Here is a 144,179-nt window from a genome sequence, read left to right as displayed (position 1 = left end):
GACTTTTGCCAAGTGAGAATCCGGCCCCTCTGTAAACTGAGACTTAGAAATCTCCATTTATCTTTTTTTTTTTTTTTTTTTTTTTTTTTAAGAAAGCCTTCACTAGCTAAAAGAGCCTTTGGGGTCGACTCCACTACACTTCGGGAAGCTTCATCTGCGTCATTGCTCTTTGTTTATAGGATTCGGATATCATGGCCATTAAACCTCCTTCTACACTGTTACTGAAGTGTCACCCCTCTGGGAAAGCCCTTCTGGGACCTTCGACTTCCAGTTTGCTGTCGCTGCCCTTCCTCCATATAAGCTCAGCCTGTAGCCCTTGCATCCTTTATCTCTGCGGTTGCTGATTAGACTGTGGGTTGGCAACCAGGCCTGTTGTAATTTTCTATTTTTAGTATTTTGCAGCCTCTAAATGTTCCCGTTGTGTAGTCGGGAAGTTTCTAGACCTCCCGTAGCCATTTAGTAAGTCAGAGCAGTAGATCCTCATCTCGGAAAATTAAATAAGGATTAAATCACTGACATTCTGCCTTCATGGGTCCAGGCTCCCCTCTCCCCCTCTACCCTTGTGCAGTCTATGTTGTGTTTCATATTATTATGGATGTGGGCGTAGAAAACATAATTTGTTTTGTGTCCTTAAGAATGGGATTGGAAAGCTATGGCCCGGGGATTGCCTAACCAGCTATCCATTTTACAAATATTTTAGCCACAGACACACCCATTTATTTGTGTGACGCCGGAGATTACTCTCCTGCTACAGAGGGAGTACTCACATGATGAACACTAGGTTCCCAAAAGCCTACAAGTGTGCCATTTGGAACGTACTGTTTTCCCGAGGCCTTTGTTAGTCTTAGCCTCTGTAGTTCTGTGTCAGCATCCTCTCCTTATCCCTCCTGTTTAAAGTTCCCCTCCTCTTCCCTTTCCTGTTTCCTATCTCTTCATCAAGTTTGTTACCACATCGAAATCTAAAGTGGCCTCATTTCTTCTTCTCCTTGTTTCTTGCCCATATCCATAAGCACCAAGATCGGAGGAAACCTTGTACTGGAAGACACTCAGTAGGCGTAGACGTTGGTGAGTGAATAATTACCGTCCTTGTCTGGTTATTCGGCACGTTCACAGTGCTGGTTCAGTCGGCCATTCTTTTTTGCCTCTCCTCTCTGATTTGTTGGATGTGTATCGAGGCTCATTGGCTCAATTATATTGAAATCATCCAGTTCCTGGTTTATTCTTTGTTGTTCAGCATTTTTCAGTAAACATCCTGAGTCTTGTGAACAATCTGGCTTTGCTTATCTTTCCTTCCGTTCCCCTCCCTCCTCTTCTTCCTCTTCCTTTTCTCCCTCTTCCTCCTCCTCCTTCTTTTTGAGACATAATAATAAAGAGGATGAAGTCAGAGGCATCCTGCCTTCAGAGGTCTCATCTCTTTTCTCTCTGCCTGCGCAGTCTGTGAAACATGTGCTTCATATGTATATGGGCAAAGAAAACACAATTTGTATTGTCTCAAGAATAGGATGGGAGAGCTATGGCCTGTGGGTTTTTAATCTGCGTGCAAATATTTCATTTGCAAAAGTACGGTCTTGTTGCCTAACCCAGATTGGCCTTCATTTTGCAATCTGCATGCGCACCCTCTCAAACCCAGGGATTACAGGTGTGGTTCATCTGCTGTCTTCTGTCTTAAACAATGTTTCTTAGCTACTTTTCTATTACTATGCTAAGTTGCCATGACTGAGGCAACTAGCAGAGGAAAGAACTTATTTGGAGCATATAATTTCAGAGTCCATGGCTACTGTGGCAGGGAGCATTTCAGCAGGCAGGCAGGCGTGATGCTGGTGCAGTGGCTGAGATCTCAGCTTTTGAGAAACAAACACAGAGCAGAGAGAGCTAATTGGGAGTGGCATGGGTTTTTGAAACCTCAAAACCTCAGTGATCCACCTCCTGCAATAAGGCTACACTTCTAATCCTTCCCAAACAGTTCCACCACATATTCACATATATAAGCCTGTGGGGACATTCTTATTCAAACCACTACTGGTGTAACTGCACCTGTTGCATGCTTAGAAAGTCACTTTAACTTTATTTTTAACTTGTCAAAGATATTCCCTGGTCTCTATGTGTCACTGAATTTGCTTTTTCAGCAGAATATTGAGTCATCCACATTGTTGTAATCTTAGTTATTTAATGCCAACTAACAAATTAGCCAAGCTTGGTATGTTTCAAACATATAGATTATCTCATAGTTTTGCATGTCAGGGGTCTGGGTACAGCTTAACTGGACCTGCTACTTAAGTGCCTCTCAGAGGACTGCAGGCCAGGCAAGGTTCACCCAAGAGAGGGCTGCTTTCAGATCCATTCAGTGGTTTTTGGCAGACTTAAAGACCCCTCATAGACTGCTGGATGAGGTCCTCCTCTCTTGCTAGCTGTTACTACAGTCTGCCCTCATTTTCTTGAAAGGTGGCTGTCTCCACTGTGTGAGGAGAGCCAGGATGAAAAGATAAACCATGGTCTATTGAAGTTCAATTATGGAAGCATCACACCATTAGCATACAATTCTGGTTGCTGTGTCTCTTCATTAGAAGCAAGTCGCTAAGTGGGGCCCATGCTGGTTGGAGATGGGATTAACAAAGTTATGAGCATCTGGAGGCAAGGAAAGGGGTGTTGTGAGCCACAGCAGAAGCAACTTGTCAATTGGTATATTGGTATATTGCCCTAATTCATGCTATTCAACTACTATCTATAGTTTTTTTTTCCTTTTAAAAATAGTTGTTTTATTTATGTGTGTATATGTGAGCCTGCATAAATATATATATACACACACACACACATACACACACACACACACACACACACACACACACACACACCATGTGCATGCCAGCCAGAAGAATGTTTTAGATTCTGGGTACTGGAATCATAGGTAGTTATGAGCTGCTGTGTGGATGCTGGGAACCAAATCTGGGGTCTCTGCAAATGCAGTGAGCACTCCTGACTTCTGAGTCATCTCTTCTGTCCCTGAGCATGGTTTTTCCCTTAAGGATTTTGCTGTTGTAAGTACATAGTGATGTCATAACATTTGGTGTGTGTGGGCAGGGACTACGGTGCTCTTCCCCGAGCCATTCCCTATTTGATATGTATTTTATCAGCGTGAGCAGTGGCAAGACTTCCATAATCATCTGTAATTAATTTTGCCTTTCTAAAATTTTATAGAATTTTTTATGTTAAAGTACTCACTGCATGTCACTTTTTAGTACATATATTCTGTTTATCTCATATTTTCTCCTATGGAGTATATTGTTGAGGGCAGAAGATAAACTTGTTAGTTTTAAGCTAGGTACAGTAGCTTACACCTGTAATCCCAGCACTAGAGGTGTGGAGGCAGGAGGATCACTGCAAATTCAAGGCAAGTTTTAGGCCAGCCAGGGCTATCTAGCAAGATTCATTCTTAAAACAAAACCAAAACATGTGTGTTGCAATATCCTCTTCAACCCTAATAAACCCATTCAATGAAAACACAGTTTAGTAATTAGGAACACAAGCTGTGCGTCTATATTTGGCAGATTTACCACCACACTCTCTATTCCCCTCCTAGGAGATCCCTTCTCACTTGCCGATTTTCCAGGCCCCCTGTTCCCGCTCCCTCTCCTCCTTCACTCCCTGACTCCTCCTCTTCTGTTTCCTCTCCTTTTTCCAACCTCCTCTCCTTGTCCAATCACTTAACATAAATCTACATATGTGTTTGTAATTTATATAAACATTTAAGTAGCACACTAATAATCTTTTAATAAACAATAATAAATTCTGTTTGAATGGATTCTGTTTAAAAACTAGTGCCTAATTCTTAAGGTCTTCATAATTTAGTGCCAATGATCTAACTACATTTCTTAATTCTCCCTAACAAGAGTCATTTTTAGGCAGATAAATTCTCTTTTGATTCTTTCCTAATGAATTTAGTTCACTTTGATCTTTTGTCTGTCCCTATTGAGTTTACTACTCATATTATATATTTAGTATTTTGTCATATACTGAGGCCATGTGTTTACTCATTGCAGATTTTATTGATTGAATGGCTAAAGTAGCTTATTTAATGAACATAATTGTCTCTAAGTACATATTTTTATTTCATTCATATTGTCAGTGTTTGGACTGAAGATAAATAGCCCAGTGAGGTGGTGCATGCTGCCTTTAATCTCAGCACTTGGGAAGCAGAGGCAGGTGGAGCTCAGTGAAGGTCAGAGGCAGAAATAGGTGGATCTCGATGAGTTCAAAGCCAGCTTATACAGCAAGTCAGGCCAGCCAGAACTACATACTGAGACCCTGTCTAAACTAGTCTAAACTAAACTAGTGCCAGGAGCCATCTAGGATAGGCTAAGGCCACCAGGTGGACCTCCTGGAGGTGGCCCACCACTTTTTGTATGGTTGCAATTGGGTGAGCTCTATGAAGCAAGGTCCCAAGTTCACCTCAGGATTGCTTCTTGCAGCTGATATGTCTTTCCTGTTACTATTAAATTAATAATTCCTAAATATCAGCTATCCCTATTGCAAAGATTTCCTGCAGATCAACATAAAGATGAAACTTTCACGAATTAATGCTGTTTAGATGAATTAATAATTTTATAAAATCCCTGATTTGATTCAAATAACCTTAGGAAGAAAAATTTTAAGAAATGGTTTTAGTTGTTTTACTAGAAGGATCCAATACAGTTAGAATCAAGAATAGAATGTGTCCCCTCCTCATAAAATAGTGAGTAAAGGCTGCATAATAGAAATACAATGAGCTTTCAGAGAAATGGGTTTGGGACAAATTCATGATCAAGGAAAAACATCCAGGTCCAAGGATAAAGTTACAGGTGTGCACTATGATGAGACAAGGCCACGAGAATCTGTTGCTCTGAACTTACAATGAGCCTATGGAGTGAAACACTGCTTCAAAGTTAATGCCACACCCTTGTGTAACTCTCCTTTTGTGTAATATTTTATCTATGAAGGAGTTTTCTAAACTTTTGTCTAAGAAGGTATAAAAATGCCAGAGGAAGAAATAAAGATGGTGTGATATGGTATGGTGTGATGGCTTGAGGGGTTCTGCCCCGTCATCCAAATGTACTTACGTATATGTGTGTTTCTTTAGATGTACACACACACACACACACACACACACACACACACACACACACACAAACACACACAGTGTGCATGAATACTTGTGGAGTTAAGACAGATGGTCAGACCAAGCTAGACCCTGGGTGTATGGATGTATATGTATCTGTACAAATTCACCTGTGTAAAAGGAGCTTAATTATTTTCCTGTCCTTCCTCTCTGGTTCACAAAGAGTTAACCAGCCTAGCCAGGGAAAGGCTTTTGGCTGCCTAGCTAGAAAAGAGAGCATTTACAATAAATCCCTTACCTACCCCTCCCCCACCCATTAAGCAAAAGTTGATAATTCCTCTGAAGCCATGGAATTCTGGCCCCAGTATTAAAAAAAGAATCAAAGAGAATGAATATTATTAATACTAAGCAACTGTTACACTAAACAAACAAACAAATAAAACAAGACAAGTTTTCCCCCACCCCCATGCTCTGAGAGGACCCAGCCCAGGGCAGGCTCCCAGCAAACAAGTCAATAATCACTAAAAGTTTGAATCACTTTCTTTTTTCCTTTCTTTTCTTTTTTCTTTCTTTTTTCTTTCTTTCTTTTTTTTTTTTTTTTTTTTTTTTTTTGCTTTGGTGCTAGGTAATTTTGGAGTTAATGGAGTCAGAAGAAACTCAGTCAGAGTGTTCAGAAAAGTCCCCATTTTCCTCACAGCAAGAATATGAAGAATCCCAAGAAGCAGACGAAACAGGCACCGAGAACCCCCTTCTGCAGCCCACTCTCACGGGGGATGTAGAAGGTTTGCAGAAGATTTTTGAGGATCCTGAAAGTCCTCACCACGAGCATGCAGTGCAGCTGCTTTTGGAAGAAGACATTGTTGGCAGAAATCTGTTGTATGCAGCTTGCATGGCTGGCAAAAGTGATGTCATTCGAGCCTTGGCAAAGTATGGGGTGAACCTGAACGAGAAAACTGCTCGAGGTACCTCTTCTTTCAGTATTACTGTGACCACCTAAAGATGTTCCTCACTGTCTTTACAGCTGGATAACTTTGATGTACCTGCTTTATACTTTACACAACCATTTAAAAAACATTTTGTTTTTTTAAATTAAAACAGTTAAGCTCAAGGCCGAACTTCTCTGTCAGCTGTGTTTATGCCCTGACTATGTTAGAAAAGACTAGTTTAATTCCCCATATTAAAAGATTAAGCAAGCCGGGTTTGGGACGCAGCTCAGTTGGTACAGCTTGTAAAAGGCTCTGGGTGTGAGCCCCAGAGCTGCAAAAGGCAGATGTGGTGCTCCATGCCTGTAATTACAGTACAAAGTGGGGGAAGGCAAGAGGATGGGAAGTTCAAGGTCACTGGCTAAGCTACTTAAGGAGTTGGGACTAGCCTAGACTACATGAGAACTTGTCTCAAAATTTTTTTTTTAAGTAAGCAAAATGTGAGCATGTTAACAAATGTAAAAAGGTCGTTTAAAAAATTTATGATGTAAATTTTTAGGGAGATAGGAATATAATGAATCTTTTAATAGGCTGCCATCAACAATTATAGGTTTTAAAATTACGGAGTGACTTTTAGTCAACATTTTATTTTTGAAACTTTTATTTATTTAAAGTCCTGAAACTCATGATATAGACCAGATCACTTTGGATCCCTTCTGCTCATATGGCTTACAAGCTGATCTTAGGTAGGCCCAGGGCTGTGGCACTGTGGTGGTCAGGAAGCAAAGAGGTTTCTAGAACAAGTCGAGATGAATTGTGTCTTCTTTTTCCCAGGTCAGCCAGAGATTAGCACATAAGTGTTTTCTTCATAAACTCTTTATAGAAACATTTCTAGGTTTTAATCTTACTTTGGCTACATACAACCAGTGTGACCTTGGGAAAGGTATGGACTCGCTGACCTTCACTTTCTGTTAAATACTGTAATGAGGCTAATACCTTCCTCCTCGGGCTATTGCAGTAATTAAATGAAAGACAAATCCCGCTACATAATAGTTTTAACATGGTAATTCTTGCTCAGTTCTTTTTGTCTCTCTGGATGTTTGAGGGAGTTATAAGTACCCATAATTCTTAGGAGTACATGTAGTGAATTAATACAATTTATATTGACTCAGCATTTCTTGAAGTTTCTCATACCAAAAACATAGCTCAGTCACCTTTGATACCAGGTCTACACCACATCCAAATCGCCCAGGCTTTCGGTCAGAGATAAGAACTTAGCCGCATCTTATCTCCTCTACCAGCGGTGTGTGTGTGTGTGTGTGTGTGTGTGTGTGTGTGTGTGTGTGTGTGTGCATATATGTGAGTGCATGTGCATTCTCACAGTTTTTGGACCATGTGGAATTTGCCACAAATGTAAAGTTATGATCTATTTCCTGTATATGGCATAGCTGCCACACTTTCTTTCTCCTTTGAGTGTTTCCCTCAGCCAGGATCTAGAGGTTTAATCATTTCCTCATTAATGTACAGGTGCCTTGAATCTGCAGCTTCTAGCTGATAAACCAGTGGCTACCTAAAGCCAGGGATTTCCTGGTAGCATTGAGAAAGCAAGGTTGGATTCTTTTTATTTTTTTAATTGAACAACTTTATTTTAAAAAACAGATAAATGTACAGATTTTAAAAGCATTTTTGCATAAAAGTATATGAATACATTTTTTTCAGTACTTGATTTTTTTTTAAAGGTTTGATAGTATGCCTTAAAACCTTACTAGTTACAATGAGCATAAAGTACATGTAAAACAAGATGTAACCTGGAAATAGTCAAAGTTTTCTTGGTGTGTAAAGATTAAACATAATGAGTTTTCATTTTTGTTTTTGGCCTTTGTTTTTCTTGAACTTCATATAGTCTGTGAGTTGTTTCTGGGATGTTCAGAGCTTTCTGGGGTTAGTTTCCAATTATCAGTGACTGCATATTATGTCTGTTCTTCTGTGACTGGGTTACCTCACTCAGGATGATATTCTCTAGATGCATCCATTTGCCTAGGAATTTCATAAAGTCATTGTTTCTGATAGCTGAGTAGTACTCCATTGTGTAAATGTACCACAATTGCAAGGTTGGATTCTTAAGACAAGTGTGGGCTAGGTAGACACTGGATATGAGTCAGATGAGAGCCCCCAGGTCAGCTCCCATATGCATGTTTCCTATGTGAGGGACCTCCTGGTTGTGCATGGTAAGGCATGGGACTTGAAAAGGCACATGATGAGCCCCACTCCTAAGGTCTTCTGGTAAGGGCTGCTAGAATTTTTGGTGTTGGAACCCCATTTTAGATATTTTTAATTACTTTCTTGAACCCAGGACCTTGTACATGTTAGCCAAAAGCTATGCCATGGACCTGTGCCCTCAGCCCTGGCTCCCCAGTTTAACGGAGGCCTTTCCAAACAATAAAACTATGACCTTTAATTTTTGTAAAACTCAGTGTGGAAAAACGCTTGACAACGCATCCCATGTGTCCACCTCTACAGTTACATCTCAGGAAGTCTAAGAAATGACTTTCTAATGTGGTGAATCAGACTTCAGCTTTAATTCAAAAGATTAGTTTCCAAACGAGAGCATACACAGCTATATCGATTTTGATTATTGTGTTAACAATAAGGGTAGGGTAATTAGAGTTTGATGAAACTTCCTTAAAATCATAGGCTGACTGTTCCGAAGTTCAGGTGGCCGTCATTTTCAGCGGATGTGGGGGGGCTCAGGCGTCAGGCTGCCCGTGTTGGTATCTTGCATCCATCGTTACTGGCTGTGTTCCTTGAGCCAAGTTTCTTAGCGTCTCTGAGTTTTAGTTTCCTTGTCTGTAAGATGAGGATTTTAATAATTCTGATGCTATAGGGTTTGTAAAATTCAATGAGTTGACTACGTAGAACACTGAGTGCCTGCCTCTTAGCAGTCATTCAGTACTTGATTGTGTTTATGATCTGCTACATAAAATAGTCCTGAGTAACACACAGATGTACCTTGACTTATGATGAAGGTATGACCCCGTGGACCCATCATAAAGTACTGTAAGTGGAAACATGCATTTAACATAGCTGGCCGGCTCATCATAGCTTAGCAACACTGTACACCAGACCAGAGAGCACACCAGGGAGAGTTCATCCCAGCGGCTCCATGGCTGCCCGGGAGCCGTTGCCCACTGCTGCTGCTCTGCATCATGACAGTATTGGAACACATATTACTAGCCTTGGGAAAGACTTTCAAGTGTGTTTTGAAACTCCCGTCCAGTCATCCCAAGTCTGTTTGACCCTGGCTTCTTTGCTGTCGTCAGGGTACACACTCTTACACTGCGCTGCAGCCTGGGGCCGGCTGGAAACTTTGAAGGCCCTGGTGGAACTGGATGTTGACATAGAGGCTCTGAACTTTCGGGGAGAGAGAGCTCGAGACGTGGCTGCTCGCTATTCTCAGACTGAATGTGTTCAGTTTCTGGACTGGGCAGGTAAGGAGCACACGTGGAACGAAGGTGACTGGGGCCATGGAGTGCTACGAGCAACATTTCCGCCTTCCAGCCAGATGACGTGCTTTCTATTGTCAATAGTATAGAAAGTGTCCTCCTTTTTCTTTTCTCTTTTACTTTGCTATTGACCATAAAGCATTGTTCTTAATTATAATTCTTTCTGTCTCTGTCTCTCTCTCTGTGTGTATGTATGTATATATGTATGTATGTATATGTATGTATATATCTTGTTGATTTACCAATTTCTAACAATTTAAGCAACAAATTTCCATGGGACTCTACATACAATATTATGTTCAAGGTTGTCTTTTGAAAGACCCAAGCAAAGTACACTATTTCTTACTTATCTAAATATTAGCATATTCCAGTAATACATTTGATCCCCCAGAAAGAAAATTTATTATTAAAAATAAAAATATTTTCCTAGGAAAACTTAACCTATGGTATTAGTAACCCAAATCATAATTACCCTATAGCATGGCAGGACTTCTGAGAGCTGTCACTTTTCTCTCATTTTGGCTGCTGGTTACATGGGTGTTTTATTTATGGAAGTTCATTGAGACGTACACTTAAAAGTTTTCATGTCTTTTATGAACACTGTATTTCAACAGAATCCAAAAAGAGTTGTGCTACCTTGAATTTTGTTAACATTTTGCTCTCATTCCTCAGGCCTGTAGCATATAGCTTGAAGAGACTTTAGGGATATGTAACTGTGTGACTTTCTGTGTGTGCTTATAGAATTTAAGATTAAATCATGTTATATGGCTGTTTGCACTGCCATACTTGGCAGCCTTTTATGGAATGCCCACCACTGAGTATACTAATATTACTGTAGGCATGGCATACAGCAGTGGTTGTTTCTTCCTTGTGGACATTTCTTTCTAGGAGAAGCCATCATCTAGAAATCAATTGGCAACAGTATCAGAAAAATGTGAGTATTAAGAGAAAGGGCAAAGGTAATAATTAGCAAGAAATTAGTTCATCCCCTGGGATGGATAGAAATCAGGAAAAACGCTTATTGGGGTTCAGCTGGGCCTTGCAAAATGAACAGAGCAATGTGCATAAGAAAAACATTAAGTCTGAGAATGAAAGGAACATGTTAGGGGACAGTGACAAGACCCTCTTACTAGAACCCATGCTCTGGCTTCCACAAGAAAAGGTTAGGCGCGGGGGTCTCTGGACACCTAGGTGATGCCTGGGTTTGAATCCTGTACAAGCTCCAGCAGAGCACTCTTTGTACCCCGATTTCCTTTCTGATAAGCGGAGCCTATAATAGCTCCTTCCTCTCGAGAAGTGTGAAAACTGAACGACATAGTGCAAAGCACATAGCAACCACCTATCATGTGGTCAGGCTGAAAAAAAAAATGCTGTTGCTATAATTACCACCAGATTATACCCTGAAGTGTCAGTTAAGGTGTTTTAAGTTTATTCTGGGAACCACATTAATAAGTGTGGATTCTTTTGCAGTTGAATGGAAACCCATACTCCTCTGAAAATTTTTCAGTAATGATTGTGGCAAAAAAAAAAAAAAAAAAAAAAAAAAAGCCCCCAAAGAAACCTTTGTATCCTCAGATGTCCTTGTAATAGACTTTTGTGCACTTCGCACTTGACCAAGCTATATTTGCTTGTGCTTAGGGTTAGTAGTGTTCATTTGCTCCTCTCCGTTACTCTTCTTCCTCCTTAATTTACGGTGCTGCTTAACTTTCTTAACAGAAGAATGGTGAGACACCTGCTTCAGGAACTTGGTCATCATTGATGTCGTGGCCAGTAGTCTGCAGAGTATTTGCTCGATGTCATAGATGGATGGGCTCAGGTCTTGTTCGTTAGCGTGCTTCTCTAAAGAGGCTTGCATTTTCAGCTAAAAGCAAAACAAATGACCGAACTCACATTCTGGATAAGCAAACTTATCTGCTACTAAGATGTACATATCACATATTAACGCAAAAAAAAAGAAGGTATTTTAGAAGGCCCACGTGCAGAAGACATGCTCTTCTTTAATGTACAAGACTAGACTGGATCACTGTCATCACGGGCATTTTCTAAGGTTAGAGAGCATTTTGCCAAGAGAAATTAGGGTGCAAACAAAATGTTTTCCTTCAGGACATGGGAAAATTGAATCAGTATGGACAGACGATGTCCTCCCTGCTGGCTAGCTCTCACATATTAGAGAGTGCTGCCCTGGTCCTACTGAGCTGCGAACCCGGTGAACTGCAGTAATGACTAGTAATGATATATCCATGGGTACAATCATGGCACGAATATCACAAGGGTAACCAACTGCCTTCTGACTGGGTTCAAGACCTGCTCCACAAGAAGAAGAAACACGTGCTTGATACTGCAGATCTGGCCAAGAACTCACGGTTGGGGGCTCACAGGTCTCATTGGTAAACCTACTAACGTTATTTCGCTAAATGGGCACAATGTCAAACTGCCCTCTAAATTTGTGTCTCTCTATTCTAAGATATTAGTTCAACTCTCTGACCTCAGCAAAGATGGCCTGTGGTGCAGTAGACAATGGTTCATGCAGAAACTTGCATCTAGTCAAAGAGCAGAGATTGTGGGCGTGCCCAGACACAAGTGGGACAGAGGTCAGAGAGGACCAGAGCAAAAACCAGCATCTTCTGATTATGACAGGAATTCTGCACTCATGAACTTAACAGCACTTGTGATCGCCTGTACACAATCTATACAAGATCAAGTCAGTTTCGTGCTGGTGTGGTGTGGGAAGGGGCTCAGAAGCCCCTACCCCTAAATGAGTAGTTTTGCATAATTGACAACTTGGGGAAAAGGGGAGGTTCCTGGCAGGTTAACCTGATTAAAAGCACTCAGCAGTACCTGGAGCATAAAATGAGCCCTTAAGACAGTGGTTAGGGGTTGGGGATTAGTTCAATGAGTTATAGAGGACTTGCCTAGTATGGAGGAGGCCCTGGGTTTGATTCCCAGAACCAAAGAAAGAAATAGAAGAAATTTATTATACATCACTATATAATAAGTACATATTTTAAAAACAAGAACACATTTATATATCTAGGTCATTCTGATGGTCAAGGAGGTGTGAGTGCTCACGTGTTTAGTAGAGTTCTTAACTGTCTCAAATTATAGCACAGTCTGTTGGCAAAATGTGGAACTAAGTGTCCTGTTTCCCACTAAGTCCTAACTTTTAAGAACCAGTTTATGGCCTGCTTGGGAAGCTCATGATAACTTTTGCAGTGAGCTTTGATAGACTCACAGGTTCTCCAAGAGACCCCTTGTTTCAGATTATTTTCTGGGAAGGCTGAGAAAGAGCGCACAGCTGACCTCACTCCTATAACCCTACCCACCGTATCTTAATGTTTTGTAGTGTTTTGGAAGTTGAAGTAGGAGTTGGAGGAGATGATTCTAAGATCTTCTGATTAAACATTCATCTGTGGAACTCTTAACCATGTACATGTCGCTGCTGGATGATGATGGTGGGGTGAGTGGGGAGCCGGAAAGGCAGAAGAGGTGGACAGCTTCAAAGATATGGATAACCTCGGGCTGCTTACTCTTTGAGATTCTATAAATCCTCCTATTGGCATCACAAATTCACCTTTTTTTGGTGTCTTGTCCATTTCATCCATAGGTAATGCACTGATAAAGCAAACAGGATTAAGAAGAGAGCTTGCGCTAAGATATAAGTGAGGTGTAAGGAACTCTGTAATAGGTCCATGTTAGCAAAGTTGCAGCAGAGTTTGTCCAGAGGGAAAGGTAGGCAGTGGGATGGGGGAACCTTAACTTTCAGGTAGTGCACTTCCTCTGGAAAAATCTCCCATCCGACCTTTGTCCAGGTTGTTCCGTCACAAATGCAGAAACTCTCTCTGAAGAAGCAGAAGAGGAGAAGGGGAGAAAGCACAGATAGTCTCTGGTTAGACATCTTTTCTTGTCTTAACTGAGAAGAAAATCTTGAGCTAAAAATTTGGTCAGACAGAGCGAAAGATGCCTCAAGCACTAAACTGGTGCCCCCATCAAAGCCTTTCAAATAAACAGCTAAGTCAGCCTCTTCCACCAGCAAATACACAGTGATGGTCATTGTTACATCGACAGTCATAGTGACTCAGAGTAAGTTCAGTGACATCACTAAAAAAGTGCACTGGGATGAAAAGGTACCAGCTAATCACCCTAGGTTTCTTGAAAATGAACTATTTGCCATTTTGCCAAGGAGTGTCTAGCAGTAGGTATGCAATCATAAAAATGAAGCCCCAATAAAAAACAAAAATCTAAAATAAAACAAACCCTAAAAGGTAGTGGTGTCTTGCAGTGGGACAGGAGAAGATTGACTGCCATCATGTGAAAAGCAGACGTAGGCAGAGAACTCGGGCACTTAAATAACATTTCCAAGCAAAATGTTGAAGGCATAGCTGGTCTTTTCCTTGCTGTCTATAGTGAGATGGGACAGGACAGTGACACATTGAGGGAAAGTGCTTTATCATGTCAGTGTAATTTGGGACTAATTTCTCTCAGCAAAGTGTACTTTTAAGTGTGTGTGTGTGTGTGTGTTTGAAAGCTCAGAAAAAAAATGCATGTGACAATCTGTCTACTGGAACTGTTTCTCTGTTGTTGCTCTTTTCCCCAGAGTGAACATTTAGACAGATGTGGTTGATGAGATCTGGTGTCATGTTTTGTGTTTCTTTGGTTCTTCAAAAATCCTTTCATAATTTTAGGAACATACTGGGCATGCTGAAGAAGTGATGTGTCCCCGAGTGTTGGGACACCCTGCTATCTAAGGTCACAGTCTACAATGTCTAGACAGCTTCTCTGAGCTCAGCACAAAACGGAGGACTCCCCTTTCCAGCAGGCTTTCCTCTTCTCTGCTTGACCTTATCTGGGGAGTCCGACCCCACAACATCCTCTGCCTGAGGAAGGTCACATGGTCCCTGGCAAACCTATAGGTTCAACTTTCTCTTTTCCCATCAAGAATCTGCCCAGCAAGTGCCTGGGACCCCTGGAATGCCTCTTCATGCAAATGAGGCATTCCTAGTATGTTAAGCCCCAGCCAATGGGTTACATTCACCCTGAAAATTTCTTTCCACACTCCAAGGTTCATATAGTGCCCTTGTTCACCCCAAATAAAGTATGTGCACAAGCTGTTTCACTGAGTGACGTCTAAAAGAGCGTAACACTACAATCCGTGGAGAAGGCCTTCCCCCAAACTCCTGATCTCCCACACTCTCAGATGAACTGGATCCTGCAGACCCCACCTATTACAGGCCAATGTGGAGTTTGGTGCCTGGATACCCTGAGGGAGGAATTGGAATTCGGAACCACACCGGAGTGCTGTTTTCCTGAGTTCTTCAGACACTGACAGTAGCCAGTGAGCCTTCTACATAAACCTCATCAGATGGGCTTCACAAGCAGGCCAACTTGCCCTTTGCTTTTGTCTTATTTCATGTTTTTCTGTCCTGTCCTTTCAGATGCAAGGCTGATGCTGAAAAAAATTATTACAAAGTCCTCTCTCATCATTACTGACCCAGAAAAGGGGCCAGGGAAACTCCTCAAGGAAGACAAGGTACCCTGTTGTGATTATTTCCTGTTCTGATGCTCTAGAGGCAGATGGTTCTCCTTTCTCCTTCCTTTCCTTCCCTTCTTTAGTAAGCTCTGATAAGAGAGGAAATGATAAAAAGTAAATGATATTGGTATTCAAAATATCACACCTGACCATTGTAGATGAAAGTCAGAAATGCTGTGTTGAGTGAAAATTTGGAAAAACAAACAAAACCGAAGCCTGCAAAGATTTTTATAAAGCCTCTCCCAAAGCATATTGTTAAACACCCGTTCTAACAGTAAAACTACAAAGACAAAGCATGGGGCACGTTCTAGAGGTGAGTGGGGATGAGGATCTGTTAACTCTCTGTTCTTCTGTTGGAGTAGTCTGCTCCTCTGATACAGTTCTGCAGCTGACTTCACACCTTAAAACATACATGATACATTTCTGTATGTATGCACTTGTATATACTATATAATATGCTCAGTATACTCTAGTATATATACAATTACATGTACAAATCTTCCATGATGAAAAGTAAACAAAATTGTAATGTTAAAATAATTGATTGGATAGACATTAAAATTGTGCCCACTAAACTGGGCATAGTGGCATATGCCTGTTCCAGTGTTTGGGAAGAAGAGACAGGATTACTTTTAGTTCTAGGCAGGTCTGGCTACACTCTGAGAGCCAGGCCAGCCAGGGCTACATAACATGACCCTGTATTTAAAAACTAAATATGTTCCAGGTATTAGATATGTGCACTGGCTTTAAATTGTTCTCTGTGTGCAGTGTAAGATCCCTGAGAATTTATTCTGACATTATTTGATGAAATCCAGTTAGCTGCTCTTTAACGGGCACCAGTAAATCTCACTAAGGTATACATTGGATTAGTATCTTTATAAACAACTTTACAAAATTTCTTGTAAAAGAAAGAAAACAGAACACATTCAATTAGAGCAGGCATTCGGGCTGTTGAGCTGCAGTTTATGGGGTTCTCACCATGAAGGAGTGATGCTGTCAATTGATACTAGAAAAGCCTTTAAATATCAATAAAAAATGTCATAGGCACACACCATCAATTAGAAGAAAATAAAACCATCTAGAACAAACTTAATGCCCTTTCACTTTTGGTGTTATTGCCCCTGGAGTTCTGATAACAGTATTGAGATTTCATCATCTTTCCCCTTTTACTTATATAAATACAGATACAGGTCTGTCAGGGAGATCTTTGTCTATAAAAGTGGTATCTTACTATATCGGTTACTATTATTAGCTTGCTTTTCCCTCCCCTGGTATCTAATGGACACGTCCACAAATCTGTTTTTCTCACATACATCTGTATCAGCTGCATATTATTCAGCACTACGGAAAGAACACATCAGCAGGTTGTTAACTTGTGTTCACTATTACAAGCCTTCCCAAACATCTTTTTCTTTTCTACTTTAAAAAGTTTTTGGTTGGCACATTCTGTCTGTAGGTATAAGGCACACATGAGAACTATCTTTAAGCAGACATCAGGAATGTGCTGCCAATGTGTAATCAGATGGGGATTTTTTTTTGGAACTTCCTCCTCCAGACACCATTAAGAGAAAGTAAATACCGTTCTTACTGAGTCTCTTGCAACTCATACAATGCACTATTTTTCCAAAGCTTTATTTGTTTTTATTGTATTACATGAGTGTTTTGTCAGCATGTCTATGTGTGTACCACGTGTGTGCACTACCTGTAGAGGCCAGAAGAGGGCATAGGATCTCCTGGAACTGGTTATAGGTGGTTGTGAATGCCATGTGAGTTCTAGCAACTGAACTCTCATTCTCTTCAAGAACAGCCTGTGCTCCTAATTGCTGAGCCACCTCTCCAGCCCTACTCCCCACCTATTCCTTTTCAACTCTTGCATACACTTCTCTCATCAAGAGACCTCAATAAAAACAGAACCAGGGAGAAAGGATAGAGTGGATTAAGGCTTCTGGAGTCTCAGTGGTGAGTTTCATGAGCTCCTTCTACCACTGTTAGATGGTTCAGTAGCCAGAAGCCATATGCTATTTCAAATTTAGTTATCTAAAATTAAATATATTCTAAAATTTAGTTCTCCAGTCGCATTAGCTAGACTCCAAATACTCAACAGCTAAATGTCCCTAAGGGTTGCTGTATAGATCTGGTGAGCTTCTGTCAGATAGTGTAGCTTTAGAGAAACTCCAGTTCATAAAAACAATGTGACATTGACTTATTGTGTGTGTGTGTGTGTATGTGTGTGTTTGTGTGTGACTGTGTGACTGTGTATGTGTGTGCATGCATATGTGTGCGTGTGAATGCCTTGGCAAGGCATTCACACATGTTGAGGTCAGAGGACAGCTTGGGCAAATCTCTTCTCCCTTAACACCGTGTGGGCTTCAGGTATCAAACTCGGCATTGATGTAAACACCTGTAGCCACTAAGCTTCTAAGCATCCTAGAGATTCTACAATCTTAGTTTTCAGTCAATAAGTGGAAGTAAACTCACACTCCTGTCCCCAGAATGCCATCCTCAATGCGTGCCGCATGAAAAACGACTGGCTAGAAAGCCATCCAGAAGCATCCATCAGTGAGCTTTTTGAGCAGAAACAACAGTTGGAAGATATTGTGTCCCCCATCCTAGCAAAAATGTCTACACCACGTAAGTTTGTGTTGAATATCAGGAAATAGTTTAGTTCAATGTTTTTTTCTGATACACTATGATTTTAACTACCTCCACTTTACTAATAATAACTGAATTCATAAGATATGCCTGATTCTAGTCTTGATATTACATTATTAGTTGTTAAAGTATATGTTCATAATTTCTCTTTTAAAGATTCATTTACTTTATTTTATGAGTGTTTTTCCTGCATGCATGTATGTTCACCCTCATGCATGCCTGGAGCCTTGGGAAGTCAGAGGGTGTCAGATTCCTCAGAACTGGAATTACAGATGGTTGTGAGGTATCATGTGTGTGTTGGGAACTGATTCCAGGTCCTGTGCAAGAGCGTCCAGTCCTCTTAGCTGCTGAATGATCTCCCTATGCCTGCCTTTGAGGTCTTTGAAATTGTACCTTGCTATGTGGCCCCGGTGGCCTGTGTCCTCTGAATACTTGGATTGCAGGTCACCACCTTGCCTGGCTTTTATGCCATTGATTTCGACCAGAGACTGTCACCCAGGAAAGGAGACAAGGAAACAGATTTTCAGTATTATAATTCTGGTTTCGGTTGGGGAAAACAACTGTGGAAATATCATGAGACTAGAAGTGCACACATGGGCATCTTTATATCTAAGATGTTTAAAATGGCAGCCTTATTTATCGTCATACTGTTTTCATGAAATTCATCCCTTAAAAGCTCCAATCAGTGTGTTTCAGCATATCCACAAAGTTGTATAATTATCACCATTCTTAATTTTAGATCATTTTGTTGCCTCATAAAGAGACCCTACACTTATCAACAGGCACTTTCTACCGTCCTCCCCCAAGCCCTGGCAATCTTTCCTTTCCTTTCTATCCTTATGGGTTGGTTGGTCTGTTTGTTTGAGTCAGGGTCCTGCTATGTAGTCCCACACGGACTGAGACTTGTTGTGTAGACCAGGCTGGCCTCAAATTTGCTGTGATTCTTCTGCCTTGGCCTGTTGAGTGCCAGGATGACAGATGTGAGATATGCCCAGCTTGGATCTGCCTGCTCTGCACTCTTCACAGATAGAATCATAACGTATGCATTGCCCTTTGATTGGGTTCTATCCCTGGGCATATTTTGTTATATGTATGGACGAACAGCATCCCATTGTATGGTACAAACTTAATCGACTCATCAACTGGAGCACACTTTTGTTCTCACTCCTGGGCCACTGTACAGATTGCTGGCATGAGCTGTGTATATTGCCATATGCTTTCACTTTTCCTTGGTATGTAAACAGGAGAGGAATTGCTTTGTAGCAGGTAACTCTATGTCTAGCCTTCTGGGAAACTGCTAAAGCTGTTTTCCATTTTCCATTCTCATCAATGGTATCTGAAGATTCCAATTTCTTCATGCCTTATTGATGTTTGTTATTGCCCTTTTTTTTTACCCACACTCAGTGGATATGAAGTGACGTTGCACTCTGATGTGAATTTCCCTGATCACTATATTATAAGTGTCTTTTCATGTGTTTATGGGTCATTTGTCTAATTACTTAGGAGAGCTACTCATTTTGATTATTTAAAATTTAAGTTTAAAGTGTCTTTTACATATCTCATTACAAAAGTTCTTTATATATTCTGGATACAAATCTGTGATCAGAAATACGACTCTGAGCTGGAGCAAGAGGATCATGCATTTGAGGCTAGCCTGGGCTAGCCTGGGCTAAATAGCAAGACCCTGTCTCAAACACACAAAGAAACAAACCTTTAAGGCAGTATAGAAGTGGGCTTAAGCAGGGGAGAATAATCTGGCTCTGTTTATGAAATGGTTTGGAGGGAGAAGAAAGTAGTCAAAGTCAAGCCCTGCAGTCCTGAAGCGACATGATTAGACTTTAATTACTGGTTAGATGGTACATTTCCTACCCATTCCACCACAAGCACTGAGCTGATCCAATAGCCCGCCCTCCCTCCCTCATCCTCACCTCTGCAGAGGAATTGCCTCTCTCCTCAGGTCCCTTACATTCCAGCCTTCTAGGCTCCTTCATATCATAAAATGCTATGCTGGCTCTTGATGGAGCCTCTGAAATGATCTTTAAGTTCACGACAATGAAACGAAGACGGGAGAGGCCAGCATCTTAGTGACAGTGCCTCTCAGCAGTGGTCCAACGAGTACCAGGAATAGCAAGCTTGTGTGAAGTGTGTCCTCTGCTTTGCACACTCAGGAAATGCAGAGGCTAGTGGAACCTGTGTACCCAAGTGTCAGGGTGTGATTGGCTGACTCAGGCTAGGATATACTGATGTATTCTATGCCCATTGTTGGAAAACATATGTCATGTTTTATATCTCAAGCTAATTGAATGTCATTTAAAAATCTGCTTCTTTCAGGTCAAGTGAAGAGTGCCAGATCAATGATCTAAACCGTGGTCAGCAGAAAAGTCAAGGATGTACCTTCTACAGATGGCACATGGTGTAGAAGGCTATCTTACGTTTCAGTATTGAATAAGACAAACCTGTTCTGGCCAAATTCCAGAAATGGATCCAGCGTTTTGCAGAAATACCTGGGTACAAATGCAGTCACCTGGCTTTGTGTTAGACTATTGAGAATACTCACACCTGGCAAAGGGGCTGGGCTCTGCTCCTCCAAGCATCTTCCCTCCCGAATCCTCCAAGCACAGCTCTTTGAGAGCTCCCATGTTCCTTCACACAGAGACACTAAGAGTTTTCTGTGTAACTGAAGCAATAAGTTTCTACTTGACTGGGGAATTCTATTTTTAAAAGATGCATTAAGCCATTTGTAAAAGAAAAGCACTTGTTCCCTCTCTTTCAAAAGCAAATACTAAGAATTGTTTGGGGTGGGGTCCTCTGGTGTTAGCTGTCTGAACTCAAGTTCACCTAGAAGATGGGATGTAGTTTCTGAGGAAAGCCCACAAATCTGTCTGTTTTCCCCTCTCGGGGTTTGGTGGTCTACTGTAAGTGCCACTGACCTCTTTTACATTGCCTGTGTTTTAAAGGCCATGTTATGGGATGGGTCAGAAAGTACTTTGCTAGTCAAGCAGGACCCAAACTTCCTATTACTTTGTGGGGAAATGTAACATAACATATATATATGGAAAGAATCATTTTATCACTTTCTCCTATTTGTCTTGCTATGCAAACTATTTTTCACTTTAAAGGAGAAAGAAAACAAGGGGTCATTCCATCATACTTGTCAGGTGATGTTCTCTTGGTCATGGTATTGAGGTCACCTATTTTAAATGTTTCCCCAAATTTTCACTTTTGATATCTTTTCTCTATATGAGCAACTGCCACTTGGCTTCCTTCAGCAGAAGCATGAACACCAGCCTGTCTCTGTGCCATTCACTGCTCTTGTAGGCAGAGATCTGTGCTTGGCCCTTTTAGGCCAGCATCTTTCAAAATACTTGGTGCACATCAGCATGAGATCATTAGGAGGAGCACAGGTGCCATTGTGAGTGTGGGGTTGTTTGTATTTTCATTCTAAACCATATTTTCTGAGCCTGGATCAGAATAAATAAAATAAAGCAGTATTTTCCAGGTCTGTGCTTCCGGTAAATAGGAAGGGTCTGAAAACTCATTTTTCTTCCCAGGTAAGACAGAAGCATTTTGAACAATCTGCTAAAATCACTTCTCTCTCCCTCTTTGCTTCACAATCTTTGTCCTCAGACGTTTTATATAGTCTTTGATACACTTGCTAACACAGTATTTGTACAGTTCCTTGAATTGGCACTTTTTAACCAACTTTCTTATAATCTCCTTTTCTAACTCCCTACCAGCTTCTTTTCTTCTTGACCCTCACTGTCAGAACCTCTCAGGATTCAATTCTGACTCTTGGTGGGACAATGGTGGTTCTTCACCCCTGACCATCTCTGTCTCCAATATTACAAAGACCTAACCTTTCCTTCTTTAGGACATTTACAGTGCCGGAAGCCTCCTCCTGAGTCCCTTATAGTGAAGCCTCCCTCATTCTGTGTCCTGTGTAATTACTCACACACTTCTCTCTCCATGTGAATGAAAGGAAAACATTTGGGGGGGGCTTCCTCATACCTAAAGAGCCTGTAAAATAGTAAGTCGGTAGAGAAAAGTTGAATTGACTCACTTAGTACTACCTTACTCCCAGTACCTAGCACTGCTTAGTACTACCTAGTTCTCCTAGAACTCATCCCCTCTTCACTCATTTGTAGAGCTTGATTTCCATTATAGAAATGCTACCAACCCTAGCGTATGTCTTGCCTATGTCAGTCACCACTGCAGTACCTGCTCCTCCAACAGAAAAGCCATGTGCAGCGAAAACAGTGTGGCTCTCTGTCTGCCCTCCCCCAACTGTGTGTTCCTTAAACTTTGGTCTTGAATGTCACAAACATGGTGATTCCCATGGGATCCTTGGATCTTATTTTAAAGACTCCCTTGAGGTGGGATCTTACATCTGTGCATGTGTACCTTCTGTTTTGCAAGAGGTGGTGTCAATTATTACATATTGTTGCACTGACTTATAGGTAGATCAATAGATTTAGATGCCCTTATGCTATGAGTTTGATATTATTTCATTAGCTGCATAGTGTTTTCTGACCTTGCACAGACTAGTTACTCTTTAAAAGCACATGCTAACAGTTCAGGAATGCTTCCACAGTATCAAAAGGTAGGCAAATTAATGTTATGATCAGTTCTAGGTGGTAGTTCTTTAGGTTTTGTGTTTTATTTGTTATAAAAGTAAAAATGCAAAGGTATAATATTAATATAACATTATTAAAATAACAACTGCTGCCTGTTATCACTGTCATGTAACAAAAGACATTTTAACTCCAAAAAGTAGGGCTATGTGATGGCACTATGAACTGAATAAATTAAGCTTCATATAGAACTTGATGTTGGATGTGCTCTCCTCATTTGGCCTTGCATGACAGAACTTTTATGACACACCAGAACTGACCTAGTGTCTAACTTTTGACATCTACTGCTCTAGATGTCAAATTGACATTTGTTTCGACATTAAACATGGTAAAAGGCTGTCAGTGACTCTAGTGTTCGTCTAATATGCAGTAGATTATATTGTACAGGCTAGCCTAATCTCCATTTCACACACTCCTGTTACTGTGTGGTCCTATCATTTCTAATGTAGCAATACCAGTTTCTGGTCTCTCTTGAATCCAGGGAGCCAGTGACTATAGTTGAAAATGGTTCTGGGTCATTTTCGATGCTAGGTTATAAGAGGTTGATTTGGCTTCTGCCTCAGTCTTTTAAGATACTGCCTTAGAAACTAGTCTGTGAGGAAAGCAACAAGGGAAGGAACTGAGGCTCAAGCCCGCAGCTCTGACTGTGCTCCGCCCATCTAGCCATTGCTCTCAACCTGCCCAGATTAGGAAGGAGACATCTTGGAAACGGATTCTCCAATCAAGCCCCTGCTGGATGCTATGTGGAATGGAGACACACTTTCTCTGCCGAGTTCTACCAAAACCATGAACTTCTGAGATAAAGAAATGTTTTTGTTTTAAGCTACACGGTTTGTATTTATTGGTTACACAAAAATATAACATGCTCATGTTAGCACTCAGAAATATGAAGTGGTACAACAGAGCCCGGAATATGTGGCTTAGTTCTGAAACCGGCTGGTGGGTCGAAGCTGCGAAGGTCTAGTGGGGAAATGTGAGTGATGGCTCCCAGGCCTCAAGTACAGCTGAGCAGGAGCCTTCAGATCTTCTAAGAGGTTTCTAGAGGGAGGAGGGAGGTGTCCCTGCAAACTAGAGAGAAAGGCTCTTGTTAGGAGGTTTTCCATGATGCTTAAGTAAAAAACCGAATGATTGAGTAACTATCCCAGCTCTGCCTCAGTGCCACCCAACCTTTCCTGAGGTGTGAAAGGAAGAAAGGAACTGAGCTCAAGAAAGGAACACACCAACTTTCAAGTAAAATTGGGAAGAAACAGAAATGTGCCAGTAGTTTGAAATGGAATGTCTCTTCATTTCCCCTCCTCTGTAGATGACAAAAGTTATTAATCCAAGAAATGAGTTCTGGGAAAAGATAAAATGCAGGACAGAACTATGGAGTATGTTAAGAAATCAGAAACATTTAAGATGGCCCTCATTTAAGAGGCACTGGGACTCTCAGATTTGGGCATTTTTCATGTGGCTGGGTAGATGGTTTTCTGTGTGTTCAAGGATGTACCCTAGGATGCCTCACTGCTGCATCCTGATGGCAACAGAACAGCCACATCTTCTTCCTAGCAGTGGCACATGCCAGCATAAGAGCTGTCTGATACACCTTTCTTAGGTCTAATGTCCTCTCTTGACCATATCAGCATATAGGAAGATGGACAATTATGACTAACTCACCTGTCCTACATACCTATCTCAGTCACATGGTATAGTCTGTCATCGGAAGACAGGATTTGGGCAGAGCACACTTTGGCCTCTCTGTTCCCTGAGGCTATCAATGGTTCCTTCTGCTGGCTTTGCTCAAAATGATGAAACATATTTGTTCTGGCTTTAACGGAAGATCTCCACAGGAGAGATTGTAATGAATAGCCGGGCCATCTCTGCAGCACTGCCTCTGGCTTTCAGTACCTCATCTAAGCCAGAGCGGAGTATGAATTTTGTCCAAGTTTTCCTGAGGTGTGTGGACTTGGAGAACCTGAATCTTGAAATTTAAAACTGTGAGTGTTGTACTCACAAGGTTTGGTGGCACCATGAGAGCTTGGAAGGAAAACAGTGGGATGGGAGCGGAACACAGCTGGGAAAGGCTTCTTTTAGGCGATCAGAGGCAATGCCTCTGAACAGTCAAGGTGACAACTGGCAGTCTATGCAAAAATGCAGGTCAAAGAAAAACCTTGTGAGCTAGGTATCAGGTGAGGTAAACCGAGGCAGGAGAGCAAACGTTCTCTGGTCCTGTGGTTTTGAAGAACTCTACATCTATAAAAATGAAGTTGCAGACGATATTTTAGGATGTATCAGAGGCATACATAGAGCTGTTGGTAGAAATTCAGTCTCTGGGAATGGGATGTCCCCTTGGTGTCCTATGAAAGAGCACATGCAGAAACATGCAGAATGAACAGCATGCAGCATAGGAAGAGTGTAATTCCCTACACATGGCAGTACACTACAAACTGATGATTAGTGTTGGCTGAAGAAAATGTATTTGTTTCCAGTAATTAGATTGGATCCCTCCAAGTCACATGCTAGGCATCAAAAATTAGTTGATGACTATGTCCTGAGGACAGTGGATGACATTGTACCTTCAAACAAAGAACTAAAATTCAATGATGAGTTGAATGGAGGAAAATGATAACCTTGAATATTGAAAAGGAAGGAGGAGAAAAAGGAGGGAGGGAGGGAGGGAGGGAGGGAGAGAGAGAGAGAGAGAGAGAGAGAGAGAGAGAGAGAAGAAAAGAAGAAGAAGAAAAAGAAGAAGAAGAAGAAGAAGAAGAAGAAGGAAGAAGAAGAAGAAGAAGAAGAAGAAGAAGAAGAAGAAGAAGAAGAAGAAGAAGAAGAAGAAGAAGAAAGAAGAAAGAAGAAAGAAGAAGAAGAAAGAAGGAAGAAGAAGAAGGAAGAAGAAGAAGGAAGAAGAAGGAAGAAGAAGAAGAAGAAAGAAGAAGAAAGAAGAAGAAAGAAGAAGAAGAAAGAAGAAAGAAGAAGAAGGAAGAAGAAGAAGGAAGAAGAAGGAAGAAGAAGAAGAAAGAAGAAGAAAAGAAGAAGAAGAAGAAGAAAAAGAAGAAGAAGAAGAAGAAGAAGAAAGAAGAAAGAAGAAGAAAGAAAGAAAGAAAGAAAGAAAAGAAAGAAAGAAAAAGAAAGAAAGAAAGAAAGAAAGAAAGAAAGAAAGAAAGAAAGAAAGAAAGAAAGAAAAGGAAAACCAGGAATCAGGGAAGAAGTCCAAAGGGACTGAGAGGATGGAAGGGGCGCGGAAGGATGGTGGACGGCATAAATGTGAGCAACCATAATAATATATACTTATAAGATGTTATAGTGAAACCTATTTTTTATGCCAACTAAAATTTAATTAAAAAAAAAAAAAACCGAGCCGGTGTTAAGGAAGTTAGGGCTGAACTGGATAGAACCGGCATAAGAAAGGCATTATGTATGGTTTTCAAAACCCCGAGGGTTCTGTCTATGTGGATAATCTTTGAGCCTTTCATGTGTTACGACAGGCAAAGGAAATCAGTTAAAATCAGTTGTAGGCACAGGCAGAGTGTGGCCATTAAGAAGAGCATGTTTCTTTGCAACTCAATAACTCCGTTTGGATTGGAGGTGGGAATAATGAGTGCAGCCAATCAGAACAAAAGCAGGCTGGCAAGAAGCCAATGGGAAGTCAGTATGGAAACAGCTTTCGCTTTGGTTATCAGTTGGTGGCGCTGATCCTGGCAAACCACAGCTCCGCAGAGCTGAGCCCGGTTCTTTGGGATTTTGAAAGGCTGCATTTTGATTTCTACTCCGAGCCACTGCAGGCTCGGAAGAACACACCTCTGGGAAAGAACTTGGTTTTAAGGTCATTAACATGGGGATAAGGGCTTGAAGATAAGGACCCGAAGGTCTGCTTGAGGGTGGGGAGTAACTTGAAGCTGCAGTGGCCACCTCCTTCTCTAAGAATCTGTGTGACTGGTAGCAAACAAGTATAAGACGGGCAAAGGATGAAGTCTGTTCCTGTGGCTACTTCAGGACCCTGTAGGAAGTCTTAGGTTAAGGCTAGCTTTAAGGAAGAGCAAAATAACCCAAGCCTTTCTCAGGACCATCCCATACATTTACGTAGGCTACGTCTCACACACCAATTCAGTGGCGGCATCAGGAATGAAATCCAGCCTGTTGTTGATATGACAACCCACGTGCCTGTTGTCAGGCTTCATAGCCCCAAGGAAGTGGTACTTTTTCCTAATTCAATCAAAGGCATCACACAATCAAACCTCAAATCTTTTCAAGTCTTTAAAAAATTAGCATTTACTTGCCCTCACTCCAAACCTTGACTGATATAATGCGATGATTTACCTTGTTTCTTAGTCTCCGAGAGAGGGAAAATGAATAAAATTTGAAGTCTAAGTAGCGAAGTGGAATCCCAGAGTGATTTATACTTGTGGGAAATGAGGAGTGTGATGTTTGTCTTCGGTCCTTTCCTCCTCAAAACTCCGCTCCATCAGATGTGTATGATGCACCTGTCTCGTGCTGCAGACTGTGTTTACAACCTTAATGAAAATCAAAATCTCAGCCTCGGCCTTTGGGAGACTCGCTACTCCAGGCACACACGTGATCAGACCACCACAATAGCAGTACAGCCGTGGTCTGCTGTGGGTAGCACCATGTGGATAAGACGCCAACACCAGTGTTCTGCAAAATTCCGGGAGCATGAGGGGCGTTACTGTGCTCGGAGCTGAGTGTGCTGCCCACCTTAGCTAGGTGGAGTGTGGACGAAGCAGATCGCGGCAGGCCTCATTGTCTTTTTGTCCTTTCCTCCCATGTTACAACAGGATAGTCGGCCATAGCGCAAGTTAGTCCCGGAAAAGCAATGCCGAACAACAACTTTTCTTTCTGGGCAGCCAAAAATGACAACAAGCCCGATATACTCTGTGGGAGGCCAGCTGATTACTTTGTGGTCCAGAAGCATTTCACAATTCTTATATGCGCCACTATTGTGTTGGGAGGTAAGTGACTGTGTGAGACTCCCCTCTGTCCTTCAAACCTTTTCTCATTGTAAAGGATTACAGACACATCAAGAGAGCAGGCAAAAAAATAATCATGAGGCAATGCGCTAGGTGCACACAGAGATAATGTCAGGATTCTCTAGTAAAGAGGAGAAGGGAGATCCTGAACTGCTTAGATGACCAGGCCTACCCTAATCAAATTATCTGAGATGAGAGGCGACAGCTTGTCAAACAGACAAAGAACACAAATAATCCACAATTTGCATAACTGATGTTAGTAATCTTGTCTACTATGGCTTCTTTAGATTTTGTTCTTTAATTTGGGAACCAGAGGCAGGCAGATCTCTGAGTTCGAGGCCAGACAGAGTGAGTTCCAGGACACCCAGGGTTATACAGAAAAAATTCTGTCTCAAAACCAACAACAAAAGATTCCATTTTATTATATGTAGAGGAATGTTTCTCTGTATATATGTCTGTGTACCATGTGCAGTGCCCACAGTGCCAGGAGAGGGCATTAGAGCCTCTAGAACTGTTTAGTTATGGCTGCTTCTGAGCTGCCATGAATACTAGTGCTGGGAACTGGACCCGGGCCCTCTGGAAAATCAGCAAGTATGCTTAACCACAAGTATCTCTCCACTCCATTAAGGCATTTGATGAGATTTTTCTTTACTCCACCCACTTTGCCTGCATAGAAAAAAAAATTGGAGAGGGCTTTGTAAATGAAGACCTCCTGAGGGGCTGGAGAGATGGCTCAGAGGTTAAGAGCACTGACTGTTCTTCCAGAGGCCCTGAGTTCAATTTCCAGCAACTACATGGTGGTTTACAGCCATCTGTAATGAGATCCGATGCCCTCTTCTGGTGTGTCTGAAAACAGCTACAGTGTATTCCTATACATAAAATAAAGAAATAAATCTTAAAAGGCCTCCTGAACATTGATTACAAACTCAGCAGGTGCACTGAATGGTATTCACAGAGAAAAAGTAGCCTGGTTAATACATTCCTATGATGAGAGTTTCTAGGTCTCTGTAATAGAAAATTTACTTGGGAAAAATACCAGCTGCTCCAAAAACTTTTCTGGACTTAGGAAGATTACCAAGGACCAAATAATAAAACAAATATATGTAAAGAATATCTTCATTTTAGTATTCATCAGGGAGTGAAATTGCTTTGCCTGCAGGCTTTTAATACACTCACTAATGACTTTGGTTCCTTTCAGTACCCACAACAATAGGATGACCATGAGCTTTGATAACTCTAGATACACCCTGAGGACATAAAAAGTGGCCAGGAGCAAAGGGAATTGCAGAAATAGTGTGAAAACCATCTCTTTACCCAGACGTAAGCATAAGAAATATTCAACAATTTCTTACTGCTTTGGTCAACCTCAGACTGAGAGGCGGGAAGTACCGAATCTAGGCCACCAGTGAACCTTGTTTTCTGCCATTGGTAGGATGCCTTTAGAATGGTCCTAATGTGTCCCAGGGCCAGCAAGTGTGAGGCTGGTGAGGCCTCAATATTTTCCATGGTCTCCTGTGTGGGATGCCAATTGCATTTATGGGCCAGTGAGTTTCAGGAAGTGAAAGCACACATCACACAGCCTGTCCACATGAGTTAAATTTCCAGACTCCCCTCCCATACCATATACAACCCAAATCCAAATACATTTGTAATAAGTATTAACTCTTCATACACACCATGACTCAGAAAAAGTTGAAAATTAAATAACGAGGCTGAATATCAATGACACTCTATTGAAAATATAAACATCTATCTCTTTCAGTAAGGTTTATTTTTAGTGATACACGCACACACACGTGTCATGGGTTACAGTACAGGTTGACATGGGCATATAATACAATGTATACTTACTGACTGGGATAATTACTATTTTGAAACTATAAATTATATTTTTATTTTTCAGGGTTTTCAAGGATGGTTTTAAAGAATTCTGAGGTCTTTGTCTTGATGATTCTCTCTCTGTCGGGATTTGTGACAGGACGACTGGCTTACCATTTTGTTGAGGTACTGTATTCAAAATAAGTTAGAGAGCAAATCACAGGTCAAACACTTCAAACAGGGTCCACTCCTAATGTGCAAGTTTTTCTTTTTCTTTACTCCAGGAGATCAAACTCAGAACCACACACATGCCAGGCAGAAGCACCCTATCAATTTTGTGCACCCCCAACCCTATGGTATTAAAAACACGGGAGTAGATATTAAGATAATTTCATACAGCGCTGAGCATTTTTGCAAAGAAAGGCACATAAAAGAATACAAGAGAGTTGTAAGTTAGGAAAGCTTCAAATGAAGCTGCAGATTGGAAGTGAGGACAATTCATGTGCACTGGCAGGTTCTTTGTCATTCTTCTCTGAGCCTGAGCCTTCCCGTCTTGTTACTCCTGAGTTCCTGTTTCTTTCCTTTGTGGGTACACTGGTTTATTCCCTGATGTTCACTTTAAACATGCAGAGACTTCATACAAAAAGCAGCAGCTCTTTTAAGATTTATTGTATGTGTATGGGTTGCTTTGCCTTCTGTGAGTGCATTGTGTGCTTTCCTAGTACCCATGGAAGCGAGAAGAGGGTGCCAGATCCCCTGGAACGGGAGTTGCAGACAGTTTTAGCCTTTATGTAGGTGCAGGGAACTTCACCTGGTTCTCAGCAAGAGCAGGAAGTGCTCTAACTACTAGACCATCTCTCCAGCCCCTATAGCAGTTCTTATGATAAAGCTCGCTCTCTCTTTTCTCTCAGATTAAATATGAAATATTCACCACATACAGCATAACCACAAGAAAATACTCCTTCATTGTTTCAGCCTGGTCTTAACAGCAGTGCAATGTGCATTCACAATTTGTCTCGGTCCAGTGTTTCAGGTTTTTAAGACGGGAAATCATTCCTGCAGGATATTTATCTAGGGCTGTCCCTCCACTCCCACTAGCTAGCATCATTTGAGTGTTTTATGCTCCACACACATTTTAAGTGCTCTGTACTTATGAACTTACCACCTCAATCACCCTTGGATGCAGCCATTCCTTCTTGCTGGGATGTGACGGTAGTACTCACTAACCACTTCACAGACAAGGAACTGAGGCACTGAGAAGTTTGATAATGCTGTTGTTAAATTGGAATGTTCTAGAAAACACTTTTAGAGGAGAATAATTACAGCACGTCAACCACCACTGTTTTCTATTACTTTATGTACATTGTTCACCATCCATGCTCTGGTGTGATACAGAGCATATCATTGTTCACCATCCATGCCCCATACAGAGCATATCACCGTCTAAGCATCATATTTCTCTACTGACTGACTGAGATTTATTTTCAGTTTAAGCAAATCTCCACGGATTCACAAATAATCTGTGCAAGAATACATAATAGGTATATTAAACTAAATATCTAATAGCCTAATCAAAATACTTTTCTGTGGATTGCATAGCATTATCTCAGGTGACACCAACGGTAAGGGATATCATTTCTATAAATGCCAAGTATAGGTCATAATATATATTTCTATGTACATCATATATATGCAATGTTCAAATGTTCATGTAAAATAACATGAGAAGATCAGTTTACAAGGAGGAAAGGATGGAAAAGGAGGGGCTGGAGAGATGGCTCAGTGGTTAAGAGCACTTGCTACTCTCGAAGAGGGTTTAGGTTCAGTTCCCAGCACCAAGACGGTGGTGATTCACAACCCTTTGTAACTCCAGTTCTAGAGGACCTGACACTTGAACCTGGCCTCCTGTTGTACTGAAGTCATGTAGTGCATATGCACAAACGCAGCCAAGACATTTACAAATTATTCTTCAAAAGGAGAAAAGATGTATTTGGGCTCCAGGCTTCACACTTTTCAGTTCTTGGTTGTTCGGCTCCATGGCTGTGGTTTGTAGGGAGATGAGCATCATCGTGTCAGAGAATGGGGCAGAGCAAGGCTGCTCACCTCATGACAGAGAGAGCTAGAAAGACAAACCAAGTCCTCAAACCTTTTCACTGGAGAGCCAGTGCGGGTGCGGGGGAGGGGGCAGGGCTGGGGGCAGGGCCCGCGCTTCTAAACCACCACAGTAACGGGCTAATATTTCCTTGCATCTGTTACCTTAGGTGCACCAAATTGTCTACCCTCTTCTAAAAACACCAAGCTTTTCACTGTATTGTTATTTCTTACCTTTAATTGTGTTTGTTGCTGCTTTGGATGTGGACTTTTACATAGTCAAGAACGTGTTTTGGCAGGTAAGAAAACATTTTAAAACAGCTAACCATCTCTGCTCTGTAGAACTACTAATTTACAAGAGCTGCAGGGTGGGCATGGTGGGGATGGGATTAACGTTTGCCCAGGCACTGCCAAGTTAGGATCCAATAAACAACATGTCAGTTTTGCCTGTGGGCCACAGAGGGAGAGTTCACAAAGGGTCGGTTTATACTTGGGTCTGGGTTCTTGTCTAATCCAATTTCATCTCGACTGTGTCTTCTTTTTGTTGCTGGAATTGTTTTTATCTTTTCTCTTTTTCCTTGATTACACTTTAAAACTGCACTATTTTATTTCTGTTTTCAGAGAACATGTCCCCGGTTTTAGTTTAACTCTGTGCTTTCTAGCATCTTGAATTAAAATGAATTGAATTGTAGCATTTTAATGGTATTTTGCATATGAAGGATGTAATTTTTCTCCTTTTACCTGACCTCATGTTTTGTCTTTTAGTGTTTTCATTATTACTAAATTCCAATTTTTAAAAGCTTTTGGGGGTCTGGGATAAATTATTTTTTAGTTATGTAGCCTAGGCTGGCCTTGAACTTGCTACCTAGACCAAGCTGACCTTGAGTATACAAGGCTCTGCCTGTTGGGGTTACAAGTGTGGACTACTATGCCTGCAGGGTACGGGTAATGTTGCAGTAAGCAGAGATGTGCAAGTTACCTGTGGTATGTTGATTTAGAGTCCTTTGGGTGCTTTCTATGCCTGTTAAAAATAATAAAGTAATGGCAGGAGACATGGCCCAGTCAGTTAGACACTGGCTGTTCCTTCAGAGGACCTGGGCTGGGTTCCCAGCACACACATGGTAGCTCACAATCCTCTGTAACTTCAGTTCCAGGGGGTCCAATAGCCATTTCTGACCTCCATGGGGACCGGGTATGCGGGCAGTATAAATGGCACATATACACACAGGTAGATACACCCACATATGCCCACACTGTAACATAGAAGGAAAAAAAGTTAAAAAGAACAAAATGATGGCTATGACCAAAATACATTGTGTATAGACACAAAATTCTCAAAGGATAAATTAAAAATATTATGTAATTAAAAATATTATAGTAAATAACCCGTAACCCCAGATGCAGGCAGGTCTTGAATGTAAAAGCAGTCAAGCTCTCCTTGGTTGGCTGTAATGCTGTGTGGTGAATTGGTTCACAGGTCTTGCTGACAGGTTTGATTAGTTTTGGCACAGCGCTTGCCATAATTTCATACGTGGTTCTGAAGTTCCATGAGGACTCGTGGGATCTGCAGTGCTGCATGCTCTTCAGCATCACCCTGTGTATGATCGACCCTCTCCACTCCGTCAACTCACTAAAGACCATCGGTACACCAGGCCCCCCTCTCACTCCGAAGACACAGGGGTCAAGTATTTCCCCTGGGTTACACTCTTCTTGCGTGGTTTGCAGATGCAGTAGAGAAGGGCTCAGTGCTTTATTTTCTCACGGAGAAGCAGATTCTGAGTAACCTGGAATTTAACCCTGTCACTCAGAGCTCACGGGGAGGCGTCTAGTACCTTACATCCAGATTAAGAACTGGGAAAACAATTCCCCTTGAAACAAAAACTGTAAATATACTACCTTAGGGATGACAATAGTGATGGTGATAATATCTCAACTGTATATTTTCAATTATTATATTGGTTCAAGACCCCAAGGTGAGGATTAGCCAGGTCCAGGTTTTTAATGATGTTGATGATGATAATGATGTCACTTAATGTTATCAGTCTGGGGTTTTCCCCAATGGTTTATATTAAGCAGCCACGTTTATTTTTTTTTTTCTTGAGACAGGGTTTCCCCATGTTGCTTTGGCTTACCTGAAGCTCACTACATAGACCAGGCTAGTCTTGATCTCAGAAATCTGTCTGATTTTGCTTTCTGAATGTGGCCTAACAGTTGCTTTTACATGTAGGGTTATGAAATCCTGTCTATCAGTTTGTGTTTGCTGCATAGTATACAACCATACATAGGTCAGAGCTTCTTAAGTCTGGGGCTATGTGTCTACGTGAAAGGAGCCTAGGGCTGGTAGGCATCCTCCAAACTCATCAAGGCCCTCTCTCTAGAGTAGCAGGAGTTGGCGTTACCTTCTGAAATAACTAAAAAACAAAACCTGACAGAGAACAAAATACACGAAAAAGGAGAGTTACCTAATATTGGATATCAGAGAGTGAGGCCAATGGGGTTTGAGAGATGGGGGCGAGGGAGGAGAGGGAGCAGGGGGGAGGGAGAGACAGACAGACAGACAGACAGACAGACACACACACACACACACACACACACACACACAGAGAGAGAGAGAGAGAGAGAGAGAGAGAGAGAGAGAGAAAGACAGACAGACAGAATAGCTCTTGCTTTAGCTTCCCATCTGGAGAGCTTTTCTGTCCTGGGATGGAGAGAGAAAAATTAAGGTGGAGCCTGGAGGTTCCTTATTGTTGAGCAGTTCCAGGGTTGGGACTCTCAGGGCTAAGACAGCCAGAGTTCACAGGAAGTTGCTGCAGAGATGGAAGCTGCCTGAAGGAAGCAGGGCAGAGGTCTGCATTTGGATAGGAATCCATTTCTGCATGCGTGTACAGTGGCCAAGGCTGGAGAAAAAAATACATGAAAGAGTAAAAGAACTAATTTCCTTCAGACTCTCTACATTCTTCGTGGAAAGCAACCTCATAGTTCACGGCACATCAGATAGAATGCTCGGAATATTACTGTCTCAGGAGGCTGCAGTGCTGTGGGCCAAGCTGCCAGATTCTCCTAAAACCCTGACTGGAAGACCAGGGAATGAAGAAAGGACACACACACACACACACACACACACTCACACACACTCACTCACATGCAAACACACATACACATGCACACACATAGAATAAACCAGGATCTGGTGGGTTGTTTTCTCAGCACAGGGGGAGGGTTAGCTAGTTTGGTAGGTGGTCTTTGGTAGGTAGCTGCAGTTGCTACTCTGCACAAACCAATCAATCATCCATAAACACTTAAACTCTAACTCCAGAGGGAAGCTTTGCTGTGTCTCTTTAACCTGGGCTATATGGGTAAGCTTTGCCAATGTCCTTGATATGGCTGAGCCCACGTCACAACACCCACACATTCACCCAAGACTGCGATTGCCCAGGGCTTCCCCCACTTGCTAAGTCACAGTCTCAGCCTTAGTTAGATTAAAGGCTGTTCTGGTGTTACACAGGGAAGCTGAAAGCAAGACTCACAAACTGGGTGTGGTGGTGCACACTTTTAATCTCAGCACTCAGGAGGCAGAAGGCAGATGGATCTCTGTGATTACATAGCACGATCCGGACCAGCCAGGGTTTTCTATAGAGAGACGCTAGCTCCAAGTAATCTAACTGGGTTATGGACCATTCTTGTGATGTTTGGGCAAAGAATGCAGCTACCTTATGTCCTTGTCCTTGACTTTATGAAGTTAAACTAAACTTTTTCTTTCTTCTTTTCTTTCTCCTTTTTTTCCTTTCTCCATTTCTCCTCCCCTTCCCTCCTTCCTTCCTTCCCTCTCCCTCCTTCCCTCCCTCCCTCCTTTCTTTTTTCCTTTCCTTTCTTTTCCTTTCCTTTCCTTCCTTCCTTCCTTCCTTCCTTCCTTCCTTCCTCTCTCCTTCCCTCCCTCCCTCCTTTCTTTTTTCCTTTCCTTTCCTTTCCTTTCCTTTCCTTTCCTTCCTTCCTTCCTTCCTTCCTTCCTTCCTTCCTTCCTTCCTCTCTCCCTCCCTCCCTCCCTCCCTCTCCTTCCTTCCTTCCTTCCTTCCTTCCTTCCTTCCTTCCTTCCTCCCTCCCTCCCTCCCTCCCTCTCCTTCCTTCCTTCCTTCCTTCCTTCCTTCCTTCCTTCCTTCCTTTCTTTCTTCCTTTGAGACAGGGTTTCTCTGTGTAGCTCTGGCTGCCCTAGAACTTACTCTACAGATGAGACTGGCCCCCAATTCAGAGATCTGTCTGCTTCTGCTTCCCAAGTGGTGAGACTAAAGGTGTGCACACCATGCCCCATCTCTCTGCCTGTCTGTCTCTCCTTACCTCTGTTTCTGTCTGTCTTAATCTCTCTTTCTTAATATCTCTTTCTGTTCATTAGTTGAAAATAAATTTTTACGAACAATATATTCTGATATTAAATATTGATCTATTCACAGTTTCTCCTCCCCCAAATCCTCCCAGATTCTCTCTCCCTTTCCTGCCCATTCTTTTTTTCTCATTAGAAAACAAAACAAAAACCCCTAGGACAAAACAAACAAGGGGAAAAAAGCAAAGCCAAAGAAAACACACACACACACACACACACACACACACACACATTCACATAGAAATCACATTAAAATGCAAAACTAGAAACTATACTATATGATCAAAAGACTGGTATGGTTAAAAAAATCTCCAAAAATACCATTGGGTTCTCTTTGTGTTGGTTATCTACTGCTGTGTATGGGGTCTGTCCTTAAGTATAGTTTGTATACCCAGTGAAACTCCTTTGGAGAAAACAGATTTTTTTTCCTTTGAAAATAATTGTCATTTGGAACTAGTTTTCAAAGGAAAGGTTCAGAGTGGGGATTGTGTCTACTTCCCCTCTCACTACTGGGGCTCCTCCTGGGGAGGCCCTGTGAATGTTGCCATAGTCTCTGTGAGACATAGGTGTGCTAGCCTTGTTGTGTTTAGAAGGCCTTGTTTGCTTGGTGTCTCCCATCCCCCACTGACTCCTTTTTTTTTTTTTTTAATGGAAATAGTGAATGTTAGATTTTTTTGAGATTTATTTATTTGTTATGAGTACACAGTAGCTGTCTCCAGACACACCAGAAGAAAGCATTGGATACCATTACAGATGGTTGTAAGCCATCATGTGGTTGCTGGAAATTGAACTCAGGACCTCTGGAAGAGGAAGAGCAGTCAGTGCTCTTAACTGCTTGAGCCATTTCTCCAGACCCCCACTCCCCAACTCTTACACTCTTTCTGCTTCTTCTTCTACAGAGTTTCCTGAATCCGTAGAATTTGATGGAGATATTCCATTTAGGACTGAGGGTTGGGCAGAGAGATTTGCAGACAGTCTAACGTTAGCTCTGTCACATGGTCGCTAATAATCACTCTTTTGAGGGCCTAAATGAAAGAGAACAAGCAGAGCAAAAGGAAATAAAAAATGTACAGTTTAGAGGAAGGAGCGCTAGGAGTCCAGGCTTGTGCTGAAGGAGAGGCCTGGGGAGAAAAGGGAGTGGAGGAGACCCCAGGGTAAGACCCCTACCCAGCTAATCCTGCAGTTTGAGAAAGTAAAAAGTTAGAGGCATTTTCTGGTCCTAAGAAGCAACAACGAAACAAAGCTTAAGCAGATGTAATTCAAGGAGGAAACTGTGGGTTCATGTTAAGGTGATATATATTGGACAGTGGAGAGGTTGGTGGGGGAAAAGGCTAGGAAACCGGAGGTGGAGGCAGGGGGAAGAGTGGAGATTCCAAGATGGAGCTGGAGGAGGAGGATCTAGATCCAGGTGATCTTAATTGGCAATAGGTAGATATGAATATTTAAAGGGTTTCCATAGGTCTTTTTATCTCATATAGAAGGGCAGTTGGTATCTTTGTCCATTGGATGTAAGCTTATTGTGTAGAGAGTTTGTGGATTGAGAATTTAATATATAGACCTGGTTGGAGTCTTGTTTGTGCTGGGTGGTAGGGGAATGGAACACGCCAGGTAGGTCATATCCACCTGGGACAGAAGCAACAGGGTGGGAGGAGTGAACCGCCTGGGAAGGGAACCTTTGTAGAGAGGGTCTGTGTGCTCGGCTCCGCCCTAGGTGGTGTCCATACAGTGAGACTGTGGCAAAGGGGTGGGGGAGGCATACAAGGTTATCTTTTTAAAATTTGCAGCAACAGGAAGCCAGACTCTATTCCAAGCAGGCAGCTGAACTTGGCAGTATTGGCCATGTGGTTCTTTGACTCCAGAGCCATGAAGGATACATGAATAAATGGGTTCTGGAATCTTCCTCCAAGGTTAAGGAAAGCCATCGAGGACAGGCACGTGGCAAGGGACTCCCTGCTTCAAGGCCCTGAGAGACCTGGGTTGTTGGAGTCCCCACACTGTGAGAGGTGCCAGAGGGAGTGTGTTGCAGTCAGCAATGGTGGCGCCGTCTAAGTCCTTTGACATCAAGTGTGGAGCTACAAGGTTTTGGAGTTTTCCCTGCCAAGGTTTGGTATGCAATTGGTCCAGAATTTCTACACTATGCCTACTTTCTGCCCTTTGGGAATGGTAATGTATATATAGTCGGTGACCTTGTGTGTTAGAAGTACACAATTTGCGTTTTTTATTTCACAGGGGGTTAAATTAAGAGATTGCCTTGCATCTCAGGTTGAGACTGCAAAAGACTGTGGGGACTTTTGAAGTTGGACCAAAAGCACTTTTTAAAGAAAATTTGGAATAGCCATAGTATATGAGGGTCAGGGAGTAGAATGTGGTAGTTTAAATGAGAAATGCCCTTTAGGCTCATTTATTTGAATTCTTGGTCCTCAGTTAGTTGGATAGTTTGAAAAAGATTAGGAGGCGTGGCCTTATTGCAAAAGGTGAGTTGCCGAGAGGAGGGCTTTGAGATTTCAAAAGTGCATGCCTTTCCCAATCATCTGTCTGCCTTGTAGTTGAGGGTCAGGTGTAAGCTCTTAGCTACTGCTCCAGCCCCATGCCTGCTTGCCTGCTGCCATGCTTCCTACTATGATGGTTATAGACTCTAACCCTCTGAAGCTGTCAACCCAAGATAAACTCTTTCTTCTATAAATTGCTTTGGTCATGCTGTCTTTTCACATCAATAGAATAGTAACAAAGCTACAGAGTGACTAGAAATGGGGGAAGGAGAAAGCCAGTTGAATGTTAGCATTTGTTTTTCTCTGCTTCTTGACTCAGAACAGGAAGCCCCGTATAGCCCTGCTATGAATTCCTCATTGTGATGAACACTATCCTCAAACTGTGAACCACATTAACCTTTCTTTCCTCTCTTTTTTAAAAATGTGTGTTGGAATGTGTGATTGTGTGTATATGCAGCAAGTGCCCTAAGAGGTTAAGAGAAGGCCTCAGAAACCTTGAAGCTACAGCTATAGGTAATTGTGAGCTATCCAATTTGGGTGTTGGAAAGCAAATCCAGAGAGCTATAGACAGCTGTGAGCTGCCATGTGGGTGCATTTTGAACCCAGGTCCTCTGGGTGAGCAGTCAGTGCTCTTAACCACTGAGCCATCTCTCCAGTCCCCTTAAGTTGTTTCTTGTCAGGTATTTTCTAGCAATGAGAAAAGTAACTATTCAAATTAATTAAAAGTGCTCCTTTGTTTGGCTCTGGGCTTGTCCTGCCATCCAAAGAAGCATTATGGAACCTCAAGAGTGCCCTGCCTCTCTGTGAAGGCCTTCACGGGGCACCAGGAGAAACCAGCTTGGAACCCACCCCCACCAATCCCCTTGCCAGTCAGGTTCACCTGGGCTACAGCCAGCAGAGGTAAGCTGAGTGCTCCATTCTATTGTCTCGATCATGCCTTTCCAAGAAGTCCCGATGGCACCACGGTCATCCAGCCAACACCAGGGCCAACCAGATGGCTACAGGACAGTTTAAGAACACAATCCACAAGATTCAGGGCACCACCAGAGCCCAGCTATCCTGCTACAGCAAGCTCTGGGTATACTAACACAGCCAAAGCACAAGAAGACGACCTTAAATTCAATCAAGATGATAGAAACCTTTAACTAATGCATTCCTTAAAGAAATACAAGAAAATACAATCAAACAGGTGAAGAAAATGAATAAAATTGTCTAAGAACTGAAAATAGAAATATAAATAATAAAGAGACACAAATTGAGGCAATCCTGGAAATAGAAAACCTAGGAAAGAGAACAGAAACTACAGCTCAAGCATCACCAACAGAATATGGAGGATGGAAGAGAGAACCTCCGGCATAGGACATGCCATAGAAATAATTGATATGTAGGTCAAAGAAAATGAAAATATAAAAAGTTCATGGCATAAAACATCCAGGAAATTGGAACACTATGAAAAGGCCAAACCTAAGAATAATAAAAATAGGAGAAAATTTCCAGCTCAAAAGCCCTAGGAAATGTCTTTAACAAAAAAAAAAAAAAAAAAAAAATCATAGAATAAATTTCCCCAACTTAAAGAAAGAGATGCCTATAAACATAAAAGAAGCTTACAGAACACCAAATAGATTGAACCAGAAAAGAAAATCCTCTAGCCATATAATAATCAAAACACTAAATGTATAGAACAAAGAAAGGATGTTAAAAGATACAGGGGGAAAAGGTCAAGTTTATATAAAGGCAGAACTATTAAATTATACCTGGCTTCTCAGTAGAAACTTTAAAATCCAGAAGGACTCGAGCAGGTGTCTTTCAGTCTCTTAAGAGACCACAGATGCAAGCTTAAGCTAGTTAGTAGCTAGCAAAACCTTCAATTACCATAGACAGAAAAAACAAGATATCCAATGACAAAACTAAATTTAAACAATATCTTTGCACTAGTACAATCCTACAGAGGATACTAGAAGGAAAACTCCAATAAAAGGAGGGTAATCACACCAAGAAAACACAAGAAAGAAATAGATAAGTCTATGCCAGCAAAACCAAAAGAAGAGAAACACACACACATATGTGCATGCGCACGTGCACGCGCACGAACACACACACACACACACACACACACACACACACACACAGTCCTACCACCAACGTCAGGATAACAGGAACTAACAACATTGGTCATAAATATCTCTCACCATCAATGGACTTAATTCCCCAATAAAAAGACATAGGCTAACAGAGTGGAAATGTAAACAGGATCCATCTTTCTGCTGCATACAAGAAATACACCTCAGCAACAAAGCTAGACATTTCCTCAGAGTAAAGAGCTGGAAAAAGATTTTCCAAGCAAATGGACCCAAGAAACAAGCTGGAGTGGCCATTCTAATATCTAATAAAATAGACTTTCAGCTAAAATTAATCAAAAGATATTCAGAAGGACACTTCATACTCATCAAAGGAAAAATCCACCAAGATGACATCTTAATTCTGGGCATCTATGCCCCAAATGCAAGGGCACCAACATTCATAAAAGAAACATTACTAAAGCTTAAACCACATTAGTAGGGGGAGACTTCAACACCCTACTCTCATCAAACGTCAGGTCACTGAGACAGAAACTGGAGAAATCTCACATTAGCAACTTAGCAGCACACCTGAAAGCTCTGGAACAAAAGGAAGGAAATACACCCAAGAGGAGTAGATGACTGAAAATAACCAAACTCAGAGCTGGAATTAATAAATCAGAAACAAAGAGAACAATTCACAGAACCAATGAAAGTGAGAGTTGGCTCTTTGAGAAAATCAACAAGATAGACAAACCCTTAGCCAAATTAACTAAAAGGCATAGACAGTATCTAAATGAACAAAATCGGAAATGAAAAAAGGGACATAACAACAGACACTGAGAAAATTCAAAGACCCAGCTATACCACTCCAGGGCATATGCCCAAAAGATGTTCCACCGTACCCCAAAGACATGTAGTCTACTATGTTCATAGAGGCCTTATTTATAATAGCCAGAAGCTGGAGACAACCCCGATCCACCTTAACCAAACAATGGATAAGGAAAATGTGGTTCATTTACACAATGGAACACTACTCAAGCTGTTAAACACGAGGACATCATGACATTTGCAGGCAACTGGATGGAACTAGAAAATGTCATCCTGAGTGAGGTGACCCAGACTCTAAATGACAACTGATAAGTAGATATTAACCATGTAGCTTGTACAGGATACCCATGCTACAACCCACAGACCCAAAGAAGCTAAGTAACAAGGAGGGTCCACAGGAGGATATTTTGATCTCACTTAGAAGGGGAAATAAAACTGTCATTGAAGGTGTATGGAGGGAGTGAACTGGGGTGGGGAGAGGAGGTGGGGAGGGGAATGGGAGATGGGTTAGGTGTAGGGAGAACTGGGGAGAAAGGACAAGGAAAGTGAATGAAAATGGGGGGCGTCTCTAGGATGTGCCAGAGACCTGGAATGGGGAGGCTCCAGGGAGTCTGTGAGGTGGCTCTAGCTGAGACTGCTAGCAGTGGGGGATATGGAGCCTGAAGTGGCTGCATAGCCAGGCAGGGACCCCCCATTGGAGGGATAAGGACACTAATCCACCCACAAAACCCTGAACCCCAAATTTGTCCTGCATTCGAGAGGTGCATCTTGAGAGCCATCCATGCCTGGCACTATTAGTGATACTGTTAGGCTCGCAGACAGGAGTCTAGCGTAGTGGTCCTCTGACAGGCTCCACACAGCAGCCCACTGAAACAGATGCAGAGCCCCACAGACAAACATTAAAAGGAACTCAGGAAGTCTTGCGGAAGAGTTGGAGGAAGGGTTGAGGAACCAGGAGGAGACAGGGACTCCACAAGTAGACCCACAGAGTCAACTAACCGGGAGCCTTAGGAGCTCCGAGAGATCACCAAACAAAAAGCATACAAGGGCTGGACCTAGGCTCTCTGCATGTATGTGGCAGATATATAGCTTGGTCTTTGTGCAGATCCCTCAACAACTGGAGCAGGGGCTGTCCGTGACTCTGTTGCCTGTCTGTGGATCCTGTTCCTCTAACTGGACTGTCTAGTTTGGCTCCAGTGGGAGAGGATGTACCTAGTCCTGTAGTAACTTGAGGTATCCAAGGGAGACCTCCCCCTTCTCAGAGATGAAGGTGATGGGAGGAAGGGCTGTGTGAGTGGGGACTAAAGGAGGGGGGACTGCAACTGAGATGTAAAGTGAATAAATAAATTAATGGAAAATATCAGCAACAAAAATTCATTTATTGCCAAAGTCCAACAGCAATTTAACACACACCACGCCTCTTCTCAGAGACAATCATACACAATGGCTCTAAATAAAGCAGATCCAATTATAATACTGTGGTTCCTAGTGAAGAAGGCAAAGTCATACCTAAAATGAAAATCTAGACACACCAGAGAAATACTTTCCACTAAGAAATTTCTGCTTTTTAAACGAATTGCATCTGAGTCGAGCCCTACCTACTCTCTCTTTTTTTTTTTTTTTCAGCTAAATTAACTCACTAAGACTGGGTCTACCAAAGATCATCCAGAGACTGCCTCACCTGGGGATACACCCCATATGCAGTCACTAAACCCAAGCACTATTGCTAATGCCAAGTAGTGCTTACTGGCAGGAATCTGCTATGGATGCCTCCTCAGAGGCTCTGCCAGAGCCATACTGATACAGAGGAGGATGCTTGCAGCTAACCATCAGACTGAACATGAGGACCCCAATGAAGAAGCTAGAGAAAGGACTGAAGGAGCCAAAAGGGTCTGAAACCCCATGGAAAGAACAAAATTATCAACTATCCAAACCCACCACAGATCCCAGGGACTAAAACACCAACCAATGAGTTCACATGGAAAGACCTATGGCCCGAGGTGCCTATGCAGCAGAGGATGGCATTGTCTGACATCAATGGGAGAAGAGGCCTTTGGTTCAGCGAAAGCTCATTTTCCCAGTGTAGGGGAATGCCAAGGTGCTGAGGTGGGAGAGGACAGTTGGGAGAAGGAGCACATGGAGGCCATGGGACGAGGTGGGGAGATGGGATTGTGAGGAAGGGAGAACATCTGAAATGTAAATGCAGAGAATTTCCAATAAAAATGGTGGGAGGGGGGAGTAAAAATTCCATTTTATTGCCGTTCCCCCCCCCCCCCAAAAAGACTGGGTCTACTGTAAGTTCTGTGTACTGCTTGACAAACCAACTTGCATAGCCGTTTCCCTCAGGACATTATTTGTTGGAGTCCAGCCCCAGTGGGGTTCAGAACCCGAAGGAAGATGTATGGAGCAGGTAAAAATAGACTTTGACTAAGAGGTGCTGTTCACACACTCGAGCCACCTTTATTTATACATCTAGTTTTTCACAGCTGAAGCCGTTTGACGGTCATTTCTTTTTTCATGTATAGTCCCTTATGAGAACTTCCTACACTCAACAATAAAGTGTGCACTATACTTTCCCCATCTCCTCCTCCCCAATCCCCGTGGTTTCCTGCTAACCCAGGAACTGTATCAAGAAACTTCAGCAAGCAGTTAACATCCAGCCCAGCACACCGCTACGTAACCATGTGACTGGGGTTGGTGGCACTTTTCGGCGACAATAAAGAGAGGCGATAGTCTACATAGCCAGGAAATTCTGATTTAATTATTGGTCCCTAGTATCTCCCCACATCCTGATCAGGAGACATAATTCATCCGTTTCTCAGGGCTTTCAACAAATTAGTAACCTGAATCTGTCCCTCATCCTTGCTTGTCTCTGAATATTCCCCTCGGTCTTGGGACCAATGATCCAGCCAGACCTTTTGAACATTTTAATAACCAACTAATTGATGTTTGGAACAGGTTGGTGGGCAGTGTTTTGCTAGAGCCAAGCCCCCCATTGAGAAAGAACAACTGGACATTAGCCCCCAGACCAGGACCTTGTGTTGACTCAATCACATCACCATGACTAACAAAGGAGGATGATCTGCCCTGTTCCCAGGGTCCTCAGAGACACACAGGAATGCATTACAGTCTGAGCTTTCTTTTTCTGGCTCTAGGGAAATGTCTGTCACAAACTGTGAAAGTAAAGACCTCCAATAGCAAAGTCAAAACAATGTGAATGCAACACAAAAGCCAACAAAGCATTCCCCCAGGAAAGGCCAGAGGATCCTGCAGGGATATTCCAACCCCTTGGGCCTTGCTGTAAGGAGAGCAGTCGGCCTCATGCACGTTTCCCAGTAGAGGCTTGGTTACCTTCAATTGCATTTGTTACCTTATGTCTGTGCATTTTTATTATAGCAAGTGTAATAAATGATGAGTCTAAGCCCATTGTTAAGCCACTGATGACTGTACTGGCTTTTTTTTTTTTTTTAAACTTGACACAGACTTGGGTTATCTAAGAAGAGGAGACCTCAGTTAGAAAAGAAGAGGGGACCTCAGTTAGAAAAGAAGAGGGGACCTCAGTTAGAAAAATGCTCCCATCAGAGTGGCCTGGCGGCCATCCCACGGGGCATTTTCTTGACTGATGACTGGTGTGGAAGAGCCCATCCTTGGGCAGGTGATCCTGGGATATATGGGAAAACAAATAAAAGGAAAGGAAAGTTGAGCAAGCTAGGGGCGCAAGCAGAAAGAGTCAGCTTCCATGGCCTGTGCCTTAGGTCCTAACCGGGTTCCTGACCCTCCATGATGAGTTGTGATACTGAAGTGTAAGCCAGAGGAACCGCCTCTCCCCAGATTGCTTGTGACAGCAATAGAAGTCAGACCTGGATGGTTGCTTTAAATCAGCGTGTTTACACAGGGCAAACCCTGCAAAGTAGTTTTTTTTTTTTTTTTTTTTCTTTTTCTGCTTTTTAAAATGAGGACCTAGAAACCTAGCCCTAACATGCCAGAAAAGAGCTCTATTGCTAATCCACAGCCCCAGCCCAGATGAGGTCCTTTTTCATTCTGGAGAGCTGGCGTTTTAACATACCACTGGACATGGGGATGCAAGAGGCTCAATTCAAACTTGATGCAACCCACAGGGTTAGTGCAAAGATGGAGCCAACATGCTTGAAGACACAAGGGAACTATCCAACAGGAATGAAAGAAAGAGACTGGAAAACCAAGCTTTAAAAAGCTGTTGGACAAACACAGGGACCCAATACATGAGTCCCTAAAGGTGGCAGACAGAGCAAAGGGGATGTGCATTTGAAAGAACATTCTAAATTTTGTAAAAACCCAAAGGTTCAAATATCTCAAAAAAAAAAAAAAAAAAAAAAAAAAAAATCCCAAGGACAACAAAACTACACCACAGCAAATCAAAATAGAATCCTTTAAATAAACTGTCCAGTAAAAACAAACAAACCAACCATCCTCAAAGGCATCCAGAGGAAATGGCACTGATATTTACTATATAATGTGATTGTAACGATTAGAGAAAGCTCTTTAGAAACATAAAGATGCAACCCTGAAGGCAGTGGAGCAACATTGTTTAGAGCATCAGAAGAAAAACAACAAAACCAGAAACCTGTTAGGTTAGAAGATGAGACACAGCCTTTCTCAAATACTTGGGAGCAGAATGGATTTCTCCTCTGCCGACATGTACCATATAAAATGTTAAAAGAAGCCTCTGGGCAGAAAGACAGTTGTATCAGATGAAAGTTTGGATGTGGAATTTGATCTACCAAAGCCCCTGACAACCACTAATTTATTTATGATGTCTATGTCTGTGGGTTTGCCTGTTCTGGACATCACATAAGTCAAGCCATACAGTGTGGTAGTCATTCTTTATCCATGGTTGGTTCCAAAACCCTCAGCACTTGTCTGAAACTACAAATATTTTGGAGCCCCAGATACACTGTTTTGTCTCATATATCCCCATCTATGATAAAACTTAATTCATAACTTAGCCTCATTAAGGAGATAACAACAGTATCTAACAATGAATAAGAAAAGTATAGCAATATGTTATAATTAGTTATTTAAATCTCATGAGTTGTTCATTTCTGCACTTTTTCTACTTTGGGACCACAGTTGGCCTCAGCGGACCGAACTGATGGAGAGTGGGGTCACAGGTGCCACAGGGCAGTATGCACGGCTTTTATCTCTGGCATCTTCCACTTACAAGGTTTTCAAGGTTCATTGTGCTGTAATTGGAGCAGCATTTAATTTCTTTCTGTGGGGGGACAGTGTCCTGCTAGAGGAGAGTAGCCTCCTACATTCATGTACTCATTAGCTGACAAGCTGTGAAATGTAATTAACTCTGAACATTCATTCATGTACAAACATCCATGTATGTGTATTCACGGGTTAAATTTACATCTTTCTGTGTCTCTGTGTCTCTGCCCCTCCCCCTTCTCCTTCCATATGGTTTCTCTATGTAGTCCTGACTATTCTGGAACTCACTATGTAGACCAGGCTTACCTCAAACTCACAGAGATCCTCCTGCCTCTGACTTTCTTTCCCAGTTCTGGGATTAAAGGTATAGGCCCCAGTGTCTGGCTATTTTGCACTTTTCTAAAGTGAGCTTCTTCCGGACTTTGCTGTTTATTCAAGCTAAATATGGTGTCTTAAGATTTGTCTCATTCAGCAGCTTTACAGTGTTTATGGCAGGGTGGATGGATGGCTCAGCAGGTAAAGCATTTTTGTAAGGACAGTAGTTCTGATCCTCCAGCACCCACTTCAAAGCCAGGTAGGTGTGGTAGGTTACCTATAATCCTAGAATGGGGAAAGCAGAGACAAAGACTCCCTGGAGCAAGTTGACAAGACAGACTAGCCCAAACAGAGAAGGTCAGTGAGAGAGACCTTGCTGTAATATATGATGGGGTGAGTGATTGAGGAAGGTAGTTAATGTCAACTTCAGGCCTCACATGTGTGAATACATACAGGCAACCAGACACGTGAATTTGCAAACATAAAGTAAAAGGAAAGGAACAAACATTTGAAGCAGTGGACATCAAAAGGTTGGCTTTAATTGCCAACTCGTTACAACCTAGAGTCACCTGAGAAGAGTCTCAATGAGAGATTGCTTACATAAAGTATGAGTTAATTGATTTAGCAAAGCTATATAGTGCTGACCCACTATAATAGTGCCACTGAGGGTGGCACTATTCCCTAGGCTGGGAATCTTGGACTGTGTAAGTGTAGAGAGAGGGCTGAGTACGAGTAAGTCTGAATGCACAGATTTCTCTCTGCCTTTGATAATGTATGTGAAGTAACTAGCTGTTCTAAATGCCTGGTGTCTTTCTCTTTTCCCCAATCATGTTCTACCCCTTCTGTTCTTTCTATGCAAGAGTGTCGTTTCCATGCACCATGTTAAATTACATCCCCTGTTTCCTTTCCCAGGCATTTCTAAGATGTACACAGATATCATCAGAGGAGAGTCGCTGATCATTTGCAGTTTCACATGCATCTTCTTTGGGATTTTTCGAGGCCACACAACTGATCTTTCCATGTTCCGGGGTAAGACTGTTGTGTTCTCTCTGTATACTTCCTAAGATTACTCTGATTGAAGTGAAAGTGCATTTGTCTCTGCATCTTTCTCTATATGTTGCTCTTGGGCCAACTAAAATGGTAAGTGAGGTAACGAAAGTATAACTACCATATTTGCATTTTACCAATCACTAAAATACAAAGTGTGTGTTGAATTGACCTGTAATAGGCAAGCTGGGATATATGGGAAGTCTGGAAAGAGGAAAGGGAAGAGGGAAATGATATCCTTTCATAATCTCAAAAACTGAAAAGAAATAATTACAAAGGCCTGTCCCTCAGCATGAGCACACACACACACACACACACACACACACACACACACACACACACACAATCCCATCGTCCAGCTCAGGTTATACCGTGAGCTCTAGCTCAACACGTTTCTCAGTTGGTGGATGCCAAGAGTTGACTTGGTCCTAGGTCCTGATGGTGAAAGCAGACAATTGATGTAGCATTGGTAAAACAACCCTAAGAGTGACAACAGCAGATTTGTGTGGCTAATAGTCACTGGGCTGGGGGATATGTCCCTCCAACAGCTTTCTACATGTTTCATTAGTACCTAGAGAAGAAATGGGGAGATTGGAGCACAGCAGGAGGGAGACTTGAGCTCCTGGGGCACGTTTGTGGTAGCTGCAAGTGGGGGTGTGGAGGACTGGCAGCAGAAAGAAGCTTTGGTGGAAACTGGGTAGATAATTTTAAAAGTGGGTTATTAGCACACTTCATTACGTAATGGGCTTCGTTATGCCTTCATGATCTATTTCAATTGTACCCACTCCCGTTCTTCTCTCCCGTCTCTTTTCCCACGCTCATGAGCCCCCCTTTCAACTAGCCTCTTCTCTATAATGCCTTTTGTGTGTTTACCTCCCTGGACAAGTCTACATTAAATAGATTCCTTTTTCAGACTCTCACTGGGCACTCTGCCTGCCGAAGAACAGGCTCCCTGTTTACAGACCTCAGGAGCAAACCAAAGCGCAATCAGTAGAAAACAAACAAAACAAACAAGCCAAACCCCAGCCGGCTAACTCAAGTTTTTCTGTCTGGCTTTCTCTCCTTTCTTTTATGTTTAGAGTTACATGTGATCATCGGACTCAGCTTCGATATTTTTGGAAGCACAATATGTGGCTATTGGTGTACGCGAGTCATTCAGATTATATTGACCGACCTCTTTAGCAACACACTGACCAACGTGATTCTCTGTTTCTCACTGGTGTACATGACTTTTTACCTCGGTAAGGCAAACAAACGCAAGAACTCCTATCCTACCGGAGAGCCCGGGAACCATGGTTTGGCTCTGCTGCTTTCTCCGGACACTTTGTGTTATCACATCACCTCTCTGTCATTTCTAGTTCTCTCCTGCTCTGTCATTTTAACCCTATGTTCCTCATCTTTGCGCTCCTATCCCGGGTACTCTTACCTCTTTGTGCTTGGTTCTCTAACCCTATAGTAAGTTCCTGGCAGTGCCTGGAAGTGGCGCCAACATGGAGTTGTCTCTGTTCTGACTCTTGAGCAGCTCACCTGTAAAATGGGAAAAGTTGGCGGAGACGTTCCCGGGAGCTTTCCAAGCTCGTCAGCCTGCACTTACTAAAGTACAAAGGCCTTGGAAATAGAAGGAGGGAAATGGGAATGGGGAGATCAGGGGTGCTTGTATCCGGACGAGAAGCTGGGGGAATCGGGCAATTGCAGGAGTAATGGTAGCCAGCCCCGGTGGGCTTTCCGTTAGTTCAGTCTTGTAAAATTGGGACTTGAGGTGTTACAGTTCCCAGGAACCATATTAACTACGACCAAACTGCTTTTGCTCCCATCTCATACAGTGGAGCAACTTCAGCCAGTGACGATCTCAGCTCTTTTACACCGCTAGTTATGGAAAGGCACTATTTTTTTTCCTATAGATATATCGCCACCTAGTGGTTGCTTCCTGCCCCGACCCAGTCAAACTAGAGAAAACATTCCCAGAAAGCTCATTTCCTTAAGCTTTATTTCGTTTCTCCTTCGTGAAAGTTTTGTGGATGCCTAACTTCAGTCTTTTCACCTCCCTATCAGACTGGGAGCCTCTTAAGGACGAGTGGTGCTCATAGCCATCTCTTCACTCGATCTGGTTTTCCTCTTTTCAGCCAAGCTTAGAGTTTGTCAAATGCCTGACAGTAATTTAAATACGCGATGAGCGAATGAACCAACATTCCTTCTCAAAGTTGTTTTGAGTAGGCAGAATCCAGATACACCATCAATCAGCGACGTTGGGGAATACTTCGTCTCTCTAAGCTTGTCTCTTCTTCTATATAAACGGTCTAATAATGCCCCATTTGTGTAAGGTGCTGCAGGCTCTAATGACACGACGGGATTTGCTATACTTGGGAGCCATAAGGATCCTAGGCTGGCAAGAGCGCCTTAAAGTACACAGAGCCTCCCACCTCCTTCTGAGTGACAGTTGTTCCTGGAGGGTGTGTGTGTCTTTATGCCATGCATAGTAAGCCTTTCTCCCCGCTCCCAGAGAATTGTTTTTAAGCGTTTGCCAGCTCACCACTAGGCTCAAGATAGTGTGGTTCATAAATGCTGGTTTGTTTCTTCTTTCTTCTAGGAATGGAGGTGTTTGCAGCCTCCCTTAAACAGATTGAATGAAAGAGAGCTGAGGGCACAGTGGCAAGTCCGGATTGCAGAAAGCATTTTAGCCTCATTTTCACATTAGAAGATTCCCAGACCAGATACACAAGTTTTCAAGTAGGGATGGGGGTTGTCACATAATTAACAATACAAGTTCCTTATTTTCATTTATCAATATAACCAAAATGTTCCATCAGTTCGGCTCAAGTCATTGAAACGAACATTTGACGAAAATGTGTTTGAAACCCAGCAAGAGTATATATAATATATATAAATTAAGATCACACACACACACACACACATTTCAGACAAAAATAAGAACTACGTGTACTCATTATAAAAAGAAACTGGAAATAAGAGTTTGATGGTTGTCCCCTATCAAAACATTTTCCAGAACTACTAGCTCTACTTGACTTGATTATTTAAGTAAAATTCGTTAGGTAAGCAGATTTTAAAAAGTCCAAAGTGAAGTTAAGTGAATAAAAAAATGAAAAGAATTAGGAAATCTTCTTTCCGGAATATTAACAAGTATTTCTAAGCAGTAGAACCAGTGGATTAAAATCAATACCGTTGCGACCACAGTGGCCACAGATTGCCAAGCACGTGTGCCAAGTGGTATATCCTCTAATTTACTGTTTGCAGTAAGTATGTGAGGTGCTTTCCACCCCAGGTCACACCTGCTTTGCAGACGCAGGGACAGTAATGGAGAAAGGGGAGGTCACAGCCCATAAGCAGCTTGCCGTGCCCTGTTTGAAAGCTCTTCCCCTGCCTGCTTGGGTTTTCTTTCTCTTCCTTTCTGTCTACTGTTACCCTGGGCTCTTTGGAGACTCTGCAGCCTGGCACCTTCAGTGTTTCTGTGTTCAAACATTCTCCCTAGACCATGTTTCAACATTTAGAGCCACTTTATTCAGAGAGGGGAGGGCAAAAGCTCCAGGCAGCAGTGAGTTCAAATTGTCAGCAAGCCCTGACCCAGGCAGCACACGTCCCCGGAGGTGATGAGCAGAGCCTACGGAACTTCTTTTCCCGCTTGCCCTTGCCTCAGTGATGATGTAGGGTTGGCAAACTGGGTTAAATCTGCTCTTAGCTAAAAACAGCTTTATGAGAAGAGCAGAATGAAGGCTAATGCCCCACAGAGATGAAGATTATATGAAGTCTAAAGTCGGTAGCATTTTATTGGCTAGCCAATTGTTTGCTTGTTATCCCTGGCTTCTTGCAGAATAATAGCTGAGAGGAGCTGGGAAAGGTTCTGTGACTCACAAAGGCGAGATATTTATCATATTGCCAACTTGGGAAGAAGCATTGCTAATCTCTGGTTTTAGGCTAATCCCCTGAAGCATCTTTCTAAATTAGAAACACTACTTTCAACTTTCCTGCTGATTCTTTACTCAGAGCAAACCAGTGTGCAGATTTAATGACATTTAACTTTATTTCACTTTCTTCTCTCCCCAGTGGAATATTTTGGGATGTCTGGCATTGTTGCCTTGGTCACCGTAGGCCTGAATTTGGATTCTTTAAGTTTTAAACCGAGGATGGAGTTCATAATTACTAAGTGAGTTTCCTGATGTGTATTCAGTATAGATTTCAGGGAACTTCAGTACTTAGCCAGTCTTGTCTTTGAGGAGGCCAATGCAATTCTATTTATTTACACACATGTTTAGAGTTTCACTGTGCTGTCAGTGATCAGCATTATCGCTTTTGTCATTCTGAGGAAAGGGTCAGTGGTTCAGAGATGGTAATGCCTTCTCTACATCACTCTGATAGACTCAAACTATGAGTTGTTGGTGGTTTTTTTCCTCTTCACATCCACACTTGGGTAACACCATCGTAACACGTGAAGGAAGGAAGAAGGAAGGAGGTCAGAGTGAGATGCATCTCTAACAAAACTCTTTCCTACCCTTCTCACCCGGTGTTTAAAAGACATCATGTGGATGGGGGTGGGGTGGGGTAGGTGTGGGTGAGGGTGTGGGTGTGGGTGTTGGGGTGGGGGTGGGTGGTGGACCAGAGTCTTCTCAGACAAGTGGATTAGGCCTCTTCTCAGAAACCATGCAAAATTGCAGACACTAAGTTGAAATCTGCCAAAGTAATGAAAGCAGATGTGGACAGTAAGCCTTCGCTCTGACTGTTCCCATGGAAATTCATTCAGTGTGAAGGCTGCTCTGAACTGATGTCCTTCCTGCATTGTTTTAAGCCTTTAAATCATCCCGTAAAGAACACATACTGATGGAGGATAGAAATATTTTGTTGTTTTGCAAAATGAAACAAAATTGCCACCTATCACTTGATCCTTTGTTGCATTTGTGAATGAAGTTTGGGGCTAACTGGTTCTTAAGGGTTACGGATTAGTGTAGCAGGATTAGTGTAGCAGGACTAGTGTAGCAGGATTAGTGTAGCAGGACTAGTGTAGCAGGATTAGTGTAGCAGGACTAGTGTAGCAGGATTAGTGTAGCAGGATTAGTGTAGCAGGACTAGTGTAGCAGGATTAGTGTAGCAGGACTAGTGTAGCAGGATTAGTGTAGCAGGACTAGTGTAGCAGGACTAGTGTAGCAGGACTAGTGTAGCAGGACTAGTGTAGCAGGATTAGTGTAGCAGGACTAGTGTAGCAGGACTAGTGTAGCAGGACTAGTGTAGCAGGACTAGTGTAGCAGGACTAGTGTAGCAGGATTAGTGTAGCAGGACTAGTGTAGCAACTGCACTTGGCTGTTGGTAGCCTGCCTTTCTGTAGTTACTCACTGCTTGGTGGAATTACCCACTCCACTCAGTTTTTTGGCCTTTCACTTAAGCCACCATTTTTTTCCTGCCTGCTATGGCCTGGCTGTTGAATTTGAAGCCCAAGGCAATGAGAATAAGACATTTCCAAAAACAAAACCCCCAAACATGCTATTGTTAAGTGGTATGCCTGCTTATATTTAAAAGAAAGACCTAATAAGTATTCTAAAATTATGGGGTTTTTTTTGGATTCTACTATTTGCAAGGGGATTGTTAGAGACTATGGAGATGTTTTAAAAGCCTTCAATTCCTCAGTTAGTCTGTGACAGTTGAGAGGTCAGGGTTGGGACCTCAGGGCCCTTTATTCCTCCCCTTCTCCACAGGAGCTGAGGGGCTTGAATCTGGAAATCACTCGGAAAGTCACACCATGTGCTGATTATATCAGATAATGCTTTATCCCAGCTAAAGTGGGGCTTTTAATGCTTCTTCCTAGCATAGGTTTTGAGAGCTGCTTTTGAGGTGACAGGTTTTGGGGCAGAACAGCCTACAAGAGGGAGTCAAGAAAAGGCGGGACTTGAGATCTGCCTGTAGATGAAGAAAGGATCGTGTAAGTCATCATAGATTTTCCCAGAGGCAACCCAAGAAAAATGTATTGTTTTCCTTGCTTTACTGTGCTGGTGCAGCATTGTGGGGACACAGAAGAGGTCATGTGTCACCAGAAGGTGTCGGATGGGGAACATAGGAAAAGAACCAAGTTTCCAAGAAATGCAGGCAGTCAGCAGGTTGGAAAGCAGACAAGAGACTTTCCAAAGTAGGTAGAGGAGCATGTGCAAGTCACAGCCGGAGAGTGGCAAGGAAGCGATGTGTCTTTAACACCTGCCAGCTGAAGGTACCCAGGTGCCTCTTTGCAACCACCCTTGCTCTGGACTGTGCAGTGGCAGCCCCAGGACTACCTATACCGCTGGCTAATCCCAGAGAAGCCGGCACATCACCAGCTTGGGGCAGGGGGCTTTATTTCTCTGCTTTGCTCTTTCTGTTGTGTTTCAAGAGGCGTCCCATGGGTTTTGGTATAATAAAGATAACGACCCAGTGTCTTAGCCCGACCCTTTTCACAACGACTCTAACTATTAGGGAGGCCACGGCTTCCACTGAGATAACAGCCACAGGCACAGAATGGGTGCTTTTGTGTGAAAAAGAATACATCTTAAAAGTGCATTGATTAAAATATCTTTCCTTTTCCTCCTTCCTAGGTTCTTAATAATGTGTTCATCTGTATATGAACACTTAATATATGCTTTCTTTGGCATTGTTATTGGCTGTGGAGAAATTAAGTATTTCAGATTTCACTCCCTGGTTTTCACTGTGACTTTATTTGTAACAGTGAATTTTGTAAGGTAAAGTTTCTTTTGCTGGGCGTAGGTTATTTTTTGTGTATATGTGCATGCATATATTCAGTCCCCCAATTCTCTCTCTCTTTCTCTCTCTCTCTGTGTGTGTGTTTGTGTATGTTTGATTTTATTTTGCTGAAGGCTCATTTGTCACAGATCATCTGAAACACAATATATACATTCTGCTGGTACAGATCTCCTGAAGACAAATTCTGAGGGGCTGGGGGGATGGTCTTCGGGTGCAGAGCATTGGCTGCTCTTCCAGAGGACCTGGATATATTTCCCAGTACCTATAAGACAACTCATAACAGACAGTAACTCCAGTTCCAGGAAATCCAACACCTTTCCTGGCCTCTGAGGTCACTGAGAATGCATATGATACACAGACATACATGCAGGCAAAGCATCCATACAAATATTAAATAATGAAAAAAAAAGTTAGAGTCTGAATTTTGTCATAAGATCCTATTGAAAACTGACCTTAAAATAAACAGAAACATATTGAAGTAAATATAGAATTGTTTTCTGGCCCCTCGTGTGTGTGTGTGTGTGTGTGTGTGTGTGTGTGTGTGTGTGTGTGTATGTGTGTGTGTGTATGTGTGTAGTACACATATGTATGTTATATATATGTGTGTGTGTATGTATGTATGTATGTATGTATGTACGTATGTTTTACATGTGTGTGGGTGTATGGGTATGGGGTATACATTGCACACACACATGTGTGGGAGGGCTGAGGTTGATTTTGAGACTCATCTGAGTGCCCTTCCACCTTGCTCACTGAAGCGGTCTTTGAATGAAGGCCAGGGCTCACTGGTACAGCCATTCCCACAGCTTACCTTGGGAATTTCCTGTCTCTGTCTCCCGAGGCTGGAATTACTGGTGGCCCACCACACCCACCAGACATTTACCTGATTTTAGGGCATCTGAACTCCAGTTCTCATACTTATTTGGCAGGTAATCTCACCACTGAACCATTCCCCCAGACCCAGTGTGTGATTCTTGTAGGAGCTAAAGAAATTTTTTGTTTGGTTAAGCTTACTAACATGTCTATACTAATTTTGTATTTTTTCGGTCTGGTCAGCCTCTCTTCCAGTTTCAGTTTCTCAGCCATTATTATTTGGCACAGAATAGATAAACTTGTAAATATACTCTGAAGAGATGTCCATATAGGAACTTACTTCCCAACTGTAAATTATACATCCTAATATTAGTGATAAATCCCTGTAAGTGTGTGGGGTTTCTCCCACTGTGCATAACCTATAATATACACAAAGCTGAAGTTAGCTCAGTGGCTTATTGATAACAGTGCTATTTTCTCATTCCTGGAAACTTTTAAATGACATTTAGCAGTGATTTTAACCACGAATGACATTCCTGTATGGAGTACGTTTGTTTATACTTCTTTCCTGCCCACAGGCTGCTTACTATCATTTTAGTAAGCCCTATTTTGATGCATTCAAGTTATGAGTATGACTGGCGATGGGGAGTCGTTATTGCGTGGTCTGGAATCAGAGGCGTTTTTAGCTTACTCCTGGCTCCTGATATCTACAATTTTTCTGAATTTAAATTAGCAGCGCCACATATGGTATGGAAAATAATCACGTGTTATGATTATTTTTATTTACTCACTATTACTTAGTTGTAGCATATTATACCTAATCTTAAAATTAACCAATTTTGAGTTAGATTAAAAAATACATTTTTTTCATTACATAAGGACATTGTCAGAAAAATGTTTATGTTGACAGTGACAAGGGGCCATTGTCCACATAGTAATTATTATTAGGGCTACTTGGAGACTTGATTTTCAACCCCGACCTCACTGAGCCTCAGGTTCTAATTGAGGGTTGAGACGATGCTCTGTAAAACAGCTGACGCCTAATAAATGCCACGTAAGTTTTACTGACACGCAAATGCCAGTTTTCCCCCAATAGCTCTCAGAAAGTGTGATACTAAAATGCCTTCACTGAGAACATTCAAATCTCTGTGTAGCTGCTAGAACAAACCCCGGGGAGCTAGTTAAGCATACCAAGGGAAGCAGGAGCCCATACATTGTTGCATAAACGATGTCCTTTAGTCTGCAGACTCATTGCAAAACGTTTAACTGTAAGCAGGTATGGTGGTACACACCTCTGATCCCAGCACTTGGGAATCAGAGACAGGCAGATCTCTGTGAGCTCCAGGCTAGGCTGGTTTACATAGCAAGCTCCATGACAGCCATAGCCTGGTAGAGAGACCGTGTCAAAACAAAACCAAATCAAAACAGAACAAGTCTGGCTGAAGACCTTGTGATCTGCAGTGGAAAACAATTCTTGGCTTCCTTCCTTTTTCCGACTCTTGGAAGAGTAGACGGTTCTAGCAGTCTGGTGATATAGTGCTGTAGCAGACACCCCAGATGCGTGCTGGCTGCCTGAGAACACTTTATTGCTTGTTCATTGGCTTCTGCAGTGCTGTGGCTCAAACCTGGAGCCTCGTGCACACTAAGCAAATATATTACCAGACCCCTAGTCTCTGGACCTCAGTATATATGACAGTGTGGAATGAAGGAGAAAAGTTCTTAGAAACCTCCAGGAACAACTTTCTACAATCTACCCATAATATACACCTCAGATTTTTCTTGGAGGAAGCAAACCACCACAAAAGCCACCTTCTCATCTGCTGAGGGATCTGGAAGAATCCACAGTCCCTGATGTCTGATTGCTGCCCGAGGCCCACAGAGTACACATACGTCCCCCTCCACTCCATCTTTTGTAAGACTTTGATCAGTGGTGTTGGTCTGGGAATTAATTTGGTGTTGAAGAAAGTCTGTGGTTTCACAAAGATATTAAAGGTTCTTCTGTGTCCCAAAGGCAAAGTATAATAAGCAAAAACTCATCCTTCTGGGTCCTCCTCTGTGCAATGGATTGGCCTAGAGTGAACTGTTTATCATCTTTACAGTGTTTCCTCTGTCCACATGGTATTAGGGCTTCCCTGGGTTGCACTCTAAGCCTAGAGTCACAATGTCTGGGCCGGGGCCTGGGAGTCAGAGTGTTTGACAGGCACCTCAGATGTTTCATCAGTTTGGGAAAAATGTTTTGGAGGAGATATCGTTATCAACTTTATTTCCTAGTGAAGAGTCCTGTGCTCATAGGGTTATCTGGCTCCAGGGCTCACGGATAATAGATGACAAAGTCAAAGCCGACAGATGTGTTTGTCTTTTGTTTGGTTGCTGTGCATTTTTTCCCCCACCATACAGGTGGCCGCAACCCTGCTGACTATCGTCCTTTTTCTAGATCATGCATTGTTTTTCTTTTTTCTCTCCTTTCAAACGGAAGGCTAATTTTTGCCCCAGAACTATGACCAAACAGTGTCCACAAAAGCACCCCATTACTTTAGCTTATTAGATACAGAATTTAGTAATATGGATTGAGTTAGAATTTTGCAGGTGGCTAAATGAACATTGTTCTTCCCTGGAAAGAGTACTTGATATTTTGGTTGTAATATCATATGTTTTGTTTGTAGTTTATATTCTACATACAAGCACTATCATTATTGACAACAGGAATAAATTCACATATGATGCTCCGGTCGGCCAAGACATTAGGTAAAGTATATGTATTATTCAGAGGTTTACTGGAGTATTAATGGAGGGGTGCATAGACATTTCTTAGAGATGTCAGGAATTGGCTTAGAAATGACTTATTTTCATTAGTGGATTGTATATAGATTATTCATTAATTGTAATATTGGTTCATGTAATTTAGTAGAAATCTAGTAGATAGAGACTTAAAAAAAAAAAAAAAAAGACAGGGCTCTCCTTCTACCAAAAGATCTAGAGTAACGGGATGTGGGGACTGAAGGGCAGGCAGCCTTTGAGGACAGACTTATCTCTGGGCACACTCCAGCGGCTGGAGCCTAATTACGTGAGGCGCAGGAGTAACAACAGTCTGGCAGGTTTTTAGTCAGTGTCAGGGATTCTATCAGCAGAAAAATAAAGGGGAGAATGGTATTGGGAGATACTGCACAAGTTCTGCTATAGCTGCTTAACTCCAGAAGAATTGAATCTGCAGACAAACATATACATAGGATAAAATCATAGATGGGAACATTTAATAATGTCTAAGAGGAATTTAAAACATTTTATAATGCAGTACATAGGAACAGTAAAATAATAAACATGTCAGGTAGGAAATCCAGAATAAGACCACTGGTAGCACAGGGTTGAGGGGACAGGGCAGAAGCTGAGGTGGGTACTCTGCTAAAGCCTTCATTATTATTATTTTTTTAAACAACCCACAGGTTTGTGTGCTCTCTCCCTCCCAAGACAAATGGCTGTTCAAAATGCCATAGAACACATACAGGAGATTATACAGAATACAATAACTTTATTTAAGACAGAAAAAATTTTGACAAACGTTAACTGGAATGTGGTAGAAGAAAAGGCAAAGATTGAATACAGTTCTGTGAGTTGACAGTCTCACGCTCTCTCTCCGGGTCTTCCTGTCTGTTATGACTCAATGTTAAGAGCATGATTCTGGGACTGGGGCAAGAGCTCAGTGGATAGAGTGCTCGTACCACAAGCATCAGGACCTGAGTTTGATTCTCAGACCACAGAGAAGCCTGATGTGACAGTGCATGCTCTGGGCTTCACAGGACAGCCACCTAGCCTAGTCTGTGAGTTCCTGTTTACATTGATAGATAGACTCTGCCTCAAGAGGTGAATGTATTATTGTCAAGAACAAATTTAATTGGTAAAAATTCTCTTGAAAAGAAAAAAAACTTAAAGAAGTTGAATGGCTATTCTGAGGAAGGACATCTGAGGTTGAGCTCTAGCCTCCACATATATGAGCACACACACACACACACACACACACACACGTTGCCTGATTGGCCTTTCTATTAGATCCAAGGAGAGTAGATCTTCCTTAAAATGAATTGCAAACAATGATTTTGGCCAAGATGATACTTCCAACAGGTTGAGCTCCTGAGAGAACTTCCCTGTGTGTTATAAAAAGCAGAAAACACAGGCCACTGTATAGAGTAGTGGAGTACGGATGGGTCTGGACGACACGTGGAATACTGAAAACAACAGTCTCTCAGAGAAGCACATGACCCAAGTTACACACAGCTCACCACCGCAGTGGTTCCTGAACATTTTGCTAAGTACAGTGTTTGCCCCATCTTTACCAGTTTTACTTATTTTGGACTTTGTTTCTTCAGATTTTAAAACAGAGTCACACTTTCCATGTTTCCCATACCCCCCATGGTCCAAAAGAGGAGTCCCCAACCGATGATGTTTTAATAGAAGAGGCCAGATTGCATGTAGCCATAATACAAATGGTTGGTATTATTTAAATGATCTTAATTATATATTTTCTGTCTTACATGCCTTTAATCTTTACTGGTTTGAGGGGATTAGAAAACCCTTTTGTTTCCTTATATAGTCTATTGACACAATTAGTGTTTGAGCTACAGAAATGTATTTATTTATTTGAGTGTGTGCGTGTGTGTGTGTGTGTGCGTGTTTGTGTGTGTGTGTCTGTGTCTGTGTGTGTGTGTGTGTAGGCCAGAAGTTGATAATGGTCGTCTTTTTCAGTTGCTCTTCAACCTTTTAGAGACAGTGTCTCTCTCTCTCCTTTTTTTTTTTTTTTTTTAAGATTTGTTTATTTTATATATGTGAGCACACTGTGTTTGACACACCAGAATAGGGCATCAGATCCCATTACAGATGGTTGTGAGCCACCATGTAGTTGCTGGGAATTGAACTCGGGACCTCTGGAAGAGTAGACAGTGCTCTTAACCTCTGAGCCATCTCTCCAGCCCCAGAGACAGTGTCTCTTACTGAATCCGAGCTCACTGTTTTGACCGGGATGGGCGCTGGCAAGCTAGCTGCTCAGTGGGTACTACCAGCACTTGTCACTTAGCTGGGAGACCTGAGTTCTTGTTCCTGGTTCACGTAGTGGAAAGAGAGAACCAATTCCCACAGTTGTCCTCTGACCTCCTTGTGCTCACACAAACAATGAATAAATGTGAAAATAACTAAGTAAAAAGAAGCCTAAGTTATATGTAAGCTTTGGTTTTTTTTTTTCTTTTGAGGCAGCCCAGGCAGGCCTAGAACTCGTGACAATCCTCCTGCCTCCCAAGTGCTGGGATTATAGGCGTGAGCCTAGCTCTCGGCCATTCCATTTGTCTTGATCCTTTGTAATCTCTATCTAAATGTAAATATATAAATATGTGTTAATGTGTATAAATACAAAGTGTTAAAAGAGAAAACGTGTTTTAGAGTAGCTTTGAGAAGCAGTGTAACGACGGCATCCTTGGAGTGGAGGCCGCCCGGATACTAATCGGTGCCACCAAAAGCTACTGCCCCATCCACGGAAAGTAAGTGAGACACTTCTTTAATTGATGTTTCCCAAATGGAATGAATGTCAGTATGGACAAATTGAGAACTGAATATCTGGATTAACCAGTCTGTCATTTCTGCTGTGTCCTTCTGTTTGAACTTCTGTTCACCTGCCCATCCATTCATCTATCCAAACACAATTTTTCTACTTCTCCCTCCTGCTTCTTTTCCTTCCCTTCTTCTTTACACCTTCCCTCCCTCTGCCCCTCCCTACCTTCCTCTGTCCATTCCTCTCTCCCTCCCCCTTTTTTATGCTGGGTCTTGAACCCAGGGCCTTGAACATCTGGGCAAACTCTCATCACTGTCTGTATCCCTACCCTCTATTTGTCTTGTTCGAATGGCTCTCTCTGTCCTGCCTCCTGCCTTCATTATTTTTATAACTTTGGAGATGACTCGAGCTTAAGTAAGAGACAGGGGAATCCGTGGATGAGAACCTACATGGATTTAATTGCTCTTAGAATTATTTTGCTTCTATATCATACTCACGTTATTGGAAAAGGTACAGAAGCCTAAATCTTGTTCATAGACTGTTCTCTGGGTATGGAGTGAGCTCTTGGCCTAAATGATGCTATTGTTAGATACAGTGCAGTCTGGTGGGAAAGGTTCAGTGTCTTAGGGATGTATTAATATCTGGTCACCATCCTGACAAGCACTGGTGAATGGACACTCTGAGACAAACCTGGGAGGCAGTTGTAATGCTACCAGCCGGGGACATTACTATTTCAACAGTATGGTGAGCTCTGAGGGAGACCTATCATTGGCCCAGGGATTGCATTTGGAAAAGTGGGGACATTCAGTTAGTTGCCTTTTGGGTTGGGCAACATGAAACAAAAAGAAGCTTAATTCCAGAACTCCAAAGGGGACAGTCTTGGAGAGGCTTTAATTAGGTTGTATCTCAGGTCAAGATAGATCTAGGAACTAGGACACAGGGGTTTCAGACTTACATTGTCACTGAAATGTGACCGTACTCAACAGGCGAATAGGTGCAGGAGCTAAGGGCTGAGCAAGCATATTTTTTTGTCCCAACCGAGACATTATTTTTAATAATATGTATGTTCATTCTTCTTAGATTCATGAGTATTTCTGATGTTTCAACTTATGTGAGAGCTAGAAGTTGGCTTATAAAGTTTAAAAACATGTTAACTTACTTGGAATATCACAAAGAAAGGGTACTTTTTACTGTACCTGGGTAAGTATTATAAATCTTTAATAGTGGTATACACAGAATATCATCATCTCAACACTTTAGATTACCCCTCCCTTCGAACAAATTTTATATCGAATATTTACAGGTTGAGTGTTGACTGAACAGTGTGTTTGCCTTTTCTATTCTGTCTTAGCAACTTCATCAATACCCTTGTTAAAGAAAATGATAGCATCTTAGGGCTAGCTTACATACCATGTTGCTTGTAGTATTCATCTGGTTAGAGGACTGAGCAAGGGTGTGCCACGTCCACAATGGGCCAAATGTAGCTCTGTATAACTTTATTTGTGGAATAGTATAGTCTGTTTTAATAATATAGTACTAATGTCTAAAATTAAGGAATCATTAATACTACCTTAAAAATGCCTACCACCGATTTTCCAAAATATTATAAAATACACATTTTGCTTAGCTTGGATAGATTCTTCTCTTTTCTATATACACTGTGAACTTATATATGATTTTTAGAACAGGAAAACAACCTTTTCCCCTCCAACAGTAAATGTCAAAGCGAGAACATACCAGGAATAGTTTTTGCTTTCTTCCACTGCATACATTGAAAGAAAACATAAAGAAGTTAAACTCCTGGCATCCTGACACATGTTCAGGGGCACATGTCTCTTCTCGTCTCTGTGAGGGGATGCTTGACATAATGCAACTCAAGAAGAATAATTTTGGGTCAAAGTTTGAGGAAGCATAGGTCACCATGACAGAGGGGAAATGGCACTGGGAGAATAAGTCTACTTACTCAGACCTAGGTAGAGATGACTGTTCGTTCGTCTGTCCGTCCGTCTCTCCCTCCCTCCCCTTCCTCCTTCCCTTCTTTCCCCCCCTTCCTGCACTCACACCTATTCTGTGTTTATGATTGCAACAGCCACATCATATCCTGAAGATAACTTTCTACCACATTCTTCTTCCTTTGGTTCCCACAATCTTTGCACCCTTCTTCCAAGATGCTTGCTGGGCCTCAGAGGCAGTGACATAAATTTCCTGTTTGGTGCAAACACTCAGCAGTGCCTTAATCTCATCATTGTGACCAGTTATGAGTCCCTGCTTTACCTGTGGCCCGCTGTTCCTCTGATGGACGCTGAGCGCCTATGGGTATACATACACACACCCCTATATCTGGAAGTCAGATTTACTGTCCATTTGACAAAGCTTCAGCAGCAATTCCACCACAAGGACTGCGCACTCCTCAGCCATGAGCTTTTGGCCGGACTCTACTGTGGCAGACATATATTCCATCCACCCAGGGGAGTGTGCCTTAGATATCCTTGAGCTGTGGTTGTTTCTTTCAGAACATTTATGCCAATAGTGAACCAGTGGGCATATCTTGGCAGGCAGTAGAGCACTGGAACGTTCACAGTCTCAGCTGACTGTGGTGGTTGATGATGTGCCTCTGTTGACAGCCTGTGTAGATAGCGCCTTCCACCACTATGAATGTGAGTCAGCAGGGAGGAAGCTTCCAGTTCAGGCTCAGCTTCTTTCCTCGGTGTGTTGTCTTCGGCGATAAGGACTTAGAATATCTACTTCTACTGGGTAAGCAAGAGCAATGGCAGTAGCCTGTTTTGGAAGCCTCTGAGAGCTACCTGGGCAACAGCTCATAAGTAGGGAATCCCACATACAAGGCGTTTCTTAACCCAGTCAAGTTGGCCAAGTAACATAGCGTTCATATCAGGGAACCTCCTTTGCTCAGTTCTGTTTCCATTGGATTAGAAAGTTGTAAGAAATGAATATGATAAATATTGAATATCTTTCCTATTTAAAATTTTTAAACAATGCGGACGAATAACACACTCTCCCCTAAGTGCATCTGTTGCTTTTGATTTATTATATACATTAATGGAGCCATCCTCTTGTGCTCCTCTATTATAATGTCTATATAAAGTCTGCCTGTTGATGGTATTGTGTCAGTTATTTTGAGACAGGGTTATTCTGGGTCGCCCTGGCTGCCTGGGAACTCATGGTACAGACCAGGTTGGACTTGAGCCCAGTGATCTGAGCGAGCGCCTCTGCCTCCTGAGTGCTGGGACTAAAGGGATGCACTAGCTCACCCTGCTGAATGTTTGCTACTTTAGCTTATCTTCTTCATATCATTCCTAGTTTCATTTGTTTAGACAGATATTGGATTTCCCTGCTTACTGGTTATACTTTTAAATGATCTGATATTTGATTTTGGTCTCTTTTTTTTCCAGGAATAATAAATTTCTGATTTTTGTCTATCACATTATAACTTCAGAAGAATTTGAATATGCAACACATGTTGTAACAGTGATGTATATTTTCCCTATGATAATGCATTTGTGGCCAGTTGCAAGAGAGTTAAATGTATCGGCACTGATATCCATAAACTACTATTTCATGTTTTTATACACATTAGAATCAGCACTGAAGGTACTGTGGGAAATAGGAATATGTTGTAGAAAAAGAATAGTTCAGATATTTCGAATCTACTTTTGATACTTTATTATACTTGATACTAGAAGCTATTTGTTATTACACCTGACAGGATCCTGGAGTGTTAACACTCCTAGTCTGAGCCTTGGGCATCAGCTAAGTCTCATAAAAGTAGAGAGACTCCCAAGGATTAGGTGGACAACAACCCTGAAAATTTCAGACATAGATGCCTCCCTTAATTTCTTCCTGAAATAATGCAGAACATTTCCATAATACGTTGTATGAACAAATGCAGATGAACTGGCCGAAGAGCCACATGTCCGAGCAGATAGCTCAGCGACCATAGTTTACCACGCGTCCTTATAGTCTTCCAGCAAGCTTGCTTATTACTCTTGCATTTTTTGAATCACATTAAACATTTTGACGTATAAAAATAGTAGTTTAGGAGAATTCCAGACAAGTAGCTTGAAATTCAGCTTTTAGAATACAACTCATGGGGCTGGAGAGGTGGCTCAGTGGTTAAGACTGGGTACTACTCTTGCAGAAGGTCCAGGTTCAGTTCCCAGAATCCACATTGAGTGACTCACACTTACTTCTAACTGTAACTCCAGATCCAGTACATCTGATGCTCTCTTCTAGTTCTCTGGGCACCTGGACAGACATGGTACACACAAACACACACTCAGGTGAACACACATGCACACACAAAGAAAGTAACATTTAGAAAACAGCTCATTTCTAGTTGACTTAAAATTTGAAGTTTTTCCCTCTCCCCTATGTCAATATCTAGTTGTGATAGAGAAATAAATATTCTATTTGTTTTTTTAAACAGATACTAATTTTAAAAAGGAAATATTTTCTTCAGAATTGGAATACTTTGGACTTTTTCATCATAGTCATCGGAATCGTTGATATATTGTGCTTGTATTTCGTCAAGCTGAGACCAGACAGCTTGCTTCTCATTCAGATTACGGTAGTGATAGGCTATTTAAGAGTGATTAGGTTTCTCCCCATCTTCAAGGTAAGGTTTCTTATGCGAAGATGCTGTTTTCCTGCATGGTGTACTAAGTGATTTACTAAGCTTCCCTGCTTTGAAGACATGGGGGCGGGGGGGAGTTGCTTCTTCCAGAAGGCCTCACACCCTCTCTTGCCATTGCTAACATCTTGCCTTCACAGAGGGTTTTCCAGTCACTGCAGACAGGAGCAGAGACCCGGGCCCCAGCTTTATGCCTCATCCTTTCTGCTCTTCTCCATCAGCCTAGTTTTTTTTTTCCTTCTATTTATTAGTGATGCACATTTAGTCTGCATAAGAATTGCTCTGCAGAGTTGTATATGTAAAAGCCACTTAAAGGAATAATTTTGATTCTGTGGTACTTGCCTTAGGAGTTGAGCTAAGAGCTCACATAGATGTTACTGCATTATCCCAACTACTAGACATAAAGCACAGAAGAACTTTATCAGGGCAATCGCTTTTTATGTAGATGTCTTGTGCACACAAATGCACAAGAGATGGTTTCTTTGTGTAGCCCTGACTGTACTGGAACTTGCTCTGGAGACCAGGCTGGCTTTGAACTTGGAGATTCCACTGCCTCTGCTTCCCAAGTGCTGAATTAAAGGCGTGAGCTACCATGCCCAGTGCATGATAATTATTTTAGAATTAATACTTTATGAAAAAAATTTAAAGATAAAAAAGGTTTTAACGGTGCTTTGTTTGTTTTAAAATTTTATTTATTTAATGTGAGTGTTCTATCTGCATATACACCTGCATGCCAGAAGAGGGCACCAGATTACATTATAGATGGTTGTGAGCCACCATGTGATTGCTGGGAATTGAGCGCTGGAAAAGCAGCCAATGCTCTTAACCGCTGAACCACCTCTTCAGCCCCTTGGCAGTGTATTTTTGTGTAAGCCAAATAGTTGTGTGATGTTTTTGGGAGAGATTTAAAAAAGGAATTGTTTGTACCTTTCAGATCAGAAATCAATGACAGGCCAAAGTAGTGATTTCAAGTTCACCTTGGCAAACCTATGAGTGTTTTGGGGTTTACTTAAAAGGAATATGGGTGAAGGGTTTCTTACAGAGATATGGTGAGTCAGAGGAGACAGGTTGGTTTTCTTTTCCTAGCACTCCTTACTGTTATATAATTTTGGGAATAGGCCTTGTGACCCTTGTAAGTTTCAGGGACTTTCTGATTCTTGTAAGTGGTTTACTTCCTGAGTCTTAAATAGAACTTCCTCTAGAATAGAATGTTTAACTTTAGGGGAGATTGTTAAATAACACAAATATATTGAGAATGTGCTCATTAATTCTCAATGAGTTAGCCCTGTGTCTTAGACTGCCTCACCAAAATCTTAATAAAGAGTATTTAAGAAATTAATATTATTATTACATATTTGGATTTTTTAAATTGAGCATTTCCTCTTTGCCAGGAACTGGGGAAAGCACTTTATATAACTTATCCAGGTAAGCTCTCAAAATGGCCTTGTGAGGTAGATGTGACTTCTACACAAAGTTTGGTGCCCTAAAAATTAGACTCAGCCCAATGTGACTTTGAAAGGAAACTTACCTGCTTCATCGAAAACTGTGAGAATATTGGAGATCTTTATTTTAGATGCCTTAGGAGCCAATGTTTAGCTCAGTGTATCACACAGGAAGCTTTTGAAAACATTTTCTCTAAATAAGATCTTTCTACCCACAAATGGCTTGCTAATAAAGTCTTACTCTGTCCCTTTAATCCCTCACTAGGATACTATTTTCTTGTTACGTTCTCTTCTCTTCATATGGGCTTTCCCCAGGCACCACTGTGCTCTGACCCAGCATGGTCGATGTGGGAGTCTCCTGGCCATGTGATTGACAGTGTGCTTTGGAGCCGTGGCTCCATGGGATTTCCGGGCCTTACGTAATATACTAATTGTGTACAGGAGGAAATGGAAGTAGAGTCACAGGTGACCTGCTGAAGGTCACAAAGCTGGTGCCTGGAGAGCTGGGATAAGAGACCTCATTCTCTTCAGGCCCCACACTGATTTGTTGGCCTCAGCCTAAAGTAGATAAACGTAGAACCTGAATGAAATGTGCCTGCAAGGTACACAGAGCCAAATATTCTTCACAGCTGTTACTCAGGGTTCATGGGCACAACTTTTGCTTTCTGAAATTAAAGTGTAGAGAGACTGAAGGACAGGGGCACTCTAGAGACCTAAAGCTACAGAATCATTAATTCATAAAGCTTTAACTTCTTTTTTTTTCAGGGTTTCTTTTATTGGATATATTTTATTTGCATTTCAAATGTTATCCCCTTTCCTGGGTTCCCCTTCATAATCCCCTTATCCTGTCCTCCCTCCCCCTGCTTCTATGATGGTGCTCCCCCACCCCCTCACCCACACCTGCTTCCCTGCCCTGACATTCCCCTACACTGGGGACCACAGGCTTCTCTTCCCATTGATGCCCAATAAGGCCCTCATCTGCTACATATGCAGCTGGAGCCATGGGTCTCTCCATGTGTACATTTTGGAAAGTGGTTTAGTCCCTGGGAGCTCTGGTTGCTGTTATTCTAATGGAGTTACAAACCCCTTCAGCTCCTTGAGTTCTTTCTCTAACTCCTCCATTGGGGACCCTGTTCTCCGTTCACAGCTGGCTGTGAGCATCAACTTCTGTATTTGTCATGATCTGGCAGAACCTTTCAGGAAACAGCTATATCAGGCTCCTGTCAGCATGTACTTCTTGGCCTCACCAATATTGTCTGGGTTTGGTGGCTGTATATGGGCTGGATCTCCAGGTGGGGCAGTCTCTGGATGACCTTTGCTTCAGTCTCTGCTTCAAACTTTGTCTCCATATTTCCTCCTGTGAATATTTTTGTTCCCCCTTCTAAGAAGGACTAAATCATCTGCACTTTGGTCTTCCTTCCTCTTGAGCTTCATGAGGTCTGTGAATTGTATCTTGGGTAACCTGAGCTTTTGGGCTAATATCGTCTTATCACGATCAGGTTACCTCACTCAGAATGATATTTTCTAGATCCATCCATTTGCCTAAGAGTTTCATGAAGCCATTGTTTCAAAGCTTTAACATCTTTAGGGTGTGATTGCAAACCCAAATGTGTGTGTGGAATCAGTCAGAGGCCTTTTTGGAAACAGGCCCTGCTGGATCACACCCCACAGTGTCTGACATTGTACTTCTGGGACAGACTCCAACTCTACATTTCAGGAATATTCCTGGACATCTTTTCAGTGGCCTATAGATGACACTAAGAGAACCTCTGCTGGGGATAATGCTTTTCTTCTTTCTTTTATTTCCTTTCCTTTCCTCTCTTCTCTCTTTCTCTCCCCTCCTTCTTTCTTTCTTTTGTTGAAAAATAAATTAACATACGCTAATTAGGCTTCACTATGGGGTTTTCAAATGAAATTTGAAATAGATTTTTTTAAATCAATTCTCTCTTCCCTTCTTCTCTCGTCCTACTGCCCCTTCTTGTAACACACCCCGTTCCCCTGCACCAGCCTTGTTTCCATTTTCACATCCCATGTGCTGCTGCCCTCCCTGCTTTGTTCAATGCCTTTTATTCCCTTCTATGGTCTCCATCCTTGTTTTGTAGCCTGTACCCACACTGGCCCCTATTTATGTGCATACACATAACCATTTTAAACTAGATCCTTAGAAGAGAGAAAGCACTTAACGAAATGTATGATTTCCCTGCCCCTGTCTTTCCAGATTATAATACCAATATTAATAAATATGGCCGACGTACAGATCAAAAAGAGCCTCAGCTTGATGTACAGTATCACAAAAGGCTATGTCAAAAGTCAGGAAGATGCCAAGCTTCTAGTAAGGCAAATTTCTGGGCGTGAATCAATCTACCGGGTAAGAAACAGGCAGTGGCCATTTTGTGAGGATGGGAATGACCTTGCTTACGTGTATTCATACCTTGTAAGATCAACTTGTCATGCATTTGACCAACGTACAGATTTAGGTAGTTAAATGGGTTCTAATATTTGTTATACAAGGTGCTTCAGAAAACAGCCTGAACTTTGTGTGTGTGTGTGTGTGTGTGTGTGTGTGTGTGCATGGTTGTATGTGTGTGGATGAATTTGGGTGTGCTGTATGAGATTCTATCTGAAACAAAACAAGGCAAAAGAACAACAACAAAAGAAAACAACAACAACAACAACTAAAATCAAACAAAAAAACACCAGGAAGAGAATTAACTCCAAAGAAAGCCATATTTGACTGGGCCCTGGTGGAGCCTCCTGGGGAAGTTCATGGTTGTGGTCACTGGCGGTGAGATAGGCACAAAAGGTGACTGAGTCAAAGACGAGTCACTATCTAAGATTTGACAAATAAAATGTTCCCTGTGTGACTCAGCTTGCTCCTTCAGGCTTCATCAGAGACTGTGTCAAGGCCTTTCTTCAAGCAATAATTTCGTTCTTAGAAAATGAATAGTCTCTTGAACCTCTTATTTTAAAAGTTTCATTTCCTGTATGAATTCTGCTCTTGAAGTCCCATTCCATATATGTTGTGTTTGTTTCTTATCTTTCATTCTTTTTCTCCTCTCTCACCCCAAAGCTTCTTGATTTCAGCGTAAATCAAGGTCTGAACTAAATGGTGTAATAGTTGGGAGGCATGTTCTCAGCTCAAATAACACTTCTGATTTAGACATAACAATGAGTTTAAATCCTAAGGCATTAAATCCCTAACGCAGCAGTTTTGATGGACTCTGTAAGTTATGCCTTCTGCTTGTGGTGCATGCCTTGAGCAGCGACTGTTAGTGGCCTCAGGTCTGTGGCTAGGAAGGAGATTATGAAGCTATCAACCTTCTTTATGGGATCAATATCAACATGCAATAGAATCATATTCTGTTGATTATTATTACAAATGGAGAACGAAATTAAGGGATACTGAAAAGCTAGCTGATTTAGTTTAGAAAGACAATAGAGAAGTCAGTGTTGTGGTTCATGCCTGTAACTTCAACAGACGAGAGGTTGAAGTTGTTTTAGGCCAGGCTAGACTACATAGTGAGCTTCGGGCCAGCCAAGGACACACAATAAAAACCTGGTCTTCCTCCACTACAGCCCTCCCACAACAAAACCAAATAAAACCGGCAACACGGAGAAGTTCATAGGAGAGAAGATTTTAGAAGAAAAAAAGAGAGAAGACAAACAGGGCCTGAGGAGTGAGCTGAGAACAGTTAGAGATTTAGGAGAGCGTAGAGAGATCTGGAAGCGGTTGCCTTAGTGGCAGGTATAAAACAAACCTTCAGTGGCACTTTAAATAGAGGGGGAGGGAAGACTCCAGGGAGCTGGAGAGATTGGCTGTTCTTTCAGGGGACCCAGGTTCAAGTATCAGCACCCACATGGCAGTTTACAACTGTCTGTAACTCCAGCTTCAGGGGATTGTGTGCCCGCTCCGCATTTAGCTCCACAGGCACCAGGCATGCATACGGTACAGACGTACATTCAGACAAAACACCCCTACACGTTAGAGAAAATAAAAATCAAGAAACAGAGAAGTTCAGTAAGGGCTTGTATGGCTTTTTTTTGAGATGTGCATTAGATAGGTGCTTCTTCAGAAGGGAGTTGGTGCTTCTGGAAACTGGCCCATGGTAGTTCACCTGCAGCGAAGTAACAGACATTGCCTTCCTAGCAGCAGGCAGGAGCGACTGCTGCCCAGAGTCTCCATGTAAATATAAATCCAGTTCTGCATGAAAGTGGCTTAGCAATAAGGGCTAGATGTGAGTATATTGGTGTCAGAAGTCCTATGACTTATTAATATTGAACTGTTTTTATAAAAGTACATATCTCATTTGCACATTCAAAGCTAGGGCCCTACTACATGTAATTTAAAAAGCCCAAAGAGAGGGAAAAAAAAAAAAAAACTAAAAAAAAATTGTTTTGCTCAAGCTTTAGACAGCAGACTTTAGACTTGTTCCCTATAAGTAGTCCGGTGGTGTGCAGTGTCTGACAACCCAAAGAAATGTTCAGTGCTGCCTCAGAGTTATTGGCATGGCTAAGAATATGCTCTAGAGGGCTAAAGAGATGATTCAGCGGTTAAGAGCACTGGCTGCTCTTCCTGAGGTCCTGAGTTCAATTCCCAGCAACTACATGGTGGCTCACAACCATCTGTAATGGGATCTGATGCCCTCTTCTGGAAGACTTGAAGTCAGAGTGAGCTTTATGAGGAAGTTCCTGGGACATAGTAAACGTCCCACAGTATCTGTCATGTGATTGGCAAAAAGCAACAACACAATCTGTTTGCTTCAGTGTGGAGCTACTTTCTCAACTGTTTAAGGAGTGGCTTTCGGGGAACATGAGCTCACGGCAGGGCCTGCTCACTTCCTTCCATTTGTTTCTGTGCTCTCTGCAGAACAGATCCCCAAATAGCTCTTTCCTCTGCACAGCTCCAAACTGGTGTCTGCCTATGAGAATTCTCAGTGGTGCAGTGTGGTGCCATGTACTGTTCCTTCCTTTGTATGTTCTCTTCCTTCCTTCCTTCCTCCCTCCCTCCCTTCCTTCCTTCCTTCCTTCCTCCCTCCCTCCCTCCCTCCCTCCCTCCCTCCCTTCCTTCCTTCCTTTCTGACCAATAACAGTCACAACAAAGCATAGCATTTATGCAAAATATCAGCCATGCAACACAGTGCAATTTGAGCCCCAGGGTATTTCACTGAAACTCCCCAGAAGACAAACACTCCCCTAGATCACAGTGAGAGTTCCTGTGTATTCCTGCTTCTCCAGCTTTTAATCAGGTGATAAAGCCAGGATTGTACTTGGTGTAACAAGAACCATTTCTTAATCTCTTACAGAAATTGTATGACATTTTAGAAAGAAACAAACGAGAGGCTATTAGAGAACTAGGTAAGTGGTCAGATCATCTGGCTTCCTGCTTTGTTTTGCATAATCCATTGGTTTGGTTCTCTTGAAGCTCTGACAGCCAGAATCCTAGATGATGGTGCTGGCCAGGTTGGCTTCTTGCTGAGCAAACATAACTGCTTGATTATTGTGCCCCCATCTGACTTTCCCTGAACACACAGAGGGACTCCAGTGCCAACTTCTCTAGTGAGGGCCATCCTCACAAGGTGGGGCCCCGCCCTTATGACACCATTCAAGCCCATCTCCTCTGTAAAGGCCCTTTCTCTAAATATGGTCACCGTGGATTTGAGTTTCAGCGTGTGACATTGACAGGCTATAATTCAGTCCATGATAGAGGGAGAAGATCTGGGAAGGAAAAAGTGCCCCCAGTCCATAGAAGTATCTGGAGAACCCAACCACACATGGGCATTTTCTCCTTCATATGTGTGTACACACCCCATGATTTAAGTTCTTCGACTCTCTACAGCGAGCATTTGTTCTTTTGTGACTGGGTCATTTGCGCTGAGTGGCAAACACCTGTCTCCCTGTGGGTGCCTTTTCCTGACAGATGTTCCTCGGGGCTCTGTTGCTCTGGGGATGACTTATTCCCACCACAAGCTCCACACTCTGCTTAGAGTAAGTACAGGGATGTGGCAGGAGAGCTCTGGTTTTTCAGTCAGGGCTGGAGCCACACAGAGGGCACCCCAGGGTGTGAAGTCTTTGGCTTTATGGTTTCATTCATTCCTTTTTTCTGGCCAGTATTTACTGGCCACAAGTAAGGTCCAAAGATGGAACCTCAGTATTGGGTAGATACAGATTCTTCAAAACAAAATGGGCATTCTGGTGGAGTGTCTGAGCACACCAAAGGACATCCCTGCAGAACTCGGAGGAGTCCTGTCCCTGTAGGAAAGGTTCGACGCAGGGGTGCCTGTTAAGATAGTTAAGAGTGCAGGCTGGAAGCAGGGGTGTGTTTAGATGGCCAGGCCAGAGTCCTTAAGATGTTTAGGAACGGGTACATGAAGGTTGTTACCTTTGACAAGAAGTTGCTTTGCCTCGTTTTTATCCAGCAGACTCCAGAAAGGAGGGACTCCAACCCTACTCTACCCTCAGACGGTCTTTGGTAAGACTGTCCTGGAGTGTGGTATTGTGGAAAACGCTATTTCTGTTTGATCATCTACAGTCAGTTTACTTTGCCTGAAGGAGAGAATAGGAGCTCAGGGAACTTATGCTGTACATCTTGGGTGTGCTTGCCTCATATGACCATGTTTTCGTGGGCATCAAAGCATCGGGCCATGGCTCCAGCCTAAGATAGACCATTAATAAATGAAAGTCACTAGAAAAGAAATAAAGGTCCCTTTCAACTCATAGTTGTTCCGCGCCACTGTCTCGCCAGCAAGAACGCACTCGGAACACCAGGATCCTTCTGCAGCAAAACCTTTATTGCATCTTGAAGAGGAAGACACCTGGCAGGAAAAGGCACCCTAACTTTTACCCCCAAGGGTGGTGTGTCGCTGTGTGATTGGCTGCCTGCCAGTGGTCTGATTGTGATGCCCTGAGATGGGCGGTGACTTGGCTCGAACCACTCTTTGCACATGTGCCCAGTGGTTATTTACCACACTTTAGCTGATTCATGGCACCTGAAACCAGCGCCATCTTGTAAGGGCGCAGCCATCGGCCCTCAACACATAGTCACACTGTAAAGTGACATTTGGACGTACGGTAACATGCTTTCCAGATCACGTGGAAAGAGCAGTCTAATGGCTGCCTGTGCTCGGACGGGATAAACCAAAAGATTCTGGTGCTGCTTCAAGAAGCCGAAAACTCATTGTTGCCATTTACGTAGCAGAAAGGCTTTTATTTCTATGTTCTTAAAGTGCAGGGCTCTAGGATCTGTGTAGCATGATGCTGTGTCTTAGATGATATGGAGTATTATGAAGTTTCCTCAGTTTTGTTCTGATGAATGGAGTGTCTGTTTCTGAGTAGCAATAGAATGGGAAAGTCAGCAGGAGCCAGAGAGTGATTTTATATATCACCTCATTTAATTCTTATAATCACTACTCATATGGTCTTCATTACCAGTGTTTGAAACTGGTGCTTAGTGTGGTTATCTTGCCTGAGGTCACATGATTTAAGAAGTAGCAGTCAGATCTCTAGTGTTGGTAGATCTGGTACTGAAACCTATGTTCTAGGCATAGCTACCCTTTATTGTACCGATCAATTCATCTTAGTGAAAAAGGGTGTAAGTGCCTTCCACACATACATCAGACATTCTGCTCAGTAAAGATGACAGCGTGCATCTAATTTCTGACTTCCTGCATTTATTAAAAGGGAATCTCACAAGACCCACCCACCTAAGTCCAGATGCTCTTTCTGATGAAAGTCTTTTTGTCATCCAACCAACAAAAGATATATAGAGGATGAGGCAGAGACATCACAACCACACCCTAGAGAAATGAGTTTGGGTGTACACATAGACGGAGATGCCATGAAATAAGGCAGAATGTGTTAGCTGTGGGGGAAGCTAGTTTTTTTATTTTTCTCATCCATATAATGGGGATGCAAATTCATTCTACCAGTCTTATGGCTTCTATGTGAAGCTAGAACAAAAGGTTGTTCTACACATACTTTGGATATTCATATGCAATATTAGTTATTATCATGGCCATTGCATAGGTTGCTCATCAAGTTTGATTTTCCCAGGACTCATAGAGCATGAAGGCCGTGATGTTGTCATAGCTCTGAAGACAAAGCAGACAATCCGCAACGTGATTGCCAAAGCCCTGAAAAACCTCACCTTTCTTTGGTCAAGAGGCATCATCGACAAGCATGAGGGCATCGAGATGAACAAGGTGATAAAGCTGTTCCCATCCTGTTTGGCTCCATCAGCTCAGATAGCCCCAGGGTGTAATGAGAAAAGCTGAGGGGCGTGTGTAGCCACAGGTCCTGTGTAATTCCCTGCAGCGTTTGTAATGTCTGTGGCCATCAAAGCCAGCGCATCACCCTGCTCCAGCAGTTAGAACAACCTGTCGGCAAAGGACAGAAGCCAGCTGCAGCCAAGAAGTCAGCCTGGCAGTTTAATCGAAAGGATGCAGGACGGACTTGTTGGGGTGTGTGGTCAGGCCTTTAGAAGAGACTTAAAGAAAGATCTAGAAAGTTTTCAGATTCCTTAGTTCCTATCAGGATTGTGAAAGTCTGTGAAATCCTCCTCTGGCTTGCTTTCTGGACTCAGTAGATGTATTTATTTATTTTTCTGCTGCTTTATCTACTGGTGGAGTTTTTACTGCCTAGTTCCCTGGCTGGGGCATCCACAGAGACAGTAACATAGTAAAGGGAGGAGACCAATTGCATGTGTGTGTGTGTGTGTGTGTGTGTGTGTGTGTGTGTTTGCATGTGTGAGCGTGCACTCACTCGTGTGTAAAATGTCATTATTGAATTATAAAGACAGCAAGTTTGATCTGAGTTAATAAGTGAAAACAGGAAGAAGACAATAGAAACAAAAAGTCTAATATACATGAGGGGAGAAACTGAGTCACAACAGAAACTTATTTGGGTTTCTTTGGTTTTGGCTTCATGTCCATGTTCTATCACAGAAACAATCACCATAATTTTGAATGTTCATTTTTAGGTACTTCTTACAAAAATAAAAGCCTTGAATAACTTTCCCATGGCGGTCCCACCTCCCACCCCTGACAAATACCTTCCCAACATCGTCTGGATGGAAAACAAAGATGTTCTCATTGAGTTCTTCAAGGTACTATCTTCTGTTCTAGCTCAGGCTTGTGGTGGACATTTTCCCCTGCCCCAACCAACGACTAAATAAAAACATAGCAAAAACAGAAATGTCGTTAAATTCAACTTTTTTTCTTTTTTATGGGTGGAAGACTTCAGAAACCTAACTTAAACAAAGAGAAAGTGTTCTGAAGAATTGAGGTTGCTTTCACAGCCCAAGCCCCAGCGAGCGCTACACACTTTCTTATTTGCCCATTTGCTCAGTCATCAGCAAAACATTTACAAGGTGTTAGCATTATTTATTGTGCAGGGACCGATTACAAAGTCTTTGCTAGCCTGTAGTTACTTTCATTTCTCAAAGTTGATGTGTTATGTCTGTATCGGATAACTAGCAACCAAAGAATATGTTTTCTATGTTTATGTGACTTGAAAAGTATTTTTAGTTTTAAAATCTTATTTCTGTTTAGACAAGAGGTCTATGACATTTTAGGGTTCAACTCTCTCCCCCTTTTTTGTTTAATTCTTTTCATGCAGGAAAGAACCAAACTCACCTACTTTGACTATGGGGATATCATTTGCAGAGAAGGCGAAATGACACAAGGGATCTTCCTAATTATTTCAGGAATGGCGAGTGTAAGAGCCACTGGCTTTTAAAAATCTTTAATGCATTCTGAACACTAGGGGTAAGTCTGGGAGCTGAGAAGTTTAGTGTTTCGAGTTTCTACCACGTGAAGCCATGTCTGCAGAGGTAAGTGTGGCCACCGAAGCAGGTCACACTTCTGCCACACTTCAGACTTGTCTGTGCTTCTCATTTTACACAGTGCTCTCAGAGTTACTCACTCTCCATGACAACGTAGAGGAGTTAGTGGTCTGAAGATGTTCAGACCTGGGAGCCAGGAAGTATTTGAACTCATTTACCTAAAGGAGAGTTCAGGCAAAGAGAGATTGGCTGCAACTCAGAGCCTCACAGAGGTCAAGTTGGATGAAGATTAAGATACAATTTGGCAGTTGATCAATGCGAGGCTTCTGTTTAAAGGGTGAGGGGGAAGAGAGGAGTGAGAAAGGAAATGTGAATTCAGCAGTGAGAATGGGCAAGAATCCTCTGCCTCATTATACCTCGCTTCAGCAGCTGACTACAGTGGTCAGCTCAGCCTAGACACTGACCAATTCCTAATTCCCTGCTGATGCTCTTATGTGACAAAGCTCTGTTCTCGGGGGGAAAATATATATATTTGACTTCCAATTTTTAAATTGAGTATTTCAGACCTCTTACTATTGAGAAAATAAACTACTGTGATGAATATAGTGTGAAGACAATGTAATACCAAGTATCTGAATCTAGAGAGTTTTGTTCATTGAGTAAACACATATGTACTTTTTACTCTCATGAACAAGCACTGGCCATTCTGACAAAACTGGCTCATTTGGAACTCATTTTCCAGTGGAAGGATAAAAGCAGAAGGAACAAAAATAGGTTAAATGTATACACTGTAAATGTAACTTTATTTGCAGGATGTAATTATTGTCTTGGAGGCTTACTGCTAAATAAACTCACCCTTTCTAGTTCTTTCTGAACTCTGGCTTGTTCAAGTCAGCTGTTTCAGCTCAAACTCTTTTCCAAGCTGACTGATTCAACCTGGCTTCTCTCAGTTTCTCACTGAATTGCACTGCTTGGCCTCATACTAACTTTGACAATGTGTTCTAATCTCCTGGCTCCTTTGCATTCTCTGTCTCGTTCTGTCTCTACCAGTGTCCTTGTCCTGTCTCTGTAAAACTGCCTCTCTTTCTCTTTCTCTCTCTCTCTCATTCTCTCTCTGCCTCTCTCTCCTTCCCTCTCTCCTTCCTTTCCTCCCCCTCTCTCCTTCCCTCCCTCCCTCCCTCTCTCCCACTTCCCTCACTCCCTCCCTCTCTCCTTCCCTCACTCCCTCCCTTTCTCCTTCCTTTCCTCCCTCCCTTCCTCTCTCTCTCCCTTCTTCTCTCTCTTTCAGTATATGTGTGTTGCTCTCTTAACTTGCCTCTTTCTTGGGTTGTTCTCTTAAGTAGCCTCTTTTTCCTCTGCTGTTCTCTTGAGAGTTGGATGTATCCTATCTCTGACCTATTCTGTAAAATCTTCCTCTTTGTCATTTGTCATCAAAGTGTATTTCAAGCATGGCTTATTTCTTCTACAAACTAAATTTACCTTTATTATTGAGGATTAAAGGTATATACTAAAGGTGTTTCTGTATTCCGGCCAGATCATACTGTAATCCAGACTGTATTCCAGCTGGATCCCATAGAAGGTCTCTGGATATGGTCTCTTATTAGAGCACTATGTTGCTGGATTAAAATTCCTCTATCATACATTTAGTGTAGTAAAAGGGGTGTCTTGGGAATTAGAAGTCTCTAGAAAATCTTTATTCTTGGAATGAAGGTGTGCCACCCATAGGACCTCCGATGCAAAGAGTCAACAAACACACCATTCCTTGCTTATGTTCAACTAGCTTTTTTCACTCTTGCATCATTCAGGGTTTGACTTAGGGAATGGTGCTACCCATACCTGCTTGGTCAATAAACAATCAAGATAATCCCTCACACATGTCCACAGATGAGCCTGATTTAGATAATTTCTCAATTGAGACTCATCTCAGGTGACTCTTTGTGACAAGTTGTGACAAGTTGTCATTTCAATCCAGAGTCAGGCTTTCTGTGGGTAGAGGCTCTGGTAACAAAACTAGTGGTCATGAAGGGACAATATTTTGAGTTCTTTGGCTACGGCACTCCCAGAATTTCACCTGTGGCTATCCGGTCCTGAGGAATTTGTTTTGTTTCTTGAGACAGTGTTTCTGTGTGCAGCTCTGGATGTTCTGGAACTTGCTCTGTAGACCAGGCTGAAACTCTGCCTCTTGAGTGATGGGATTAAAGGCATGCACCTCTCTCTCTCCTTTCATAGTATTGGTGCCTCTCACCGCCTGTGAAGAAGACAACATAGCATAAAGAATGGGAAAGTTAATTTATTTACAGTTCTGTTCATAAATAGGGAGAGGAAAATTCTTAATCTGTCTAGTCATTTCTCATAAAAATGAACAGAACTTAAAGAAAGGCTATGGAATATGCACATGGTAGCAGCATTTCCCTCGCAAAGTGAGCCTTCTGACATCAGGGATCTTCCTTACTCTCAGTATGGAAATCCCAATTTCTAACCCCCTGTTGCAGCAGAACTCATCAGATGTCCCTTTGATACCTGCAAGCAGCTTTTGGTCTATAACGAGATCTCTTTGGAGTCTTGTTTGAGTCTAAACACCAAATTCATTTTTGTTTCTTGTATGCCTTGTGTTTATCCTAAAGACAATTTTATACAGTATTTTTATTGCACCTACATTTTGACTGTGATCCATCCTGTAAGAGTGTGGTGGGATTTTTCTACCAGTGGTGCTGTTTCAGCCCCCGGAAAATTTCAGAGTTTGGAGCGTTTTGGATATCAGCTACTTAGATTAGGGCCCTCCGGCCAGTGGTATGTAAAAAGGTAATGCAGGAGTAAAGAACTTAGTTTTAATTTTTCTAAAAGTGCTCAAGCAAGGCAGTGTGTTTTTGTCATTTAATCCTTATAAGAGTCTTGAGGCTTTTGTTTCTTTTGTTGTGTTACTGTTTTGTTTTCTTGGTGCTAAGGATGAACTTTACGGCCTCAAGCTAGGCAAATGCTGTATCGTCATTGTGCTCCCCTCCTTGCCCAAGAGTCTTACATTTTATATAAGCAAACCCTTTGCCTTGGGGTGCTGAAATACAAAATAAACCATGACTTTTGTGAAAAGTTAATGCTTTCCAGACACGTGTCACTAAAGCGTCTTTTCTTCCCCTGGGACAATCATAAGAGAGTAAAAACCATTGCTATATTCAAAGAATTTAACAATTTTTATCTCCCCTTGTCATAATTTCTCCAACAGTTACACAGCTCATCTCCCACCTTTGGGATAGACTCAAGCCACAAGACTGAACGACAGTACAAGACTATGTTTACAGAGTACTGTACCAGCGGGGACGTACTCGGTGAGCTAAGCTGTTTGCTTAAGCGTGAAATTGAATATACAGCCATCTGTGAAACTACGTTGCAGGTACGGACTAGCTCTGTTGTAGGATATCAGTTAGTCCTTGTTAAGGAGAGCTCAGTTCCTGAATCTCAGCCTTGTGAGCCAAACCTCAACAGAACTGTTGAATAATAAACAACCTGGGTAGTTTTTTTTTTAAAGGCTTTGTTTTTTTTGTTTTTTGTTTTTTTTTTTTTTTGAAATTTTAATTTGAAATTTTGAAAATTTAATTTTAATTATGTGTAGGTGTGTGTGTGTGTGTGTGTGTGTGTGTGTGCATGCATGCCTGTGTGCATGTAGGTATTTATGACAGGAGAGGCCAGAGGCATTAGATCCTTAGGAGCTGGGGTTACAGATGATTGTGAACCACCTGACATGGGTGCTGAGAACCAAACCTGGGTTCTCTGGAGAAAAGCCAGTGCTCTTAACCTTTGAGCTATCTCTACAGTCACTCTGGGGCTATATTTTTAAAGTTTATAGCTTTCACTGGACTGCAGATTTTTATCCTCTTGTATAATTTTTCCATAATGCTAATTTTTTAAAATATTAGAGTATTATTATATTAGTACTAGAGTATCATAGGGTTGGAAGTTGGTTTTCTGAGAGATGGTGACCATCTTTGTTAAATGATGGGTTGTAACTTAGCTGTCTGTACCCTGGTACCTTGTTATTTCAGGCCTTTTTCATCTCCTTGGAGGATTTATATGAAGGTTTTGATGTCTTCTGGCCATCTCTAGAATATAAAATGTGGCTCAAGCTTGCTCTTGGTATTGCAAATCAGTATTTTGAATCAATTATTGCTGGTGAGGTAAGTTAAATGAAGAGAATATAAATGAATTGTTATGTACCAAATTTTTGGTACTGTAGATCCCATATTTTTCAGACAAAGATAGAAAGGAAGGTGGTACCTTAGTTAGGGTTTTACTGCTGTGAACAGACACCATGACCAAGGCAACTCTTACAAAGAACTACATTTAATTGGAGCCGGCTTACAGGTTCATTATCATCAAGGCAGGAACATGGCGGCATCTAGGTAGCCATGGCACAGGCAGAGCTGAGAGTTCTACATCTTATTCTGAGGACAAACGGAAGACTGACATCCAGGCAGCTAGGGTAAGGATCTTAAAGCCCAAGCACACAGTGACACACTCCCTCCAACAAGGCCACACCTCTTAATAGTGCCACTTCTTGGGCCAAACATACCCAAACCCACAGATAATGTCTGATTCTTAAAAATGAGTTTCAAGTATTAGAATTATAACTACTGTCTCATCCTGAGTCCCTGGGCCATTAACAGCCTTGTCACAGTTAATTTTTTCCAGGCTGAAAGAGCCTTTTAAAAAACCAAATTGGAAAATATTAATTAGGAAGATCCTCCAAAGCAAAGCATATGATTAATGAACAGCCCTGAACACACATCTCTTAGTTCTTTCAAAAACTTTGTTGAGATGACTAAGTCCTGGTTATAAACTTTTCCTTCAAAGAGTAGTGGTTTGAGTCCGTGCCCAGGCCAGCATTTGCAGTCCCATATTTGTATGTCACGTGGTATTTACACGAATCCTCTCTGTGACTCAGAAGCTGAAGACGTGACAGACCCAAAGTCCAACAGTTTTTACTGGTTAACTTGGGTTGGAAAGACTATGTCCTCCAAGCCAGCCAGGTTTCATTTACAATGCGACAGTAATAACTCTCGGGGAAATTTTGGAGTAAGGAGACTAAGATTCATTGCCTTTTATCTTGTCTCTCCACGAGGAGTAAGACACTTGCTAGTCTAGAATGAGCTTCCAGAGAGGAAAGGTGGGGCCAGGGCATTGGACTTTCTCACAGCAGGGCGACTGTCTTTCCTAATCAGTGCTTTGATTCACAAGCCCTGCAAACTGATGCAAAATCAGAGATAAAATGTTAAGGGCAATAATGTTTATCCACAATGCCCGTAATTCTGCTATTGCTGAGATAAGTCACTCTGACATAAGCAACCGAAAGGTTAGCTCACGGTTCAAAGTCAAGCCCATCATGGCAAGGGAGTCAAGGCAGCATCAACTTGAAGCAGCCAGACACACGGACACACGAGTCCACAGGTGGGTCACAGAAATGAGAGCAAATTAGTGCTCAGCTTCCCTTTTCGACTCGGTGCCCCCGGGACCCCTGCCTACAATGATTACATTAATTAACACAATCAAGACAATCCCTGGAAGGCATGCCTAGGGGGCCGTCTCCCTAGATTCTTTCCACTTGACAACACTAACCTTTACCTCCCCAGTCTTACTCCTGGGGAAGATCTACTAGGACCTCCCTACCCCACCAGATAAGTTCAGAATCTAGTTTATTCTGCCTAGCAACAACTCATTTCATCCCCCTCAACCCCCAATAATCCAGTGAAGGGGAGGAAAGAATGCTCCAGATCAAAGAATGTAAATACATAAAAAAAAATGTAGCACTTTGGCTCTTAAATCATATTTTATACTACTTGAGAAACTTGATTGTAGTCTGACTACTAGATGACACTAAGGAGTCCATAATTACTCATTAGGTATTCAATGACATCATGGTTAGGTAAGCAATGCTTTAAAGACCTCATTTCAACCGAGGGAAGGGACATTAGCCAAGAGGATCAAGAGCAACAGGCCAACCCCAATTACAGACTGAGACTCTGTCTTCAAACAAAACCAAAAGTAAACACAACTATTTTTAGGCACGAAAAACTGAAATGAGAGGAAAGTAGGATTTGTTTTAAAATACTCACGGCAGCAACAACAGAAAGATAGTGCAATAGGGAGGGTTTAGGAATTATTTCCTCTGATAATCCCATGAAAGAGATGATCAATAACTTTTAGCATCCCAGACATGCATTAGATAATCGTCCATCCTCCTCTACGTCAGTCAATATGCATGCATTCTCAAACCTAAACATCACACTTTAGTTTCCACCCCCTTGTTGCAAAATCGTAGGTAAAATGTTTGCTAATTTTCTCATGCTTGTTGGTGCCCTGGCTGTGCTGGTGCCCGGGGGAAAATAACCGCAGTTGCCAGTGACAGACAACCAAGGGCTGCCCTGAAATGGATGCTAGTTCCTGCCAACAGGGAACGTCTGCTCTAGGGTTGTCTCTGGATGCCTTCATCTTCCCATAGTACCCTCCCCGTATCCAAGTTTGTGTACAGATTTCTCCCACTCCCACGACCCTCGTCACCAACTGCATCTTTGCAGCCCTACTTCCAAATGAAGTCATATTCTGAGATGCTAAAGGTCAGAACATCAAGTAAGACCTTTAGGAGAGGGGCCTCAGTTCCACCCACTAAGTTTCTGTTCAGTTCCAAACTCTGTGATTCAGAGCCATCATGTATGGCCCAGATGAAGTGCCTTGCTTGCTCTGCTTTCCCCTGTTTTGTTGTCATTGCTTGTTCAGTTGTCACATGGGGCATTTGCTTACTGCCAGGGGAAACCTGTGCGTCTTAAGCCTGGTTAAGCCTAGAACTCCAATAGCACATAGCTGATCACATGGTAAAGCTGATGGCTCCTTCATCAGGCAGGGCAGCCAAATTCAAAGTCGTTTGTAGAAGCCAGGCTAAACTCTTAATTTCTGTGGATTCCCTGAGCTACAGGCATTCTGACATCCTCAAGGAACCCGGAGTAGGCTTCTGTTTCCTTCTTGTTATGTATTCATTTCTTAGACTTAGATAAACAGTGACATTTCCTTGTAGGATTTAAAGTTTCAGAAGTGTGTGATGTTTAACCATGCCTATGTGGAGACTCTGTCAAGCTATAATGAATTGATTCTTAATCACGTGACAATGAAGTTTGTTATTCTTGTGTACGGGAATGTGATCAATAGCAAGACGGAAGAAGCATATGTGGCACCCTTCATTATTCCCAAGTCTTGTGAGCAGGTAAGGGGCACAGTTTCTAAAGAGCCATTTGCTTTGCATGGTGCTCCGTAAGCAGTTTTAAAGCTCAGCCGACCACAGCTAATTGTGTATTTCATTTAAATTTGGGGTCTGGATCTAACAGCTGACTGGCACCTACTGGATGCAGGAATCAAGCAAGCAGCTTAGCTGTTCTGACCTTTAGTTTGCGAAGTATTGCAAGGATGATGCTGGCAGCAGCCCTGCTGTTACTAATGAAACAATTCATAGTCAGGGATGCTAGCTTAATCACGGTTCTTCTGCTCCTTGCATCCCAGGAGGCCAGCAGGAAGGTCTTGAGTAGTTAATCTTCAGTGTAGGTGTAAAAGTAAGCCATGACCTGCTAGCCCTTCCCTTCTTTCCAAATGGGGGTATTCTAGTCCAGTTATAAGTAAGGGGTAGAAGTTTTTTACTTTGGCTTCCGTAAATATGCAATAGACAATTTTTCTGGCCTAAGATTTCTTTGACACAACATGGAAGAGGATTTCAAGGTAAAAAGACAGGGTCTGACTGGATTTGTGTGGTGAGGGCTGGAGTTCCAGCAGTTTGTTGGGGAGAGATATTAGCAAGTTGGAGGCCAGCCTGGGCTAAACCACGAGTCCCTGCCTCAGAACACAAGAAAGCAGACAGGCAGACACGCATGCGCACATGCATGCGCACATGGCTGTGGTTGGAATGGAAACCTCTTGCTAAACTTCAGGGATGTTTCCTGCAGCCTTTACAAAGAAGATGGGGAAGTAGCCACTTAGGGATCAGGTGTCTGCTCTTCGGACCAATTTTTATTTCTTTTACCTTTAGATCCAGGGAATTGCAGATGTAAGCAAGCTTCTCATAATCCCGACATCCGATCCTGTCAAAACCGATGCAACCTCCCATGCCATGGGTAAGGGATGATAACCTTTCAGTGATGAGGATTTTGCGAAGCAGTTCAACAAATGCAAACTTCTTTTAATTATGGAAGGCAACTGGAGGTGATCCCTATTCTGGGACCCACACTGAATGTCACTTTGCTTTCTTGAGGTCACCTATCAAAGACTCTAAAATCTCCTCTGTCCCTACCTCTATACTCTTGATCGCTGACAAGTCCTGGTAAGCTGAGCCACAAAGAGATATTGGGCTGCTGTTGACATGGGGCAGGGGAGTGGTGTAGGGTCAAGCAGATGTGTTTCCTGGTAACTGGAGGGAATCTGGAGCCTGAGCCACCCTGCTTGAGTATTATTATAAGCTGCAGTCACAGGCACAAGTCCAATGGTTTCCATAGTTAGCCGTTGGAGGTCACTAAGTAACTGCAGTCAGTAGATGTCAATCACGCCGCCAAGCACTGAGTATACAGAGATCAGTAGGTAAGTAGGACGGCTTTGATCTGGAGAAAATATACCTGGGGACTTCATTCTGTGCTCACTGTCCTTGCCTTGCTGGGTTCAATCACAACACCATCCCACCTGTCCCAGCTTGACGTCAGAGTCGGCTTGGGTGTTATGGTGCATGAGAACATGCAATTGCTTTTTAAATGTGTTGTTTTGTCTTATTTATGAGTGCTCTGTCTTTCCATATGGCTGCACACCAGAAGAAGGCATCAGCTCCCATTATACATGGTTCTGAGCCACCGTGCAGTTACCTCTGGAAGAGCAAGCAGTGCTCTTGATCACTGAGCAATCTCTCCAGCAACAACCGTGCAATCCTTAATGAGTTGCTAGTTTGAGAGGAGACCTTTCTTTCATCAGGCCCCTGGCAAGATACTAGACCAAAGGAAGCGTTCGTATTCTTTGGTGGGCTTGAGACGAAATTCACACATGGTAGGACTAGTTCCTTGAGTTTGGACCCTGATACATACTTTGCTTTGAAAAGTTTCATTAAGTTGCCTTGGGAAAAAAATATAGAAAAGTGAGATGGTCTGGCAGTGTGCAGCCCTCATTCCCTATATGGCAACGATTAGTAAGATGCCAACCACCTCGGGTAACGGGAGCTGGTACCTGCTCTGTAGTCCACACTGTACCCTCTTGCCTGGACACAGCCTGCCTTGTTTGTGGGACCTGCTTGCTGGACTATATGGTAGACCTTAGGAGCTTATTTACAAAACTCCAAGGGAAGAGAGTAGAGTCTGTTTGGAAAAGGGAAGATTGAAGACTGACGTGGAGAGAACAGACTGGTGTTCCAAACCTCCTGCTACCTTTACTCAAATATTTCTTCTTTTTCCCTCTTCACCTCAGTCAACACTGGTCTTCGAACAACCAAGAGAGACTATTACTGGAAGAGAAAAGATGAGGTAACAAACCAGGCACTTGGGATAGGTTTTCCTTATTGTGATTGTTAATCTACATAGCTAAAAATAAATCACACAAGTCAGGTTTGGATAATTTGCATAATCCCAGCACTTGGGAGATGGAGCTGGAGGGCCTGGGGTTTAAGGTCACCCTTAGCTACCTAGCACATTTGAGGGAGGCCTAAGCTGTCCGAGACCCTGTTTCTAAATAAATACATAAATAATGGGATGAGGGAACAAAGTGCAGGCAGTTACAACTCACTGCATTGGCCCAATTGAGACAAAGCTAATATGTATTACTTAAAAACTAAAAACAGCAAACATTGATTTGAATCGTGTAACTTTGAGGGCTGGGGCAATGGCTGGGTGGCTAATGTATGCCTCTACAAGCTTTGCGGACCCTAAGTTTGGACATCCCGTGCTTCAAACGGCATGGGAGCACATGGCTGTGACTTGTGAATAAGTGGTGAATGAGAGGTGGTCTGTGGGGCCGACTAGCCAGCCAGTTTAAAAACTGTTTCAGGCTCAGGAAAAGACCTTGTCTCAATCAATCAATCAATCAATATAAAAACTGGAGACACACCGGGGCATTGTCTGAGTACATTGTCTTCTGTCCCCCTTCTAGGCACAGGCGTGGGAGCATGCACATGCGTACACACATACATATGTACAACATAGACATGTGTGGCCGACGCACCCAGGTTTTCTCTCCTCATTCCCTGATCCTTAGTTCAGAAAGTAAGGATCTGTGGGAAGAGGATGGACACCCTCAGACTGAGATTTAAGCACAGCAGTCTAAGCGTTCATGTTTCTCCTCTTTGGAGTGTGCTACTGGCTACTGGGGGTGGGCGGGCTGTGCAGCTGGGCCTCTAAAGCTGGGGCTGTGAAGCCACACACTGATCATGGACATCTTCCTAGAGTATCATCCAGATGAACTGTTAGTTTCCTTAAACTAATAGTTTTATATTAAACGTTATTGAGTGGGATGGCAAACTTATTTGGAGTTTTAAAGATAAAGCCAGAAACTTTAAAGAAGTATTAGTTTATTTAATTAAAATATCATTATATCATTTCTCCCTCCCTCTTGGCTCTCTAACTCCTCTTTTTCAAATTCATGTCCTCTTATTTTTTAATTATTGTTGTTATTATAGTTGTTGTTGTTGTTGTTGTTGTGTGTGTGTGTGTGTGTAAATAAATGCAAGTTTTGTTGCTGACTCCATTTGGTGCTGCTTACCTGGATACTGGGGGGGGGGGCGGGCACTTGGGATTAGATAACTACTTATTTAGGGTTCATCTCTGGGGAAGATTGATTCTCCCTGACTCAGCAGTTTGTAATTGCCTATATCACATCTAGGGGTGACTCTACCAATCAGGTTGGCATGCCAACTGGTGTCAATGTTCAGGTCTTGCTTAGGCTGCCGTATTGTTGAGATTTCATTTCTGTTCCCCTGGTTATAGCAATCTTTGTAGCCCTCTTCTGTGATGTTCCGCAAGCCTTAGGCAGAAAGGACTGTGTTACAGATGTATCCACTTGGGGGTGAGGGTGGGGGTTGTACCTCAGAGTCGGTTGTTTTACAGTTTGACTAGCTGTGACTTACTGTAAAGGTCTCTATCTGCTGCAAAAGAAGCTCCTTTGATGAAGGGCAAGAGCTACAGTTACCTGTGGGGATAAAGATAAAGAATGGAGTTCGGCATTTCACCTGTTTAGGAAATGCAGCAGCAGGCTCTTCTCAAAGATTTGTCACTAGCCAGGTGGAGTTGCCTAAGTTTACACCACCAGGCAGGCATGGTTTCTTTCCTGTTGAATAGGTCATAAGTCCAGTTAGATAGCCATTAGTTGCCACTGAGGCATACGTGCCATTATTACACCTTTCAGGGTTACTCTGAGGGGCTGATCACTGCTGTAGGTCACAGACACCACAACAAACAGCAGAAATTCTGAAACCTGTCTTTCAAGCTTTGTATAGTTTTGCTTTCACTTTCCTTGATCTCTTCAGCTGACCGAGCTGATGTGGAGAAATCTGAGCAGTGCTAGAGGTCACACCTACATTTGTGAAGGCAAGGCACTTGTTACCCTGGGTCAGAACAGAATGGAGAGAGCTCAGGTAGTGGGACTGTTTGCAACTCTCAGGATGGTAGGTCTCTGTTTAGTCTCTCAATAGCTCTCAATAGCAACACCTACCTCTGGGTTGGGTGGATGAGCAGACAGATCTGACACGTTAACTGGGTATAGGAGTGAGGGGTGCTAAGGATAGGCCCTAGGGGCCTCCACAGCCTACCTCATTTTGATTTCTAATGGCTAGATGCCCTCTAAGTAAAAGTACACACACACACACACATAGACATACACACAGACACACACACACACACACATAGACACACACACAGACACACACACATAGACACACACACATACACACATAGACACACACACACACAGACACACACACATAGACACACACACATAGACACACAGACACACACACATAGATACACACATACATAGACACACACACATGGACACACACAGACACACACACACACACACACACACACACACACACACACGACATCACATCCTCAGGGAGATGTCCACAATAATGCTCTCTTAAGAGAAGATTTAGTCCTATCATCTACATTTATGATGAAAGTGATATGCAGTGCACTTGTCTGAAGAAATGGCAGCTGCACCCATCATGGTCATATGTGAGTACACTATTGCTGTTGCTGTCTTTAGACACACCAGAAGAGGACATCCTGGATCCTATTACAGATGATTGAGCCACCATGTGGCTGCTAGGAATTAAACCCAGGACTTCTGTGTTCTTAACGGCTGAGCCATCTCTCCAGCCCCCAGTAGAATGACCAGCTCAGCTCTTTTTAGGAAGCTCTTCTAGGGTCATCCTGTCCTCACTCTTACAGGAACCTCATTTCGTAATTGAACAGCTGAGCTTCTTCTTGCTTCCTACTCTCTCTTTCAGGACTCATCATTAACACTATTATTTGTAGGGCTGGAGAACTGAACCTGGGGCCTCAAGCAGCTAGGGGAGCAGAGTATCAATGAGTCATATTCCCAGCCCACAGGCCCCATTATTTTCTAAAAACATGTCGCTTGCTTGATTTATGGGAAAAGTTTCCAGGTACTTCGTAGTCACTCACAAAGCTAACTAGAATTTAAATTTCTTGGCATGGCTCTTCATCTAAGGCACACCTTTGATAGTTGAATTTATGTAGTTTCCAATTGCTAATTAAATGCTCTTGCCAGGCGGGAGTGGCACAAACCTTTGATCCATCCACGTGGGAGGCAAAAACGGGTGGACCTTTGTGAGCGGGAGGCCAGCCTGGCCTACACGAGTTCCAGGACAGTCAGAGATGTTACACAGAGAAACTGTCTCAAAAAACAAAGACAAAAAGATGATTCAGCGGTTAAGAGCACTGACTGCTCTTCCAGAGGTCCTGAGTTCAAATCCCAGCAACCACATAGTGGCTCACAACCATCTGTAATGGGATTCGATGCCTTCTTCTGGTGTATCTGATGATAGCTACACTGTACTCATAAAATAAATAAACCAATATTTAAAAGAAAAAGATTAATGTAGTTTCTCTTTATAGTTTAGAAATACAAACATGGGGCTGGAGAGATGGCTCAATGGTTAACAGATCATTCTACCTTGAGGAGGAACCAAGTTTGGTTCTCAGCACCACCATTGGTAGCTCATAACCAACTCCAATTCTAATTCCAGGGGAGCCCAGGCACTACAGGCAATGTGTGTGTGCACACACACACACAGTACATGTAACCCAGAGCCCTTAGTATGTAAGTTCTTGTAAGGGAAAATATGCCAGATAATAAAATAGAAACTTTTCCTTAATTTTTGATTTCATTTAATTGGTAAGAAACTTTTTTTTGAAGTGTTCGCAGTCTAATATTTTTTACTTTCTTCTGCAGCTTGAAGGTGGACATCTCTTTAGAAAGACATATTAAGAGACGGCTATGATGTGTGGCATCAGGTAAAGGCAGATCTGACAGCTCAGCACAAATGACGCCGGCTTAGGAACTGTTCCAACTGTTTACTGCCGCATTTATTTTATAAGCAATTAATGGGCCACCACGGACACTTCAGATCTTGAGTAGTTGCATCATCCCCGAGATGCTCAAAATTCTTCAGGATACTATAAAATCCTTTACACCTTAGTGATGGGCTTCTTCCCCTGGGGCACAAGCTGTAACAGAGTAGGTTGGCGAATCAGTTGTACAGTTAGTGTAGTAGTCTCAGTCACCTACTAGATTTTACTTGTACCTCTTTGATATTCTGTATCCTCCCTCTCTAGCTTAATGTGATGACACTGGGAAAATGCTCCACAGTCTTGGTTACTGACAACAGAGTTTGGGAGGAGTCTGCATTCTCACATTGTACAGTCCTGTCTGATGGAATTTTCTGCTTTATTTTTTTCAACGTCAAATAAAGGATATTACGATTACTGAATAACTTCAGAATTTATTATTCCTTCTCATTTCAACCCGACTGGGAATGTATGATAGTTTTGAGGATATAGGTAAAGGATAGAGGTAAACAAATAAACTAATAAACAAATAATTAAATAAAAAGGAGAAAACATTGAAGCTTTCCTTCTTAGGGCAGGTCCTGGGTGGCCTTAGGTGTGTCAGGATTACCAGGTGTGGCTGCACACTGCAGAAACTTGAACATACTTGACCACAGAGCTTCATTCTTCTGAGCTGATTGATACTTCTGGTGCTGTCGCTTAAGGGTGTCATGGACCAAGTCCCCTCTTGTGCCTCACCCACACTCATCTTGGCCTTGGTCTCTCATGTCTGTGAAACACCGGTGTCACCGGGTTGTCCACTTGCTTTTCAAAAGTGGTGTGAAGAGCTTACAAACTATGTGGAGGGCTGCTTAGTTTTGGTTGTCGTCTTGCCAAAACAGAGAGTAGTTACTTGAGAGAGACTCAGTTGAGGAATTGCATAGATGGAGTGGGTCCATGGGCAATTTTGGGGTGGGGATTATCTTGTCTGTTGACTGAAGTAGGACAAACTAGCCTCTTAGGGTGGCCCCATTTCATGGGTGGGACTCAACTGCTTAAGGGTGGAAAACTATAAGCATCAAACAAAGACATTTACTCTTCTTTGCTCTTGATTGTGAATGTGACGTGACCAGTTTCTGCCTTGACTTCCCCAAAATAATGGCCTGGAACCTAGAACCATAAATGAGATAAGCCCTTCTCCCCTTGTTAACTCCTGGTCAGGTTGTTTTACTGTAGAGAAACAAGAACAGGTACCTCTTGGCCTTTGAGAGGGGGACAGACACTGGTGTGTGACAACAGTATTGTCCTGCCTGTCACCAGTACCTGGACTCTCTCGGTGGCTCTATGGTCCCAGTCTCTTAGTCCTTATTTTAATGGACTGCTCAGGATATTTAGTGCATGTTTAACCTTGCACTCAAGTGGAGGTGGTACACAAGACTAGAAAAGGCGTAAGCGTTATGGCCTTGCTTAGGAGGCATATTAGCATGTACTTGAAATGATTAGAAGACGGTACTTCACTCTGTATACAGAATGCATTGTGCTTCAGGTGACTAGAAAACAACCCCAAATAGGAGTTTTCTGAGGGTAAAAATGATCAAAGACTAGTTTTTCTCTCTCTGTTCTCTTACTCACTTGTTCAGCCTTAGTCTGTGGTTGTGTGTGTGTGTGTGTGTGTGTTTAAATCACATAAGAAAAAAAAAAAGTCCCACCTTCCCCCAAAAGAAAACCTGCAACCAAATTTCCCAAACCCTACTTATTATGTTTTAGCTAAAGAATTACTTTAGAACCCCAGCCCCCATGCCTAGCACTGGGAAAGTAAAAGTAAGTCAAAAGTTCAAGGCCAGTCCACACAGCATTGTCTCAAAAAGAAGGGACAAAAGTAAATTCTAAGACACTCGTGGGAATCTTCTAATTGCGTCTCACAGGAAAGAAGTAATCTTATACTGGCTTCTGAACCGGCAGAGGACAGCCTTGGGTTCTTCAGGAGCTGACCACCTTATCTTCAAACAGGGTATTTCAGTGGGACCCAGACTTAGGTTGGGTTGGTTGGATGGGGAGACCCAGAGATACACCTGACTTCTCAGTGGTGGGATCACAAGCACGCCCACACCACACGAAGCTTTTGGCTTTTTCTGCAGGCACTGGGGAGTGTATGGCAGACACTTCACACCCTGCATGGCTTTAAACAAAACAAGGATAATGAGGGAGGCCACATACTGGGTGACTGACAGACAGTATGTAGGAGCTGACTGACAGCATGTCAGAGCTGACTGACAACATGTAGCAGCTGACAGCTCAACTTGGTCATCTCGACAGGCACCTCTGAAGATGGAGATGAGAGCAGCTTTGATAAGACTGGAGTTCAGCTGATCACTGTGATCTTAGAAGGCTCTGCTCTACCTGAGGCATTTAATTCTGGAATTCTATGAACTACCTCTTTAATTTCCTGTTTCTAGGGCCAGTGGCGCACACACCTTTAATCGCAGCTGTTGGGAGGCAGAGGCAAGTGAGCCTCTGAGAGTTTAAGGCTAGTTTGGGCTACATAGTAAATTCCCATTTTTAAAAAAAACCTAATTCTTACAGTCATAATTCAGTTAAAAAAAAAACCAAAATAATGGAATTCATTCTAAAAGAAAAAGTTCAGGCCAAAATTTACCCTCCCTACTCAATAATGCACTTAAAAAAAGTGTTCAGGATCACTCCTGCCCAGTATGTGTCAAACACTATTTGGGTATTTTGTGTTTGACAAAGTTTACTTGGGCCAAGTCTCATTCTCAAAACTGTTTAGTGAAAAGTACTAGATTTCAATAGGAAAAAAAAGGCCTTTTTATACTGACACCATTAATGCGGGCAAAATACCAAGATTCGGGAGTTTGAGTGAGGAGGAACAACATGCTTATAGGGATGAAGGAAAAAAAGATGAGTTTGCTAATTCAATGGCAGACATTCCATTGGTCAATCAAACAAAAACTCACATTTGAGTGACCAACAATGGCAGTTCAGATTTTGAATTTTGTCATAAAAGTTGATTACATAGGGCATAGTGGGTGACTTTTGCAATCTGAGCCTCTGGGGAGCTGTGGTATCAGGGATAATTTCAGGTCTAGTCTGGGCTACAGAAGTGCAGTATCCTAAACACAAAGAGCAAAACGGCCTCAACAGGAACTGGAAGCCAGACTTCCCACTGAAAGCAAGGACCCAAGTAGTCAAGTGTGTAAGGGACAGGAGCAGTGAGGTGGCAAACTAGAAGGGAGATGACCCAGGTCTCACCATTGCCTTGATTTTAACTCTCCAATGGGACACCTAGAAATGAACATCCAATGCTCAAGCCATAGTATCTATCTGTCTTACAACCTAGACTAAGACCCTCAATGCCTTTCTACTGACTAGTAATATTGTATATAAGTTGGAAAGAAACCATTCAGTTCAGAGTAGAAAAACAAAACAAGCCACTATCTCAAAGCATACTTTATACTAAGACATCAATTAGGTTAGACTAACCATTAGAAGTGTGGTTCTCAACCTTCCTAATGCTGCAACATGTGGCGACCCCTAAACATAAAATTATTTTTCTTAGCTCAAGTTGAAGTGGATCAAAGATCTCCACATAACACCAGGTACACTGAAACTAATAGAACAGAAAGTGGGGAAGATCTTAGAACACATCGGCACAGGTGAGATTTCCTGAACAGAGCACCAATGGCTTATGCTCTAAGATCAAGAATTGACAAATGAGACCTCATGAAATTGCAAAGCTTCTGTAAGGTAAAGGACACTGACAAAAGGACAAAATGGCAGCCAACAGATTAGGAAAAGATCTTTACCAATCCTACATCTGATAGAGGGCTAGTATCCAATATATACAAAGAACTCAAGAAGTTAGGCTCTAAAGAATCAAATAATCCTGTTAAAAATGGGATAGAGCTAATTAAAGAATTCTCAACTGAGAAATATTGAATGGCTGAGAAATACTTAAAGAAATTCTCAACATCCCTAGTCATCAGGGAAATGCAAATTAAAACAACCCTGAGATTTCACCTCACACTAGTCAGAATAGCTAAGTTAAAAAACTCAGGTGACAGCAGACGCTGGTGGATGTGGAGAAAGAGGAACACTTCTCCACTGCTGGTGGAACTGTAAACTGGTACAATCACTCTGGAAATTAGTCTGATGGTTCCTCAGAAAATTGGAGATAGTACTACCTGAGGACCCAGTTATACCACTTTTGGGCATATACCCAAAAGAAGCTCCAACATCTAACACGGACATATGCACAACCATGTTCATAGCAGCCTTATTTATAATAGGGAGAAGCTGGAAAGAACCTAGATGTCCTTCAATAGAGCAATGGATACAGAAATTGTGGGACATTTACAGAATGAAGTACTACTCAGCTATTAAAAACAATGACTTCATCAGATTCCTAGGCAAATGGATGGAACTTGAAGCTATCATCCTGAGGGAGGTAACCCAGTCACAAAAAAAACACTCATAGTATGTACTCACTTATAAGTGGATACTAGCCCAAAAAGCTTGGAATACCCAAGGAACCATCCACAGAACTTATGAAGTTCAAAGAGAAGGCAGGCCAGAAAGTGGATGCCCGTTTTAGAAGAACAAAATGTTCAAGGGGGAAAATAAAGGGTCAAATAGAGGAACAGGGATAGGAGAAAAGATCATCCAGTGACTGCCTCACCTGGGGATACACCCTGTATGTGCCCAATAAGCCCAAGCACTATTGCTGATGCCAAGTAGTGCTTACTGGCAAAAACCTGATATGGATGCCTCCTCAGAGGCTCTGCTAGAGCCATACTGATACAGAGGAGGATGCTTGCAGTTAACCATCAGACTGAATATAATGACCACAATGAAGGAGCTAGAGAAAGGACTGAAGGAGCTGAAAGGATTGGCAATTCCAAGGGAAGAACAAAATTATCAACTATCCAAACCCACAGCTTCCAGGGACTAAAACACCAACCAATGAGTTCACATGGAAAAACCCGTGGCCCGAGGTACATATAGGAAGCAGAGGATGGCATTTTCTGACATCAATGGGAGGAGAGGCCTTTGGTCCAGCGAAAGATCATTTTCCCAGTGTAGGGGAATGCCAAGGTGCTGAGGTGGGAAAGGGTGGTTGGGAGAGGGAGCACCTTCATGGAGGCAAAGGGAGGGGGATTGGATGGTGGGAAAGGGAATAACATCTGAAATGTAAATGGAAAAAATTTCCAATAAAAAAAGGAAAATCAAACAACAACAACAACAAAAAACAAATACCATTTCTATAACAAAAAAAATTATTTTTGTTCCTATTTCATAACTGTAAATTTGCTATTGTTATGAACTGTAATGTAAATGTTTTCCATTGGTTACTGACGACCCCAGTGAAAGGGATGCTGGAACCCCAAAGGGGTTATGACCCACAGGTTGAGAACCTGTGATCTGCATACCTACTTACAAAACTTAGGGAAACAGGAACCAGGGAACTGGTTTAACATACATCTAAGAATACTGTCCTTCAGTGGCTCCTGGTTTACAAAGATTTACCTGCCTTTGTGTTGTTAGAGAAAGGTACCCACGCCAATCCCAGCAAGGAAGCATGCCTGCCTGTCATAGTGTCATTCTAAGATATAGTACTTTAAAACATGACAACAGTTTTCTGATTGGGATTTTATTTGTTGAACCTCACAAAGCAGAATTCAGAAATGGCAGCCCACTCCTAGGACATTTAATGCTGTCACTGTGTGTGTTCACTCGCACAGATCCGAGAGCAGCCATGGGAACTACAGGAGGTACATGGGCTGTCTTGCTCGCTCTTTGGGAGGCAAAAGGCTTTCTGGGCCCACTTTGACAGAAACTCACCATGAATTTCTTAAAGAAAACTCTCCTGGGCTGCTCCCACTTTATTTACTGAAAAGTCCAGAATTGAAAGTTTCTCCCCATTTTAGCGCTCACCAAAATGGGTAATAGAAGATTCCCTTCCAAAAGCTAAAAAGGTGTTTCTCATTCTAGCATGGAGCCCACATTGACACTACCTTGCTGATTACAGACCCTGCAGGGACCTAAGGAGTCACCAACACATAATTCATTTCAAAGAAAGCTGGTCATCTGGGCGCTGTGATGGGCGGAGGGGAGGAATGCTGGCGCAGGCACAGAGTGAAGAATCCTGAGAAGGTTTGGTGCCATTTTCGTTTAATGAGCCACTAGTATAGCGAGCGACCTACACGACTTCGGCTGTGACCACGCCACAATCTTTCTATGGAACTGCAAGGACCCACGGCTGGTGAGCTGCCTTCCTCAGGTTCCAGTGCTGGGCGCAGCCGCAGCCCCAATTCCCGAAAAGACTTAAGGCTGGGGTGTATAACGGAGGTATTTTTTGCCCGACGGGAGCTCTTTGGTGAAGACTCCTTTAGGGAAAAGTTGTTTGGCTTCCTCTTCAGGGAGGGTGGGAACGACCATCACGCTTTCTCCATTCTGTTGGGGGACATTAAGAATGGTGCAATTCAATCTCACAGTAATATTTAAAGGTCTGGAAAAGCAGTCAATGTGCGCACTCCTTACTCTCTTCGTGAGGAACTTGTCTTACATGACGTTAGGAGAGTGTTTCTCCATCTTAAGTAGGAACAGTCCTGTTTTAAATTCTACCATAGCTGGCCACTACTCGAAGTTTAACTCAAAACCTACTCCCATCCCCAGTTTACAGATCCTACTGGACTGGATCAGGCTAGATTCCCTCACCTCCTGTGCCCCACACCACTTGCTGGAAATGTAGATGACTTGCCTGTCAGATAAGCCAAAACCCAATATTCAAGTCACCACACAGAGGAGAAAGCAACACCAAGACTCTCTTGTCCTATTACCTGCAGAGATCTCTCTTAGGTATGAGACAAGTTTGTGCACAATCTGGGGGTGGTAGTACATGTCTGTAATCTCAGCACACTGGAGCCTGAGGCAGATTAAGATAAACTCTAAACTCCTGTTTTAAACGGGGTGGCGGTGGGGATTGATTCTGAAGGCAGAGTGCTTGCCTGGTGTGCACAAAGCCCTAGGCTTAGTTCCCAGGACCATTTGCATTTATAACTGGGCATGGGGACACATCCTTGAGATCCTAGCACTTGGGCCAGAAGTAAGATGATCAGAACCTGAAGGTCATTCTCGGCAAAATGGTTGTGAGCCAGCCTGGGTTACATGAGACACTCCCCCTACCCCCAGCATGTTTCTAAGCAAGTTTCAAAGACTTATATGTTTAAAAGGTTGGGGCTTAAGAGACAGATGCTATATCAGTACATCAAGTTACACAGCCACTGCGAGAGGTGAGGCAGCCAATCAAGCTTTGCATCCCTCCTGATTTTTGAGACAGGACCTTGCTATTAGCTTAGGCTGAGCTTACGATCCTCCAGCCGTGGTCTCTAGAACGCAGGGACCATAAGCTCCATCAAGTCCCACCCCAACTAGCAATAGTTTGCTCATCAGGTAGTAGATGTAAGGCTTTAAAAAATTTGTCTGTGTTAAGTATCCTGTATCTGAAAAGGAAATGTTTTATATTTGGGCGTTTTTGAATATGGAGTATGTGCACTTCCCAGCTGAACATCCCTAACCTCCAAACATCGAAATATGAAATGCATCATATCCTCAAGAAGTCCTGGATTTTTTTGGAGTATTGTGGAGCTGAGATTTTTGGATTAGGAATGTTTAACTTCCAGATGAAAAAAGGATCATTGTGACCTATATGTTGGAATTTTAAAGGGTTAGCAAAAAACCACAGTTTGTGTTATATACAAACAGTGTGAATAATCTCTTAAAACAAATCCCTGGTACACTATACTGGGACAATAAAAAAAGCCCCAAGAAACCCAGACCCTGAAAGTGGCCACAAGACTGTCCTTTGGATCTTTTGGACAAGCTGGGTATCCAGTTCTTAGGCAGCTTTACCTTCCAATCAACTGGGGTGGCAACTGGCTTTGAGGCTGTCAGCTGGAGAGAGTCGACCACTCTGAGAATCTCATCGAAGTTCCTGCCCGTGGTGGCTGGGTAGAGGATAGACAGCTTTAATTTCTTGTCAGGGCCAAAAATGAACACCTGGAAAGCACACACATGGGCATTCTTTAGTACACGACAGTAAAACTGCTTCTGGACACTCAGGTTCCTGAGTTCTCCCCAGTCAGAAAACAGAACCCGCAAAGGAAAACGGAGCTCATTAGTTATAACGTAGCCAAACTAGGGAGGGAAAGAGTCCTCCTAGTCCTAACACCCTTCCTCTAACACAGGGGTTCGCAACCTTCCCAATGCTGTGACCCTTTGGTATACTTCCTCATGTGACCCCCAACCACAGAGTTATTTTGTTGCTACTCCATAACTGTAATTTTGCTAATTATGAATCATAATGTAAATACTGATATTCAGAATATGATGTGACCTCTGTGAAAGGGTTGTTTGAGAACCACTGCTCTAACAGTTGTATGATTAAAAAAATTTAAATAAATCTTATTTATTTTTGTGTGAGGGTGTGGGTGTACAACTGTGCCAATGTGAGAAAGGAGGTCATAGGTCAGATTGTAGGAGTTGGTTCTCTCGGGCACCATGTGGGTTCCAGAAATCCAATCAGATCCTCAGGGCTGGCAGCAAACACTCTCACGGGCTAACTACCTTGCTCCTGTGTAACAGTTTTGGGGTACCTTGTTTTAAAGCCTGATGCAAAGCCCCCAGAAAGAGCTGGAGTCACTAAGCGACTGGAAACAGAACGAAGGAGTGAGTGAGAGAACAAGGTTCTGTCTGGGTCGCAGGACGCTTTCTAGCTTACTGTCCCAGATAGAAAAACATTGCAATGTAAACTTTTCAGGGTCGAGCCTCAGGCTTGACCTAGTACTAGTTCACTTAAGAGGGCTATTGTGAACGTATTTATTACGAATGTGAGCTGCAATTCATTATATAAATAAATACATTAGTACATTAGTAACACGGGCTGTGTATTAGTTGGAGATTAGGCTTGTTCCCCAGCGAGCAAATGACCTACAAGAAAGTTCTGGATTGTCCTGTCAGAACTGCTTTAAGGACAGCCAGTAGGAGACGTACAGATAAGATTTTCTAGCTCTAGAAAAGTTTTGGATATACCACTTACTTATGCATAGATATCCAACAGCTACGAATTAAACAGAAATTTTAGCTGAATATCGCAGCCGCTCTGCACCAGCACATAATAAAGGGCACAGTCACTAGCATACAGCTGTCTCACAACTGTACATCTTCTTGTTGGATTGGCTCAGCATTTACATGGCGTTATGACTCACCACACGGGCCGTCACAGGCATGCCTTTACTATCCTTCTCTGCTGGATCCAACATGCCCAACAGGATGGCAAGGTCCCTGTCCTTATCATCGATGATGGGAAATGGCAGCTTCTCTGTGGGTGCTTCACCATTGTAAGCGTTGATGTCCTGAAACAAGAGAAAGGGGAGCGAGACTCTTAAACCTACCTCGGTTCTTGGCTCTCGGCATCTCATCAGGCTAAGAGTCATCACTTTGCAAGCCAAGGACCCGACATCATAGTCATGTTCTCTAAGGAATTTTAATAAGATGCATGAACAGATACTTCTCATGGCAAGCAATTATTTACTCAAAAGAATATTAGCAGAGCGTGATATGCATAGGCCAAGGCCTTTCCCACATTGAGCTCCCTTGAAAATGGATAGGACTGAGGAGGAAGGGGAGGCTTCAAGAAAGGAGCATAATCTCTACCTGGGCTCTGAAAGACAGGTAAAGGTTTTCACTAGGAAGAGCAAGGCCTTTTGGGGAGAAGAGGGATATTAAGGAGACCATGTGGGTAAGTCTATGCAGAATCTACTGTAGGAAAGTGTGGAAGGTAACTAGGAGTTTAGGAAGCAACAGGGAAGGGGATTTAAAATTAGAAAAAGGTGAGTTTATTATTTAGTGAAGCTCAGAGTGGATCCCAGATCGACAGAATGGCAGATTTAAAGCTGTTGGGATTGGTTTGCATTTCTTTGGAGATGAGAGGAGACACAAATCTCTCTGAAATGGCTAACACATTCATTCATTTTATTGCCTGAAGTGGCCTTTTGTTGTGGGTCACTGGCTCCCTTATTTTGTTACCAGCCAAATTAGAACCAAAGCAGTTTCCTGCCAGCACACCTGGAGCCTTCCTAAGTCATCAGGTCTAGATCGAAGCAGGCACCGGTTTTGCACAATTGGATTTATTTTCTATTCCAGAACAACACAAGTTTGGAAACTTCTAAGGAGGCAGAAGAAATGACCCAGGGCATGGTCCTATCTAGGCGTGTTATGTAACGACAAACTTTGAATTCTTCTGTGATTTATTTATATTTTGATATTGATAGACATTACTGAGTATTGATACATCAATTCCTGACCTCGTCACTTGTTTAATTGAAAGGACATTACACTCACAGACACCAGAGAACCACATTATTTACCCTAAGTCTGGACAATTTCCCTCTTTACCATATAGCACGGAAAGAACCTTGAGGTTCAGATCCTTTTCAACTGTGTGAGCTTGAGCAAGTCATTCCAATACCCCTTGGCTTATGGTAAAGGGCTTCGACAGAATCTACTGAGAAACTGCCCATGAGGAAGTGGTGGAAAAGCCAGTTACCGGTTGCCAAGGTATATAGAATGAAAAAAATCCACCTCAGGGAAGATGACAACCCTGTTTAATCTCCTACGCATCACCCTTTTGATCCTAGACATTTAGGATTAATTGGTGTGAAAGGACCATGGAATGTAGCCCAATGCACACACCAAAGTGCTACCTTTTATTCAATTTCATATGACTGACAGTGCTCAGTACATACATAGAAATGGGAGGTATTATGTGGTATATTGTAGCAAAGCCATTTTAAAACATCCAGTCCAAGTAATACTTCTGCCCAAAACAGACCATTTCTATTCATTTATTCAACAAATCCTTTCACCTATACTAAGAACTTTTTTTAGTAACATATTTATTTTATGTATATTGGTGATTTGACTGCGTCATCTTCGTGAGGGTGTCAGACTCCCTGGAACTGGAGTTAGAGACAGTTGTGAGCTGCCATGTAGTTGCTGGGAATTGAACCTGGGTCCTCTGGAAGAACAGCTAGTGCTCTTAACCACTGAGCCATCTCTCCAGCCCTCAGTGGTTCTACTGAGAACTTTTGGAGCAGTAATTAATTTACTCCTGTTGGACCCCCCACTCCCAAGGGAGAAAAATAATAATGGCCAGACAAGCAATATGTAGAGACTTAGACAAGGGCTAAAGAGGAGATATGAAGTACGATCAGGTGTTATAATTTTAGATAAAGACAGAAAGAAGGGTTATAATGAGGTGTCATTTGAGGGAAAACAGCAAAGCAGTATAGTCCAGGTAAGGTGGGTGGATGTATTTAAAACAGGGTGTCTGTATCAAATGAGTGTGTGGATAAACCAGACAGGGTCAGGGTTGTGAAAACACGAGGAGTTAAGAATAGCCCTGGAGCTCCAACTTAGAAACTCCAAAGTGTGGCAGCTATTAGCTGGAATGAAATAGATCATGGTGTCCACTTTTATACATGCTAGATTCAACATGTCTGTATGGCCAGGGAGGTGCCAAGGAGACCATGTTTTACTACCTGGGGGCCAGGAGAGTCCTGACAGATGGGACTCTCTTATCTTTAGTTTATCTTGGTGAGTGGAAGAGCTCACCAGAGAGAAGTGGTCCATGAATGAAGTAAGCCTGGGCCAACTTTAGCACCAATTAGGAACTGGGAGACAATGAAGAACAATTCTAAGCCTGGTCAGCATCCTGAAAAGCCAGAGCAGAGGTTTGGAGAGATCAATTGGGCTGAATCCTACTGATAAACCAGAGAAGATGGTGACTGAGAAGCTATCATTGGACCTAACAACACAGAGATCACCACAAAGTAGAAGTCTGACTTCCAGTTAACCAGTGAATTCTGAATCCGAGGTTTATATAAACTTTTATCTCAGAAACCAAGTTACATTCTATGAAACTTCAGACTCATAACACATGTCAATCAATACTTCTCATACAGAAGAGGGGAAAGCAAAGTGACTTTTTCTGTTTTCTTACTAACAAACACAAAGACTTCCCTGACCTCTCTGGTCATTCAGCAAGTGTACAGGCATTTCTCCCTCCAACAACCAATCAGCTCTACAATGTATACCATTACCAACTCTTCAACTCAACTTGGACATTATCTACCTGCAGAGATAGCAGATTCCACAGAAGCATCAGATCAAGAAGATTATCCCAATTTTTGATACCAATCACAAGTTCCAAGCTGACTAAAAAACTGGGACACTTAGGATCCTTTCTGTGGGACTGGTTCACTTGTTGGAATTTACAAAATTAGAGAAATGCATTTACAAAGGAGGCAGATGAATAGATGTACAAATTCAGGATGGAGCTTCTATGCCCCAGGAATACCTAACCTTCCAGGAAAGCCCACTCGTTTAGCAAACCAGATCATGGGACTCTATTAGGATTCTTACGGGATTTTCACTGCATAGGCATCAAATCATCAACTACTGATGCACAGTTCAACCTTCAGCTGCTTCTCCCCCTAGTCCTGCCTGGTTCTGTTCAAAGCTGTGGAGGGCGCTGTGGCTACCCATTATCATTAGCATATAGAAAGACAGTGCATCTCAGAAGACAAAGGCTAGTAGGAACGTGTGGGAGGCAACAAGAAAGGAGAAATATATATTACACACACACATATATACCTCAGATCATAGAACTATACCTTGCTCCAGGCAAGATGGTCCTCAACATTGTCGACTGAAAGAGCAATCAACTTAACCTTCCTCTTGGCAAACTCTGGCGCCAGCTTTGCTGCTCTGCCAAGTTCTGTGGTGCACACTGGGGTAAAGTCCCGTGGGTGGGAAAAGAGAATGCCCCATCTGGAATGAAGAAGAAGGTCACAACTGAATGGAAAGTCAGCATCACCACTCGGAATGAAACACTCAGTATTTGCACTTAAAATGTCTGCATAATGAAGACATTTAAACCTTTTAGTCCCAACCCTGTCTCTAGAGAAGCCCAAGTGGACAGCTCCAATATCAACACACACACACACACACACACACACACACACACACACACACACACACACATCTCAATCAAAATAAATGGTTCAAAAGGATTCATTTAGGGTGTCACTTAAAAAAAAAAAACAAACCTAGATTAGGCTGGCCTTGAACTCAGAGACAGGTTGACCTTCGCCTTCCAGAGAGCTTGGGATAAAGGTGTGGACCACCACACCCCAGCCTTTTCAGTCAATAAAATTTGTGCTATTCAAGTCAAGCACCCTATTGAAATATGCCTTAAGCCTTTTTTTCCCTAGCACAGTCCTTGAAATTCATCTCCTACTATGCCCCAAATCCAAACTGATTATAATAATAAACAGATTATGTAACCCAGAGCAGAGAGCTCCAGACTCAGACTTGTAGGTAAATAAAATTCAGCTTGGCACTTGGCTTTCTGGAAGCAAGCAGATATAAAATCTTTCATAAAGCCACTAGGCTGATCTAACCTGTTGAACAACGAGCCCATATTTGTACCAAGACAAAATACTACTTAACAGTTGCAGTTTCTTTCTTAAGCAGAAAATACAGATATCCTACAATGTAGAGTTCCCCATCAACAGTTAGTTCTTAGGTAAAAATTACAATCTAATCCATGTCTAAGGTTAACATTGTACAGATTTTGAGGATGATTCAAACTGAGTTCCTGAGAAACTTCAGAGTACAGAGTCCATTTTCCTCTCCTTGGTGACAGCTCTTTCAAGCTCAGAGGAAACTGCTTGAGCCATCCAGGGCCAAGGTCCCAAACTAGAAGATTACACAATCTGGCCTCACTGAGCAAAGCAGACGAAGCTCCTGCCCTCCCCTGTACCTGCCACTCAACTCACAAGGCCTAAAAGGATGGGAAACCCTCTGGTGGAAAAGAGTTATCTTGAAGACGGATGTGTGATGTTTAGTTTTTTCTTTTTTTGGTTCCTCTCCTCTTTAATATGGGGCAGTGAAAGCAACACACATCTTTCAAGACTTAATCTAGCTGTCACATTTAGGCCTTAGGTTCTATTGAAAAGGACAGATGAGACTTAAGACAAAGGCTCTATAAGTTGCAGGAAAAGTAAAAATAAAAAAAGGGACAGAGCATTTCTTTATGTACTGTTATAGGAAAATTAGAACTTGTTAAAAGTTCGAGGCAACGCATTTTGCTGAGTCATGCTGGTGAATTACATTTGTGCACCACCCCTTCACACACCTCAGTGTATCTCAGGGTCTTCCAGGAACGGCTTCCCTGGCCCGCTTTCACTAATCTTTGGAGAAATTCAATTACATTATACCCCTTCCTTCCTCATTTTCTAAAGACCAAAGGTTTCCTCCCTTTACCCGAATGGTGTCTACCAGAAAACTTGTGGTGCAGTTGTTTTGATTAGTGAGGAACCCTGGGATACATAAGATGTTTTTCTACATCCTCAGACCACACAGCTCCCACATTGGCTGTTCCTAATGGTCATGGGTAAAGTAATGCTTAAAGTTCTTTTTATTTTTCTCCTCCAAAGGACATTTGAGTCTGTAAGTGGCAAACTGATTTGAGATCATCTACAGAATGGAGTTTAGAAAAACTAGGCAAATTCCATGTATGTCACACAGGTGTAAATGTCTGTCTTGGTTATCGAAGGTGTATCATGACTCCCTGGTGCTAAGCACACTGTTATGCTTCTTTATACATTTACCTCATCTTAAGATACCACTTCATTGGCTTATTCAGCTGTTAGAGACAGAGCCTCACTAAATTGGCTTAGCCTTGAAGTTAGAATCTTCCCAACAATCTCCTTAGTGGCTGGAACAAAACAGTTCTTTGGACGAAGCAGGAAAACTTAACGTTTTAAATCAGATCTAGATCAATAAATAATCTCAGACCCCCCCCCCCACTCCAGTGTGGCTGTCTTCACAGTTCATGTGCTCCAGATTCATATTTATCTCTAGTTCATACCAATGAAGGGTTCCAGCAAGATCTCACATGTCCTGGGGGGTGTGGGCTGCAGACGGATTGGAAGGAACACTGCGTAAATCGTGGGCCGTCTTGGATAAATATTAACACTAGGTTTTGAGCTCCGAGACTGGCAGTCATGCTGAGTTCTAGACTTTTCCCCTGCAAGGTCTGAAGGTCCCATTTGCTACTTTTTCTAGTCTACCTCTTTGAAAAGACTGATTCTCTAATGCTTACTTCCCTGCCTGGTCACTGAGGAGTTTCATATACTGCTCTGTCCTCTCATACATACTAGATATGAAGTAGTTGGGCGCTGAAACTCCAGAACCTCAGTGTAGCCTGACACGTATGCAAAACTCAGACTGAAACTAAGCATCTTACAATGTGTGCACTCAGGAGCTGTAAAACTAAGACAATACCGGTGTACTCCTAGCCATTATGGCCACCACAGTTGCTATCAGCAACAAGGCCAGGGCTGATGCAAGGCAGAGGGGGAGGGGACCACTGGGAAACAAAAGAGTTTCAAAAGTGGGAGGTACAGTGTCCTAGCCTTGGAATGGCCTACGGTGGCAAAATGGTCCCTGGAGCTTATCAGCCTTTCCCTCAAAGCATTGCTTCTTCTAGAATCACGGCAGAGTGTTCCTGGTTCCTCCCAAAGCTGTTACAAATAATCTTGTTTTTGACCACTGAAGGAGGCTTTGAACAAAAACTTTTGGCTACTTACTTGGTACGGTAGTTTTAAAAAAGAACCCAGAAGTCCGCAAATAACCCGCCCCGAAGTTAAGCAGGACTTCAGATAACGTCGGGACAGCCCTTAATTTGTGCCCGTGTGCTCTAACTTTGGCCTTAGGCACCCACCTTCCGCAGGGTGCAAATTCTAGAGCGGCGGGAGGACCAGCAGTGCGACCCTGGGCGAGCGGCCAGGGAAGTGACCTCAAACAACAAAAGACCCTCCACAACCTCCCCTGGGCTTTCGGATCGACCATGACACAAACCCAGCACTGTATACAAAGCCACGTTAAATGGACAAAAAACCGTCCTTGGCAAAGTCCTCCTTCCCCAGGCCAGCCCAGCCATGCTGGGTCAGGGAAGGATCTGCTGATCGGCGCAGGGCAGGTCAGAGGTCGCAGGTCCCCAGCAACACCCGGTGATGTTCCGCAGGACCCCGGCGGCGGGCACGTGCGGGAACCGGTGAGGGGCTAAGCCAGCAGCGTGGCGCGGCCGAGCGCAGCACAGAAAGAAGCGGGGCAGGTAGATCTGGGGACCCGTCACAAGGCAGGGCAACACGGTGGCCACTTACGAATCTCCCAGGAAATCGTGGAAGCGGATGCGGCCAATGGTAGTATTGGCCTCAAAGTTGGGGGCTTCGTCCCCGAGAAGCAGCCCTCCGGGCATGGCGGCAGTGGTGACGCTGGGAACAAGGAGGCGCAGCCGCAGCAGTGAGCAGCGGGCGGGCTCCTGCGGAGACCTAGATCAGCGCTGGCCGAATGGGCGGGCCGGGGGCGGGGCTAGGCTGGGCGGGGCGGGGCGATTGCGAGTCTTGCCGCTGCGGTTCTTCACGTGGAGATTGCAGGTAGGTGAGATTCTGGAGCTAAAGGAGGCCACGTGCAATAGGAAGGAAGCGTAAGGCCGAGAATTGCGGGGGGCTTGTAGGTCTGGCGGCTCTGCAAAGATGCTCTTTTGCGAAGACGGAATTAGCGTAGACCTTCTGGCATTCCCACCCCTGTGGGACTTAAAATTTAGAGGTCTGGTGGTACACCCCTCTTTTACTGTGAGCATCTACTAGTTGGCTGAATGAATGACTACTCAGCCAACCTAGGCTGCAGAAGTTTCTCAGGATGTGGCAAGAACCAGACTTGTGGTGGGAACGAAGTCAGAGGAAGTGGCTTTCTTGTTGCACCAAAAATTCTATACAAGGGCAATGGAAACAACCTTTTTCGTTTTTCCTCCCCATTCCTGGAGTTGCCTATGAACTATAAAATGCTCAAAATATTAATCCTAAAATTTAAATACAGGTTTCACATCAGGCTTCTTGAAATTGAGTGTATGCAAGTTAATCTCCACAGGAAGAAGTGGGAGATTTTGATCCACTTATTTTCTCTTTTCCAAGCGCAAAGAAGAGCAGATGCCTGCCCTTATTAGCGACAGATGGTAAACATTCTGCACTAAAACCAGAATCTGTTAGCTCAGCCTGGTGATCGACAACCTGAAACCCCCAACTACACCGGGAAAAGGAGGATTGTAAAGGAGCTACAGAGGAAGTTCAGCCTTCCGGGAATGCTTGCCTGGAGTGTGGGAGGACCTAGGTCCAATCGCCAGTGCTAGGGCGTGGTCAGAAAGCTCTAGAGTCCTAGCTGGAGAGCCTAAGTTAAGTGAGGCTACCTGAAGGTTGGCTTCAGATTGTGCTGTCCAGCTTGGGAAAGCCTGCAGGACAGTATATACATGGCAAGTGCTCTGAGAGTGGCAGCTATTATTTAGATGATACGATTCATGCAGTAACTCTTAACTTTACTTATTGCTAGTTACACTGTGGGAGGCCAGACGTGAGACACAGTCCCAGCCCTCACAAGGAAAAGCGCATGCAATGATGATATCATGTAAGATGATAAGGACAGGGGAGTTGTGATTATTTGGGGTTCGGTGTGAGGAATCCTCTGGAATAGACTCAACAGACTTAAAGGAACGTCGTGGCAGTGCTGAGTGCAGTGACCCAGTATGACCTGTGTTTTCATTGTGGTGATGAGCCCTCACTTTTTGTCTGCATGAATGCTGGTTGTACCTGCTTTATTGTACGCAGACTGACAGTGAGATTACTGCCATACATTTTATTTTTTTTAGATGTATTATTTATTATATATAAGTACACTGTAGCTGTCTTCAGACACACCAGAAGAGGGCATCAGATCTCATTACAGATGGTTGTGAGCCACCATGTGGTTGCTGAGAATTGAACTCAGGACCTCTGGAAGAGCAGTCAGTGCCCTTAACTGCTGAGCCATCTGATAACTTAATTTCTAGCTTCACTCCACCTTTCTGTTTTGGATGCACATATCTTCACATTGTTTATTTACTTACTTTCATAGTTGGGAAGAAAAGTAACTTGACCTTCGAGTACTATAAGCAGTGTTGCAAAGATGGGCTAAAAATCAGATACATCACAATACCAAGAATGGGTGCAGAAACAAAGTGACTGATCTCTGTCAAAGGCATAATTACATAGCCACCACTTTAAAAGAAGCAAGTATCTTAAGATAAACACTTATTTCAATTTATGGTGCTGGAAGTAGCATACTGGTGGTGATTTAGTAGCTGTGTTTTAGCCTTGGCAAAAATTGGAATTCTTGTAGAGATTAAAGTGTCTTTTTGTTTGATTGTTTTTCTTTCTTTTTTTTTTTTTGAAGATTTATTTATTATATGTAAGTACACTGTAGCTATCTTTGAATATACCAGAAGAGGACATCAGATCTCATTACAGATGGTTGTGAACCACCATGTGGTTGGTAGGATTTGAACTCAGGACCTCTGGAATTGCAGTCAGTGCTCTTATCTACTGAGCCATCTCTCCAGCCCTTGACTGTTTTTTAAGACAGGGTTTCTTTGTGCATCACTGGCTGTTCTGGAACATGCTCTGTAAATCAGGCTGGTCTCCAGCTCACAGAGATCTGCCTCCCTCTGTGATCAAAGGTGTATGCCACTGCCCAGTTGAGATTAACATTTTTGACAACATAGTTTATTTCACAAAACATCTGAATTTCTGTCTTCTGAGAGGTCTACAGATCTAGCAACAGAAGGCTACAGGCCCACTTGGAAAGAGTGGTTACAAAGTAGCCTTGTCTTCTTTTCATGACTTTTGTCTTTTCTTTATTACTGTTTCTTCATTCTGTTTGTCATATTAAGAAAATGAAAGATAAAGGCAATTTTATTCAAGGCAAAAACCTGGTATAGTATAGGTTCTTGTGAAAACAAAGAATGTTCTCATGTATTTAGTATGTGAATGAAGTTATGTGCCCGCTGTGTTGTTTTGCCCTTGTAGGTGAGTGAGTTTGACCTTGACTTAAGTGTATGAAACCAGGAATTTGCAGGAGGACAGTTAAGACATTTTCTCAAGGACAAGTGAGAAGCACATGGGAAAGGAGGGAGGGACTCATTATGGGAGAGGCTAGAACATGGAAAAGAACCAGGCTAAGGGAACCATTTGGTATGAAGGACTGAAGATTCTGGTATCAGGAGGAAATGCTTTCAAACAATCTAATGGTTGGAGAGAACATCGCTGTCCTTAGAATTATCACCTGAGGGCTAAACAAGGAAGTGCAGAACTTGCCAGTGGGCTGTTGTCTGATTCACTCGGCCTGTCCTGTCCTAACTGCTTCACAAAGATTCACGGAAGGGCAAAGGTGTCCATAATGGCTCTCTCTCTGAGTCTCTCTCTCTCTCTCTCTCTCTCTCTCTCTCTCTCTCTCTCTCTGAGTCTCTCTCTCCTCTCCTCCCCCCCCCTTACCCACACGTTTCCAGTGGCCTCTTCTCTTCCTCTTTCCTCTCTTTCTGTCCTTTTCTGCCCCTCTTTCCCTGCCCCCACCCCTTTCCAGGTTCCTGCTCTACTCCTTGGCTCCCTTCCCCCAGTAAACTTCCTTTTGTACTAGTCCTGTCACATGGCTTTATTGTTCAGCAGACACCTTGGCAGGGCCTCTGAGGTGCTTTCTCCTGTTATGCCCTGTTTATAACAGGAATGTTTTGCATCCTCAGGACTCAATAGCCATTGTTAACAACTCTTAATGCTTTTTTATATTTAAAAGTTCTTCTGCTCTTTTCTGCTCATCTCTCTTTTCTTCCATACCTTGAAACACATCTTGTTAAATCCAATGGATGTTTTTCTTCACTTTCTATGTGACTACTTTATTTTTATTTTGGAATCTTTTTTTTTTTTTTTTTTTTTTTTTAGTTTCCACAGCAACAAACTCTTCTGCTTTCTCTCCTTTCTTATGAATAGTTCTTTCCTTCTTCTCTTTCTTCCAAGTGTTGATTCTTCCCAGAGCTTGCTCTTTCTTTCTTTCTTTCTTTCTTTCTTTCTTTCTTTCTTTCCTTCCTTCCTTCCTTCCTTCCTTTGTTTTTCTTTCTTTCTTTCTTTCTTTCTTTCTTTCTTTTTTATCTTTTTCTGTCTGTTTTCCTCCCTTCCTGTTGCAGAGAACAGATCAGCCCACAGCTGGCCTTGCTGAGACAGATAATGAGCCTGGTTTCCCTCTTGTCATCTGGATGGGAGTGAAACACTGTTAATAATTGCCCAGAGTGTTTGTGTCACGAGGGGTCTTTATTGGGAACAGTTTTTGAATATGCTGTCAGGAGTGACATTTGACTTTTTGGTTGACAGCTGTGGGATCTTTCCCTTGTGCCCAGCCACCTTAAGCAATGGCCTGTCAATCAAGAAGACTTTATTTGACCATCAGCCCAATGGTCATCATGGATGCTTAGAACCCCTCTTGGATGCCCTGAGAAAAATCCACACCAGCCATGAAAACCATGAAGAGCCAGCCACTAGTGCTTTAGGGGACTTGCCCCGGTCATGACTGCTGTAGACAACACCCAACAATGTCTAGAGATTTCTTTTGACCATGATCTTCTTACAGTTGTTCACCAGCCACACCCATCCTCCTGTTATTATTCAGGACAGTGGAAGAGGAAAAAAAGTTTCCCTAAGACTCAGCAAAAAGGCTGTGATTGGTAGGAGGAAACTGCATATTAAAAGCTTGTGGCTGGTAAAACTGGAAGCAGGATCCAAGCATACCATTCCCTTTTTCTGAACAAATGAGCATGCTACTTCTCTCCTCAGATCAGGCCTCCTTGTACCATCTGTCTGGTAACAAAAGGCCCCAATACAGCATCCCAGTAGCTCTCTACTGGTTGCTTATTGTCTTTATTACAAGCAGAGTAGCTGAGCTGGTTGCACTTAGAGCAGACAAAACCTTGGGGTTTCCAGACTAGGCACTTGGTTGGTATTTCAAAGCATCACTTACAAGGTGGTGAGGCTGATGTGAGAGTCTGTAGGCCCTGGGGAACTCCTGAGGCTGCACACTCTTGGCTAACTTTGAAGCTAGGAAGTCACTGAAGAGCTCCAGAGAAGAGTTGGGAACTGAGACGGTGAGTGAAAAGCTGGAAGGGAACAGTATGAGGAGAGCTGAGGGGGTGGAAGGTTAAAGACTGCAAAGAGCCAGGTGAAGGGAGTGCAGACCCCGGCTGTTGAGAAAGATCTAGAAAGCCTCCAAAGGTGAAGTGCTGTGGGTCTTGAGTTAATCATACTCACTTTTAGGTATAATGACAAAGGCAGCTCAGTCAGTCCAGGGTCTCAAGGAAGGGAATGAGGACCGAAAAGAAAAAGACAATTGGACAACATTGTAACATGACTCCGGCCAGTGTTGAGGCAGAAATGGCTTTATTTTGTTCTCAGTCTGCCTTTCTATCAATCTAGGCACATTCAAAGAATGCAGTCAGGTCTCAGATCAAAGACAAAGTGATCAAACGAGGAAAAGAACGAAGAGATCACACCAGGTAGCAATCAAACGAAGCAATAAGCAATGATCAAGGCAAAGAACAAAGTCCCCGGAGTCACTGGTCTGGGGGTCTAACAGGATTATCAAGACAAGAAGGGAAGTCACTTGTTCCTTGGCTGTGCTTACCTTGATCCCTGCATTAGCCCAGATGCAAATACTCATATCTGATCCTAGTTCCTCCTCCTAGCCCAGTGACAAGTATTTGCCAAAATTTCTGTAAGGAGCACCAGAAGCTCTCTGCAGTACAAGGCCACTCACACTGAAAGCCCAGAGAATCAAGCCTGGTACTCGATTCTCTTGAATCAAGCCTCAGTACTGCAAGTCTCTGGCTTTGAAAGTCTAGGGCCTTAAGCTTCTACTTCTCAAGGCCTGCTGCTGAGAGCTTCAGGCTCTGAAAGCTCAGAGCAATAAACCCACAAGTCTCTGATTCTCAGGGTCTAGAGCTATAAGCCTCAGAGATGAAAACCCGTTGGACACTGGACTCACAACATTGCTCATTGCCTATTTACGATTTCAACCTGAATAGAGAAAATGAACACTGTCTGTCTGTCTGTCTGTCTGTCTGTCTGTCTGTCTGTCTCTCTCTCTCTCTCTCTCTCTCTCTCTCTCTCTCTCTCTCTGTGTGTGTGTGTGTGTGTTTCTCTGCCAGTATCCTCTAGGCAATAGATTGCTCCCATGGCCCCATCAAGGACATAGAAGTTGTGGTTTTATCCTAGTGGGGTGACATTTTATGCAACTGAGGCACTTCCTAAGAGGCCTGAATCTTGTCTTGGCTCTTTTCCTACATTCCTAAGCATGCCTCTGTTTGCTTGTTCCTTAGTCTAAAAAGTGTTGTCCATAGTTTGTGAGTACCCTATTTTTATATCATACTTTTAAAAATTCCTTTCTGGGGCTGGAGAGATGGCTCAGTGGTTAAGAGTACTGGCTGCTCTTCCAGAAGTCCTGAGTTCAATACCTAGTAACCACATGGTGGCTCACAACCATCTGTAATGGAATCCAACGCCCTCTTCTGGTGTGTCTGAAGACAGCAACAGTGTACACATATACATAAAGTAAATAAATATTAATTTTTTTTTCTTAGCAATAAACTACACATTGCCATGGTTAATAGGTCTTTAGAGTTGCAGTAGTCTTCCTTCATTGAGCGTGTGGTTTCTGTCTCTTGCCTGCATGCTCCCTGATTGACAAAATGCGTACTAGAAGTAGTCCTGGGAGAGACACTCTCTTCTCTAATAGATACACCTTTACTGGTTAGGCCTGAGCCCATTGGCAATGGAAAACATAAGCCTAGTAATCCATGGCACTCAATGTCATCAAACCGAAATGATCACGTGCGGTGATTGTGATGGAATGTACAGGCCTGGGGACTCAAGCAGCTGCTGTGCTTGACCCTGAAGGCAGCAATAGTCTGGGTAAGGAATGTGGCGTGATAGCATATTTCTAGTGGAATGGAATGTTTACAGACAAAAGGAAAAGCTAAGGTCTTTAAAGTCGTGGTTCAATTCTTTGCCTAATGAGGAGAGAGCTTTCGGGGTAGCCCTAACATAGTCCTAACACGAATTTTTTTTCCTCCCACAGATTTGATACTGTTAAAAATAAAAGTTGAGCTGTCTGGTTGCCAATACTACAACATCACCGGAAATCACAGCTTGGTCGAGTTTCTCATATGGAAGTTAAGTCTTTGATCCTGGAAAGAAGGACCTCAAACTTAAAATAGGTCCTAAAGTTGGGCAGAAATGAATGGACGACTTGAATCCCCAAGTTACCCTGAATCTCTTCTGCTAGTGGAAAGAGCTTGTCTTTCCTTAAAGAGCCTGGGGTGGGCTCCCCACAAAAAGAAAGGTTGCATAGTTTCCTTCAAAGCAACCTTCAAGCTTCTTATTATCATTATGTGCACAACAAGGCCCAAGTTTCAATGAATGTTACTCTTGTTCTTTAAATGGTCTCTTGCCTTCCCTGCAGGGGAGTGCCAGCCAAGACAACTTGACTAAACAACAGGCTCCAGATTCTTAAACACATGGTTTTGTTTAAGAATGTACTTAAGTGTGTTCTGTACTTAATTTCAACAGGTAACATTATGATTCTTAAATAGAATACTTCATTTTTAAATGAAACATATCCATGGTGACAGTTGCTCAACTCAAAGCTTGTCAACACTGTCCCTGTGCATTGCTAATGTCAAGTAAAACACTTGTAGCCTTCTGGTTACATCCCTGGTACTCTGGTACTTCAGTGTTATGAAAAACTTGGGCAGAAGAAGCAGGACATTTGGCAGAGGCAGTCTCTTTATCTCTGAGATTTGTTCTCAGTGCTCTGATTGCCGAGTCACCTGAGATCAAGCTTTTGTTCTGAGAAGTGTGGGTTTGCTCTAGCCCTTGACTATTGAATATAAGCACTGCTAACACAAGTTTTCTTATTTTACAGAGGGATAAACAATTAGAATTGTGTAAGCAGAGTACTTAAGTATGCTATTCATCATCAACACTCTTTCCCAAGAGTCCACACGGACAGGTAGAGTTGTTTCACAATCAACAATATAAATTCTGAGCTGGAGAGTTGGCTCTGTGGTTAGAACATGGACTGCTTTTCCAGAGGACCTGAGTTCAAATCCCAGCAACCTCATAGTGGCTCACAACCATTTGTAATGAGATCTGATGTCCTCTTCTGGTGTGTCTGAAGACAGCTACAGTGTGCTTATATATAATAAATAAATAAATCTTAAAAAAATAAATTCTTTGTAAGATTTTGACTTGTGTATTGATACCTCAGAATTTAATTTATTCTTCTTGGGTTCTACTTTTGTGTATTTAAGTGTGTGGTTGGTTCTCATCAGTAAGCATCCAGTCTTCATTTTCATCTCATCTTAGCTGAGAAACCAACCAACCAGCCAATCAACCAACCAACCAACCAGCCAGCCAGCCAACCAACCAACCAACCAACCAACCAACCAACCAGCCAGCCAGCCAGCCAACCAACCAACCAACCAACCAACCAACCAACCAACCAACCAACCAGTCAACCAACCAACCAACCAACCAACCAACCAATCCTGGGTTCTGAAAACCAAAGCAAAGTTGCAGGCCTCCCTCATGCACACATAGATTTTGCCCTGCTGTATGACAGGCTCATCTCTGTGATCAATATCCTTGCAGAAAGGTAACTGGGTAGGGTAGGTATTTGGTTCATAGACAAACATCTCTAGAGAAGGATGCAGAGTGATGGTACATGCTTCTATTTAAAGGCCTGAGAGGGAATGCCAGTGGTATTGGCTTCTTATATACAGATAGACTTGCTTAATATTTCAGCAGAGTTTCTGGATAATTTGATATGAAGACTATTTACAGAACTAAATTATTCAAATAATTTATTTACAAATTTATCTATGTATCTATCCAGTAACCAGAGACCTCGGCTTATGAGGTACAAGGCCTCGCCAAACTTGTAGCTAAACGGTTCTCTACTCTCATTTCAGCCCTTCATCTTTTTATTCTGCTATTTCTCTTCCTTTACATTCTTATTTCTCTCTCTTTCTCTTCCTCCCCCCTCCCTCCCTCCTTAGTTCCTTTCCTCTCTCCCTTTCCCCCTCCCCCTCTCTCTTCCTGCTTTCCATATTCAAGAATCTGTCTGCAAAGTTTAATTTACCCAACTCAGGAAAGTTCGGGTTTTGAGTGGTCTTGGTGGTGAAGACAGGGTATGTGTCTGCTCTTTACTTTTGCAACTAACACAACCTACTAGGCCAGGTATGTCAGTGGGAGGGTGGAGGTGTGGGGCTAACATAAGGAATGCTAGGTTTCCTAATCTGATGAGTTCAGCTGTGTTGGATTTACGTTCTCACAGTCTGCTCTTTCAGAGTCTGCTTTGATCCCCTTTCAGTACAAAAGGCCATTCTTTCTTCTGAAACAGCCTTGGCTTTAGGGTCGTCTCTGTCCAGTAACCATTCCCACACAGCGTCTAAAAAGTCTAGTAACATGGAGTCGTGTCAACCAAAAGAAAAAAGCTTAGAACTTCTCTAGTGAGGCCAGTCTGTGAAAATGCAAAGGCGTGTGCTTATTGTTAACCTAGAACAGACCCAGAGCACCAGAGGACCCAGGCTCTGTGTTTCTCATAGATGCCTTCCATGTGATCTCTCTTATTTGCTCAACATGCTCAGTCATGCTCTCTTAATCTTAATATTTACTGATACTAATGAGGGAAACCCAAGAAGCTAGGCTGAGTATTAAGTGACCAGATGGTATACTCTGCATGAGCAAATAATTCTCACTTTCCTAGTTTTCTCCCCAAGCTAGAGCTTTTGTATTTCAGCCTTTGGTGCTGAACCAGAGCCAGGATCTAAGGAGGGTGAGTGAAAAAGGACAGCGATGGGACATTTAGGTACACATTGGATAGCTTCATAGGAGGAATTTGGGAAAGATAAAACCTTATGGCTGTTTTGGACCACATTCCCTCTGCAGAGCAAGTAGAAACTCCCTGGAATAAGAGTCACATCTGGAGTTATACCCAAGGGCTCATGGCCACCTCCAGCTACCGGGACACATTAAAATGTTTGGGGTGGTTTTATGTATTATTTTATGTATGTGAGAATTTTGCCTACATGTTTGTTTTTGCACTGTTAGTGTGTCTGGTACTCAGAGTCTTGAAAAGGGCACCTGATTCTTTAGACCTGACTGGTGGTTACTGACAGTTTTCAGTTGCCATGTTGGTGCTGGGGAATTGAACCTGGGTCCTCCGGAAGAACAGCCAGCGCTTGTAACCACTGAGCAGCACCTCCCTCTTAAAGTTGTATTTATTTACTTACTTATTTTATGAATATTTGTGAATGCCTTCATATTTGTTCACGCACAGGTGCCTGGTGCCTTTCAGGTACAGACAGTTCTGAGCTGTCATGCAGGTCCTGGGAATCCACTGAACCTTGGAACTCTGGGAGAGCAGCCAGTACCCTCCATTGCTAAGCCATATGCAGTTTCTCCAAAACTTAGAAATGCTTTCAGACCCTCCTTTCTGTTTGTTTCTCTTTTCTACCCCCCCCCCCTCAGTGCCACAGCACTAGCAGAACTTACAGGAAGTTTTGGTGTTTAGTAGGGAGCAGCCTGACTGAAGGAAATTTCTAAAAATGGTTCATTGCTCCCGTGTTCTATCTTAGATTTATTCTCATCCATATATCTTTGCTATTAATCACAGAACCAACAACCAAAACCCAAACCAACAAGATTAATATCAGAATCTCATTGACTTTTTCCTCAATTGATTCAGAGGAAGGCTTAGGGTACTTTAAACAGCAAACTTTTTAGAGCTTTTCCATTTCTGTTAAGACTAATATATTTTATACATAAAGCATATATATACAAGAAGCACATGTTTTGTGATTTACTCAAGGTTGCTCCTTTTTACAGCTGCTTTTCTGGAAAGGATGTGTTCCAATTGTATTTTCAGCTGGCTATTCCTCTTCTACCAGAATCCATTTATTGGTCTGTACTTGGCTAGCACAGTGAAATTTCTTTTTGCACTTTATTTTTTTTTTCATCCTTTCTTTATTTTTTATTTTTTGAGACAGGGTCTCATGTAGACTAGTCTGCTTTCAAACGCATGGTGTGGGTGAACTTGACTTTGAACTTTGTGAGTTTTCTCCATGCTAAGATGACAGAGTGTGGCTGTGTCTGTGTGTGTGTGTGTGTGTGTGTGTGTGTGTGTGTGTGTGTGTTAAATGTGGTCCTGCGGATTGAACTCAGTGTACCCTGCTATATTCCCTGCTCATCCACACCTTCCTGAAACACTACAGGGCACCTTTCCCTGGAGCCTTCTGGTCCCTGCCTGCTCCTGGTATCTCCCCATACGAACCTGCATGTACTCTCTTTACTTGGGAGCTGAAAGCATCTTCATTGCCAATCACTGGCTTGTCACACTCTAATTTGAATAAAGACAAAATCCTAGGTACATGAAGAAATTCATCTAGTTGGCTCTTTGGTGAGAAACATAAAGCTGACAGAGGAGCATTAAGGGAAGGAGACACGGGATAGGGGCTTAGACACTGAGGATCCAGTAGGAATGAAGGGATAAATACTGGATGAAAATCAGCCTTGTCATAATCCTTTTCTTTATTTGTGACCAGTTGAGAAACTGATAATTAGCTCAGAATAAAAAGCTAGGAATACAAGCTGCCAAGACCTTTGTCATATTTCCTTTCTCAGAGAAGAGACATCTTTTATACCAGAAGGTGTTCACTGAGCAATTAGTGTCTAAGACCAAAAGAACCGGGGCTAGAATTAGGTGCATATAAACAACATATGGGAGCAGTAGAAGTTGTAAACCCATGCTATATTTGGATCTTGAAGGTACCCCCCCAACTTTCCAAAGACCTGTGTGGTAAAGCCTTAGTCCCCAGGACAATATTGCCGGGAGGTGTTCAAATCTTATAGAGATCAAAGAGGCAGTGTTACTCTAGGCTTTTTCTCTTTTGGCCACCAAGTGAACAATTTTGCTTCTCTGATCATCCTGCCTTATAATATGCGCTGCCCTCACCCCAGCCAGACCACAGCCATTGTGGACCGAACCCTTCAGAACTGTGAGCCAAAACAAACCTTCCTCTTTATAATTTTTCTCGGGTTTTGTTTTCCCTTCTTCATACTGACAGTAAGCTACTATGATCCTTCCCAAACAGAACAATAATCTGGAAAGAAAGAAAACATGTTACATACAGAATGCAAGTTAACATACATATGGCTAAATTTCAGCCCTGGAACCCCTGATCCTGAGGGTAGAAAAGAACCCGCAGAGAGGGGTACAGGAAACAAATAAGAGTGAAGGTAGCTCCTGGAACACGGGAGGGTGGAAGGCAAATGGGTATTTCTCTAGGGAGGAGTGTCTTGAGAAAATGGAGAGAAGATGAATTATACTTGGGAACAAGGCTTGAGTCACCCTGGATAAAGCAGAAATAAGTGGTGGAGTTGTAGGCTGTTCTCTGTGTCCAGAGCGACAGCCCAGGGAGGTAAAGGATGGTAAACAGGGTCTTCAGTGTGTCTCAGACACCAAAAGAATCATTTTTCCAATGGTAAAGGGGCAATCTTTGTACAGAAATTCAGTTTCAACAGGTTTCAGCTGGTTAGGCCAAAGTAATACAATTCTAGAGTGGAAAGCACTCTTTGTTGTTTAGAGTCTGGTAACCTTTAGGGGACCATCAGGAATAATGTAGGCACCAACATGCATCTTTGGATGCCCACAATCATGTACTTTTTATTTGCTGTTTCTTTGTTTTTTGAGACTGGGTCTCCCTACATAGCCACACTTAAAACTCATGGTATAGACCAGACTCACAAACTCTCAAACTCACAGATATCCACCTGTCTCTGCCTCCCAAAGGTTGGGATTAAAGATGTGCACCACCACATCTGGCTCCATGTACTTTTCAGAAGAGTGGAAGACCAGAAAACACTCAAAGCACTGGTATCTAAAACGAAAGCTTAAGGTTCTTAAAGCATAGAATAGCAATATGGGGGCTGGTTTTTAATGCTAATGAGAAGGCATAAAGCAGTAGAGGGAGTGAGAAAGTGATGAAAAATGAGGAAAGACAGAGATGGGAGAGGAAAAGGAACTATGGGGTGATTTGAATAAAATGTTCCCCCCCTACCCATGGGCTAATAGGGAATGGCACTATTAGGAGGTGTGGCCTTGTTGGAGTGGGTGTGGCTTTGTTGGAGTGGATGTGGCTTTGTTGAAGTGGGTGTGGCTTTGTTGAAGGAAGTCACCAGGGAAGTGTTTTGAGGTCTCAGATGCTCAAGCCAGGCCCAATATGGCATTGTCTTTCTGCTGCCTGATGACTCAAATGTAGAACTCTCTGCTACCTGTCCAGCACTACGTCTGCCTGCGTTCCACTACGCTTCCTGGCATAAAGATAATACACTAAACCTTTGAACAGTAAGACAGTCCCAATTAAAGTCTTTCCTTTACTAGAGTTGCTGCGGTTATGGTGTCGTTTCACAGTGATAGGAATCCTAACTGAGGCAGATGAGAAAGAGGAAAAGGGTTATGAATACAAGAAATACCCAGGGAAGAAAGATCTGCAGTGTGGACTGAGTAGTGAGGAGCCTGCTGGGTAGAGGGTGACGTGGCGGCTCGAATTCCTCTGTGGAAAAGTGAAGGAAAGGGGGTCACTTCTGTTCACATTAGGACTCTATGAAACTTTCAGTTTGAGAAGCAGCTTTTATTTTCCATCTTTATCATTTGTTTTTGATAATCAGTGAATTTTCTTATGGGGTTTTGAACATCTTCATCTTTGACACAATTAGAAGATTTAGTAATTTTATTAGATTATATAAATATAAACTGTGTTTTGCTTTGGTAGACTTAAAATCTGATCTACTTATATTATTATTATTTTTATTATCCCAAGACCAGGTTGATATCAATCTTGATAGTCAAGAATGACTTTGAATGTGTGATCCTCCTACCTCTACCTCCTTGCTGAGATTACAGTCATGTGCAATGAGTTATTTTGTGCAGCTTTGGAGATGATACTTGGGGGCTTTTATTCAGGGTAGGCATTCTGCCAACTAAGCTTAATTATCTCAAAAACTCATCTGAGGATGCTGCATTTCACAATGTTTTATAGATTTCACTTGAAGACAATGTTTTATGAAAATAAATGTGTTTTCAGATTTTTAGCACCAGATATAAAAGCACAAGGTGTAAGAAAATAATGTGAGAACGATCACTTCAGAAGAAGATTTGTATGTGTTATTTATAAAAGAACTCTGAATAACATGCCTGGCTATTACATCTCAGAGGAAGGGCACAAGACCTAGTGGTCTAAGAGGAAGACAATTACATCCGGTTTGAAGCTTGTGCTGTTGGACAGTGTTTTCTGTTGTAGTCCCTGAGGATGATATCATCTTCAAACAAGATGGAATCAAGAACAGACACACTTTGTTCCTTACCCAGAAAGAGGGCTAATATCATGGATAGAAGTTACACATTTTATGGTGGAATGTTATATATATGATATATATGTCATAAGCCAAAGGATATATCATTTAGTAGCTTTTCTGTTTGATGGAGCCTATACCAATCCAATCATGAAGCCTTCTGTTAAATTAAAGCCACTAACAGGATGGTACCTCCAGGATTACATGATGATTACATGACGATCTTTAACTTCTCATAGCACACAACTTTATTCTCTTCTTTCTTTCTATTGCTCCTTCTCACCTGACTCATATGTTTGGTGAGTGGCCACAGGATTGTACTGAGAACATTCAGGGGAGAAGAAGCTGTCAGGTCACTGGGAATTGAACTTTGTAGGCAGAAACTGGCAGAATAGAACCAAGAGGAAACAACACTGACTATGGACACGTTCTGTTCAACCACATAGACATCCTGTTGTTGCTGAGAAAGGGGTTCTTTGTTCTGAAACTGTCTTCACAGTGAACGTCAAGATGTGTTTTCCTGGGACACAGTGAACACAGTCTGTATTGATCTGTATGGAAAGGTCTCAAGTCAGAGCCCAAAGAGCTCAGGTTCCTCTTCTGTCACAGGCTGCCTCGTGGGTCTTCACATTTTTCCTCTCAGTTGGTCACTCACCTTGCTCTGACTGGCTAGAACAGTCTCAGACTGTTTTGTGGATATACTTGTCTGTTAGCTCAAGGATTGCATTATAGATTTCCTTTAAAATTCCTACTTGTTTGCACAAAAATACATGCTTAGTGGGTCATTTTAGTGGATGTGTTCTTGCAGCACTGAGAATAGTACTGAGGTCTTGCACATGTCTGCATACTAACTGGTGTGATGGTTCTATCACACAGTACATGGAGCCGAGAACCTGGAGGCAAGTGACCTAAATTTGAATCCTGTTCTGTACCTGTTAAGACTGAGAGCTTGAACAAAAGTATGACCTTTCAGCTTCCTCATATCCACCCAGAAAACAGAGAGTAATCCCTCTTTATTGGGTCAATTTAGGAATTCATGGACAATGTAAACTACCCTTTGTGAGCTGTAACTGTAGAAATGGAATACACTTGACCTAAAGGTGTTTACACCTTTGCCACTTATACAAGGAACTTCCCCATTCTTCACCTGGGTCAGACTTGAGGTCAGGAGAAAACCTAGGCAGTGTGACTAGGGACCAAGCCTGGACCTGCCTTTGCTGTGTCACCACCCTATTCTGCACAGGAGATACAAGCAGAGTCTTGCCTGTTTTTCTCAGTACAGATTTTTATGACAGGCTTTGAGAGATCTGTATGCTAAAGGGCATAGAGCATTGACCTCTGCTAGCTACTTCTTTTGATATGTTTATTTTTTCAGAGAATTGTGTTAGATGCTAAAGAATCAGAAATTGTGTTTTTTAAAAAGCTTCCATCTGGCAAAGGAAATAGAACACACACACACACACACACACACACACACACACACACACACATGTGCGCACGTGCGCGCGCACGCGGTAGACTGATTTTAAGTAGTGATAAGTGCTAGGACTGATACAAATCAGTTGTGATGGAAGATCGGGTGGGTGGGAGACTTACTTTGGGCAGTTTGAGGCTTCCATTAACAGAGACCTGAGAAAAGCTAGTCATGCAGAGATCTGAGATAAGAACTTTCTAGGCATAGAGAAGGTTGTGGGAAGGTCCTAGGGCTCAAGGAACTTTCCTAGTAGTGAGCTGAAAGGTGATGACAATGGAGATGACAGTGTTCCAGGAGAGTTAGGAAGGGTGGACTGAAGCCAGGACTGAAAGCTGTAGTGTGTGGAAATTCAATAATCACCTCACTGTCTGTTTCAAAGTCAAAATATTACCTCAGAAGATTTGACTCTCTCATCAAAACATGGGAGATAGCCTCATCTCTTTCATCTACCTAAATACTACACTTTATATCTAGTCAACAAATACCACTAGCCTACCGGAACCACTTTATTTGTAAATCCATTCATTCAATCTCATTGTTGTCACCATGGAAAAAGCCATTGTCCCCTTGCCCTAGATACTGTAGAAGCTGTATGTGTAGCTGGTAAAAGCCCTCATGGTGATCACGTTGGGGAACGTCTAGTACTGCTTGCTAGTTTCCTTGGTATCACTATGCATATCCTGGTGTATCTGTTTACCAATATGGTGCTGTTAAACATGGCATCAAAAAGATATTTACAAGTTGGCTTTCTGATACCCTAACAAACTGATGACAATATGCCACTACCTAGTGTGCCTGGTGTTTCTTCTAGTACATACCCAGAACAATACTTTATTATCTCAAATATTTTTTCTCTTTTTTATTAGATACTATGTATTTACATTTGAGATGTTATCCCTTTACCCTGCCCCGCTCCCATCCTCCTCCCCCTCCAGTTGCCTTCACAAAGGTGCACTCCCTCCTGATCCCCGTGTCCACCCCATTGCCTTGGCATTCCCCTACATTGGGACAACATGCCCTCTCTGGAACAAAAGTCTCTTCTCACATTGATGCCAGACACTATCTTCAGCTACATACACAACTGGATCAATAGGTCTCTCAAAGAGTGCACAAAGGTTGGTGTTTTACTCCATGGGAGTTTTGGAGGGTTTGGTTGGTTGATAATGTTGTTCTTCCCATGAGGTTGCAACCCCTTTCTGTTCCTTAGGTTCTTTCTTTAGCATCCTCATTGGGGTCCCGGAGTTAAGTCTGATGGTTAGCTGCAAACATGCTCAGATGTATCTACACGACTAGCATAATCTCTAAGGGGACATCTCTGTCTGGTTACTGCCAGTAAGTACTTTTTGGGATCAGCTATAGTGCTTGGGTTTGGTGACTGCATATGTGGTGGATCCACAGGTGAGGTGGCTTCTGAGTGACCTTTTCTTCAATTCCTGTTCCTCTATTTGACCTTGCATTTCCTCCCATAAGAGTTTTGTTCTCTTTTCTAAGAAGGACTGAGGCATCCCCATTTTGGCCTTCCTTCTTTTTGAACTTCATAATGTCTGTGAATTGTTTCTTGGGTATTGGTATTCAGAGTTTTGGGGGCTAGTATTTGCTTATCAGTGCGAGCATACCATGTGTGATCTTTTCTGACCTGGTTACCTCACTCAGGATGATAGTCTCGAGTCCCATCCATTTGCCTACAAATATCATGAAGTCATTGTTTCTAATAGCCAAGTAGTACTTCATCGTGTAAATGTACCACACTTTCTATATCCATTCCTCTGTTGATGGACATCTGAGTTCTTTCCAGTTTCTGGCTATTATAAATAAGGCTGCTATAAACATGGTGAAGCATGTGTCCTTGTTATATGTTGGAGCATCTTTGGGGTATATTCCCAGGAGTGGAATAGCTGGGTTTTCAGGTAATACTTTTTTAATAGATTAAAAACTTAGAAATATCTATTAAATTTTTTGGTAACAAAGATTTGAATTTTTCTATAGTTGAAGGATGCAGAATTTTTTCTAACAGTATTTTGTTAAATGTTATTTTCAAAAAATTGTTTTATTTATTAACATTCCAAATGTTGCCCCCTTCCCCATATTCCTTCCAAGAGTTCTTTACCCCCTTCCTCTCCTTTGCCTCTAAGAGTGTGCTGCTTCTGCCCCACCCCACCACCTTACCTACCTACCCATCCCCATATTAATCCCCCTCATACCCCTTCTCTGTGGCATTGTCTCTACAGGATTAGGCTCATCTTCTCCTGCTGAGGCCAAACAAGGCAGTCCTCTGCTACATATGTGCCATGGGCCAGCCCATGTATGGTTCATGGCTTAGTCTCAGGGAGCTCCCAGGGTCCAGGTTAATTGAGACTGCAGGTCTTTCTGTGGGGTTGCCATTTCCTTCAGCTTCTTCAGCCCTTCCCCTAACTCTTCCATAGGGGTTTCTGACCTCAGTTTAATGGTCAGCTTTAAGTAACTGCATTTGTCTCAATCAGCTGCTGGTAGAGTTTCTCCGAGGACAGCCATGAGCTGTGTTTGGAACTTCCATCCTCAGTACCCTATGTGCTGGTTTGACTTTTGACTTCATTGTGAGCTGGGTAGAGACATCATGGAATGTCAGGTGATCTTTGGTCTAGGAACTTGTTGAGAATTTTGGACTAAAGCCCAAATTCACAGACAACTCTTAGTCTTAAGGGTTTGATTGAACAACGCCTAGGAAGGCAAATGAGCTCCTTTGCAACTCTGGGTGTGTATACCAGCTTTCCAGTACTTCCACAAACACCTGGGACAACCAGCTTCTAAGAGAAAGGGTTTACTTTGTATTACAGTTTTGGAAATCTGACTCCATGATCAGGCAGGGTTCTTGGGAGGGACAGATGGCAACAGAAAGGAGTCCCTGGAAACAGAACTGCTCACTTCATGGTTGGGAAGCAAGTGGAAAAGAGACAAAAGAAACTGGTTCCCACAGTTGATAGCATGTTTCCAATAGCCCAAACACTTCTCACTCAGATGCACTCTGAAACTTCCATCATCTCTTAGCATCAAAATGGGTAGACATTTAGATGACACTTAGGATCCAAACTACAGCCCCCTGCTCCTCCCGGTTCCAGAGACAGCTGTATCTTCTCGTGCAGTGCCAGCCTCATCCCGTAGACAAGATGCTGAAGGTCGGTGTGAACAGATTTGGCCATATTGGGTGTGTGGCTACCTTTTGCTCAGGATATGGCAAAGTGGAGATTGTCGCCATCAACAACCCTTTCATTGACCTCAACTACATGGTCTACATGTTCTAGGATGACTCTACCTATGGCAAATTCAATGGTACAGTCAAGGCTGAGAATGGGAAGCTTGTCATCAAAGGGAAGCCCATCACTTTCTTCTAGGAGCAAGATCCTGCTAACATCAAATGGGGTGGCACAGGTGCTGAGTATGTTGTGGAGTCTACTGGCATCTTCACCACTATGGAGAAGGCCAGGGCCCACTTGAAGGGTGGAACCAAAAGGGTCATCATCTCTGATGATGCCCTCATGTTTGTGATGGGTGTGAACCATGAGAAATATGACAACTCCCTCAAGATTGTGAGCACTGCATCCTGCACCACGAACTTTTTAACCCCTCTGGATAAAATCATCCATGACAACTTTGGCATTGTAGAAGGGCTCATGACCACAGTTCATGCCATCACTGCCACTCAGAAGACTATGGATGGCACCTGTGGAAAGCTGAGGTGTGATGGCAGTGGGGCAGCCCAGAACATCATCCCTGCATCCACTGGTGCTGCCAAGGCTGTGGTCATCCCAGAGCCGAATGGGAAACTCACTGGCATGGTCCTACCCCCAATGTATCTGTTGTGGATCTGACATGCCACCTGGAGAAGCCTGCCAAGTATGAAGACATCAAGAAGGTGGTGAAGCAGGTGGCTGAGGGCCCACTAAAGGGCATCCTGGGCTACACTGAGGACCAGATTGTCTTCTGTGACTTCAACAGCAACTCCCACTCTTCTACCTTTGATGCTGGAGCTGGCATTGCTCTCAGTGACAACTTTGTACAGCTCATTTCCTAGTATGACAACAAATACAGCTACTGCAACAGGGTGGTGGACCTCATGGCCTACATGGCCTCTAAGGAGTAAGAAACCCTGGACTACCCAACCCCAGCAAGGACACTGAGAGAAAGAAATAGGCTCCTCAGTTTCTGAGGAGTCCCATCCCAACTCCGCCTCCAACACTGAGCATCTCCCTCACAATTTTCATCCCAGACCCTCATAATAATAGGAGGGGCCTAGGGAGCTCTTCCTACTCTCTTGAATAAATAATAAATAATAAATCAATAAAGTTCTGCTGCATCTCCCCACAAAAAGATCCAAACTACAGCAGCCAATGTAGGGATGATGAAGCATCATTAGTTGTTGCCATTTACATTTTGTACTAAATTAGGAAAAAAGTGTGTTTTGTTAACTATTGATGAAGTTTTAAAAGTTTTTATGTTAATGGTATTGAGTTGTGATTTTTAATTTAAAATGTTTCCAAATATTGTGTATTACACATGGTTTTAATTTGAAATAGATACAAATGTATATTTGAAATATATACAAATATAGGTGATGATTAAGATTAAGGTAATTTTGTAAGCATATTTGTCTTCTGCTTTTGGGATTTAACAGAGTGATATGCCTGGCAAAAATGAGGGAGAAATGAAAGGGTACCCTAGGAGAACAAAGAGACCAAATGCATTTTTTTTGTCATCTAAAGAATGTGAACATCTGATGGATTGCACAAACAGAGCTTGAGTCAGTGAAACCTTTGAATTATTGCGCAAGAATTCCATTGACTCCACCCAGTTACATGCAATATCCTCCCCCACCCCTGCTTAACTCTGCCCAGGAGTAGCTATGCACTTAATGCTTCCATGTTGTGCTGGTCCCCGCTAAGGACACTGTCAAGAAAACAAAACAGCAACCAACAGATTGAGAAAAGATCTTTACCAATCTCACATCTGATAGAGGTCTAATATCCAATATATACAAAGAACTCAAGAAGTTAGACGCCAGAGAATCAAACAATCCTATTAAAAAATGGGGTACAGAGTTAAACAAAAAATTCTCAGTTGAGGAATATTGAATGGCTGAGAAACATCTAAGGAAGTGCTTGTGATACCCATAGTCATCAGGGAAATGCAAATCAAAAAAACCCTGAGTTTCTATCTCACACCAGTCAGAATGGCTAAGATCAAAAACTCAGATGACAGCAGATACTGGTGAGGATTCAGAGAAAGAGGAACACTCCTCCACTGTTGGTGGGGTTGTAAACTGGTACAACCACTCTGGAAATCAGCCTGGCAGTTCCTCAGAAAATTGGACATAGTCCTACCTGAAGATCCAGTTATTCCACTTCTGGGCATATACCCCAGAGATGCTCCAACATACAATAAGAACACATGTACCACCATGTTCATAGCAGCCCCGTTTATAATAGCCAGAAGCTGGAAAGAACCCAGATGTCCTTCAGTAGATGAATGAATACAAAAATTGTTGTATATTTACACAATGGAGTACTACTCAGCTATTAGAAACAATGACTTTATGAAATTCCTAGGCAAATGGATGAATCTAGAGAATATCATTCTGAGTGAGGTAACCCACTCACAAAAGAATAGACATAATATACAGTTAATGATAATTGGATACTAACCCCAGAAAGCTCTGAATACCCAAGAAACAACTCATAGGCCATATGAAGCTCAAAAACAAAACAAACAAACAAACAAACAAACAAACAAACAAAAAACCAACAAAAAACAAAGGCCAAAAAGTGAAAGCCTCAGTCCTTTTTAGAAAAAAATAAAAAAAAAGCAGTTTTAGTTTGGGAGGTGGGTAACCAACTGATTGTGTAGTTTTTGTATGTGATGAGGCAGTATCATGTGGCAGGAAAGTATAGAATAACCAAGTTGTTCACTTTGTGTCTGGACATAAAAGAAAGACGAGAAGAAGGCAGCCTTCTCTCAGAGAAGTTTTCATGGGCCTAACATTTCTCATTCCCTCTTAAAGATTCCACCTCTCCCAGCAGTGCCAAGCTGGTGAATAAGCTTTATCACATGGGTCTTTAAAGGACATTCCAGATCTTAACTACAGCAACTAGTAAGAGGTCTTCATCTGTAGTTACTTAACAGAATGAGAACATTCTGTTACTCCGCTTAACACTATGTGCCAAGAAGCTGCTTAATAAACCAAATAAATGGTCTTGGCATAGAAAAATTGCCAGACAGGTGACCAGGGTTCAACAGAGAGACAAATCAGGCAACTTTTAACATTTGCAACAAATTCAACTTTTTAAGACAATAAACCTATAAATTTAAGAGACTAAACCTATAAATCCCACAGAATTTAGGGAATCAGAATTAGATGTAAGATATAAAACAAATAGAAAAACACAAATCAATAGAAGAAAGCACATTAGAAAATTATTTGATATTTTGGTAGTCTTCCTAAGTATAAAGACCATTAAAAAAACCACAAGGAACAGATTTTAAAGTAAGAAAAAATTTAAACCTGCATATCAGAAAGCATAAATAAAATTAATATACAAGTAATATAGGGAGCAAATATAACTATAGTAAAATGTCACTCTTTTGCTTCAGACCAGGTCTCACTGTGAAGCCATGGGTGGTCTGGAATTTACTAGATACACCAGGCTAGCCTTGGTCTACAGGGATCCTCCTGTCTCTGCTTCCAAAGTGATGGAATTTAAAGTTCGGCAGAACCAGCCTAGCTTGGAGACTTCTTCCAGACTCAGGGGTTCTGAGAGAAGAGATGTTTGGGAATGTAGAAAAATCATGGGTCCAACCAGGCAGTCTATGTTCTGCTTGAGAAGGCTCCCTAGACAGCTCTCTGCAGATAGCTGTTGGGTCTGTAGTCTGCTTGAGACAGCTTTTCAGACAGCTCTCTCTCTGCCTGAGACAGCTTTTCAGACAGCTCTCCCTCTCTGCCTGAGACAGCTTTTCAGACAGCTCTCTCTCTGCCTGAGACAGCTTTTCAGACAGCTCTCCCTCTCTGTTCAAGATAGGGTTTCCGACTCCTCTCCCTCTCTGTTCTGCTCCGCTCGAGACAGCTTTTTCTTGCTATTCTAAAATCTCTGGTTGAGAAAGCCAGCTTTCTGCTCGAGACAGCTCTCTCTCTGCTAGTAAAAATTCTAAAAGCTCTCTGACTTTTGTCAGAAAAGCTAATATAAAAAAAAAATTCTTGGATCTTCTGACCAAATCAGAAATCCTGTTAGAAAAATTCTAAAAGTAGTGCTTGGGTTTTTCGATCAAAATCAGAAAGCCAGAAAAAAAAAATACAAAAAGAGCCACATTGACTCTTCAGACAACCTTCTCTGGATAGCTTTTAGAAAACATCCTGAAAGAGGTGAGTCAGCTCTCCAAGTGACTCTTGGGATTTCCGACCAAGGTCAGAAATCCTGTTAGAAAAAAATCCGTGAAGAGCTGTGTTCAATCTCCAGAGGTCTCTAGATAACTCAGCTCTAGCTAGGAAGAAAAATTCTAAAGAAGAACTATCTCTTTCTGCTAGCTTGCCTCATGCAGACCAGAAACCCAGAGTTTTATTTACACATCAATTCTGTTATTTATTCCAGGTTCCTTCTTGTCCATCCCATGAGTCAGCATTCAGAGATCTTAGTCCCTTGACTTTCAGGAAGAGATAGCAAGCAAAACCACACACAATAAGATAGCTTCACCCCGGAATTACCATCCCAACCACACCTCTACCTAAATTGGCTCTGTCATAAGCTGACCCTGAACTCAGGAATCTGCCTGTCTTTGTATCTTTCTGACAGGCTGGCTCATAGTGTATCTGCCTCTGTTCCTTCAGATCTGTGAAGCGCCTTATACAATTCATATCGCATCCTTATATTTTTTTCGTAGTTAAAAATATATATATTTTTGGACTCATGCTTTTAGAGTTGTTTCCCACAGTCTTAATGGCTGTCCCGAAGGCCCCAGTGTTTACCATTTTGCTGAGGCATTAGCCACACCTCCACCTCCCAGACTCATGCTGTCTCTAACAGGCAGGGCATTCCTCAGAGGAATGTGAAAATATGTACATTATTATATACACAAACCTTACGCCCACAGTAGCCATTGACACTCATGGAGGTCTATGTCCTGTTGTCCCTGTCCCAGGGGCAGAAGACATGTCATCCCCACCCCCACCAAAACCATGCCAGACTCAGCATGCCACCATACCCAACTTATAACTCTGTTTTTCAATGCTTATTTAATGTATTTATGTATGTATCTATGTGAGTATATGGGTATGGTAAGTATTCATACATGCATGTGTGTGTGCATGTGTGTGTGTGTGTGTGTATGTGTGTGTGTGTGTGTGTGTGTGTGTGTGTGTGTGTGTGTTTTGGCACACAGAAGCCAGAAGAGGGCATCTGATTGCTTGGAGCTAACATTATATGTGTCTGTGAGATGCTTGGGTTTCTCTGCAGATGCTGGAATCCAAACTCTGCTCCCTAAGACTGTGTAGCAATCACTATTTTTTAAAAGAGTTTATTTATTTTATGTATATGAGTACACTGTTGCTATCTTCAGACACCAGAAGAGGGCATCAGATCCCATCACAGATGGTTGTGAACAACCGTGAGGTTGCTGGGAATTGAACTCAGACCTCGGGAAGAGCAGCCAGTGTTCTCTTAACTGCTGAGCCAGCTCTCCAGCCCTGTAGCAATCACTCTTAACCACTCATCTCCAGCTCTATGCAAAAGATACAGTTCACAAGAAAAGGAATGCAAAATTCTGATAAGGACACTTGGAAATAGCACCAAACATGCAGATAAAACTTACAGGGATACTTTCTTACCTGCTCAGACTGGTTGGGGCAAACTTAATGTCATATGATGCTGGTGGAAAGAAAAATTTTCTGGAGATTAAAGAATGTTTATTTCCTCGAGCTTAGCTGGACCTATATGAAGAATATGAACTATTAAAATGTTTGTTTTTCTTCTTAGGCCATGGGGCATACCATGCTCCTTCATGGAAAAATTTATTTTAAACAAATTTATTTTAAACATACTTTCCCCAAATAGAATTTTTGCTTAATATAATCTCAAGAACATTGACAACTGATTTAAACTTTCCTTCAATTGTAGTACCAGGGAAATGTTAGGTGATTCCCCAAAACACAGACAGGAGCCAATCTAGTGCAACTCACAGTAGGGTTTATTCTATCGGAGATAGCTTGTCTCCTGTAATGCACTGGTATCACACAGGATGGTTTTGGTGGTGGGGAGGCCCGAATATCTATTGGACAAGGCTTTATAGTAAGCAGCAAGCAGAACATATGTGTGCAAGCATCTAATTGGAAAGTTACTTTGGCCTTTCAAATATTAGCTGGTGTTGGGAGTCATGCTGTAAACTTAATTTCTGTTCCCCTCTGCATTGGTAGTCATTAGACAAGGGGTGGACTTGTAACCTGGGAGGTGCAGATTTGTTGGGGGAATAACCTGGAGACACTGGCCTTGTTGAGGGTGTAACCTGAAATGCTGGTCTTGTTGGGGATTAACCTAAAGTCTGGGTTTTTGTTGAGGGTGGGTAACTTGAAAACTAATGCTAGATACTGGCCTGTTAGTTTACTTGAATTCAAACTTAGGTTGGGTTCTCTAAAATGGAGTCTGAAATCAAAAAATTTGGCATCTCATTATGTTCTGAGTTAAGAAACTTCTTGAGTTGCATAAAATTGAAATAGAAGCAACAGGTAAGAAATATGCATACAGTGGAACATTAATTTGTATTATTAACACATGTGTACACACACACACACACACACACACACACACACACACACACACGGTTCAAGATGGAATATTCAGATGGGACAGAAAGTGAAACTTAGTATGTATATGAGAATTTGGTTTGTGATAGAAATAAAGAAAAGAAATATTTAAAAGATGATATTGGATTGTTTGATATCCTGGGAAATAGTAAGAAGAATGGACTTAAAAATAAAACCTAAACAGCATTTAACTGATCAAATGGGATCAATTAAATATGGAGAAATTACGCATCGGCAGAACCAATTATCTAGTTACTTAATACTGCCACAAAAACAATAAGGGGAAAACTGGGACTGAGCAGACAATCCCAAGAGGGGGCCAAGTAATTAAGGCAGATGAATGTACCTCTTGTAGCTGAGGCCCAGGAAAGGCACAAGGAAGCAGTGTTTCTTCCCTGGGAGGAGCTCCCCTTTCAGGCAATGGTTACCAGCAGTGGCCCCAGTAAACTCAAAGCACAGGCCACTGCCCAGCAACTTATGAAAGAATGGGTGGCAAAGACTCTTAAAGTCCTTGACCTGAAAGGAACTGCAGGACATTCATTTACAAACCCAATCTGATGGTTATTATTTAAAGAAAAGGACATATTTTCTTAAAGAAATGATTGTTTTAGAGGATGTTCACAGTGAAAGAGGATTTTCCAAAGAGAACTGGAGATTTAACTATTTTGATCCATTCATTTTATGTTGGTAAAAACAAAACATTAATTTAGAAATATGGATGATGTACTCTTATTTTTAAAGGATGGGTGTGGGAAAAATAGAAAAAAAAAAAAAAGACAGCAAATAGTTGCTGAAACCATGGCCTAAGAAATAATAATAGACTAAAAACATTCAAAATTCAAATTTGCCTCCTTGGAATTATGTTTACACTGCAAATTGATTCTTTATTATACAAAAAGCTTCTGGATAAGGCTAGCCTTGAGTAAAAAATATCATGATCCCAGCAGGGCTTTGAAAACATTAGAAAGTGCTTCAGGACCTTTGGGTGCTGAGCAAGTGTATTATCTTAGATTTTCCTAGGATTCAAATGTAGGCTCTGAGTTACATAAGACATGCATAAAATAAATCACATAACTGTTGGAGTTCTGCACATCACCTAATATAACATGAGTTCTACATCTGTGACTACACTTAAACATGCTGGAGAGTTCTGTCCTTTACTAGTGTCCCACTGGCAGAGAGGTACATGTCCATTAGTTACATTTGGACCCTCAAAGTAATTTCCTTCCTTTCAGAACATGCAGGGAAAATCAGGGCTGGCTAGTCAATCCCAAAGCAGGGCCTAAGGGGGTGGCTCCATAGGTCATTGGGAAAGTGACAGGCACTCCCTGAGAAGGGCTCTCTCTTGAGAGAGAGAGAGAGAGAGAGAAAGAGAGAGAGAGAGAGAGAGAGGACCAGAACAGGTTAGACTATGTTAGAACATTCATTCAGGCTATGTTTTTCCTGATCTATTGCCATCTCTAGATATGTGACTCAAGGTTGGTATAGTTGGTATTTTTGAAAGAAACCTTATAGCTTCTTATGGTTAGGATGTTAAGAAGGGACTTGGTTTTCTGGGAGACTTCCTCTTCTGTTCATCTACAAAGTAACCTTCTACATATTGGAGGAGAAAGGTGTGTGTGCTTGACCAATCAAGATCTCAAGCTAAGGCTGGTCCAAATAAATGGGGATCTTCTCTAAATCCTTGGGATAAAACAGTTGACCATGGCAGCTCTTACAAAGGCAAACATTTAATTGGGGCTGGCTTACACTTTTAGAGGTTTAGTCCATCATTGTCATGGTGGGAAGCATGGTGGCACACAGACAGCCAGGGGTGCTGGAGAAGGAGCGGAGAGTTTTTCATCCAGATCAGCAGGCAAAGGAGGAGAAAGTCACTCTAGGACTGTCTTGAGCATCTTAGACCTCAAAGTCCACCCCAAGTGAGACACTTCCTCCAGCAAGGTCACACCTCCAAGTAGTGTCACTTCCTTTGAGCCCATCTGACCATTTTAATTCAAACTACCACACAATTCAAGCAACCTGTTTGGACTCATAAGTTGGATCTTCAGAGGCGAAGAGGTTTAATTATTGGGGCATGGTAGATACAAAAGAAGGCATTAAACTTTCCTTTTTATTTATTCTTCTCTCATACAATACATCGCAGCTACAGCCTCTCCTCCCTCTACTACTCTCAGTCCCCTCCCCATCTCTCCTGTCCCCCAGATCATGACCCTGCTTAACCTACTCGCTTGTTAAGTATTTTTCACATCTAGGATAACAAGTTTAGTTTACAATATCTGTTTATAGTATCTGCATGTACTAGTCAAGGCTCTTTAGAGTTACAGAACTTATGAAATGTCTCTATATATTAAAAAACTTATTGGAATGACTTACAGTCTGTCACTCAACTAACCCAACAATGGGCATCTGTGAATGGGAAGTCCAAGAGTCCAGTAGTTGCTCAGTCCCATTAAGCTAGTTGTTTCAGCGGGTCTTCTGTATAAGCTGCAGTCCTGAAGAAATTAGTTCCAACCATTGGTCTATAAGTAAGAGCTAGCAGGCAAAGAAGTGTGCCCTTTATTTCTGGACTGTAAGGAGTTCATCCTAGATGTAGTCAAGTTGACAATGGGACTAACCATTACACTGAATTTGCCATAGAGAAAGTGGGAGACTTCATAGAAGTTATTCGAGTTAATCACCAAAATTTAAGAAAAAACTTTATGAGCTGCAGATCCATCTAACAAAATAGCTTTGAATTCTTAATTCAGACCTTAAAAAGGCGTATACATCTGTGCACATTGATGCCTGTTGAGATAAATACAGATCATGGAAACACCTCGTGGCTGTTCTTTCTGCTGTGTTAGGTTCCCTGGCAACAACCTTCTTAAAGAAGAAGTTTTTCTTCTTCCAGAAGAATACAAGGGGGATCAGAGGCTACCAGGAAAATTCTATACAATCTTTCATTTATGGCAATAAAGAATAAAAAAACCCATCGAGTTCACTTCTTCCTTCTGTTCTTAAATATTTACATTGTGCTAATCAAGCACCAGGCACAGCTTGAGGTACTGTGATTACCATCACTAGGTAAAGACATGGTTGATCTTCCTCACAGCTGCTGGATGTGGTACCTGCACTTGGTTTTGGAATTGGCAGAGGATATTTCTCTTTGGGGTCTTGTTCCCAAGAATCAGAATGTTAGCATTCTGTCTAAGCTCCCCCCCCACAGTTACCTGGCAACAGCTAGGTATTCCTGACACTATAAAAGGAGCTGCTTGCCCCCTCCTTACTCTCTTGCTCCTCTCTTGCTCTTGCCTTTCTGTCAGCACTCTCTCCCCATTCCCTCCCCCCTCCACATGCTCATGGCCTGCCTCTACTTCTCTACTTTTCTACTCCTCTCTCTCTCTGCCTCTTTACTATCCTCTTAACTCCCCTCCCCATGCCCTAAATAAACTCTTCAATACTATACTGTTGTGTGGCTGGTCCCTCAGGGGGAAGGGATGCTTCAAAATGGGCCAGCCAGAGGCATCCCATTCCCCCACACTTCACCACAACTTCATAGAGCATACCCCCTTTATCCTTTTTAAAAACACACCATAGGGGAATAGAGAAGCCCATTCACAAGTTGCAGGGTTTGGATGTGGGTGTCTTTTATCTTTTAAGTGTTCTTCTGGTTACCATTCTAAAATAAGTAAAAGTCATAAAGTGTGGAAACTGAATCAAGTGGACATGGTTTAACAGAAGGGCATACAATGAAGGGTTAGCTCTGGATTTTGTCAACCACAGCAGGAATAGGTGCCACAGCAGCTGCAGTAGGAGGCATCCTCCTCCTCTTCAGGGATTTTTATTTAGGCAAAAGTCAGGATTTTTGGATTTACTGTTAAAAACCAAAACTAAAAGGATGTCAGGTTTGAGCCAGTATGAAGCAGCACAGAGTTTGTAAAGGACATACCGTTTGAGGTGTAGAAGGAAGGAGAAATGCTGAGAGCAGAATTATGGATCACAGTTTATTTTCTTTAAGTTTTTTTTTCCCTTGAGACATCTTTGGGAACACACACTGTTTCTGAAGGCAAATTTGACTTTATTTAGTGATCCCTGATGTTTCCCAACTGTCAGCTGTGGGGAGCTTTTGGGGTCACTTCTAGAAACTTGGCAGGAATTTGACATTGAGCCTGACAAGTAAGAAAGCTCAGGCAGGAGTCTGATTTGGGGCCGGAACAGAGAAGTGGGATTCAGGCAAGAGTTTGACTTTGGACAGGGAAGTAGGCTCAGTATCTTGGCAGTTCTCATAAGCCCCTAGAAACAGTGATCATGGGACTTTGTGTATTACCTTGCTTGTTCCTTGACTATTTGTGTTTACTGTCTTGCAGACAGAGCTGAGAGTTCTACATCCTCATCTAAAGATTGTTAATGGAAGACTGACTTTCAGGAAGCTAGGATAAAGCCCATGCCCATAGTGACACACCTACTCCAATAGGGCCATGCCCTCTAATAATGTCACTCCCTAGGCTGAGAGCATAAACAAACCATTATGGTCTTTATCAGTCCCCCAAATTTCAAGAAATAAATTTTTCTTGTTTATAATTACTTAGGCTTAGATATTTTGCTATAGTGGCAAAAAATGGACTAAACACTTTATAAATGGTGGTTGCCATAATGGTTTTGGTAAACACCATACAGCAATGTTTTGGTTAATGATAGACCATACATACCACAATTGTCCCTCCCATAAGATTATAGTGGTGCTGAGAAGCCTTCATCCTTTAATAGTGGCAATCATGAAATCAGAGACAAAGCATGTTAGTCATGTGTCTGTAATGACTGTAATGTAAATAACCTATTCTATATATATATATATTATATGTACTTGTAAATGATGCCAAATCTTGTTACTAGATTACATTTTTACTGTGCTATACTTTTTTTCATAATTTCAGAGACACACCTATCTATAAAGAAAGGGTTATTATGAAACAATGTGCCTGGTACAATGGGAGCAGCCTCGTCTATCCATGCTTACCACTTCTCTTGACTGCATCAAGAGGCCATGTCAGTGAGTGACCCATGCCCTCTAGGTTTAGGAAGGTACAATATGTGATGTTTACACAAGAGAACTGCCCAATAATAAAGTTCTTAGAGCATCTCCTGTTCTTCAAGTGACACACACCCAATTGAAAGCTGAAGACAGGGAAGGGAGGTAAGCAAGCCTTTGTACAAATTGTTTCTTCTTTACTGTGCATGAACTATTTTCCTTTCCTAGCCCATGTTTCCATCAGTTAAGGGCTGCCAATATCTTCAAGACATGGATCAATGTCTAGTCTTTCCTAGAGGTTGTCCTTATGGGTCTAGATGACTGTGACTCCTTTATGCTGTGGACACAGGTGCCCACAAAGGTTCATAACTGGCTGCCATTACTTAGCATCAAGGTGTCACTTAGTACCTGGTTAATCAAAGACTCCATACTTTGTACTGTGGGGACTCTTGGAAAAGCTTTGCAGAAGTGTGGAATTCAGGGTATTGGTGTAATGGAATATCAGATAAAAGGTTTACTTTGATTAAAGTGGAGGGAAGGAAGAGAGGATAAAATAACTCTTGACAAAAAGGTTGATTCTTTTTTAAAAAAGTTTTATTTATTTCATGTGAGTACACTGTAGCTGTCTTCAGACACACCAGAAGAGGGCATCAGATCCTATTACAGGTGGTTGTGAGTCACCACGTGGTTGCTGGGAATTGAACTCAGGACTTTTGGAAGAGCAGTCCATGCTTTTAACCACTGACCATCTCTCCAGCCCAAATAGGTTGGTTCTTACGTTTCTTGTTATTGCACATGGCACCTCGAGAAAAATCATTCAGTTGCCTTGCAAATCAGCTTCCTTATACATGACAAGGACCTGACGAGACCTGTGTGGTACACAGGTATGACTACTATGAAAGCTCATGTACTGCATTCATTGCAGGGCTGCTACTGATGTTAGTTAGGCTGTTACAGCATCAGTGGTCATCATTCCAAGAACTCTCTCCGTGTTTCCTGTCTTGTGATGTCATCTCGTCATTTGAAGATGGAAGAACTTTTCCCTTTGGTCTTCCTTCTGCTGGGTGCTACAGATGGTGGTCCATTATTACTAACACTGTAGATTTCTCAGCCTTGGGTTTCCAAGAGAGAGCTAGTGAATCGTTTCCATCTCCACACACACTACGGCCTCCTATTCCTGCACTGTTGCTTTTAAGGGGCTCTTCTTCTATCTGGAAGGTGCCATCTCAGCCTGCTCAGTAGCTACTGTCTCAGTGAGCATCAGCTGGAATATTATTCTAGAAGTTTCTCTGACTGGCTTAGGCATTGTTTCTGCATCACAGAATTGTTGCACTACATTAGACTCCCCAGACCTTCAGAACTAATGGATAGTACTTGCTCTGGATGTGATTGTGAATGACTGTGCAGATTTTCTCCACTGCTTCCCAGTCTTATCTCTTTATCTCTGGGCTCTAACTCTATTCTGCACTGCTTATGGAGAACACTGTTATGTTTCTATGTTTCTTTCTTCTTCCTTCTTATCTTCCTTCTTTCCTGCTAGGGACTAACCTTAACCCCAGGAGAAAGGAAGGCTACCCCCTACAGTCTCTTCTTAGTACACTAAATCCTTTAACGAAACTAAGTTGACAACTATAAAGCCCACTTAGTATCCAACATCCTTATAGCAGTGAAACACAGTTGCTCTGTTTTGTTTTTGCCTTGCCCCGTGATTCGCTTTTGGCTTTGTCTTGGGTGCAGACACAGATGCAGAATGACAGTGCACTTCATGAACACAGACACAAGCTCTGGCCACCACCAGCCGTGGCGCACAAATCATAAGCTTACTCCACAAAGTAGAAAACAGTCATCTGTAAACTTGCTAAAGTTAGATCGGGGCATCCGAGCACCTGGGAACATTAAAACCATGCCAGAAAAGACGTTATCAAAACCTCCAGACCGATGCCACATCCTCGAAGAGAGCAGAGCACACTGTGGAGGATGCTGTTGAATCTGACCACACAGTGCATGTATCCAGGAGGATTGTGGAGAACTTTTTACTGTCTTGGAGCCCTCAGCTCAGCTCAGCTCAGACCCCACTTCTTGCTTCATCCATTCCGACTCTATCAGTGCATCTGTTTGTCTGTCGGTGCTGGTTCTGCACCTTGCTTACACTATTCTGTGCCTTTGTAGCTTAGCCAACACTGAGGCTGGGTCTTCAACTGGGTTCATAAGCATCTTATACCCTGTAGTGACTCTGTTTGTGCCTGTGCCAACCCTTTGCCTCTGCCTCCAGTAAGACTCCTGGATGTCATGCATCCTGGCCTCTTTAATCTTTTAGTAGTCACCCTATAACATACACGCACCGCGCGTGCACACACACACAGGGCCGTGTAATGTGTAAGATCCAAGAGTTATTATTAGTAATTAAGATCAGAATGAAAGGAAAAAAATTGCCAATGGCTAGCTACAAAGGGGAACTGGAACTAATCAAGTTGCAGTTGACATAGCTTATAATTTATTTTATTCAACAAAATTTCTATATGTTGGAAATACACAAGCATGTCTGTCTGTTTCTGACATAGCACAGCTAAGACAGGGTAATATTAATAAAGGTCTTTAAATGGCAATTTGCTATACAGAAGTCCTGGGGGAAAGTGTCTGAGTGTAGACTAGGGGAAGGTGAACTGTAGTTAATGTTGACATGTTTGTGGCTTAGGTGTTTATTTTCTTTGTTTTGAAGTGAGGGAAATTTTACTATATCCCAAGGAAATGTTGATACCTTCAATCACACCTGAAGCGAGGTACAGACAAGATGGAGGCATTTTCAAGTTCTCTGACCTCCTATACCCTGGGTCCCCTTGATCAGAAGGACAGCTGAGAGTAGCTTTGGGAGTATTTTATTGGTTATTATTATTATTTTTTGTTTGTTTGTTTCTGGTCTATTGGGGCCACCTGCTTGTGGATTTAGATCTGGAAGTGGGTCATTGATAACATGAAATTGTTGATGAATAAAACTGGTTTTAAAAAAAAGGAAATGTTTTGTTAAAACAGGTAGTAGAGTCTGTCAAAGGAAAGGGCCTTTACTGCCCCCTGGTGTCCGTGAACTTTATTGCAGCATGAACAAGAGGAGAGCCGGATAAGACAAAACCAGTGATCATTATGTCTTTATCAGGTATCTTTCTCTTTTAAGCTCAAGGCTTGAGGACTTGCAGCTGGCTAAGGAACTGTAGCAGGCAGAACACGTTCGCCATGCCCTCCTCCTGAGCTATTAAAGGCCAAGACAAGGATTTTTTTGTTAGCGGCCAAGAGTGGCTAGGATATCTGTGGTATTGCTTAGATTTTATCCAATGTGCTGGGACAAGGCAAATTCAGAAAATGGGGCTCAAGAGACAAACAAAAGAAAGATTTAAAATAAGATTTGGGTTTTATCCTGTCATACGCAGCTTGTTCGGCAGACATGTTTAAAATATATAAATATAGACTCAGACCAACGTCAGGGTAGAGAGCAGGAGTTGTCAAAAATAACATTTTGAAGTGCATTTGAACCGCAGCATCTCCTTTTATACGTGAAACAAATAAGGCTGAGATCAGGGAAGCAGAGGGTTAGGCATGTGGCTCCTCAGCAGAGCTTCTGTGTAGTTATGTCAGGCTCTGGGTTCTAACCCAGCTCTGCAAAGTCAGGGCAGGGTGGGTCCAGGGTACAGTCACCAGTTGAGTTTATATTAAGTTTCCATGAAAAATAGTAAACTTGTCACAAAGCCCTGCCTCTACTGCAACATAAATGTAAGGGGAGTCTGGTTCTAGCCTGGCTGCTGTGAGTGCCCCCCCCCCCAAGCCTTTTGCTGTGCCTTGTCTTCTGTTGTTTTCAAACCCCACAGAGATGGAGTAGGGGTGCTGGCTCTGCAAACACCTCTTCCCTAACTCCCCCTTCTATTATTCCCTCTTCCGCAGCACAGGCATGCCAGTAATCTTTTTTAAAGGTTTTCTTTTCATTATTTTTAAATACGTGTAGGTACATGAGTATGTGCGCCCGTGGCTCAGGAAACTCGAGTGCGGGTCCCCTTAGAAATCAGAGCGGTGAGAGTCCTTGGATCTGCTGTTACTGCAAGGGTGCTGGGAGCTGAACTCCAGTCCCTGGGAAGAGCAGCAAGTGCTCTTCACCGCTTCTCTCCAGCTCTAGAACATACCAGAGCTCTGGGTTAGCAGTCTGTCCAGGCTTCCTTCACACTTCCTTAGGATTCTTTAACAGGTGAGGAGCTGAGAGAAAGGCCGACTTGCCCAAGGGCCTCACACCCTGTTAGAAGCGGTAGAGAGCACAAGTAGAAGAAAAGTCTTAGAATTCCAGACCAGGATACTCCCTCTGGAATATTTGCTACCCTAACCTATGACCTTCAAGATTTGACTCTCGATTTACACTACTTTCTTTCTTATAATTATTTTTCTGACTCTAAAGTTTTCAAGACACCTACAACCGGAAAGTGCTGAGCCAAAGCAAACAAGATTCTTTATAGCCATGTATGGAATGACTCACGGGAGACCTCTGATTTCAGTGGAACTCCCATAGCCAATACTGTGGCACCGTGTGTTGAAGGTCAGCAAGACCCAAACTTGGAATTTACCTACAGGATGTCAATCCACCAGCCCCCAGGCAGGATGACTTTTAGGTTATAGTAAGAATGCTGTTTTGAACCTCCGTCAATGCACTGTATGAGTGTCTGTTCTACAGGGCAGGAACAGCTCATTAGAGTCCTCCATGTCCCCTTTTGAGCAAGAATTTTTCCTAGGAAGATGCTTCAGGCCTAATTTCACTGGTACCAGGGTCAGACCAGTGAGAAAAGCCCTAGAGTCTGCCTATTGCTGATGTGGTGCTGAGGACATTCAGATGAAAAAAATCAGGGTCTTGGTAAACCTGGAGCTAGGTGCTTGGGAAGGAAACAGACACAGATTCTTAGACAATGCCTGTCTTCGTCAGAGTGTTGAGCTGTAGATGCTCCATGAATTCAGATGAAGAGTAACAAGTTTTTACAGACAGGGAAGGCTTCCTGGAGCTCAGCATTGTACTTTCAGTGCTGGAGCTTGGGCTGCCTTCTCTCCCATTCTCTGGATGTCTGATCCCAGGCACTGCTTGAAACACCATGCAGTTCGTGTGTCTGTATGAATTTTGCTCTCCTTCAGGCTGTCTGGAATGTAGTGGCAAGCAAGCCACTAACTGTGTATGTACTAAGATATTAATTATGTGTATGAGAAGATTCCTTTTACAATAAGGAATATAAAATACCTCACATCCGTTTTTTCCCCCTACCAAATGACCAACATTTCCTTTAAAAGTGCTTCCCTTCTGTTAATTAAAAGGATGATGATATATCTCACCGTGAATGCTTTAATCTTCCTAGAAATAATGTGGTTCAGGTGTGGGCTCTCAGCTCCTGCTCTAGCACCATGCCTTCCTGCCTGCCTGCTGCTGTGTTCCCTGTCATGACGGACATGGATGCTAATTCTCTGGAACTACATGCCCCAAATTAAATGCTTTCTTTTGTAAGTTAACTTGATCATGGGTTTGTCACAGCCGCAGAAGAGCAACTGTGTTTCATTTATAAGGAAACTTTATGGCAGTCATAAATAAATAGGAAGAAATCTACCATATTGGTTCAGTACTAGCTGGAATTTCAAGCCTTTACTGGGAGTCTTAAAAATGTATGCCTCCACAAGTTAAGGGGTGGAAAATACCGTTTCTTGAGGATCTGAAAAGCAATTTACACATTTTGTTGTTGTTTTAGAGACATGTTTTCATGTAGCCCAAGTGGTTCTCAAATTCACTGTGTAGCCAGATGTTACCTTGAACTTCTGAGCTTCTTGTTCTACCTTCAAAATTCTGTGATTATAATTATGCATCATTGTGGGGCAGGTAGGTGGTGCTGGGAAAACAAACCGATTGAGCTCAGTCGAAGCCCCGAACATATAGATACGAACGTAAATACGAAATGGAAAGTGCTTTCTGAACTCTCAGATTTGGAAACTCACGCAGCCTTAATGCTATCACGGTGGCACAGCTTCACAAAGCACTAGCCATGTCCCAAGTCCCGCCTCCACAGACTCTAGTCAGATCAGCCATTCCCTAATTCCCCCCCACCCCCGCCCCTGCATGCAGACTTGACTGCATTTAAGCCCTAGACAGAATAGGACCGCCTAAAAATATGTAAACTAGCTTTGCCCAATCTCAGAGGCAAACCAATGGGAAAGCGGGGTGGTTAGACAGGACAAAGGGAGAAGCAGGGCAAAAAAAAAAAAAAAAAAAAAAAAAAATAAATAAATAAATAAAGCACACGTGTTGAAATTATTTTCTCATTCTGGGTTCCTCTGTTCCAAGGGAGTGCCCTCCTTAAGTGTCTTTTGCTGGGTTGACATTGTTCCTGAGAGTTTAGGCCCTGGTTAACACACCCTGCTGGCCTGGTTTTAATCTCATCATCCCACTGAGCACTGTTTTTACAAGCGCCAGAGTTTGGGTTGAACTTAATCTCAGCGCCCCGCCCTGCTGGGATTTGTTCCCATGCTTCCCAGCTTGAATTCCTGCAGGCAGGCCAGAAAGAGGCAGAAGCCGCACTCCTTCAGATGCTGTGTGGGACTGAGCAAAGTCCAGAACATCATTACAGTTTATGTGGTACTGAGGATCCAATCAAGAGCTTTTTTTTTTTTTTTTTTTTTTTTTTTTTTTTAAGATTTATTTATTTATTATATATAAGTACACTGTAGCTGTCTTCAGACATACCAGAAGAGGGCATCAAATCTCATTACAGATGGTTGTGAGCCCCCATGTGATTGCTGGGATTTGAACTCAGGACCACTGGAAGAGCAGTCAATGCTCTTAACCACTGAGCCATCTCTCCAGCCCAAGAGCTTTTCATGACAGAAAAGCTCTCTACCAACTGAACTACACTCCAAGCCCTAATTCACACACTTAATTAGCTTATTTTTTTCTTATCTTCAGTAATTTGTGGGGATACAATGTCTTTGTTGTCAAACATTATGATATAGAAAATTCAAACAGCAATGACACAATTACTGTGTTTATATTTTATTTCCTATTGTAAAAAACAGAGTCTTCACAAGCTAGTATAAGCCAAAAAGGAGAATTATCACTGAGTAGTCAACTGGCTTAATTTGAGTTACCATTGCTGTGATAAAACACCATGACCAAAACCAACTTGAGGCAGGGGAAATGTAAATGTAACTTTTATTTGCTAGATTTAATTGTGTCTCAGAGGCTTACTGCTAAATAAGCTCACCCTTTCTTGCTCTTCTGAACTCTGGCTGGCTGGTTCAACTCAGCTGTTCTGGATCAATGTCCTCTCCAAGCTGACTGATTCAAACTGGCTTCCCTTGGCTTCTGACTGAATTGCTGTGCTTGGCTTCAA

At 42.4% G+C, this 144,179-nt stretch overlaps 4 protein-coding genes across 4 annotated transcripts in view; 2 read left to right on the top strand and 2 right to left on the bottom strand.

Annotated features, from left to right (window-relative positions):
* ANKRD45 (ankyrin repeat domain 45) overlaps window positions 1-17,705 on the top strand; it is a gene marked incomplete at both ends in the record, with an annotated part of 18,021 nt that extends 316 nt beyond the window's left edge. Inside the window, 4 exon segments of the mRNA XM_080931932.1 lie at window positions 5,718-6,054; window positions 9,336-9,503; window positions 14,951-15,045; window positions 17,538-17,705. Coding sequence (XP_080788058.1) covers window positions 5,718-6,054; window positions 9,336-9,503; window positions 14,951-15,045; window positions 17,538-17,705 — 768 coding nt within the window.
* On the bottom strand, window positions 11,137-13,413 carry TEX50 (testis expressed 50; the record flags this gene model as incomplete). The annotated part of the gene is made up of 2 exons (XM_080936337.1): window positions 11,137-11,379; window positions 13,090-13,413. 2 exons carry the CDS (start codon window positions 13,411-13,413, stop codon window positions 11,137-11,139), a joined length of 567 nt encoding a protein of 188 aa, XP_080792463.1.
* Window positions 17,706-27,138: 9,433 nt separating the features above from the next.
* Window positions 27,139-89,963, top strand: SLC9C2 (solute carrier family 9 member C2 (putative); the record flags this gene model as incomplete). The annotated part of the gene is made up of 28 exons (XM_080931825.1): window positions 27,139-27,274; window positions 29,196-29,296; window positions 31,372-31,500; window positions 32,679-32,844; window positions 47,374-47,490; window positions 48,588-48,749; window positions 51,568-51,667; window positions 54,075-54,218; window positions 55,632-55,800; window positions 57,717-57,798; window positions 58,494-58,657; window positions 59,427-59,534; window positions 60,478-60,575; window positions 61,667-61,786; window positions 63,997-64,195; window positions 65,031-65,219; window positions 68,895-69,044; window positions 71,980-72,031; window positions 74,726-74,874; window positions 75,651-75,776; window positions 76,289-76,387; window positions 79,675-79,842; window positions 80,492-80,623; window positions 83,515-83,700; window positions 84,514-84,598; window positions 85,926-85,981; window positions 87,976-88,113; window positions 89,928-89,963. The coding sequence occupies 28 exons, from the start codon at window positions 27,139-27,141 to the stop codon at window positions 89,961-89,963; spliced, it is 3,561 nt and encodes a 1,186-aa protein (XP_080787951.1).
* Window positions 89,964-96,194: 6,231 nt separating this feature from the next.
* Window positions 96,195-106,490, bottom strand: PRDX6 (peroxiredoxin 6). The gene is made up of 5 exons (XM_080929989.1): window positions 106,333-106,490; window positions 102,775-102,931; window positions 99,307-99,453; window positions 97,952-98,098; window positions 96,195-96,493 (listed from the first exon to the last, which is right to left on the bottom strand). The coding sequence occupies exons 1-5, from the start codon at window positions 106,425-106,427 to the stop codon at window positions 96,365-96,367; spliced, it is 675 nt and encodes a 224-aa protein (XP_080786115.1). The 5' UTR covers window positions 106,428-106,490; the 3' UTR covers window positions 96,195-96,364.
* Window positions 106,491-144,179: the final 37,689 nt, after the last annotated feature.

Source organism: Micromys minutus (assembly GCF_963924665.1).
Source record: "Micromys minutus genome assembly, chromosome: 1".
Lineage (NCBI taxonomy): Eukaryota > Metazoa > Chordata > Mammalia > Rodentia > Muridae > Micromys > Micromys minutus.
This window is presented reverse-complemented; position numbering and strand designations above follow the sequence as displayed.

Excerpts from the sequence above, each read along its gene's own strand:
- PRDX6 (XM_080929989.1), bottom strand. The coding sequence starts at position 106,427 with ATGCCCGGAGGGCTGCTTCTCGGGGACGAAGCCCCCAACTTTGAGGCC. Across the intron at positions 99,454-102,774 it reads ACCATCTTGCCTGGAGCAAG|GACATCAACGCTTACAATGG; the intron begins GTATAGTTCTAT and ends CTCTTGTTTCAG. Across the intron at positions 96,494-97,951 it reads CCACCCCAGTTGATTGGAAG|AATGGAGAAAGCGTGATGGT; the intron begins GTAAAGCTGCCT and ends GTCCCCCAACAG.